At 32.2% G+C, this 144,179-nt stretch overlaps 11 protein-coding genes, 2 long non-coding RNA genes and 1 other non-coding gene across 14 annotated transcripts; 8 read left to right on the forward strand and 6 right to left on the reverse strand.

Moving 5' to 3' along the window:
• Positions 1–6,995: 6,995 nt before the first annotated feature.
• LOC108470856 (protein COP1 SUPPRESSOR 2) lies at positions 6,996–9,398 on the forward strand. Its single transcript, XM_017772354.2, has 6 exons — positions 6,996–7,347; positions 7,482–7,679; positions 7,815–7,938; positions 8,159–8,232; positions 8,494–8,651; positions 8,845–9,398. The coding sequence occupies exons 1-6, from the start codon at positions 7,250–7,252 to the stop codon at positions 9,006–9,008; spliced, it is 816 nt and encodes a 271-aa protein (XP_017627843.1). The 5' UTR covers positions 6,996–7,249; the 3' UTR covers positions 9,009–9,398.
• Positions 9,399–10,461: 1,063 nt separating this feature from the next.
• Positions 10,462–11,691, reverse strand: LOC108472884 (putative expansin-A17). The gene is made up of 3 exons (XM_017774443.2): positions 11,467–11,691; positions 11,053–11,374; positions 10,462–10,950 (listed from the first exon to the last, which is right to left on the reverse strand). Exons 1-3 carry the CDS (start codon positions 11,609–11,611, stop codon positions 10,641–10,643), a joined length of 777 nt encoding a protein of 258 aa, XP_017629932.1. The 5' UTR covers positions 11,612–11,691; the 3' UTR covers positions 10,462–10,640.
• Positions 11,692–28,225: 16,534 nt separating this feature from the next.
• On the reverse strand, positions 28,226–30,784 carry LOC128283444 (uncharacterized). Its single transcript, XR_008273788.1, has 3 exons — positions 30,660–30,784; positions 30,104–30,190; positions 28,226–28,482 (listed from the first exon to the last, which is right to left on the reverse strand). It is a non-coding gene; the product is annotated as an uncharacterized LOC128283444 (long non-coding RNA).
• Positions 30,785–36,609: 5,825 nt separating this feature from the next.
• LOC108472603 (mannan endo-1,4-beta-mannosidase 4) lies at positions 36,610–39,860 on the forward strand. Its single transcript, XM_017774148.2, has 5 exons — positions 36,610–37,159; positions 37,260–37,454; positions 38,001–38,123; positions 38,920–39,125; positions 39,209–39,860. Exons 1-5 carry the CDS (start codon positions 36,809–36,811, stop codon positions 39,567–39,569), a joined length of 1,236 nt encoding a protein of 411 aa, XP_017629637.1. The 5' UTR covers positions 36,610–36,808; the 3' UTR covers positions 39,570–39,860.
• A 1,799-nt stretch (positions 39,861–41,659) lies between these two features.
• Positions 41,660–43,796, reverse strand: LOC108474067 (S-adenosylmethionine synthase 2-like). The gene is made up of 2 exons (XM_017775955.2): positions 43,630–43,796; positions 41,660–43,042 (listed from the first exon to the last, which is right to left on the reverse strand). The coding sequence occupies exon 2, from the start codon at positions 43,033–43,035 to the stop codon at positions 41,854–41,856; it is 1,182 nt and encodes a 393-aa protein (XP_017631444.1). The 5' UTR covers positions 43,036–43,042; positions 43,630–43,796; the 3' UTR covers positions 41,660–41,853.
• A 1,127-nt stretch (positions 43,797–44,923) lies between these two features.
• TRNAF-GAA (transfer RNA phenylalanine (anticodon GAA)) lies at positions 44,924–44,996 on the reverse strand. The gene has a single exon. It is a non-coding gene; the product is annotated as a tRNA-Phe (tRNA).
• A 71-nt stretch (positions 44,997–45,067) lies between these two features.
• On the forward strand, positions 45,068–46,699 carry LOC108472438 (autophagy-related protein 8i-like). The gene is made up of 5 exons (XM_017773960.2): positions 45,068–45,212; positions 45,308–45,363; positions 45,677–45,729; positions 46,085–46,203; positions 46,287–46,699. Exons 1-5 carry the CDS (start codon positions 45,173–45,175, stop codon positions 46,451–46,453), a joined length of 435 nt encoding a protein of 144 aa, XP_017629449.1. The 5' UTR covers positions 45,068–45,172; the 3' UTR covers positions 46,454–46,699.
• A 10,854-nt stretch (positions 46,700–57,553) lies between these two features.
• On the reverse strand, positions 57,554–60,650 carry LOC108472918 (E3 ubiquitin-protein ligase hel2-like). The gene is made up of 7 exons (XM_017774484.2): positions 59,918–60,650; positions 59,467–59,769; positions 59,142–59,350; positions 59,008–59,056; positions 58,826–58,915; positions 58,653–58,715; positions 57,554–58,525 (listed from the first exon to the last, which is right to left on the reverse strand). The coding sequence occupies exons 1-7, from the start codon at positions 60,083–60,085 to the stop codon at positions 57,746–57,748; spliced, it is 1,662 nt and encodes a 553-aa protein (XP_017629973.2). The 5' UTR covers positions 60,086–60,650; the 3' UTR covers positions 57,554–57,745.
• Positions 60,651–63,104: 2,454 nt separating this feature from the next.
• Positions 63,105–63,915, forward strand: LOC108470443 (ubiquitin-40S ribosomal protein S27a). Its single transcript, XM_017771755.2, has one exon. The coding sequence runs from the start codon at positions 63,244–63,246 to the stop codon at positions 63,712–63,714; it is 471 nt and encodes a 156-aa protein (XP_017627244.1). The 5' UTR covers positions 63,105–63,243; the 3' UTR covers positions 63,715–63,915.
• Positions 63,916–70,186: 6,271 nt separating this feature from the next.
• LOC108472488 (short-chain dehydrogenase reductase 3b-like) lies at positions 70,187–71,381 on the reverse strand. The gene is made up of 2 exons (XM_017774025.2): positions 71,207–71,381; positions 70,187–71,107 (listed from the first exon to the last, which is right to left on the reverse strand). Exons 1-2 carry the CDS (start codon positions 71,218–71,220, stop codon positions 70,327–70,329), a joined length of 795 nt encoding a protein of 264 aa, XP_017629514.1. The 5' UTR covers positions 71,221–71,381; the 3' UTR covers positions 70,187–70,326.
• A 3,725-nt stretch (positions 71,382–75,106) lies between these two features.
• On the forward strand, positions 75,107–76,068 carry LOC108472616 (uncharacterized). The gene is made up of 2 exons (XR_001869571.2): positions 75,107–75,463; positions 75,731–76,068. It is a non-coding gene; the product is annotated as an uncharacterized LOC108472616 (long non-coding RNA).
• Positions 76,069–78,114: 2,046 nt separating this feature from the next.
• LOC108470876 (uncharacterized) lies at positions 78,115–80,969 on the forward strand. Its single transcript, XM_017772378.2, has 7 exons — positions 78,115–78,496; positions 78,600–78,699; positions 78,822–78,917; positions 79,024–79,076; positions 79,822–79,870; positions 80,249–80,296; positions 80,500–80,969. Exons 1-7 carry the CDS (start codon positions 78,267–78,269, stop codon positions 80,584–80,586), a joined length of 663 nt encoding a protein of 220 aa, XP_017627867.1. The 5' UTR covers positions 78,115–78,266; the 3' UTR covers positions 80,587–80,969.
• A 2,565-nt stretch (positions 80,970–83,534) lies between these two features.
• Positions 83,535–86,487, forward strand: LOC108472906 (polygalacturonase At1g48100-like). Its single transcript, XM_017774468.2, has 6 exons — positions 83,535–84,856; positions 84,963–85,130; positions 85,221–85,265; positions 85,355–85,562; positions 85,651–85,732; positions 85,833–86,487. Exons 1-6 carry the CDS (start codon positions 84,365–84,367, stop codon positions 86,338–86,340), a joined length of 1,503 nt encoding a protein of 500 aa, XP_017629957.1. The 5' UTR covers positions 83,535–84,364; the 3' UTR covers positions 86,341–86,487.
• Positions 86,488–139,958: 53,471 nt separating this feature from the next.
• On the forward strand, positions 139,959–140,840 carry LOC108472934 (protein NIM1-INTERACTING 1). Its single transcript, XM_017774501.2, has one exon. The coding sequence runs from the start codon at positions 140,148–140,150 to the stop codon at positions 140,514–140,516; it is 369 nt and encodes a 122-aa protein (XP_017629990.1). The 5' UTR covers positions 139,959–140,147; the 3' UTR covers positions 140,517–140,840.
• The last annotated feature ends 3,339 nt before the right edge of the window (positions 140,841–144,179 follow it).

Genomic DNA, 144,179 nt, shown 5'->3' on the forward strand with positions numbered 1-144,179 from the left:
TACATATACCCTTTCCCTACAAAAATTCCTCCCTTAGATAAAATAAACTTATCTGCCTCAAAAACAAGTTTGAAACCAAACTTATTTAATAGATTTCCTATAATTCACTTCTGGTACATAATATGCATCATTTAAGGTTAAAATCTTTCCAGAAGTGAATTGTAGTTCAACAGACCTTTACCTTTGATTGCTGCGGCGGAAGAATTTCCCATGTACAAGACATTTTCATTTTCACATTGTGTGAACTTTGTGAACATGCTTTTGTCTTTGCACACATGTTTGGTTGCTCCGGCATCAATCCACCATGTATATAATCTTATGCCATATTAATTTCAGATATCATTACAATGAACTTTTTGTTATTATCAACCTTAGAAAATGATTTCTCCTTTAAAAATTGACATTCATTCTTGAAATGTCCCGGTGTAAGAGTATGCCCAAAGATCAATCACGAGATGGTTGTAATAACATACAATGCCCAAAGATCAATCACGAGATGGTTGTAATAACATACTTGATTTATCATGTTTATTGATATAAGGCGTTGCCATTATTATTTCAGTTTCTTTTCTGTGTACATAAATAAACTGTTGTATAATAATGTCCTGAGAATAATATGATTATTCTTAAAAGATCCTTAGTCAAGTATTATTGTTGGCCAGGACAACAATAATGCATTAAGACTAACTGTATTATTGTTGGCTAGGACAACAATAATGCATTAAGACTAACATGTAGTTGATTGATGATAAAGAGTTGTCATTGATATTGAGTGTCAAAATCAATGCATGAATATGTGTGTTAGAGAACAACATATTGGACTGACCTGCTATGAGTATGTTTCTTGGATTATTATGTAATTTTCACAACATTACTCATAGTGATTAATATGTATATGATCCTCATACTTGAGATCATTATTATCCCAACACCGTGAGTTGTATATTTTGATATAGTCAAACGAACATCTTAACTGGTTGTTCTATAAAGACTAATGTTAGATATACCACAATCTATGTAGAGGGATATGGTTGATCAATATAGGATAAGTCCCTCCTACATAATGGGAGTAATATCTTAGGCCACTTGATTGAGTGAGACTAGAAATGCATGGACATGCTCAAATAAGTTGATATGAGATGTCATACTTATTTGTGTATCATAGTTCACTTAAGGTATCAAGAAACATGGGATGGACTATGCAAGTGTGACTATTCCATGACTTGTGTCCATTCCAAAGATATAGGACTTAAGGATTAATGCATGAAAGGTTAATCACAAAAGGTTATGTCGAATCATGACTTCTCGTAACTTAGGTAGCAATGATGCATTACTAGATGCCACTCATTGTTTGTAACATTAGAATCATTCTAATTACTGCTAATGTTACAAGAACCTATAGGGTCACACCCTATGGTTGAAATGGACGGAGTAAAACATAGTTGGTATTGTATTCTGATTGTCAGATGAATTAAATTAATTATAGAATTAATTTAATCGGCCAATCAAATTGTTGAACATACTATACGTACAAGGATGTTGTACACATAATCAGAACATAATTTCATTAGTATATGAATTTGGTTCGTATATAAGTTTAAATAAATATAGTTTACCGAAATCTTTATTATAATTAATGTAATTATAATTTTCGGTTAAACATTATTATATTTATTTTAATGATGAATATTATGTTCAGATTAATTTTAATGAATTAATATTCATTAAAAAGATATACCAATTAAAAGGGTGTTATGTATGGTAAGGGTAAAAACTGTAATATCTTGAATTAGGGCTTAATCGGAATAGTGATTTCGTGACCACAAATTCGAGATAGAAATAATTATTTTACAATTATTTTGATGTTTATGATATGATTGCATGATTGTGTGAAAATTTCGTGATGAAATTCTATGCCTAAAGTGCTTAAATTGAAAGTAGGGACTAAATCGAAAAAGTTGCAAAACTTGCATTCTAGAAGTTTTTAGTATGAAATTGTTTTGGAATATTAATGAGGAGGTCTTAAATAGAAATTTGACCAATTTTAAGTTCATGGAAAAATTAGGACATGGAATGAATTTTGGAAAGTTTAGTAGTAAGGGTATTTTGGTCATTTAGTTATTAAAATGAATTAAAAACAAAATTAAAAGCCAATTTTTGTCCATCTTCTTCATTAGGCCAAAATTTCAAGGGTTATCCATAGCTAGGGTTTGTTTCAAGCTTCCAAGCTCCATAGTAAGTGATTCCAAGCCCCGTTTTTAATGTTCTTTACGTTTTTGGAATCCCGGAAGCTCGATTAAGCTTATGCTAGCAATAATTCAACCTAGGGTTTATATTTGGAAAAATAATCATAGGTGAAATTTGTGTATTTTGATGTTTTATGATAGAATATGGGGTTTTAAATTATGTTAGACAACTTGTGCTACTCGGTTTTTAGTGAAAACGAGTAAAAGGGCTTAATCGGCAAAAATACCTAATAGTCACAAGTATATGTTAGAGAGTGAATTTGATGTTGCCATAGAAGGGAAAAGTGATCAGCATGTTATAAAACATAAGAATAAGGAATAAAGTTTAATTCCCGAGCCTAGGGGCAAAAGTGTAATTATGCAAAAGTTTAGGGGCAAAAGTGTAATTTTTAAAGTTCGTATTAAATGCTGTTTTGATGAATTTATGTATTAAATAAGATTAATTTGGCATTATAGATCAAGAGAAACGAGATTCAAGTCGCGATCAAGGAAAAGAAAAGATTGTGGACTAAATTGCAAAATCTTTATATTTTGGTACCAAGGTAAGTTCATGTGTAAATAATGTAGCATAATTGTTATTTTTAAGTTATTGATGTTAATTATATGATATGCTGATTTTATTATGAAATATATGCTTTGTGGTTATTTTCGAATAAAATGCAAATTATGTGTATTAATTGTTAAATATAAAGTACTACCGAGTATTGGTTTTGGTATTTTACGGAAGATGGCAAGGATATGTGTTCGAGGAAAATCCCGTTTGAACCTTAGGAATAGATTAAGATACAAGTGACATGTCACTAGGATGGTTGAGCATCCGAACTCGTTGAGTTGAGTCCAAGTTCACTTATGGATGCGAATGTCCGAGCTCGTTGAGTTGAGTCCGAGTTCGTGAGATGTAACTAGGCATCCAAACTCGTTGAGTTGAGTCCGAGTTCATTTATGGATGCTAACGCCCGAGCTCGTTGAGTTGAGTCCGAGTTCACTTAGGGGCGGGTTACATGATTTCTTGATTACATATGTGGCACTTATGTGCAAATTATCCATGTATCCGAGTTATATTCCGATGTGTTCAACGGGTGAAATTTCTAGTGAAATGGAAGAACACTTAAGATGCAAGCGATGTTTTGGTAAGTGTTGTGAAATGGACACTTTGGACAGATATGTTCTTAACCCTCGGGGTGAAAATAGATACAACAACGATAAGGTGGTAAGATGATGAATGATGTTTAGAAATGTGATATATGTTTTGGTGATACCATGCTAAAGTTGTTTGGTATATTTGTATTGTTATGTTACTTGTTATTTACATATGAACTTACTAAGCATTTATGCTTACTCCTCCTCTTTATTTACTGTAGTTTTGAACAAGCTAGCTCGAATCGGACGGTCGAAGGTTCGATCACACTATCCAAAGGACTTTCATCCGGGTAAATGGCTTGTAAAACTTAAGTATGGCATGTATAGCAATATACTTATTTTGTGTAAATAATTTTATGATATGGCCATGATTGGTTGAGAAAATGTTTGATATAGATAAGTCATGGTGATGGTTAAATTTAGATCATGTTTGATATCATGGAAGTTTAATAGGTTATCTAGTTCATAACAACTCATGAAAAGATGAAATTTGCCTTAAAACAGAATATTGCTGCAGCAATGACATGAATTTGAAAAATCACTAAAAATAGTATAAATGGAATTAAATGATGAGCAAGTTATGAAATTGAAACTTAATGAGTATATTTTCATATGGATAAAAAAAAACAGGCATATAAATTATACTTTATGAGATATTTGAAACCTTGTGAAACAGGGCCAAAGTGATTTCTGGATCCTCTGTTCTTACTTTAAAAATTCATAATAAATTGTAAAAAAATAATTAGAAGTCATTCTTTATATGTACAGATTCTTTATTGAGTCTAGTTTTAAGAGAAACAAACCTTGTAGTCATTGAAATTCTGTATAGACAGATATCTGATTCGTAATACACAGATGTCAGAGCAGTCAAACCCTGAAACAGGGGAGACTTTAACTAGTAAACTGTACTAATTGGCCCAACCAAAAATTCTAGAAAACAATTAGTAAATATATATATGAGTCTAGATTTAGGGAAAATTTATGGATCTTGATTTCAAGTTTTGTAACTCGAGATATGATTTTTCTTGTAACTGTGACGCGGGTAGCTAGAAAGCTATGAATGTAGAAACAAATGATTTGAAGTTCTTAATTTGATAAATTATGTTCGGTAACCCCTCAAGCTTGACTCCGGCGACGGTTTCGGGCGTGGGGGAGTTACAAAAACCCTAAAGAGATAATATATAAATAAGCCCGAAACTATGCTAAAGGGTCTAGCAATAGTCAAGCATAAAAATCACTAAAATAGTTTCGAGATTTTTCACCGTTCATTGTCAATGGGTGGACTACGAGAGGCCGACATCGAAAGGTTGCGCTTGGTTCGATAGTGGTTCAGATTCCTGTTGCCTAGGCGTCATTGTCTACTCAGATTGAAGTTTCGGTAATTTCGAAACCTTTTATCACCCCGATACGTTCCTTACATATGGATCCATGGTTTGGATCGCCGAAATGTTTTTAATTATTTTATTTTTCCGCTGCGCCTTGGAGGCACCAGCGTTCCAACACCCGGCTTACCATAATGATAGCATGAGCCCTTTTGTTTCTTTTTGAACTTAGGTGCTCTATCAGTCTGTTTGAACTTTCTCTTGAATGGTTTAGTAGTCTGTACTTCCTCCGTAACATGCACTTTGGCATTTTCAGAATTTAGATTCTAATCTTGATTTCCATATTCTTCTTCAATACGAAGATGATTTGCCAAAGCCTCAAGAGATATTTCCTCTTTCTTATGTTTTAGACTTCTTTTAAAGTCTTTCCAAGATGGAGGAAGTTTGTCTATTATGGAAGATACAACAATCATTTCATCCATTTTCATATCATATTGCTTGAATTGATTCAACATCTTTTCAATATCACAGAATTGTTCCATAACAGAACAACCATCAACCATTTGATAATTATTGAAACGACTGACAAGAAATTTCTTACTTGTAACATCCTAGGTCATGTATCTTGTCTCTAATTTTTCCCATAATTCTTTAGCGGTGACCTCGTATTGGTAGATGCCGAACAAATCATCAGATAAATCATTCAATATGTCGCCCATGCACATGTAATTAGCATTGTCCCATTTTTGTTTTTCTCGGGTTGCAGCAACAGATTTGTTTTCAGTCTTGTCAGGTCTTGGAGTATCCAAAACGTAAGCAATCTTTAAAGTTGATAATAAGAAGTGCATATTTTTCTGCCATCATCAAAAATTGCCACTATCAAACTGATCAAGTTTGACAAAATTGGAAGCCAACTCCCTTAGTGTTTCACTTTCATGAGTTGTGGAAGTCATCATGAAATATAACCTTAAATTGTTGTACAAATTTCTGATGAGGAAAATCTCGAACACATGAATGGAACTCAAATAGAAGAAGAAATAGGACAAGGCTCCAAGGCGTGTATCAAGCCACTATTTTTAAGGTTATATTCGCCCCTACCTATCTATGGTGTGCAAACGAGTTCCAAGCAAATTAACCTCGAGGATACAATGAAGCCAATGACTATCTGCGTTTTGCACTAACGAGAATAGCCCACTACACCTGAGCAATATATGACAAGAAACTTAATTTCTATAAAGGATTTCTGCAGTAATACTTTATAGAATAATCTAATAATATTAGAAAAAGAAGGAAGGAAAGAAACAATAAAGAATATTAGAATTTCTTGGTTGATTTTCAAATGAAATCTCATTCCTATTTATAGGAATTTTCATGTCTTTTCATAGAGATATCTTTCATCAACAGGTGTCTTTCTGAATAATAATGTCTTTAAAATAAACACTTAATTATTCATTTAATTATAACTATTCAAATAAAATTATTTAAACAATTATAATTCCTTTTCAAAAAATCAAACAATATAATCTTTTGATTAATTATACCCATTCCTTTATAGTTATTAGAATACTAAAAATATTTGAAAATGTTCCAACAAGAAAGAGGAATCGCATCTTGCAAATTATACATCGCAAATTGCAGATCGAGAAAAAAGTAGTTCTTGAGGAACGGACAGGATAAGATTGAGGAGGTGAAGGATTGGCTTTGATTTGGAGCCATGGGATGGTGTTTCACAAGTTGGACAAAGTGAGAATAGAAAGGAAGACAATTTGATCCTTTCCGTGTTTCACAAGTTGGACAAAGTGAGAATAGAAAGGAAGACAATTTGATCCTTTCTAACTTATCTTGCCCTCACTCAGAAGCAACTACATGAGTAAGGATAGATGACATCAGAAGCGAATCTAGGGGCCTAGCCCCTGTCTTCCTTAAAATGAAAAATTGTTATTTAAGTTTTTTAATTTTTTTAAATTTTAAATTAATAAAAATAAAATTACATTTTGGCCTCCTAAAATTATAAAAATTTATTTTAATTCTTTAAAATTTATAAAGATATAGACTATAAAAAATTAAAATTTTATTCTACTTCAAAAAGATTGTACTAACTTCGTCCCTTGGATGAGATCAAGCACCTTTAGTACTTCATAAGTGATAATTAACCGTCTCATCCTCATTTTAACAGCCTTACTGTAGAAGTACAAAAGTGTTTGAGGAATTAGTGTACACCTTCAATGACAATATAATATTAATCCAATCTATACTTTCATTTTAAAGAAAATGAGAGAGCTAAAATAAAGGGCTAAGTGGCTAACTGAGGGCGCAACAGTCGGGCCGGCTTGGAGTGGGTTTCATTGGGCGCGTAGAGCATGTCCAACAAATAGAAATCAGGGTTTGGACTGGGGTTGGTTTGGTTAATAAAACGTAACGTTTTAAGATTGCCCCTGCCTGACTGCCAGCCTGGGCTGGGTGGCGGTGGTAAGTGGTGAAAAGAGAGAAAAAGGTAATTTAAAACTCTAATCGGAGAAGGAAATCGTTAAGAGATTTGAAATGCTGAAGAAGAATAACAAGAATTTTAGGAAAAGAAGCATCCAAGAAGACGAAGGAGATGACCCCGCCTCCAAATCGGACGATGAAGAAGACAGACGGTAGTCCTCCCCCCCCCCTTTTTTCTTCTTTACAATAAATTAGGGATTTTTTCTTTTTTGAATTTAAAGTTGGAAATAGAAAAAGTAGATAAATAAAAAAAGGGATGAGCTGAAGAGAACCTCTGAATTATTAGGTTGGCGTTAGAGGAAGTGAAATTCCTGCAGAAACAGAGGGAGAGGAAATCAGGAATACCTGCAATTCCTTCGGTGCAGACAGGAGGCATCGTCGCTAAAGTTACTGAAAAGGCCGAAGCTGATGGAGAAAAGGAGGAGCTTGTTCTTCAGGACACCTTCGCCCAAGAAACCGCCGTCCTGGTTGAGGATCCAAACATGTATGCATTTTTTTTTACCCTTTGCCTTTTTTTGTGTTTCTTACAAGAAATCAGCTGATTTTTTTCTCCTCTTAAAGGAGGATTCTCGAATTGTTTATTTATTTATCTTTTATGTAATTGTTTTTGTAAACTTAGGATAAAATATGTAGAGCAAGAATTGGCGAAGAAAAGGGGAAGGAACATGGATCTGAAAAATGAAGTTGAGAATGATTTAACACGAGCTGAAGATGAATTGTATAAAATTCCTGAGCATCTTAAAGTGAGTTCGTATTTCCATATCATTGGCAATCATATTTCGTTGTTGTTCTTATGAACTGTTTACATCTCATTTTTAGTTTTAGACTGTCAGTTTATAGCTTTTGCTTCCTGTTTTTTCCAATCCCTTAGCTTTAAGCATTCTACTTTTTTTTCTCTTATTTGAAGAATGTTACATGTTACATTTAACAAATTTATGTAACTTCATGGTCGATTCCTTGCAGGTGAAAAAACGGAATTCCGAAGAAAGTTCTACGCAATGGACTACCGGGATTGCCGAAGTTCAGCTCCCTATTGAGTATGCTTTTTACTAACCTTTCATTTTAAGAACTTAAGCTTCTGCAGGATCTTCCTATCATAGGATCCTACTTTGTAATATTTTTGCTTTATTTAGTTTTCTTGCATATAGGGAAAATTTAGCTTCTAGCATAGACCTTGTTTAGCTGCTAAGCAAACATTATATAATGTCTTAGACCAACTAAATGATGACCAAAGTATGTCACCCATTTTTGTAATAGAGTAATCTCTGTCATAATTCTAATTGTTCCTTTGGTTTCAGATACAAGTTAAGAAATATAGAGGAAACAGAGGCTGCCAAAAAGCTTCTACAGGAAAAACGGCTCATGGGACGGGCAAAATCAGAAGTTAGCATACCATCAAGTTACAGTGCTGATTACTTCCAGCGAGGCAGGGATTACGCTGAAAAACTTAGAAGAGGTTGTTACGTTTTCTTTTTCATGATTTTAGTTCGATTGATTTTGCTCTGCAAATTACTTGCTAGTTTGAATCAGTTAGTTTTCTTCCCTTTATTGGTATGAATTGCAATTTTTAAGACCGTTTGTTCCTGTTCTGTTTCTTTTTTGTAGTACGTCTTGTTCAGCGGTTAACCCTTTTTCGTTTGAAATTACAGAACATCCTGAGCTGTACAAGGACCGAGGTTCACAGGATGACAATGCTGGCTCCAAACCAACTGACGCAAGCAATGATGCTGCAGGAAGTAGGCAAGCTGCAACAGATCAGTTTATGCTAGAGCGCTTCCGAAAGCGAGAACGCCAACGAGTAATGCGGAGATAACACCGTTACAAGAGCAGCATATCAAATTGGGCTTTCAAGCATCATGTCCTATGATTGGCTGCAATGCTACTTGTGCACCAAAACGTCCACTTGGCAACAAATGGTCAAGTTACTTTAGAAACTGTTGTTGTGACTGTTGTATTATCGTAAATTGTCATGATCACTGAGATGGAGTTCTGTCTAATTACACTTAAATACCAGAAACCAAGTAGCAGAAACATATTTAGATGCTTTTTGAAACTTTTTCCCCAACATATAATGACTGTCAATCTTTACAAGCAAGCAGACAGGATAATAATTGTAACTGTGTTACTGTTGAGCATAAGAGATGAATGGTCCAGCACTATACTTACGATGAATCGGAAGAAGATCGTTCCTTTTTCTACTAAAGTTTTTTTTTGCAAGGGATGGGATTTAAATTTGTGTGAATTACAAAAATAGTAACTTTTGTTTTGTCTTAGATTATATTTTAGTCACATATGTTTAAAATGTTATCGTTTTGTTACAAAGTGATCGGTCAACTTGGATGTACTAAGTGGTTGTCTAAATTAAATTTATTTAATTAAAAATAAGGTTGTCTAAATTAAATTTATTTAATTAAAAATTTATTTTCATTACAGTAATTGAACATCTAAGTTGGCATTTAAAACTTATTTGGATTGCCATACAGGACTGCAATTAGGAGGTAACGAAGTTTAATAGTAGAGTGGTCATTTCGTAACAAAATGATAATGTAAGTAACTAAAACGTAACATTTTAAATATAAGTGACTAATATGTAATCTGAGACAAACAAAAGTGGTTATTTTTGTAGTTTACCCTTTAAATTTTAACCATTTTTAGTTATATAGGATAAAAGTTGATTTCATTACACTACATTTAAGGTGTGTTTAGCATTACTTTTCAAAGGTATTTTAGGGGTTAAAAGTACTTTTGAAGCCATAAGTGATGTGTTTAGTATTACTTTTAAGAAGCATTTTAAGATAAAAACATTTATAGACAAATTATTTTTTGAGAGAAAAAGTGTTTCTCCTAAATAAAAAATTGGCCTAAAAGCATTTTTTTGAGAAGCTGAAAATTTTAACTTCTTCCAAAAATGTTTTATTATTATTATTATCTAAAAGCACTTTTGAGAAGTATTCCTAAACTAGGCCTTAATAATATTGAAATGAACACGTAATTTTATTAACTACATTTAAAGTTGAATTTTCAAATTTTAATTTATATTTCAAATGAAAAATTCGGTTGAACAGCAGATTCTAAGATCAAATTGGTTTGACCTTCACATTGTTTTGTTGTTTATTGATTTATATTTTATGGCAAAAATAGTTATGTTTAAAATTTCAATTTATATCCTTGAACAACCATTTGCTTTATACCTTTTATTAAACAAAAATACAAAACATAAATGGAAATTTGGAAGATTCATTGCATACTTGCATTTATGAATACCATTACAATAAAACAGCCACTAGTCGGCTAATATATTTTATAAAATAAGTCACTTGCCGGGCTTCATTGCAAAACGCTGAGCCACAGCCTAAGTGATGACACTTTATGATACAACTTTGAAGTAAATGAAAACAAAGTAAAAACAAAATACATAAATACATGTGAGATGGTATGCAGAGTTCTAAATCTGAACATTGGTTTTAAAAGACTGACCAAATTGCCAATTGGAAGGCACCACATTAAGAGCATATCGAATCCTGCCATTACTAGCTTGAATCCTGAAAGATAAGCTCTGACCATTTAGATAGCTTAAACTCTGCCAATTGGCACCCCAGTTCCTGGACATGCTTTCCCATTTGTTGGTTTTGGATCCCTTTATCCATACCCTGGAAATCTCTCCAGAACCTCCAACATTCGATATGAGCACTAGCTCAAAATAATTCCTTCCATTGATGGTGAATCTCATGCCCCCCTTTCTCCTGCATGTAACCCTGGCAAAACACAAAACAAATTACTCGGAGATACTCTTAAGCCATTTTCCACCACCATTGCTTACACATTCAAGTTTTTTATGGAAGAAACAATGGACATACCTCCTGTAGAGGACTGGTACAATTCCAGCCCTGTATTTAGCTATGGTCTCGAATGCAGGTTGAGACATGTCGAAGTGTGGTCGGGGTGGATTACACCAACCCCCATTATCACTTGGGAGTGCATAGTTGGGAGGGCAGAAGTTGGTGGCAGTGATGGTAATGTATTTACCCTTGAGACACCATTGAGGCACCTGTCTTGCATCACAAGTTATCTGATAGCACCCTCCGCATGCTTTGCCATCATTAAACAAAGCAGTGCTGAGTGCAGCTGTGTTTGTTCCATAACCATCTGTATAGAGATTGCCATAACCACAAGCTCCACCTGCAAAACCAACATGTTTATCTAAGTCATTCAATGAGAAGAACAAAAAATAAGAAAGAGAATTAAAAAGAAAAAAAGTAAGAAAAACTTACCCATAGTTCCAGAAGCATCACTTCCACCATAGAATGTTGCATGTGCCGAAAGCCAAGTATGAGCTGCATCTGCTACATGAAATTTAGGGGAAAAGTATAAGCCCACAATGAGTACGGCAGTAGTGAACAGATAGGCACTGTCCATCGAGTTTCTCTTCCTCTAAAAACAAAGGAAATTTTCTTTTCTTTTTATGCTAGAGAATGTGAGCTAAGGATGAGTTTGATACCGCAGATATATTTCGCCTAGATATTTATAACCAGTAATAGACCCTGGGGTAGCTGATATAAAATTATTAAGTATTAAGCCATGACTGCAAATTGGTTGACTAAATTAAGGCATTTCCATGATCCTTATTCCTATAATGATAGAATAAATTACCGTAATTCATGATCTCATATGGGAATGCTGTTTTTTATATTCAAACCCATGTGATGGTTGTTATAAACTTTGGAGCTTCAGTTGTATGGTTTTCTTTTTATGCCCTTCGTCAATCTATAACCCACAATAACATAATTTCAGAGATGAATACAACTAAGTCCTTTTGTACTTGTAATTTAAAAAAAAAAAAAACCGAAAAAAATATATATTTAGCTTCCAAAGTTCTCTTATGGTTAGTTGCAATAAGAAAAGTCAATTCACACCTGCATCCAATCAAGCTCTAGTTATTTCCACTAAATTTGTTTGTAGGAGAAAAGACGGTGGTGGGGAATATCCGTGGTACGTTATTGTACAGTTAAGCTGCAAATTGTCAAGCAGGCAATATAAAATTAGAGGGGAGAGCTAAATAGTTTGTAGGCAGAAACTTATGCTTTGGACTTGGAATCTAAATCTTAATTTCCGCAACTATGACTTTCAGACAACAAATGGATAGCAACTGCCACTAGAAAATCAAAGTCAACTCCCCTTAAAACCCCATAATTAGACAGGTTTCGCTTGCAGCAGTTACATTACATGCAACCACCATGTATCTGCAAGCCTTGGTGCCTTTCTTAAGAAGAAAAGAAAAAAAAATGATTCTTTGGTTGATAAGTAGAACCATATATCATGGCATATCTTAAGGGGGGCGCACCTATAAATCACATGGGTGATGCGATCTTTCCATTCAACTTTCCTTACCCAAGTAACGCAACCCCCATTGCTCACACATGATTTCATGTTCTTGTATTCCATTGGTAATGGAAATTGTATTTTATTTGCGGCTTTTTAAAATAATGGTGATGGCTTGAAGGTCAAGAAATATGTGTACTTTCTAAGGGGGAAAAGGCTTGAGAGAAAACGTACAGTACTAACAAATCAGGTACAGATTTGACCGATAACAGGGTTGGGGGTTATCTCTAAATCCAAATCCCCTTCCCGGATGATATTAATCAAATAACATGATTGTGGTTTAGGTTTTACTTTCTATGGCAAGCAACCAGTTGAATCTTTCAAATACATTCCCTACTTGGAATTCAAAATGATGGTCAAATGTGATAAACGGTGTTAATTAAAGCTATCCTTTCCTTTCCAATGAAGGTTAAAAAGACTACTGATAAATGCTTTGATAATTAGCCATGGAAAGTGTATGAATGTATGTAAAGAAGCAAAGCTAAATTTCCACTTCCCTCTCAATGCATAATTGTCTATATAAACTATGGATTACTCGAAGTTGAAACAATGGATGTAGAGAGAACTTTAGGTTCAAAGCAAAATTCATCCCGACTATACTAAGGGTGCAATTTATCATATCATGGAATCCGCTAAGAGCCCAGTCCTAGACCCACATATCTTGTCTTTCTGTCAATATTTTTATAGAATTTGATATATTAATAAGTCTATATTATATAAATTTTGACACATTAATTTAATCATATTGTGTCTAATATTATCAAATCTATTGAGTTCCGTACGATTTACTCAATAAAAAGAGTTGAGTAATAATATTAAGTACTGAAAAAGAGCTAGCTTGTAAACAATTTCCTAGTATAAACAATGCTGGTTTAACCAGACCAATTGGAATTGAAATCCAAAATGGATATCATATGTCAGGAATGTGAAGTAAGAAAGGAGCATTGCTCAACAGAGTTCCACTAGCCTCCTCATACGATGCATTTACCAACCTTGGTTCCACAATCTCTTGCTGCCATTTCTCCTTCAGTTCTTTATGTATCCTAAAATTAACAAACAAAAACACACATATAAAAATAAAGCCTACTTCTCCCCCATATTTAAATATCCGAATTCATAAACAATAATTGTAGGATCTTACATAAGCAGCCATTCTTTAAAATACTACCATCAGCAGCAGCAAGGATTCTGACAGATAATTGAGTTCCATCCGATATAGCTCGATTGAAAGAAAATCAATGAGGCTTCATGCTTCCATTTTTCCATCTTAATATACCTCATCATGAAAAAAAAATCAAATGTTCATAATTAACGAAATAATTGCCTTAAATCATGTGGAAAATTTAAGATTTATAGGAGTGGTGTTATTACATGTAAAATTACATGTGTGATATGTATGTGTAGAATGTCTATTTTACACTTTTTAATTCTTAAGAATTATACATGTAAATTATAAATAATTACTCTTAAATCTAATTTACCTATTACTTTCTAAACACATCTCTACATTTTCAAGTGTGAAAAGTTATTTTATATAACATTAGTAGTATTTTAATTTGTAACATATATATATTTAAAATATAAATTTATGTTATTTTATTCATTTTATTTAAATAATAAATTTTATTGACAACAAAATTTTTCATACATTTTTTACATAATAAACATTTAACTAAATTATATAGTATTTTCTATTAATTATTTATACTTGGCCAATCAATTAATGATGACGGGTATATTTAAGGTTAGAGAGAGAATAGTTCAACAAATATAAAATATTAAAGTAATTAGATAAAACTCTGTTAGACTTACTTATGGTCCGGGTTACCTGGCCCGTAGGCTAGCTTAAAAAGTTAGAGAGTTTAGGCAAAAATATAGGTCCGAAAAATATATTTAGACAAAAAAATAAGATATCTATTTAAAAAACGGGTTAGGCCTCGGGTAAGGCATTTTGGCCTGGGTTTGACTCGAATTTATAAAAGGACAAAAAAGAAGATTTTTTTTGTTGTTTTCTCCCTATTTTGTTACCATTTCACTATTATGTTACTATTATTTTGTTGTTGTTTGGATATTGTATAGCACTTGTTTTATTGTTAATTTTGTTATTATTTTGGAGGCATTTGCTTGTTAAATTGTATCTATTTTAGTGTTATTTAAATATACATATTTTTAAAATTTATTTTCAATTTGTTGGGAAATATTTATTTTAATATTTCTAGTATTTTTGATTTATTATATATATTTAAATATAATATAAAAAAATTAATATGGGTGGGCTGAGCCCGAGTTTTAGCATTTTTATCTAGCCCGACCCATGAGCACCTCTAAACTCCATATGATTCTTATTTTTATTGTTAATAATTGTATTATTGACTACCTTTCTAAACTAACATATTGCATAAAATGATTTGATTTTTTTAAAAGTTTTGTTACTTGTTCAAAGCTTATATCTTCTCAAGCATTATTGATAATTTTATAATAATAAATATTACTTTTTAAATTTAAACTATATAATTATAATTTATAGTACCAAATATGATATAAGAATGATAACATAATTACATTTAAATCAACTAAACGCGTTTTAAGAATTAGAGTTCCTTATAATTATAAGATGGTATAATTACTACCCTAATAATTATAATTTCATTAAATTGCTCTATTATGTCCAAATACACCCTCAATATTTAAACATATAACATTTTTCAACTTAATATTTAAATTTTTTTGGTTCAAATTAATTAACACAATTAAGAGGTATTGATGTGACACTCTAAAAATATTATAAAAATTATTTAGTTCAAATTATTTAGTTTTATAAAAGAATATAAATAACTATAAAAATCTAAAATATGTGTATTTGAAATGAGTATATTATTAACATAAATGTAAAATCATATGAAGATTGCGTCACCTTCCCCCAGCAAACCGCTGGTAGGAGTAAACGATTATAGCATGTGATAAAAAAAGTTTTTCCAGAGAAAACTTCATATTTACTTAAAAAATAACATATCATAATCATAAGTTGTGGTGTGATGGCTGTTTCCATCATATCTTAATTATAAGGATGCGGGTTTAATTCCTACCTATGATAATGGAGCACATTTCATGACTATCTATTAATATTTTTTGGAGAGTACTCGAAGTGAGAGAATTAATCACTACTAAAGGAATTTTAAGCGCTCAAAATTTTTTGCAATTGAGTCTCATATTTTGCTTGAGGATGTGCTTGGTGTCTGGACAAAGAGCTAAAAGGAGAAGTTCAATTGCTTCTTCTTCACTAAACAAGAACAAATAGTTAAATTCTTAAATTAGCAAAAAAAAAATTAAATTAAATTAAAAAGGAGTAGATGAACTTGATTGTAGGTTCTATTAAAGTTCATTTTAACTATAATAATATAATAACGTTTACTTTTTTACTATCTTTTTGAAAATTTACACCATTTTTAAAGTGTTAAAATAAACTAATCTGGGAAAAAATGTTTGAGGACCAAACTTAAAACATTGTACAGTTAAAGGACTTAAATGTAGCTTTATCCCTTTGTTTCATTCGTATTTTCTCGGGTCAAAATCAATTGGGTAGGCTGAGTTGAAATGGGTTTTAAGTTGGGTTTGGTGGCAAAGAGATCCTGGCCCGGTCCCTTGTTCATCTTTGAGCGTGGATTTTTAAAATATTTTTTGGATAAATAATAAATTTCATTAACCTTGTTTTTAGATAATCATAAATTTTAATCAATCTGATCACAGTAAGATGTAAAATATGTTATATTTTAACCTTTTAAAACTTCATAATTTTATCTATAGAAAATTTTTTTTACTAGTCCCTCCATGTTACAAAATTTACAAATCCCAAATAATTTGTTTGAATATTTAAACTCTATTTATAAAATTAATTTTTAGTACAAAAATTTCACTATTACAATATTTAATTCAATTGTTACTACTATTTTTAATCCCACCAAAACTAATTTGAAAACTTAATTGTGGTGAGCTTAAACACTTTTTTTTTTTTAAGACAAACTCATATCAAATGAGCAAGACGTTTAGAGTCTTTTAAGCGTATTAGAGGTTTACTTTTTCACCGGAGGTTGAAGCTCCGTGGATAAATTGCTTTCTTATTGGAGAGCATTTTTATAATTTTGGCCTTTTCTTTTCTTTTTTTGTTGTTAAATGTTTTTATTTAAAATAAATTAATTTTAAATTTATATAATTAATAATTTTACTACATTATAAATTAATATAGTCTATTGTTATAATTAATGTGATCAATTAAAACAAGTAATCACATAAATAAATACAAAAAAATGTTTTATTTATTTTTATGTTATTAGTTTATAATTTAATGTAAAATATAATTTTAATTATAGATTATATAAAATTTTAATATGATAAAATATCTTTAATAATCATTTTATTCTCACTTCACCTTACAATTTTATTTAAATTCTAACACTCACAATAAATTAAATATTTAATTTCATTACTACAACGTATAATTTCATCACCATCTGACATAATTTCACTAATTATCCAAAGGAAGTCTCAATCTTGATATTTACATATAAAAACTTGACCTTGGTGGAAAACTAAAAAGAAAAAAAGAGAGAAGGAGAATGAAGGGTTATTATAGGTGACGTGAGGGAGTTATGGGCAGCAGCCGAAAGTAACTGATAAGGTCCAATAGGGGTTTAAAACAAAAACAAACTTGGGGTTGCAAATGCAATCCTCGATCCTAGTAGATTAGCAAGCAACTACCCAGTTTGTTAGTAAATGGACCACATTTATAATTTATGAGTACCAATACTAGCATATAAAATATATCTCCTTTGCTTAGCTTTTTACTTCATTAATCAATCACATTCAACATCTACATCATCATTATTCATCCTCATCACTTTCGCCCATGCCCCCTGTGTGAACACTTGTTTTATCTTGCGTGTCAAAAAGAAAATTAGACAATTAATCCATATCAATAATATTTGTCATATCGTGCTTTATTATTAATATTAATGAAGGATAAAAGTTGAAGGATATTAATAAAATGGTTCACTCAAAAAATCGAGAGATGCAAGTGATATTGAAGTGGAAAAAGGAGGAGAAGAGATTGAAGGGAGAGAGTCTTGGCAAGAGGAGTGTAGGTTAGTCGTGTTATAACTATCTTTTTTGTCATGGGGTCTGAAGAAGAAGTATTTAAGAAATATGCTTATAAACTACATATCCTCTCATGGTGAGTTGTCATTCAACGTAGGTTTCTTTTAAATTAATCATACAACTTAATATAAAAGAATTGCATAGTATATTAATAACAAGTGATAATTATTTTATTAGATAATTAAACTTGACATGATATGGGGCGAGGTTATCTCCTTTTATAAATAATTGATATGACATGTATATGATTATTATTTATCTTTTTAAATATTTTTATTTTATATAAAACCTAAAATAATCAGCCCAATTTTAAGAATCTTATATTTTAAGAATTGTTATTGTTGGGTATGGGTCCCACTACGGAAACCCATAATTTCTGCCACATTTTATTGTCTCTTTTTTGGTTTTGTCAAAAGCCATTTTTTTGGGGCTTTTAACGGGTGATGTGGGCAGAAATTTTGAGAGGCAAAAAAAAATCTCAAATTAAAAAGAGAGAAAGAGAGAAGAAAATTTCAGTTTTCAAGTTTGGTGCAAAGATGATCAACTCTTCGATCGAAGGTTCATCCGTGGTTCGATTGAGCTGATTTTTGGACAACGACTAGGCGATAAGGTGTTCTTGACTTGTACGGTCGATTTTTCATCCGAGTCTTGTAGCGTCGAAAATACCCGTTTTTCAAAGAATTGCGTTTTGGTGATATTCTCTCATTTTTCTCTCATTTGCTAAAGATTACATATTGTTAGCCTTGTTGGAGTTGAATGCTTGTTGTAGGCTTGATATTGTGATCTTGTAGTTGAACATTTGATGATAGTGGAGCTCTTGATCGGACTCTAAAGTCTCATGGTTTTTACCCTTGATTTAGAGGAGTTTTCCACGTAAAAATACCGGTGTCTCTATTTATTTTTGTTGTGGTTGCATTAGTCGATTTGTGGTTGATTAAGGTTGCTAGAGAACATATTTTGTGCTATTGTGCTTGCCATAATTTTTGACAGGAGTTATAGGGTGAGAAAGAACACCGGTTGTGCTTTCGCTTTGTTTCGGTTGTTCAGTTTCTTCCCAACAAACTAGTACCAGAGCTTGGTTATTGTGTCAGATAATTATGGAAATTAATACGAGCAAAATGATTATGTTGAATGGCACAAATTATCAACTTTGGCGGAATAAAATGAAGGATTTGTTGTTTGTGAAGGCTTTGCATCTTCCGGTCTTTACTACTCAAAAACCCGATTCGAAAAGTGATGAAAAATGGGAATTTGAGCATCAACAAGTGTGTGGCTTTATTCGACAATTTGTTGAAGAAAATGTTTACAGCCACATTGATTAGGAGACACATGCTCTCAACATTGTGGGAGAAGCTTAAAAGCTTGTATGCTTCGAGGTCGGGCAATAACAAGTTGTTTTTGCTGAAGAAAATGATGGCGCTGAAATATAAAGAAGGAATGTCTATAGCTGACCATGTTAGTGAATTTCAGAGTGTGATGAATCAGTTGCTTGGTATGGGTGTCAAATTTGATGACGAGATTTTAGGACTTTGGTTGCTTGCTACTCTACCAGACTCTTGGGAGACCTTTCGGGTCTCGCTCATTAATTCTGCCCCACAGGGTATTATTACTTTGGATTTGGCTAAGAGTGGTGTGTTGAATGAAGAGGTTAGAAGAAGATCTCAGGGTTCTACATCACAGTCCGAGGTGTTGGTTATCGAGAACAGGAGAAGAAACAGAGACAAAGATAGAAAGGGTAGAGATAAAAGCCGAAGGAAGTCAAGATCGAGATACAAGAATCTTGAGTATCATCATTGTGGTAAGAAAAGTCATATCAAGAAATATTGCTTCAAGTGGAAGAAAGAGAACAAAGGTGGTGGTGATAAACACGATCGGAATAACGATGAAAAATCCGAGCGTGTTGCTACTGTTGCTCGTGAAGATCTATTAGTTATTTGTGATGAGAATTTGGTCAACCTAGCATGCGATGAGACTAGTTGGGTGATTGATACTGGTGCATCACTTCATGTCACGTCGAGGAAGGAATTCTTCACATCTTATACTCCTGGTGATTTTGGGGTATTGAAGATGGGTAATGACGGTTTGGTTTCGGTTATTGGTATGGGAGATGTTAGCTTGGTGAGTAACAATGGAACGAAGTTAACTCTCAAGGATGTTAGACATGTACCGGATATCTGTTTGAATTTGATTTCTGCAGGAAAGCTTGATGATGAGGGATTCTGTAACACCTTCAGTGAAGAGCAGTGAAGCTGACTAAAGGCTCCTTGGTTGTGGCTCGAGGAAAGAAGAGCTCAAATTTGTACTTGATGCAAGCTTTGACTTCTCGAGAGATGGTGAATGTGACAGTGAATGACAGCTCAACTGAGTTGTGGCATAAACGACTCAGTCACATGAGTGAGAAGGGGCTTAACTGTTTAGCGAAGAAGAATCAACTTTCGGGTTTAAAGAATGCTACACTGAAGAATTGTGCTCATTGTCTAGCAGAAAAGCAGAGAAGAGTTTCATTTAGAAGCCGTCCTCCTCATAGAAAATCAGAGTTGCTAAAGTTGATCCATTCAGATGTTTGTGGTCCGATAAAAGTAAGATCACATGGTGGTGCACTTTATTTTGTAACTTTCATTGATGATTGTTCAAGAAAGCTATGGGTTTACACTTTAAAGTCTAAAAATCAAGTATTTGAGGTGTTTAAACAATTTCAAGCATCAGTTGAAAGGGAAACAGGGAAGAAGTTGAAGTACATTTGTACTGATAATGGTGGCGAGTACGTGGTCGTTTCATGAGTATTGTCTGCATGACAGGAATCGACATCGAAAACACCACCAAAGACTCCACAGTTAAATGGGTTAGTGAAAGAATGAACCGAACATTGATTGAGAGAGTCGGATGTTTGTTGTCGATGCAAAGTTGCCAAGATCGTTTTAATTTGAAGCTTTGAATACAGTGACACATGTGATAAATCTGTCTCCTAGTGTTCTTTTGAAAGGTGATGTACCAGATAGAGTTTGGTTTGGTAAAGACGTGTCATGTGATCACCTACGTGTGTTCGGTTGTAAAGCATTTGTTCATGTTCCAAAGGATGAAAGATCCAAGTTGGATACCAAGGCTCGACAATGCATTTTTATTGGTTATGGTCTAGATGGTGAGTTTGGTTATAGACTCTATGATCCAGTTCAGAAGAAACTTGTGAGAAGTAGAGATGTTGTCTTCATTGAGGATCAGACCATTGATGACATTGATAAGACGGAGAAAGTGGATTCACAAGGTAGTGGTGACTTGATCGATGTGAATCCGGTTCCTCTAGACTCTTCACCAGATCCTATCCAGGATGATGTGCATGGTGATGTTAGTGGTGACCATCAGACTATAGGTGACTTTGATACTCCCATAGATGATGTTGTGAATGATCAACAACAAGCACATATAGCTCCACCAGCAGTTCCACTTCGAAGGTCTTCCAGAGATCGACGATCTTCTGTCAGATATTCTCCTGATGAATATGTTCTTTTGACTGACGGGGGAGAACCTAAATGTTATGAAGAGGCTATGGAGAGTGAATGCAAAGATCAGTGGGTTGAAGCGATGAAAGACGAACTTCAATCCTTGTATGAGAACCATACCTTTGAATTGGTGAAACTGCCTAAGGGCAAAAGAGCTTTGAAGAATCAGTGGGTTTACAGGTTGAAGCAAGAAGAGAAGTCTTCATCTCCACGATACAAAGCTAGATTGGTCGTCAAGGGTTATACTCAGAAAAAGGGGGTTGATTTTGAAGAAATATTTTCTCCGGTTGTGAAGATGTCCTCTATAAGAACTATACTGAGTTTGGCAGGTTGCTATGACTTAGAGGTTGAACAAATGGATGTGAAAACCGTTTTTCTTCATGGTGACTTGGAAGAAGAGCTTTACATGGAGCAGCCAGAGGGTTTTGTTAAACAAGGGAAAGAGGACTATGTGTGTAGATTGAAGAAGAGCTTGTATGGTTTGAAGCAAGCTCCAAGGCAATGGTACAAGAAGTTTGAGTCTGTTATGGGGGAGCAAGGCTACAAGAAGACTACTTCTGATCATTGTGTATTTGTTAAGAGATTCTCTGGTGATGATTTTATTATTCTTTGGCTCTATGTTGATGATATGCTTATTGTTGGTCAGAATGCTTCTAGAATTGAGAAGTTGAAACAAGAGTTGAGTAAATTCTTTCCAATGAAGGAGTTGGGGCCAGCAAAGCAAATTCTTGGCATAAGATTGACACGTGATAGAAAGGCCAAGAAATTATGGTTATCACAAGAGAGGTACATTGAGAAAGTACTTCAAAGGTTTAGTATGGACAAAGCTAAAGCGGTGAATACTCCTTTTGCTATGCACTTAGATTGAGTGTTAAGCATAGTCCTTCCACAGAAAAGGAGAAGGAAGAGATGCAAAAAATTCCTTACTCTTCAGCCGTGGGTAGTTTGATGTACGCAATGGTTTGTACGAGACCAGACTTGGCTTATGCCGTTGGTACAGTTAGTCGATTTCTTTCTAATCCAGGCAGAGATCATTGGAATATAGTGAAGTGGATTATGAGATATCTTCGTGGCACTTCCAACATGAAACTTTGTTTCGGCAATGAGAAACCTGTTCTTGTTGGGTATACAGATTCAGACATGGCCGGAGACATTGACTCGAGGAGATCTACTTCAGGTTACTTAATCACTTATGCAGGGGGAGCTGTGGCATGGCAATCGAGACTGCAAAAGTGTGTTGCATTGTCCACCACCGAATCAGAGTTCATTGTAGCAACCGAAGCGTGTAAGGAGATGCTTTGGATGAAGAAGTTTGTGCATGAGCTTGGTTTTACTTAGGAGAAGTATGTCCTGTATTGTGATAACCAGAGTGCTATTCATCTTGGTAAGAACTCAACTTTTCATGCTAGATCTAAGCATATTGATGTGAGGTACCATTGGATACGAGATGTTTTTGAAGCTAAGCTGTTAGAGCTTGAGAAGATACATACTAATGATAATGGTGCTGATATGTTGACGAAGGTCTTACCAAGAGGAAAGTTTGAAGCATGTTGTTTGACCTCCGGCATGGAGGCATTCCCCACATAGTTGGAGGGGGAGATTTGTTGGGTATGGGTCCCACTATGTGGGAAACCCATAATTTCTGCCACATTTTATTGTCTCTTTTTTGGTTTTGTCAAAAGCCATTTTTTGGGGCTTTTAACGGGTGATGTGGGCAAAAATTTTTGAGAGCCAAAAATAAAAAATAAAAAATCTCAAATTAAAACAGAGAGAAAGAGAGAAGAAAATTTCAGTTTTTCAAGTTTGATGCAGCAGTGATCAACTCTTCGATCGAAGGTTCATCCGTGGTTCGATTGAGCTGATTTTTGGACAGCAGCTAGGCGATAAGGTGTTCTTGACTTTGTACGGTCGGATTTTTCATCCGAGTCTTGTAGCGTCGAAAATACCCATTTTTCAGCAGCTGCATTTTTGGTGATATTCTCTCATTTTTCTCTCTTTTGCTAAAGATTACATATTGTTAGCCTTGTTGGAGTTGAATGCTTGATGTAGGCTTGATATTGTGATCTTGTAGTTGAACATTTGATGATAGTGGAGCTCTTGATCGGACTCTAAAGTGCCATGGTTTTTACCCTTGATTTAGAGGGGTTTTCCGCGTAAAAATACCGGTGTCTCTATTTATTTTTGTTGTGGTTGCATTAGTCGATTTGTGGTTGATTAAGGTTGCTAGAGAACATATTTTGTGCTATTGTGCTTGCCATAATTTTTGACAGGAGTTATACGGTGAGAAAGAACACCGATTGTGCTTTCACTTTGTTTCGGTTGTTCAGTTTCTTCCCAACAGTTATGACAATAATAATAATATCATCGAAAATGAGAGTGAAATCAAAATTTATAGCAAATGACAAACCCCATATCCTTGCACTTATTCTTCCATGAAGAATAAAATTTTGCGTGGTTAATTAAGCTACGTAATTGGAAAGTGGATTTTGATAGCCAACAGGCAACAATATTCATGTGATTTCTTTTCAAAATTAAGCTGATGGCGTAGCCTATAAAATAAGTTTTTGAGCTTTTATATTTATTTTAGAACATCATATATATATATATATATATATATATATATATATATATATATATATATTAAAATTAATTGAATACTACAAAAGAAAGGGACGGAAATTTGAATGCTAGATATTGACAATTCAGTAGAGGTAATAATTGATAATTTCATCATCTAATTTATGATTGATCTAAAATTTATATATAGCAGTTTTCATTTTTATTTTATTGATAAGCATGTAACATATCATTATCGTAAATATTACTCCAATTCTATGCACTAATCTCAGAGGGCTAACATCTATAATTAACAGTTATTTTAAACTCATAAAATATGCACGATATATTATTGATCAAAATTACGTGAAAAAAGTAGGAGTAGCTAATTATTTTATTATTTTCTAAAATTCAATTTTAAAATATAAGGTAATTTTTATTTATTTAAATTAAAAGACCTTAAATATCCCTCTCAATATTTTTTAATTTAAACTTTTATTTTAGTATAAATTGATATAGATTAATATATCAATGTTATTAAAATTATATTGCCGAAAAATAGTAATTCAACTTAAAATTAATTTAAAATTATAATTAAATTGAAGAAATAAATTAAGTGATATCAACTTAATTTGAAATAAGTTATTAGACATATATATTGATAGAAATAATATTTTAAGAAAAGAAATATATGTCAAATTTTTAAAATTATTTAATATACCAAATATTAATTCATATTAATTAAAAAATTTGGAAGATGTTACATTTGCTTATTCACACGCTTTAAGATGGTTGCATGGCCAAATAATTGAGGCATCTAATTCTAGCTATTCTTCTGGTGGCATCTGTCATTCATTTATTATGTATGAGTTTATAGTTAGTTACTTATTATTGAAGAAAAACCCTACCCAAATGCCATAAAGCCAACCCCTCTTGCACGAAATGTCAATATTGAAGTGAACATTCATTCTTATAATTTTTCTCCTAGAGCCATGCACATCGTTATAATTATAATAATAATAAATTATAATTTTGAACATTTTAAATACATATTTTTCTTCAATTGAAGAATTTTGAAGTATAAATAGAAGTAGACATTATATTAAAAAAATTTCAATGTAAACTTTAAAATTATTATTTATTATTAAATATATTTATATTTTAAAAATCTTTATTTTTTAATCTATAAATGGAATAAAATTATTAATATAGTAGGCCAGCAAATATCATTTACATTGCCAAATTTTACATTTGTACTCTCTCTGTTCAATGTATTTGTACTTTTATACGTGTCTAGTTTTAACCCATGTATGTTAAGTGAAGCGCATTATATATTTTAGATAATCGTTGTAAAAATATTAAAACAAATATAATTGATATTTATAATATTTAATAAATAAAAATAATTTATAAATTTACGAACAGTTTCATGTTAGAATAATTCTATCTTTATTTCCAAATGCAACATTGTTATATCATTTCAAGGATTAAAATATAATACATTTAAATAATTAATTGATTAGAATTTTATTTAAATTTATGATATATAATAATATAATATTTAGTTAGTGTGTATGATTAAAAATTATTAAATTAAATAATTATTCTGATACAAAATAATTGTTAAATACTTATTTGGTACAAACTTCTATTTCCTACTCTTTAATTATACATATAAAAATAAATATAATTATGATAATTCTCATACCAGCTCTACTATAATGAAAAATTAATATTTACACGTTGGAAAAAATTATGGAATTACCATTTAAATAATTAATTTTAAGAACAGATAAAGATATTATTGAGTATTAAAATTAATATATGAAGTGAATCAGTTGAGGATATTCTATATGTGATGATGTAAAGCACTTCCTAAATTACCATCTTTTGTTGGCGGTAATAGACCCATGCAGTTATATAAACGCGGAGGATGTCAGCATCCATAAATGATTATTTTAGAAGATCTACTTCTATGTATGTCTCCAACGAATTAAGGTCTGTTTGTCTTTTTAATCCATTATTTTTAATGCAGTTAATGTTATTGTAATACATAAAACTCTTTAATTAAAAAAAAGTTAATCATTTAAGTTTGTTTTCTTTATGAAAAATATTTTATATTTTTCTGTGTTTGTTTTACAAAAATAACTTTATTTTTATCAAAATGTAAAATAATTTATCCTTTTAAAAAGCGTAAGTCATTTTTTGAAAAAAATTATTTATAGGTAATTTTATTTTTATATAAAAATTAAGTTAAATTAAGTTTAATATTATTATATTGATTATAAATTTTATTTTTATTTTTAAAATATTTAAAATTATTACAATGTTAATATAGAATATTATATTTATTATTATTATTAAACATACATATTTAATTATTTATATTTAGTCATATAGTAAAATATATTAATAATTTATTTTTAATAAATTCTTTAATATTTCAATTTTATTTTAATTATAAATTTTAAAAATAATAAATTTAAATAATATTCAAAAATATTCAATATTCAATATTGAATATTTTAATAATAAATGTTTTGTAGTATAAATGTTAAAATAAGTCATAAGTCTATGTACTCTTCACAAATTTGTAATTTAGTCTTTGTACTTTTATTTTCACAAATTTAAAAATCAAGTCCAATTGTTGACATTGTTAATTTTTTTGTCAATTTTGTTGATGTCCCATTTTTAAATAAAAATACTCACTTGGTAGTCATGTAAGTAAAAAGTGGCGTTGTAATGAACTTGAATTTAACAAAATATTTTTAATATATTCAAAAAAATATAAAATATAAATTTATAGATATAAAATAAACTTAAATAAACAATGAAAATATAAGAAAATCTCAAATGTTTGTTTCATTGAAAACAACTTTTATGAAATATTTTAAGAAATTTGTTAAACACTAAAAAATATTTTACACAGATTCATCCAAACACCAAAAAATATTAAATTTTCCAGAAAAGTAAGTTATTTTCCAAAAATCGTTTTTTGGAAACTATTTTCAGTGAAACAAACAGGCTCTTATTGAAGAATAATAAACTAAAAATTAATTAAAGAATTCTGTTATTGGCTTATTTGGATAAGGCAAAAAGGATGATGAAGATGTGTGGTTCGCCTCATTTGATATAAGGTGACTCCATCAAGATGAAGGGGACAAAAGAGAACAAGATATATAGACAATACAAGATTAGCCATTAATCATTACTATGCTTAAACTCCATCGGCTCTCCACACCACACATGATGTGAATCACCATGATAGTTTACTACAATACCTTGTATAACTTAATTTTTATAACAATTAATGTCATTTATGAGAAACTAGTTGAAAAGATATGGCTTAACTAACCTAGAACATTTTGGAAATTCACGAAAACGAGGTTAAGTATGAGAAGAGATTTTCAACATTACCAGAACCAATATAGATGTTGAGATAACCAACATAATCATGAGAGTTATTAGTAGCATGTTTATGGATAAGAGCATTATTAGCGGCGAGAACCAAGGGCGGAATATCAAGGTTATGCTGCTTACGACTAATATGACCAACTGTTTGGCCAGTGAGAATACTACGAACAACCTTAGGTGGAGCAACCACCTAGAAATTTTCAACATTACTCAAATCAACCTAAACTTGCCAAAGGTAACTAGCAGCTACAACCTCATAGGTTGTGAACCCCACCATGCAAAGTAATACACTTATGACCTAGTAATACACTGAGCTACAATTGTAACTTAAGATATTGCTAGAAAATACAACTAATAGAAAGAAACCATCCAACAAAGTGCTCGAATTATTCGTGAGTTAAAGGTAGAATGAGGCTATTTAGAAACAATGGGTGTAGCATCATATAAACAATTGGGCATAGGAATCATCCATGTAGAACAGGAAGAATGGGAGTAGATTGCAACCTAGAAAAAAAGGGCATGCCACCAATTAGTCCTCCTTTCAAGCGACAAATAGTGTAACACCCCTCGCCCGCATCCGACGCCGGGACGGGGTTCGAGGTGCTACCTGATTTTTACTAACACTTACATACTAAACAGGGCCATGAAATCTCAAATAATTAAAAACTTTTATTTTCACATACAATCTGTCCCATATACGGGCTTACGAGGCCCAAAACATACATCCGGAGTGGTTCGGGACCCAACCGAGAACTCATGAAAAACTTAGAAAATCTCTTGCATCAAGGCTTCATACGCCTGTGGGTATAGAGCACTGCCTGTGTGCTAGGGACACGCCCGTGTTCCAAACCCGTGTCCAAAACCTGGACAAATACAAGGCTATTTTCCAAGCCATTTTGTCACACTCACAATAGATACACGCATACTTATGCAATAACATAAAACATGGCAAAATTAGGTACTTAAACATTCCTAACATGTCATGATTATGGCAATTTCACATGCAATAGATATCCTAGATTTTACTCACATCTTTACCACATTCATACTATAATCATTATAAACTCATCACATAATACCATAGCACATGCATGCATAATTAAATTAGATTTACAATCACATAATCAAAATAGGCCAACACATATGGTTAAAGCCATATCACATACTCTAATATTTAAACTCCTATACATGCTATAGGCTCAAAGTACTTGAAATCACTACACCAATAGCGTTAGCTTGACAGTATGATAATATCTCTGACGGCCTCCAACCCGAGCTAAACTGGAAACTCTAGAAAACATGGGAAAGAAGGGGGTAAGCTTTCGCTTAGTAAGTTCATATGAAAACAATAAGCAACTCATTAACTTGTTTTATCAATGTTTACAACATATTTTCAAATTCACTACAAGCTGTCTTTCTGAGCAACGGTCACAAATTATTTATATCTGGAGCTACGAAACTCCGAATTAAGTTCCGTTAATTTTCCCTGAAACTAGACTTATTTTCCTTTCTTCCATAAAATTTCCAGAATTTTTTGTTAAGCCAAATAGTACAGTTTATTCCTCAAATTTACCCCCGATTCACTGTCTGACAGTTCCGACTCTTCTGTACTAAAGTTCAATTATCTCATAGTACAAGACTCGAATAATGTTCTCGTCTATTTCTCTTGAAACTAGACTTATATGTATACTTAATAATTTTTTTTCTAGAATTTTTGGTTGGGCCAATTAGTACAATTTATTAGTTAAAGTCTCCCCTATTTCAGGGTATGACCACTCTGACCCCTGTGCACTACAAACCAAATTTCTCTCTGTACAAAATTCCAACGACCATTCCGTTTATTTCCCCTAAAAATAGACTCAATAAGGAATCCATGCATGTAAGGTATGACTCTTAATAATTTTTTTACAATTTTTGGTGAATTTCTAAAGTCAGAACAGGGGATCTCGAATTCATTCAGACCCTATTTCACAAGAATTCAAATATCACACAATATGAAATTCTTTTTCTTCCCCTATTTCTTTCATGTGAAAATAGACTCATTAAGCTTTAATCCCATATTTTATTCTGTCTCTAACTCATTTTCCACCATTTTTAGTGTATTTTCAAAGTTACACTACTGCAGTAACTCAAATCTGTCAAGGCTAAATTACTCATTCATGATCATTGTTCACAAAATTAATACAACATCGTTTGTATAATCATCACCAAGACATTCATATCACATTTTCATTTACCATCTTACCATATTATTGTTATGTCGAGTTTTCAACCCGAGGGTTAAGTACATACCTGTTCAAAGTATCCATTTCACAACATTTACCAATACGTCCCTTTCATCTCGAGTATTCCTCCATTTGAGTAGAATTTTACCCGTTGAACACATCGGAATATAATTCGGATATATGAAAAGTTTGCACATAAGTACCACATATGTAGCCAAGCTACCATGTAACCCGCCCATAAGTGAACTCGGACTCAACTCAATGAGCTCGGGCGTTCGCATCCATAAGTGAACTCGGGCTCAACTCAACGAGCTTGGATGCCTAGTTACATCTCATGAACTCGGACTCAACTCAACGAGTTCGAACATTCGCATCCATAAGTGAACTCGGACTCAACTCAATGAGTTCGGATGCTCAACCATCCTAGTGACATGTCACTTGTATCCTAATCTATTCCTAAGGCTCAAATGGGATTTTCCTCGAACACATATCCTTGCCATCTTCCGTAAAATACCGAAACCAATACTCGGTAGCACTTTATATTTAACTGATAATACACATAACTTGCATTTTATTCGAAAATAACCACAAAGCATATATTTCATGATAAAAATCAGCATATCATATATTTAACATCAATAACTTAAAAATAATAATTATGCTACATTATTTACACATGAACTTACCTCGATACCACAAAGGTGAAAAAAAAGACGTAATTATCCCTTAATCGATTTCTTTCCGTTCTAGGTCCAAATCTCGATTTTCATCATCTAAAATATCACATTCAACTTATTAAAACAATGTACTGATCAAATTAGTCCATTGACACACTTGGGCAATTTTACAATTTTGCCCTATATTTTGCCAAAATTACCAAATTACCCCTAGGCTCGTAAAATAATTTTTATCACATTTCTTTACTCCTTGAGTCTAGATGAACCATTTTCATAACTATAGCAACTCATAATTTCAACTATTTCACACATTTACAACTCATTTTACAACTTAGCAATCTAAATTTTTTTAAGGTGTTTTCATGCAATTTCTTTCACAAAAGTTGTTTATTAGACAACTAGGACTCATAATCTTCCATAAAAACACAGCAAACAACACATTTACTCTCATGGCAAAACCCTAGACTCTTCATCATTTTGCAAAATAGACCCTCATATGAAAGCTCATGCTTTAGGGGTTCCAAAAATGTAAAAATCATCAAGAAAAAGCATTAAAATCACTTACTATAAAGGGGGTTTCTTTGCTGAAAGTTTCCAGCTTCTAAACCCTTTCTTTGCTGCCATTTTTCGGTGGAGAGAAGATGAAGAAAAGATGATATTTTCTTTTCTTTATTTTATTACTTATTTGTCAAATAAGTCACCCAACACTTACCTAACATGTTTGACCATTTCATTCCTTGTCTCATGGCCGCCATCACTCTTTAAATGGCCTAATTTCACTTTAAAGACCCCCAATTTAAGATACAAGGCAATTTAACACCTTTAGGTATTAAAACTCAACTTTTACCTTTTACGCGATTTAGTCCTTTTTCGAAATTGGACTAGAAATCGCTAAAATTAACTTACCAAAATTTACATGCACTTATAAAATTATATTATAACACAAAATAATACTAAAATAATTTTCTATGGCCTCGGAATAGTGGTCCCGAAACTACTGTTCCGACTAGGCCTAAAATCGGGCTGTTACAAATAGAGGTATTGAGGAGGGAAATAGACCTCTTGAAAGTATTGGCAAAGCCTAAAGAGGCTTCATCAGACTGGTACTCAAATGATCTATTGAATTCTTAAGTTGCCTCGGAGCTAGTCCTAGTTTCCCTTAAACCATTAAAGGAGACATACAAGGGAATGAAAAATCTAATGGATCATCTATACTAGGATAATAGTTACATAAGGATCATGGGCACATTTGACACCCTTGAGTGCAAGTTATTTCCAATGATGTTGTGAGAGCAAGCTAGAAGTTGGTACCCGATGTTTCTTGTAAGGCCTTTAGGTAACTTTGACAAATTGGCTCAGTAGTTTATAGGATAACACTCAGCTAACATCATTGCATTAAGAGGTGAAAGTTTCTTACAAGAATTAAAGACCTAATAGACAATTGAGTGATCCATGCCTTCACAACTAGAATGTTGAAAAATTTGTTTATGAAAATAGTTTTGTTACACAATAGAAATTCAAAAAAATTCATAAAATATGAACCTTTGTTGTGCTGTCTATGGCAATAAATTTGACCAAACATAGTACATATGTTCTTGGACTAATGAGACTAGCGGATATTTAGCTTTCAACTAACGATCTTCTTCTTTGCCTTTGAACCCTCAATTGCCAATAGAATGAACTCTTATTTTAAACGAAACACTGAATGAAAACTATAACTTTCTAGTAGAGAAAGTTCACTTTCTCTAAGGCAACCAAAATCGAAATTACTTTCACAAATACTCACGAAAAATCGAATTTATTTGTAGCTAAATAGTTTTTCCTAAATTTTGAAAGAGTATCCACATATGACTGATGTGAATGTTTAGCAATCTCATAATCTCTATTTATAGGAAAAATCATAAGAGTATTACTTGAACAAGAAGAGAGGGAAAATAATATTTTAATAGAAAACCTAAAATCTCTTTAGAACATTATATGGTGGGCGACACATGCACACTAAAATAATATTTAATAGAAAACTTAAATCCTTAATCTATTTGGGTTAAATCTATTCATCTAAAATAATCATATTTTATCTCATAACCGCAATTGCAACTTGCACAACGAAAAATATTATTACTAACAAATATTAATAACAATCATTCGTCCTTAACTAATGACCTATGACCATACTCATTTTCTATAATTCATGTAATGTCGATGATAGGATATCATTTACTTTTTAATTGAGCTTTGAATTCCACTATTGTAGGTGAACTCATGCCATATATAATTCATATATCCAATATACGAACGGATCCAGGATCAATTTAATTTAGCTCATGTCTGATGTATATCCGCTCTAATAGCCAAGATAAAGTATCTCCCCAATTAGACTTGATAGACAATATAATAGTCCATTGAATAATTTGCTTATTTTGATTCATTAGATTATGTACCATTTAGATTACCTACTAATTAAGTTGTCTTCTTGAATCATAAACTCATCCTTATGGTGCAACTTAGTATTGGTTAAATCTTAGGTAACTAGTGTGCCAATATATGTTTTGTTCAATTTTCCTTGTCGTGCAAAAACCAAAGAGGACAATTATACAAAAGATAATAATTGAACTATATATGAAATTTGATTAACCATTCTGTTTGAAAAATTACAAGTATAAATACTTAAATAACTATACTAAGGGCACAAATTCCCAACATAGAGTAACCCATAAGCATTTAAAGTACCTAGACAAGATTCAGCTTCAACAAATCAATGAGAGGAAAGGAGGACCTTACCTTATTACTATTATATTATCCCTTAACAACTTTATCCTTCAAGTTGGGCACCCCTACTCAACTTTTATGTACCAAGCTCCTTCCTCGCTATGGGAAAAGAAAGATGCCCGATGTATCTTTCATATAGATAAACCGACCTTTATCTTAATGACAACTATTTAATTTATCAAAGATTGGTGAGCATGCATTCTTGTGATATTGGAAATAGTAAAAGCCTTGTTGGCCTAGTTCGTGAGAAAATTGATGGAAGTACAAGTTTTGGAAGTGACTCAAGTCAAGCTATTCCTTGTTTTACGATCAAGAAACATGCCAACAAATGGAACTAGGAATCGACAATAAGTTACCCTTAAGTCGCGCCAAGGGAGTTTAACACCTTCATGAACCACATATAAAGAAGCAAATGAAAGCGCAATTCGAAAATGTACAAGACAAGAAAAAGAATCCCTTTCTCATTGTCTACGATGTTGCTCAATTGATGAACATTCTTGTCAAAATAGAATGTCGATAATGGCAAGAAAAAAGAGAAAAATAGAATACACAGATTTTATGTGGAAACCCTTTTGGGAAAAAAACCACAGGCAGAGGAGAAAAAAATTCATTATGTCAAATTAGAATGATTACAATGAGTATAGATTGCATCTATTTATAGGTTTAGAAAACCTTATTCTAATCAACATCTAATAGAAGTAATGCAACAAGGTTGAAACACCTTATTCAAATCAATATCAAACAGAGGAAGTAAACACCTTCGCCTTCGTGGATTCCCCTATCTTGCCACTTGTATTTTAATTTAATAAGAATTTGGGTCACAACTCTAACAATCTCTACCTTGACACGAATTATCAACGAACAAGTTCTCCACCTCTAAGCAATGCTCAAACTTAGTTATAAGAAGTGACTTAGTCATCATATCTGCAGTACTATCATGAGTACTAATTTTGCTCACAACAATATCATTATGAGCAATAATACCACGAACAAAATGATACCGAGCATCAATGTGCTTTGTTCTCTCATGAAACATATGACCTTTCGTAAGGAAGATGACACTTTGACTGTCACAAAATACTATACTGAATTGAAGGTCTTCATTGAGTTTAATAAAGAGCCCCTTTAACCAAATAACTCTTTACAAACCTCAGTAATCGCCGTGTACTCAGCTTCAGTGGTAGACAAAGTGACAGTAGTTTGCAAGGTGGCTTTCCAACTGATTGCACAACCGCTAATTGTAAAGACATAATCTATGAGAGATCTTCTTTTATCAAGGTCTCCAGCAAAATCAGTATCAACATACCCAATGACTTCATCTCTATTTCTTCCAAACTGTAAGTAAACATCAATAGTGTCTCGTAAGTATCTCAAAACCTACTAAAATGCTTTCTAGTGTTATTTACCAGAATTCGTCATGTATCTATAGCTCCACTAACTGCATATGATAAATCTAGACGTGAACAAATTATAACATACATAAGAGATCCTACTACATTAGAATATGGAACATTTGACATGTAGACAATCTCATCATCTGATTGTGAAGACAAAGCTGATGAATCTGAAATAGGTTGTCAAAGCAATACTAACAGGCTTAGCACTCTGCATATTGAACCTGCAAAGAACTTTTTCAATGTACCCTTTCTAACTTAGGTACAATTTACTTGCTTTTCTATCTCTGAGAATCTCCATACCAAATATCTTCTTTGCTACTCCCAAATCTTTCATTTCAAATTCTTCACTAAGCTGGGTTTTGACTTTTCTTATCTCTCCTTTATTTTTTGTCGCTATCAATATGTCATCAACATAGAGGAGTAGATACACAAAAGAACCATCACTATTTTTCTTAAAATAAACACAACTGTCAAAGCTACTTCTTTTGAAATCATGAGAAGTCATAAAGAAATCAAACCTCTTGTACCATTGTCTTGGTGACTATTTCAAACAATAAAGGGACTTTTTCATCAAGCAAACATAGTCCTCTTTTTCTAAGATTGTAAACCCCTTTGGTTGTTGCATATAAATGTTCTCCTCAAGTTTTCCATGCAAAAACGTTATTTTTACATCTAACTATTCGAGCTCCAAATCATACATGGCTACAATACCAAGTAAGACTCAAATCGAACTGTACTTTACAACCGGAGAAAACACATCTGTAAAGTCCACACCTAGAATCTGACTGTAACCCTTTGTAACAAGCATTGCTTTATATCTGGGTTCTTCAATTATCGGAGTCCCTTCTTTCCTCTTAAACACACATTTACAATGAACAACCTTCTTACCTTTAAGAAGCTTCACAAGATCCCATGTTCTGTTCTTGTGGAGTGACTCCATCTTCTCTTTCATGGCAAACATCCACTTTTTTTAGTCTCCACAACTAGCTGTCTCGAAATAAGTGGATGGCTCTTGATTTCCATTTATATCTTCAGCCACATTTAAAGCATAAGCAACTAGATCAGCTTCGGCCTTCGCCCTTGTGGACCCTCTATCTTGTCACTTGTATTTTATATTAATAAGAATTTGGGCGACAACTCTAACAGTTCTCTAGTGGCAAATCCATATCTATAATGGGAATCCCTAATCCCTTAAATTGAGGAACCAACAACATGTTTTTCTGTCATGGTTGTACATAAATACAGTAATTGGAAGTAGGAAAGCCATTTTCTTGAAATTTCATTTTCCTTTATTGGTTTCTTTGATGAACTTGCCATGGTTTATTATGAAGCAAGATAACAAGAAAGGAAAAGAAACAAAGAGGCAAAAGCTAAAAGCTTTTTTTTAAAAAAAAAGAAGAAGAAGAAGGAAATTGTAAAATATTAAGCTCAAAAAATAAGCTTGTGCAAAAAAATAAAATTAGACCATTTAAAAAATGGTCTAGGCTTGGGCTCAAATTCAAATATTCAAGGCTTGGGCCCAACCTCACTCAGCCTGTTTTCTAAATTTGTAATATATTATATTATGTTACTTTTATATAGTATCTAAGTTCGAAAGCCCACCTGAAATTTAGAATGATTTAGGTTAAAATATTAGACTAAAAAAATAGGCTTGAGAAAAAAAAAAGACCATTTTTTAAATGGTCTAAGCTTGGGTTCAGATTCAAACATTAAAAGCTTGAACCTGACCCCACTCAACCTGTTTTCTAAGTTTGTAATATATTATATTATGCTACTTTTATATATATTATGTAATATATAACATATAAAAATTAAATCTATAATAATATATAATTCTACAAGGCAAAAATTAAAAAAATATATTAAGTTAGTCTATATATAAAATTTCAACAAATGATAAATATATAAAATATTAAAATATAAATAATATGAGTGGATCTAAAATAGATTTGGATTAGTCATTTACAAATATTGACATGTTTAGACAAAAATTTAAGCTCATATTTTGAACCAGTTTAGACTTGAACAAGCATATAAAATATGGTAATATAATGTTTAAGCTCTACTCAACCGATGAACACCTCTAATCAAGAGAGACAAAGAAATAACCAAACATACAAACAATATGAAATCAAGCAACGATTATCACTCTAGTAAAACTAACTCTTAAACCTCCATCTTTAGTGGCTCTATGCACCACTAGTTTATCCCAACATCTTGTATAAGTTAATTGTTATAACACAAATAAATTTAAAAATTAATAAATATAAAATCAAGTATAATTTATTTTTTCATCTAAAAAAAACTATCCACTAAATATTTTTGTTTATTCATCATTTTTCTCATCCACCCCCGGTATGCCACATAATATATGTTTTTATTTTGTATCGTATTGTATCTTATAAGTTTTTATTCCTATTTTAGACCACGCCAACATTCCCCACCTCCAATCTCTCCAAGTTTTGTTTTCATTCTCGTGTATATTTGTTCCATTCCATCTCGTTTTCTATTTGTAATTTCATAACCAAGCTTTCCAAGTCTGTACAATATGAAGGCAAGTCATTGGCTTAACAGCTTCATCGTACTGTTAGTCCTCATCCTGACGATGGACTTCCGCCATGGAATTTATTATGCTCGGGCTGATGCTGGCGGCACCGGTTTCGTTCAAACAACAGCAACTAAGTTTGTCATAAATGGAAAGCCTTTCTACTTGAATGGCTTCAATGCATATTGGATGATGATGTTTGCGTCTGACAATTCTACGAGGAGCAAGGTTACTGACGCATTTCGAGAAGCCTCCAAGTATGGCATGAACATAGCAAGAACTTGGGCGTTTAACGATGGTGATTACAAGCCTCTTCAGAATTCCCCAGGTTCTTACAATGAAGACGTCTTCAAGGTAGCACAGATGACTTCAATTTTTTATCTTTTGGCTACAGTTTTTTAAATTACAATAAAAGGAAGGGGTTCTAATTCTTATATGGTTAATTATTTTACAGGGACTGGACTTTGTTGTAGCGGAAGCTAACAAGTATGGAATTCATTTGATTCTGAGTTTGGCAAATAATTTCAAAGATTACGGAGGAAAAGATAAATACGTTCAGTGGGCAAAGCAACGAAGTCGGAACCTGAGCAAAGAAGATGATTTTTTTACAGATTCTGTTGTCAAAAAATACTACAAGAATCATATTAAGGTACGTTGGTTTACAGCTTTTGATTTTCTGTAACGTAATTGTATTAATTTCACAAACCCCATTTTCTCCCTTCTAATAAATGTTTGCAACTAATTCGGGGCGGTTTCTTTGGGTTTGGTCTTCAAATTCATGAAAAGTTGTCCAGTTTAGCAAGGATGGTGAGAAACTGAGAACCTAACCAAGGGACTTTGCCAGGGCCCTGCTACCTGGTTGGGTCCACTCTATGATTGCTGCCTTCATCCACCCAACTTTAAAGATCCAATGACTTCAATAGTCAAACCTTTTACACTTTTGTTAGGATGGAAAGAAAACAAAATTGATTTCTGTTTTTAAAATTAGCGAATTTCTTTTTTTTTTACCAGTAATTTTTTTTGATAAATATTTTTCACTTAAAATTTAAGTATTTTTAATTTTCTTTTTTATTGCTTTGCGATCATTTCTACTATCATCCTCCTCGTATAATATAATACACTGTATTATATTTTTAATAAGTCATATAATATAACAAGCAGGTACAGTATCCAATAATCAGAACTTGAATTGCAGGCAGTGCTCACGAGAATCAACACGATTACTGGAGTGGCATATAAAGACGATCCTATCATCTTTGCTTGGGAACTAATGAACGAGCCTCGTTGCCCCAGTGATCCATCTGGAGCTAATCTTCAGGTTCGATTTTCGAGCTAATTTTGCCAGTTGCATCATGTTAAGTCTTGTCTACGACACGTAAAAAAGCTACGCATGCAAATTGCAATAGCGTTACAAATGTGCTTTCTGATCATCATGTGAACACTAGCTAGAAAGAAGTAGCGAGTAATAAAGGAGTAAAGGTGAGCAAAGACATCAAATAAATTAGCTCTGTTTACAGTGGATTGACCTTAATTTCAATTCAAGGAAAATGAAATCAAGTCATTCCAGCTAAAAAAAACAAGCCCATTTGAGTTTTCACATTGGTGGATGATCACGGATAAAAAGTGACTAGACTAGCGATGGAAAATATTGGTTTCTTCTTGTTATAAATTGATAAGAAACTTAAAAGCTGTTTTGGCTTGGAATGCGTAGCATACACGCATGTATCTCGACAGGGGAATCATATGAAGAAACGATCTAAGAGCAATTGAGAATCGGAATCCTGGTTTGATGTTTCATAGTGACAGACAACTTTGCTGCTTTTGTTCTTTCTGTTTGTTTGGAATTCCTTCAAGTTGTTGAAGTTTCCTCTAATAGGTTGTGCTTGGACATTTTCTTATGCCCACTTCACCCAAATTTATAACCTACTTTTTATATTTCACCAACTTCTCAATCATATCTTACCAAAATTTGGAATTTGCTATACAGCTAATTGTATGAACTATTTGTTTAATACTTGTAATTCCCATACTGATCTGATTTATGTTAGAACATATCAAAATTGTAGAGTCAGGGCTAAACAACTTGTTCCTTTTTTGCTGTATATAATTTACAGAATTGGGTAAAAGAAATGGCTGCACATGTGAAGTCCATTGATAATCATCACCTACTGGAAATAGGACTTGAAGGATTCTATGGGGAATCGATGCCAGAGAAGAAACAGTATAATCCAAATAGCTATTCCATTGGGACCGACTTCATTTCCAATAATCAGATCCCCGAGGTCGATTTTGCTACTATCCATATATACCCTGAGCAATGGTAATATCACAATTCAGTTCAGTAGCTCTTCTTCATGGGGGATTAAAACTAATGTTTGTTATGATTAAATGCTGCAATTGCAGGTTACCATCGACAAATTCAAGCGAAGAGGCCCAGCTTGGTTTTGTAGACAAATGGATTGAAGCCCATACCATGGACTGCAATTCAGTGCTGAAAAAACCACTGGTAATAGGAGAGTTTGGCAAGTCTTTCAAGCTGCCAGGTTACAGCTTAGAGAAAAGAAACGAGTATTTCCAGAGGATTTACAAAGCAATCTACAGCAGTGCCAGGAATGGGGGATCATGTGACGGTGGGCTGTTTTGGCAGCTCTTGAGCCTTGGAATGGATAACATGGGGGATGGTTACCAAGTTATATTGGAACAGAGCCCTTCCACTGCTTCTGTCATTGCTCAACAGTCTCGATTGCTATCATCTCTCACTTGAACTTCACAATCATTCCTTAATAAAAAATACATTGTTACTTTAATACGACAGGAGAAATCTTTGGATGAGATTAGGTACATTGGAATGAAGATAGCTACTAGCTCTACTACTGTTTTGTCAGAGATGGAGGCTGTTCATGCAAATGAGGACTTTGAAACCAGCAATTTTTTATAATTACATGGGATTTACATTAAGAGACCCTTGATTTTCACCATTTGGAGCTTAAACTAAGAAGCATTATTGTACACGTTAATTTCTAAGATATCAATCCTTATGTTTGAAATGATGAAATTTGGTGGCATCCTCATTCCTAAATTACACAGCTTATCCTTACAAAGTGGTGCCCATATTAACGGCACTTGCAAATCTCAAGCAAATTTATGTTATATTATATGTTGTCCACACTTCATTCAAACTTTAATCTACTTATCATAATTCCTAAATATCTACTCTCTGCATTTCACCCTTTTACAATTTAGAAAAATGGATGCTAAATTCTTGGCATAAAATTTGAATATTTGAATATTTTATTTTAGAAAATTAATTTTAAATCTCTAAAATTGAGAGGAAAAGTAACCCAAAGTTTTAAACTAAGTGACAAAGAAAAGAAAGAATAAAAATATTTATTTATTAAAGCTAAGTTTTTCAAAATCAAATCAGTAATCGAATTGGTCAATCCATCGGTTCATCTGTTCAATTAGTCCGAATGATTTGATTAAATAAATTATTAAAAATTAAAAACCAGTTCAACTTGTATTTTGGCCTAGTTGAAGTGGTCCATACCAATTCTTTGCTCAACCCATCCAAAACCTTAATTAATTTTTAGTCCAATCGACCCATCCCGTCTGATTTAGATAACATTGCTTAAAACATGTTATTTGTTATGACTTAGAAGAAAATTAATCAAAATTATAAAAATGAATGATAGAACATTGACATTGTTTTTTTTACATTAAAATGAAAGGAAAATTGTAAATAAAAAAATTCACACCAAATCTTGGCTTTTTTTTTATTGTACAATTAACTCATATTAGAGATATTCCTATAACACACACCATATTTTAAAGGAGTTGTCCAAATAAAGACAGACTTAAATCTAAGTAAATTTTATGATCAAACATCTTTTAACAATCAAATCAATTACAAAATTTAAATCTTGAGATTGTTGCTAATATAATAGAATAAATTGTAATTTAAAATTAAAGTGAACCGAACTCCATTCTAAATTTGATTTTGAGACTAGACTGGTTTAACTAGGCAAAATTATTAATCAATAAAACAAGAGTTTGGTTTTTCATTTGTTTAAATATTCCAAAGGTATTGCTTTTATTTTAATCTATTTACTGGGATTTGTTCTTTGTTTATTAAATTTTCTAACTCGAAATTTTTATTATTATAAGAGTAAATTATAGAATTAGCCACTCAATTATTAATATTTTTTGATCACACAATTATAAAAATTTCAATTTAATCACTAATATTTTAGGTTATTTTTATTTTAGTTACTTTTCGTTAAATGATTGGCGACAATGATGGTGTGAACTTTTTCTAACCCGTATAATAATACATTTAGTCCTCAATACTTAGATAGTTTATCAATTGATCCTCAAACACATATGATTAAATATAAATTATGAATGGCTCAAACTGCTGTCGCGTACAAGGAACTTGGATCGGTTCTTCATTCAATTTTGGAGTGATTGTTATTATGTGTAGCTTAAGAGGTTGAAGGTGAATAAGCCGAAAAAGTCAAGGGTAATTGGAATTAAGGTGTTTATTTATTCATGCATTCATAATTCATTGCTAAATAATTCATAGTTGAGAAACATGTAAATGGGTTGATTACTTAAGCTGCTTCCTGAACCAGGATCTTATTTTCTTTATCAAATCATATGCATACTGTTGCTGCTGTATTTCTAAAGTTTTTCTTTTGCTTCTATTTTAGTAATATTGTAGTCAGGTCTGTGATGCATTTGTTGAACCCTGAAACAGTAGACGACCTTTAGGTGAGATTAATAGAACAATAATTTGATTATTGTTTACTTCCATGGCCATCAAATATAAAAGCAAAATTCTCATGCATTACTGTGTCAATAAAGGGCGCATAAAATCAGATAAACCAATATAAAATTACAAATAGCAAAGGGAAAAAAATGAATGGGGCACATCATATGTAGATTAGAAACATTCAGGGGATGGCTTAGATATAGGGTAAGAAACACGAGGATTATTCAGCACTGTGGATAAAGCAAGCAGTGAGCAGGAGGGATGGGCAAAGCTTGGTTTAAGATTGAGACTTGTCCCACTTGAGGGGCTTCACAACTTCCCAGGTGAAGTCAGGGTCGTCCCTTCCAAAATGTCCATAGGCAGCTGTCTTCAAGAACCGGTTATTGCCACCCCTCTTGAGGTCCAGGTTGTTTGTGATCATGCCAGGCCTAAAGTCGAAGTTCTCCTTCACAATTTGGAGAATTTCCTTGTCTGGAATCTTTCCAGTTCCGTAGCTGTCAACGAAGACAGACAAGGGCTCGGGCACACCAATTGCATAGGAGACTTGCACGAGGCACCTTCGGGCAAGGCCATTTGCTACAATGCTCTTAGCAGCCTGCCTAACAATGTAAGCACCACTCCTGTCAACCTTGGTAGGATCTTTTCCGGAAAATGCACCACCACCGTGGGCTCCCCAGCCACCATAAGTGTCAATGATGATCTTACGTCCAGTAAGACCAGCATCACCGTGAGGGCCACCAATGACAAAGCGACCAGATGGGTTAAGGTGGAAGATTGTCTTCTCATCGAGGTACTTTTCAGGGATGACAGGCTTGATAACATGCTCTTTGAGGTCAGCAGCAATTTCATCGTTAGTAACAGTCTCGTCGTGCTGGGTGGAGATGAGGACAGTGTGAACACGAACCGGAACCATAGCTCCATTATCGTTGTTGTACTCAACAGTAACCTGGGTTTTACCATCAGGCCTTAGCCAAGGGCAAGTCCCATTCTTCCTAACCTCAGTAAGACAAGCCCCAAGCTTAGTTGCGAGGACATGGCTTAGGGGCATAAGTTCAGGGGTCTCATTAGTAGCATAACCAAACATGTGGCCCTGGTCACCGGCTCCAATCTCTTCGGGACGCTTTGTAAAGTGGCCATGGACACCCTGGGCAATATCAGGACTCTGCTGCTCAATATTAACAAGGACCTTGCAGTTATCAGCATCAAGACCCACATCATCAGAAACAAATCCAATGGAGCGGCATGTGTCACGGACAATCTTCTCGTAGTCTACATTGGCCTTGGTGGTAATCTCTCCAAACACCATGACCATGTTAGTCTTGGTGCATGTTTCACAGGCAACCTTGCTGTCAGGGTCCTGAGCGAGGCAGGCGTCAAGCACTGCATCAGAGATCTGGTCACAAAGCTTGTCAGGGTGACCCTCGTTTACTGACTCAGATGTGAATAGAAAGGTCTCCATTCTAAGCCTGCACACAAATAACCCACGCACATATCTACATCATTATGGTAAAAAAAGATCACATTAAAATTCATAAACTTCCATCAATTTAAAAGAACCATAATGATGTTAGATACTGGAGAGAAAAAAAATACAGATCCAGTACATATTACTGAAGACTCAAAACTAAACCAACTTTTTAAGTAAAATTAAAAAATTCTATCAGAGTTTAAGATATCTAGTAAAGGACAATCGGCAATGATTACTTCAAGTCAACTCGAAGTTGTACTCCAAACAAAATGAACTTTTTTTGCAATGAAACTCCATAAATATTCCAAAAGCCAAAACTCAGAATCTCAGACCTTTTAGAATTACCAGAAACCATCAAACCAATATGCTAAAATCGCATAAAACAAACAGAAAACTACATAGATCTGCAAGCATTTCAATCCAATTTAACTAGAGAGAGAGAGAATACAAAGACAGAACAGTCATTTTCCGCTGCTACTACAAACACCAAAGCAAGATCTCCAAACAAAAACGGCAGAACAAAGCGATAAAGAAGAAGAAGAAGAAGAAGAAGAAGAAGAAGAGTAAAAGGGCAGAAAAGGCAACCTGGAAAGATAATGCCGAACGGATCTGAGTCTTTAGTTGCGAGAGTGCTTAGCTGACCAGAATTCTAAAGAAGCGTAACTCGACGACACAAAGAATCTAGCCAGGAACCCGGAAATTTATAGCGAAATTAGATGTAAATGTTACGTTTAAGTGTTAACTGGTTACGGGGTTTAGTCAGTTTTGGTAGGAATCTGGTAAGGTCAGGATCAGACGGCTGATATAAAAAGTTGGGGAAAACAAAACGGGAGCCGTTGGATATGTCGGATCGCGACTTGTAGCTTGCAAGTGTTTTGGTGAGAGAGAGAGACATGTTTGTTTTTTCAGGGAAAACAAACATTGGTTGGTTATTTAAGGTTTATAAAAAACGAAATTTATCGGGAAATTTGGGTCACTCACCAACCTCGTCTGGTGATTAAGCTTTCATGGTTTGCTTCATTGGGTAGGTTGTGATTTGTGAATGATATGGCAACGCGTCAACTAGGCAAAGTAGTGTACAGTGCAGGTGGGATTTGTACGTATAGGTAAATAAATAAAAATCAAGGATAGAGAATCCAAAATTTTGTTAAATTTGGATTTAAATAAAAAAATTATTAGTATATTCAAAAATTTGAAAATGAATAAATGAATTGAACCAAAAACTAACAAACAAACAAACATTCTGGAATGGATGCCCATAAAAGCTTAGCTACATTATAGTATAGGTGATGACAACGGGAGGGATGGATATAAATAATTTTACCCTTTGCCAATCTTCCCTCACATGTCTGGTCAGAGGATTTTGGGTTTATGCTTTTTTTATCTATCCATAAATTAAAAGGCTAATTAAAGTTTCTTTTAATTTTTAGGAAATTAATTTAAGGTGTTTAGAGTTTTTTTTTTTTTTTAGCTCAAAGGTATCGTCGTATCGACATTATTGATGTCATATATTTGACTAATTAAAATTTTAATTATTAATTGGAACAAATTACAAGGTAATTACATAACAATATATATATACACACATCCTGAAGCTGTAAATCAATAATCACTTTGAACAAACATATGATTCAATTCGATTGCTTTTTCATCAAGCTAAAACCTACATATTTATATTTATATAATTTGTAATTTGAGTTGAACAACAATTGGAAGCTTAAGTTCACCAAATTACTATTTGATGAATGTATTTATGAGTTAAAAATGTGGGGGTTAGCCCAATTCAAATTCCGAAGCAGAAAAAAGTCGATATTGTGGGCTTAAAATGGGCTAGAGGCTGCCTATTGCAAAGAAAGGAATACGAAAATTAAAAAAAAGATGCGGTGAGCGTGGATCGAACACGCGACCTTCAGATCTTCAGTCTGACGCTCTCCCAACTGAGCTATCCCCGCTTGATGATTACTTCTAGCATATTAAAATAATTATTTTATTTTTTTTTAATTTAATTTGAGTTCTATAAATACACAGCGTCGATGAATACTTTTCGGTTAACTGTCTACTTCTATTTTTGTAGGTTTCGTGTAGTTATAAAAGATAGTCTCAATCGGCTCGATTCGCCTGCGTTGCAATGGGAAAGATCCCCTCTTTTAAGGATGAATTCACTTTCGGTTCGCTTCTCTAAACAAAATCCCTTCTTCCTTATAACCTTCCCTGTTTTTTTGCCCTTAATTTAGTTGGTTCTTTGTTCTAAATTGACTCGCAGACCAAAGGCTTGAAGAATCCCGCGATATCATTGCCAAATATCCCAATCGGGTCCCTGTAAGTTTTCCGATTCCTCTCCTTCGACGTTTCTTTTGGTCAAACCTTTGTATTCCCAGAATTCTGTCTGTGTTTTTTTTCTATAAATATGATCAATTTAAGTTTTTTATCTATGGACGTTGTTCTTTATTTGTTGATTATTGGTTCATTATAGTTATCAAGACTTTATACTATTTACAGGTGAGATGAGATGAACTTAATCGCTTTTGCCCCTCCATGGATTATGGCTTTTTCTTAAAATGGAATTAGCTAGCTGGTTATTGCTGAAAACCGGGGTTCTGATACTCCTTTTTTGTTCTTCTCATTTTTGTAGGTGATTGTGGAAAGATACTCAAAAGCAGATCTTCCAGAAATGGAAAAGAAAAAGTAAGTTTCAGTGTTGGCCAACAACAATTTGCTCTTAATTTCATGCTTTTATTGTATATCTACCTTACAATTCCTCTTTTTTTTTTCAAAGGCACAAACTCTGCCTAATGCATTGAGACTAGTAATGATGGGTGCTCCTTTTTTATTAAAAAATGTAATTATCAAGATTGTGGCATGCTGAATTCTGTAGATATAAAGATATAAGTGGGAAACTCGGTTCTAAAATTGCTAAAAAAGGATTCGCTTAAGAGTTCCCACAGTTTAGACTTAAGTCTTGAGTAGACATGCAAATAATCAATTCTTGTTAAAAGATAAAAGGGCCTAGTAAATCTGTGCCTCACTGTTCGATTTATAGGTATCTGGTTCCACGGGACATGTCTGTTGGACAATTCATTCATATCTTAAGCTTGAGACTTCGTCTGAGCCCTGGAAAAGCACTGTTTGTGTTTGTGAAGAACACGTTGCCACAAACAGGTAAAGCCACAATAAGACTATATCATATGTTTCTGTTGCGTTGAAAGTTTCTCAAGCTTTTTTGCTATGACCTGTATTTGCAGCTACGCTTATGGACTCTCTCTATGAATCTTTCAAAGAGGATGATGGATTTCTGTATATGTGTTACAGCAGTGAGAAAACCTTTGGTTGTGCTACTAATCAGATTACTCCAAGTGTAAGCTTTGTGCATTATTGTAAAGTTCCTTGGTTCCTTTCGTTCTCTGGATGATGGATCCTCAATATTGAAGCTCAGCCAGGTATTGTAGTGTTGTAGCTTGCATCACTCATTCTGTAAATCCTTAAAACATTAACTCATTCTAAAAGTTATTGTTATCAATATCAATGAACTTGAACACAAATATGTAATCTTGCTTTCATTGTGTGACTTTGTATTGACATCTCAATTCTGTTTCTATGATGTTGTATTCTGTTGTATAATGGAAAAAGAAAGACCCTCACTTAAGGATTATTGAAACTATTATTTTTGAAAGTTATTTTTTTCATACACTGGTACTAGAGTTAACATATAACAGTTTCTTAATAACATCACTGCCAGTATAAAATAATAATAATCTTCAAGTTCTTGCATCAGTTTGATTTCGATTTGGCCACCTATAAATTTCATTTTGTTGGTTGAATTTCGCATTGCTGGTTTACTATATTATGACTATTTATTATAGCGAAAAAGGAACTCAGATGCATCTATGAACCAAGGAACCTTTAAAAACACACATTCTCGGACAAACCAGAAATCTTCCAACTTTGTATACACCCACTATATGGGTTTCTTATTCTCGGTGAAATGCAATGGACAACTAGGCTAGTTTTTGTGAGTCCTTATAAACCCAGGCCGTAAATGGAATATTCTCTATCTATTGGCAACGCGTAACATCATACAAAACTGGATCAGTTTAATAACAGTTAAGGTCATTCCCCAAAAAAAGTTGTGAACTACGTTAGGTCTTGGATTTATCACTTACGAAAAGAGTTTCTTACTTCCTCCCTTCTTCCAAACACCCCGTACGGGCAATTGCCCAGTGGAGATTTGGCTGCTATCAAGATTGTTATCTAACGCTTCAGGATCAGGGTCTGGCTCAGAAACTTTTAAGTTCAACGGTGCTGCCATTGACCATCGTCCAGCTGTTCTCGGTGAAAATTTGAAGTTTTCTTCCGTTGCTTGCTACCACGAACTGCATCCCCTGGTCCAACTTTTGCAGATAATGAGTAATTTTGACCACCAACTTTTATTTAGGGTTTATTGGTAGAATTCAATTCCACCGGCAGTTCATTAACCATAACCTTGAGTTGCCTTTAGCAGGGCGATAGTCATCCTTTGATAAAACCTCCACCTCCTCAGAAGGCTTGTAACTTGACTGCAATTTTCTGACACTGCTCATAATACTATTTGCCATAGTATCCTTTGTATTACTTCCTGTAGTGTCCAGAGACTTCCCCTTCCACTTCTTAGAGGCATTATTATCTTTAAACCAGCCGTTGCCTTGGGCATCACCATTCACTTGCTGATCATTGCCACGCAAACCAGCATTATACGTCTCAATTAGCTCTTTCTGCTTCTGAGCATCAGGGAAGAGTCTAGCCAGCTCAAGAACTAGATGCGACAAACCATACTGTTGAACATAATCGAAATATCTGCCGGTGCTTATTAAGCCTAATGATACCGTCCAGATATTTCTTTAAAAGCAATGTACTTTTCTTCATCATATGCAAGAGCAGCTCGCATTTTTTCTACCAAAGATTTGTTGGTTGTATGAACATCCTCTACACTGATCAACACTTGGCTGCTTGAGGACTCCTTATGTAAAGCTAATATTTAGTGATGTCAGAAACAGTGATTCGAGATCACTAAATTCGACGAGTAAGTTTGAAAATTTAATAAATCAATAATTATTAGTCAAGTGAGATTTTAGAAGTATTTTTGAATTAGTGAATTTAATGATTTAAAAGAATTTATTAGGTAAATTGAGTCGAAAATGAGGTATTGAGACCTCGATTTCATAAATTGAGCTGTAAATATTTTTATAAATATTTACGGAGTGTCATTGATTTAAAATTAAAGTTTCGTTAGAAAATTTTAACGTTTTAATAGTTAATTAAATAAAAATGACTAGATTGAAAATGTGCAAAACTTGCTAATTAAAGGTTAAATAGTATAAGTGATAATTAGGGAGGACCAAATAGGTAATTAGGCATATGGGCAATGCATGTGGGAAGAAGAAATGGACAAAATTAGTGTGAACTAAGGGCAAAATAGTAATTTGATAAAAATTTTAAAAAATAAAACAAGTGACCAAATTGAAAAATCTAGACATTTCTTCCTAATTCTCAGTCAAAAACACCATAGGAGGTCTCCAAGAAGTTGATTTTTCATAGTTTTTACTTCATGTAAGCTTATTTTTTGATTATTTCATGTAATTTTTATGTTTTTGAGACTATTACAACTAGGTCTAACTATTGAAATCATTAGTTTTTATTTTATAAGTGATTTTGAAAGTTACCATGGATGAGTACTAAAAGTTTATGATGAATTAATATGAATTTAAAGCTCTAATTTTATCATATAATGATTTTATTAAGTGATTTTAGTAGAAATTGATTTTTATGACCTAATTGTGAAAAGTTAAGAATTAGGGTTTAGTGTTGAAATTATAATTTTCAAAGATTGTGTAGTAGTTTAACATGATGGAATAAAGTGTTAACTGAGAAAAATAAGTTAAATTGATAGGTTAATTGATTAGGGACTAAAGGGTAAAAATTGTAACATTTAGGGTAAATGTGTAATTTCAAAAATTAAAGGGTATAAATCGTGAAGTGGAATGAAGTTGAAATATATGTGCTAATGAATGAATAATTTTATATTATAGATCAAAAGTCCAAAGAAAATCGAGGAAAAGAGAAATTATCCGAATAGTTTCTGAGTTACAACAAATTTTACAAACTAGTCCAGGTAAGTTTGTATGGTTAAATTTTAATGTTATTTATTTAATTAATGATTGGTATTTATGTTTATTATTGAAAATAAAATATTATTAAAATTATGAAAATTGAATTGAAACGTTCAAAAAGGATGGAACGCCGGATTGAGTACAATCGTTCAGTGTAAAAGAGGAATTGACAGTAAATCACCCAAGTAAACCAAGATTCAGCATTTGTTGCGGACTTCCGTGTTTGCTTTTCATTTAGCTCACATGAGCTTCAGTTAACTCATATTAGTTTCAGTTAACCCTAATGAGTTTCAATTCAACTCTTATAAGTTTCAGTTTAACCCTACTGGGTTTTCGTTTAGCTTTTATGAGCTTATGTTCAGCCCTTATGTGTTTTTGTTCAGATCCGGTTACAATGTATTCATATTCGTAAGACGTTCTTTGATTTGACAAGGTTGGTAAGTGATATATCGAATAAATGTCTGAAGATTTAAAGTTATTTTGATATCAGTTTGAAATAAGTGAATTCATCAACTGAAATTGTGTTTGGCAGGAAATAATGAATGATTTATTTAAATGCATTGCTTTAGTATGTTCGGTAAGATTTATGTTTAAAACCAATGAATTTACTAAGCTTCATTAAGCTTACTTTAGTTGTTCAATGTTCTTTGTAGATTTTCAAGAAGTTTGGAGGATCAGATCAACACATCTGTAATATCTCGAAAATTTTTACAGTAGGATATTATCCTTGATATAGTAAAATAAGAAAATAAAGTGACAAAAAGGGAAATTTTAGTTATTTCAATATTAGGAAGTATATTATGATATAGTAATTCAAGAGAGGACTAAATTGTAAAAGTGAGAAAAGTTTCGTTGCACAAGAGTAAATACTCAAAAATTTAGACGTTAAAGTGTAAATATGAAAATTTTGAAGGACCAATAATGTAAATATTTTAAGGGCAGAATGATTTAGAAACTAAGGAAAATGGATGAATTAGGACCAAATTGAATAGGTGAAGAACTATGAAAGACTAAATTGTAATTTTACCAAATTAAATGATGACTCAAGGATGAAATTTTAAAAGATAATAAAGGGTAAAATAGTCAATTGGAAGAGAGAGAAATCTAGAAAGTAATGATGATGTTAATGATATTTTATAATTATTTAATTAGATAAATATTATTTTAATGAAATATTTTATTATTTTATTATTATTTATTTAGTATAAAAGGGAAGGAAAGATGAAGAATTTTCATCATCTTTCCCATGCACTAACGTGAGCGGAAGAGAGAAAGAAAGAAAGTTTTGCTTTCTTTACAATTTGGTCCTTCTACCAAAAATTCACCATTTTCACCCAAAAATCAAAAGAATTTCTATAGCTACCAAGAGAGAAAAATGTTAAGGAGACTATTGGAAGTTAGAATATCAATTTGGATTCAAGAAATGAAAGCTGAAGGAGAGAGAAAATTAAGATGAAGATTGAAATCAATAGAACAAGGTAAGAACATCATGATTTCAATATATTTTTAAGTTTGATATTATTGAAAAAGCATGGGATTGATGTTAATGTAGAGTTTCCTTACATATGGTCCTATGTTCTTGATATGTTAGTGAAGAAAAAATAAGAGAAAGTGATGGAAAATAGTGTAGAAAAAGAAAATAAGGATGTTATAAACATGGTAATTGATATCTTGCACTAAAACAGTTTTGGACAGCAACAGGGGTCTAACTTTGAAAAATTACCAAAAATTGTGGAAATCAAATTAGAAGTTGAATAAAATATGAAATTAAAGTTTATTGAGTCTAATTTTTCATAGAAGAAACGGTGTAAGCAATTAAATTGTAAACTGTGATATATAACAAATTTAGCTAGACAAGGTCAGACTGATTTTGGGTTTCCCTATTCTGAATTTGGAAAATCATCAAAAATTAGAGAAAAAAAATTAGGTTCTTAAAGTTATATGTTTAAAATCCTGAATGAGTCTATTTTCAATATAAACAAATAAGAACATCATCCGAATCTTGTACAATGAGATAATTAATTTTTAGTAAAGAAGGGGCGGAACTATCAGATAGCAGAATAAGGGTGACTTTAAAGAATAAACTGTACTTATTGGATAAACCAAAAATTCTGAAAAATTTATGGTAAGAAGATATGTAAGTTTAGTTTCATGAAAAATTAGCGGATTTTAATTTCGAGTTCTGTAGCTCAAGATATAAATAATTTAGTGATTATGACGCAAATGGACAATTTTGAATATACATATAAGTAAATAGTGAAATTATTGATAATGTTACTGGTAGGATGTTATATAAATCAAGGATGTGGAATGGAAAGGAGGAGAAGGAAAATAAATATATGACTTTTCAGCTAGCAAGGGTTTTGTTGGGTTTTTCACACAGGAAGAAAAATAGAACCAAGTTATCCGGATGAAATATGAAGCTCTTGTTAAAGCTAGAGCAACAAAGCAATAATTCCGGATAAAGTATGAAGTAAGTTTGAGATTGAAGGACTTGAGAGTTGCAACCAAACGAACAGAAGCAAAAGGGATGAGAAATTGAGAGAAGTATTTCATCCGGGTAACATACATACTGTTGTTTGTTGCCACCTTTAACAGGTTTACATTTAAAATGGATAATTTGTATATTTTAAACTCAAGGACTGAATTGAATAAAAGAAGAACTATAGGGGCAATTTTTTAAAATGTCAAAAATGACCAAACTGAAGGAAATGAATTGTTTTATTGATTAAATTAATAAATTAAATGAAATTATTAATTTGGATCAAGATTGGGTGACAATCGGGGAAAATAAAAAATTTACCAAAATGCCCCTGAATCTTGATATTTCTGCAATTTCGCCAGGTAAGTTCTTGTAACTTGAATTATATTCTTAAATACTTGAAATGTATGTTATTGATGTGAATATGATTTAAATATTCCTTGTATGAAAATTAATGAAACATTGATATATTTGATAAAAAAGGGAAGAAATCCCGGTTGAGCGAAAAGGAATTGACAGTAAAAAAGATCTAGTCCGGACGGGTGATCCTATCCAGATATAGCCCTCCTAAAGATTAGAAGTAGAATGGATTTAGCCCAAACGGGTAATCTGAATTAGGGTCTGAATTTAGCCTGAACTGGTAATTCAGATAAAAGCTCATTAGAGTAATTGTCGTTGCAGGGGATTTAGCTTGGACTGGTAATCCCGACAATACTCTAAGAGTTTATATTACAGGGGATTTAGCCTAGACTGGTAATCCCGCTATAAGGATGAGGTTCGCGGGATTGTGCTTTCTGAAATGAAATGTGTAATACCATGGTTGAAAGATACCATGGCAACATGATATGAAATGTGTAAGACCATGATTGAAAGATATCATGGCAACGTGACATGAAATGAACAAGACCATGGTTGAAAAATACCATGGCAACATGACGAGAAATGAATAAGACCATGGTTGAAAGATACCATGGCAACATGACAGGAAATGAGTAAGACCATGGTTGAAAAACACTATGGTATCATGTCAAAGATAAATAAGACCGTGGATGAGAGATGCTATGACATCTGTTGAACAATTGATATTCAGGTAATATGTATCAGATGACGAATGGTTATATGAAACGGTTGTGTGAAATGTTTACAAGAACTGGTCATATGGAAATATATGTACAAAATAGTTGTATGAAATAACCATGAAGATAGATAAACGAAATAAGTATAGGTACATGGAATATAATTTATGTTAAGTTTGATATAAACTAGTACCAGAATAAATATACATAAAATATATGGAAATGATGGAGCATGAAATATTGATATAATGAAATGAATGATATATACTTATGAAGAAACGGTAAGAGAATGATATGTTTTATGACATGTACATATATGATTATCTTTGATATGTTGATATAAAGAAATTATGTAAGTTAAGACAATTATTAAACTCAAGTGTGACATGTCGAGAAAATAAGTATATCAATGTTGAATTTATATGAAATACGTGCTAGTATATTAACAATGTTATTATTTGATGCTTAGACAAGTGCCAAGCTATTGATTAAATGGTAATATATTTATTTATATGATGCATTGAATCGGTAAGTATTTAATTGAAATTTTTTTAAGTGATCTGCAAATTCTAGTAATGCTCTGAACCCTATTTCGGCCGCAGATACGGGTTAAGGGTGTTACAACATCGGTTCACACTATCCAAATAACTCCGGTAGATTTTGTTATGCATTTTAAGGTTTATATGACATGTATAGGTTTAAATTGAAAAGAAGTAAGCTTGTAATATGGTTAAGACTGGCACATATACATATATGTATGTTTGTATGCATGTATTTAGTAATATCTTATAGTAATTAATGAATGGAGTTAATGTGGTAAGTTTATGCAAATGAGTTGTGTGATGACATAATAAGGCTAAAACTTGATTTTTGGCTTGTATTGGTTGCTTGATTGGGTTATATTAGTATATGAGAGTGTTTGTATGCAGGTTGTGTAACACCTCTTACCTGTATCCGATGCCGAGACAAGGTACGAGGCATTATCGGACCTAAACATACACATAAATGCAAAAACCGGGCCATAAAATTTTTTTTAATTCAAACTTTTCAAGCACATGCATGTCGTCCCTTAATTGGGTCTACGAAGCCCAAAACATACATCGGGATTAATTTGGGACTAAACTGAGAACTCTGAAAAGATTCGAAAAAACTTAGGAAATTTTCTCAAGAAATAGGGTCACACGTCCGTATGGACATAGGGACACACCTGTGTGTCTTTGACACGCCCGTGTCCTCAAGACGTGTAACTTTCTGTTTATGACGTCAACATGTAAATCGAACTACACGGCCGGGCCACACGCCCGTGTCTCCAAGCCATGTCCCTCACACGGTTGAGACACACGACTGTGTCTCAGCCCGTGTGGTTAACACTTAGGCTATTTTCCAAGTCATGTTTCTCACCCATTTAATCATTTATCTTCACCAACATTTTAATACATTTTTGAATCAATTTAAGGTATTCAACCAAGCCTTATAATTATCATCGTTTGTTCATTTCGTAGCCATATCAATCATGATAAAATTATAATAATTTGAATCTCAAACTTACTAAATACAAGCCATACAAATGGCTAGTTACAGTTATATCATTCATAAGCCAACATTGACTAATCAATTAATATATATCAGCCATATCTCCGTAATTTAAATATAGTTTCATAACAACTTATCTTGATTTCATACTATTTCATATTTGAACTTAAATAACCAAAGTATTTGAAATATCATCTTTATTCAAATAGCACACATGAGATACATAATTCCATAATTATGAATGAACACATTTATCAAACATATTCCATATTCATATATCAATGTCTCATGTTTCCATATATCAATAACTGTCATTTTCATGAATTTCGAGTTCAATTTCATAATTATTTGTCTCGTATTCAGTTTATTTCATGTTGGAACTTTATTCATTAAATCATTTGAAATATCAATACATATGGACAGTACACTCAAGATGAACAATTATATAATTACAAATGAATTCCTTCATCAACCAAGTTCTATACTCATGTCATATCAACTCGTACTTCTTTATATCATTTAGTTCCAGTAACACTTACCAAACTTTGTCAAATTAGTGAACGTCTTAGGGAATTGAGTACTTTATTTTCTCGATGCCATAGTTCAACTATGGTCTTACACATCTTCACATAATGATGCCATAGACCAGCTACGGTCTTACACATATTCACATATCAATACCATAGCCCAGCTATGGTCTTACACGTAATCACATATCACATATCGATGCCATAGCCCAGCTATGGTCTTACACGAATCACATATCTCACTGATGCCATATCCCAGATATGGTCTTATACAGTAGCATATATCACACCGATGTTATATCCCAGATATGGTCTTATACGGAAGCACATAATCACATCTCTCCAATGCCATAGCCCAGCTATGGTCTTATACGGAAATCACATATCATATGTTGCCATGGTCCAACCATGGTCTTTTCCGTCAATTCGTCTTAGCCACTGAACGAAAGTACTCAACCTTGCGTTCCACTCAATTTGAACATTTAGTTCAATTTTCATACTTTTTCAATATTTACAATTTAATAATGAATATATGAAATAAAACATTATATCATTGCTAATTTAACGTTTGTTGCTTACAATCGGGCATGTAATCAATTTATACACAAGTCATTCATATATTTTTCCTCCTCCTCCTCTCCATCCACATCCTTAGTATAAATAACACACTTGTAGGTAACCTTATCCATAATTTTCACTAATTACTTATGTGAATATTCAAGCTATCCACCCGTGTCATAGTCACTAAATTATTTTTGTCTTGAGCTACAGAACTCCAAATTAAGATCAGCTAATTTTTGTTGAAACTAGACTCACGTGTATTTTTATCATAAAATTTTTTGGTTTTACCAATAAGTACATTTTATTCTTTGAAGTCACCCCTATTCCGTTGTCTAACAGTTCCAACCCTTTTTCACTAAAAATTAATTATCTCCTTGTACAGGATTTGAATGATGTTCTTGTTTGTTTTTTTTGAAAATAAACTCATTTAAGATTCTAAACATATAAATTTAAGCCCTTAATTGTTTTTTTTATAATTTTTTATGATTTTCTAAAGTCAAAACAGGGGAACCCAAAATCATTCTGACATTGTCTGACAAAATTTATTATATTTCATTATTTACAATTCCATTGCTTACATCGTTTTTTTTATAAGAAACTAGACTTAATAATATTTAATTTCATATTTTATTCATCCTATAATTCGATTTATACATTTTTTGGTGATTTTTCAAAGTTAGACTACTGCTGCTGTCTAAAACAGTTTTAGTGCAAAATGTTGATTTCCATTTTGCCCTAAATTTCACAGTTCATACAATTCAGTCCTTGCTCAATTAAGCCCTCAATTGAGCTAATTTTTCTCAATTAATACTTTATTCTATAATTTTAATCTACTTCATAACCCTTTAAAATTAGAACTTTAGCACTAAACCTTATTTCTAAACTCTTTCATAATTAGGTCCTAAAATCAATTTCCGTCAATTTTACTTGATAAAATCATCATATATTAAAATTAAAGCTTCAATTCTATGTTTACTCATCATATGCTTCCAGCACTCATCCATAACAACTTTAAAAATTAGCCATGGAATCAAAAACTAATGAAATAGTAAGTTAGACGCAATTGTAAAAGTCCAAAAACATAAAAATTTCGAGGAGAAAGCAAGAATTAAACTTACATGATGCTAGAGTATGAAAATCAGCTTGAACCCTCTTCCATGGTTGTTTTTCAGCTGATGAAAATGAAGAGAATTCTAGATATTCCCATTTGGTCCCATTTTTATTTAGTTAATTTTGGAAATTTTTCAATTTTGCCCTTAATTCACCCATTTCTTGATTTTTCTCAGCTATTGCCGCAAAATTTCTCCTATGGGCTTATTTACACTTTAGGTCCTTTCTCATTTGACAATTGAGCTATTTAATCCTTTTAGCAACTTTTACACCTTTTTCAATTTAGTTCTTTTTATTTAATTAACCACCCAAACGTTGAAATTTTCTGACGAAATTTTAATACTATCTTATTGATGCTCCGTAAATATTTATAAAAATATTTACTGCTCGATTTATAAAATCGAGATCTCGATACCTATTTTCCTCAATTTCTTAACTTAATAAATCTTTATAAAACACAAATTACTAATTTAAAAATCTCTCAAAAATCACATTTTGGCTCATAATTATTAAATAAATAAATTTACGAGCTTATTTGTCGAATTTAGTGGTCTCGAACCACTATTCCCGACATTATTGAAAGTCGGCTATTACAGGTTGATTGTAAAAAGGATGAGAAAAATGGCCTTTAAATGGCCTATTTTTGTCCACACGAGCAGAGACACGTGCGTGTGTCGCAGCCATGTGCGACAAATGGCCATGAACATAGGCATGTAGTTTAGCCGTGTGTCCCCTGCATCTTAAAATTTAGAAACAAAATGTTTAGAATTGAGTACACGGTCAGAGACAAGGGTGTGTGTCCACCAGCCGCATGAGACACACAGCCTAGCACACGGGCGTGTGGCCTGGCTGTGTGAAACCTGTACCTAAATTGTAAAAAAAATATAATTTATCACACGACCTAACACACGGGCGTGTGGCAGACTGTGTGGCACAAGTCAGAGAGTTACATAGGATTAGACACGGCCTGCAGCACAGGCGTGTCCTATGGTTACACGGGCATGGCCCTTGACCACACGAGCGTGTGTGCTCTGCAATTAAGAAATTTTTTTAAAATTTCGTAAAAAATTCTCTAAATTTTCGATTTAGTCCCGACTTGTTTATAATACTTAAATTGGGCCTCAAGGATCCATTTAAGGGATAACATGAATAGTCTCGATAATAAATAAGAAATGACAAGAATTATGTGTAATTATTCTGTAAACTCCAATAATACTCCGTAACCCTGTTCTGACAACAGATACAGGAAACAGATACAGGTTAGGGGTATTACACCTTATGCCTTTGTGCTGCAGAAACTGGAAGAAAATCAAAAAGGGAAGGTCCAGAAAATCCGCCATCAGCAAGATTTCGAGCTGATGAAGAGTGGTTAATCCTACTTGTGCTGCCTCCACTCATTGGAGAACCAGATGCTTTTAATATATCTGCTGTAGTGGGCTGAAACTGAACCTGAATATGTGCATGAGTTGAACTTGCAGAGCTTAACTGCGGAAACCCATTATTATTTCCAAGTGCCGTTGCAGCTGCAACATTTGTTGTTGGTGCAACCTGACTTGATCTGCTTGCTGCTTGTAGAAGCCTGTGTCTTGTTTTTGGCCATTCTTGGGCTGAACTCAAAACATTTGTACTCGCATTCTTCTGGCGCCTTAGATGCGCTGCCATAGTGTTAATAGGCAAGCCATCTGAGCTATGTTTAGGTGTTTGTTGACTGGAACTGGCAGGCGTGGAGAGAGGAGGAAAAGATGTTCCTTGCAAAGGTGCACCCCTAGAACCTCCCCCTAATGCTTGAAGGTATCCAGAAGATGATTCACAAACTGTAGCAGATAACAATTCAAAAGGCTGGACAAGTGGATAAATATCATTTATGTCTCCACAATCAGAGTCCGCCTGTGTAAAAGATGATGCTGGTGGATCACTGGCCGTCTCCAAACTTGCCTCAATGGCCATTGAAAGTCGATGGTCATTATCAGATGGCTCATACCGAGATGTTCTCTCCCTTCCACGACGAGTATCATCATTTCTTCGACGATATCGAGAGCTTGTTGGTATCTGAAAAAGTACAATTAATTAACCAAACAATAAGTAACCAATTCATCCCAAAAAGATACATAAAAGTGAATGAATTAAGGAAAATGCAACTTATGAGGAGACCACAAATTAAGAGGAAGATACATACTTGTAAAGCAGCACTGCGCTGTGCATGAGACATGCGACCTCCATGTTCAATGGTATTATGCCTCTGAAAGGACACAAAAGGGAAAAAGCAATAACTGCCTATGAGAAAAGGAAAAATTGAGCTAAACTAAGGACACACTCAAATAACCGAAAAGATATGCCCCAAGGACTCACCTTTAGTTCAGCTTCAGACTGAAAGACAATAAATTTTTTGGCAAGGCATGTCTCATCCTCACATAGGTAATGATCTCGGCGAAAATGAATCTGTGGCAGATGATTTCCATAATCTCAATTAACTTTCGAGGATAAAAAGGGGGAAAAGAGAGAAAGCAACAGAAATATAGAAATCATCTTGCCTCAAGGTCGTTATAGTTCTTGTGATATTCATATTGTCCAGGATGCTGTCTGCATTGAACATTGAACAAGCAAAACTAAGCCCACTTGTTTTAGGGTGTATTCAAAGAATTGGTACCAGGAAGACCCTCATTACCTTTGGCAGATATGACATGTATAGTGCTCTGTGGACATGTGTGAGTATAACTCTGTATCACCATAAAATGGAGACTTGCAGAATTCACACATGGGATGCCCCCGGAAGCCACCTCTCTCACTCTCAGTTCCATCCACCTCTGAGTCACCTGTGTTTATATGTTGATTTAACTGTGCCCTAGTATATAGCTTTTGTTCACAGATAAATACCTACATTGTCCAAAATAAACCAATGAGAAAATTGATGCGTTCACAAAGCTTTTCTTGATGGACAAACAACTGACTCAACAAAAAAGAGGAATGCTCCACACTGGTCATACTCATACCTTCCGACCTTCCAAACACAGGCTGCACATAACCAATCTGTGCTGATGAAACAAATGGCCTTTTAACTGTTCAATGTTCCTAAATTTTCCCCTCCGCTTGATCCCAGCATTGGATTGCTCTTCTATTTTGTCACATACAATGCAAGAAAGCCTACACATTGCCTTGATCATCCTGTAGTGAGCAACATCATCAAAAAATGCTTGTGTATCCTCATGGTACCAGTATGAACCCACCCGGCCTTCCCTTACTTCAGTTGGCAATACAGAGAAATCATTGATCATCCTCGTGTAATCCCCTAGAGCCTGGAACAAGAGCAGAATACTTATCATACATGTGCGTGTCTATATAAACAACAGGTGAATTTATAAACAATACCAAACGCTATAATTACGGTAGTTTCAATTCGAAATCGACATTGGCGATAAAAAGAAGCAAGAGGAAAGCTCTAACCTTAGTGACAAAGATGACGTTGGACTCAGTCTTGCAGATGCAGCAACGAAGATCGTTGCAGATGAAGCGGAGACGAGCAACACACGTGGAGCACACGTCTCGGTGACCACACGCGCCGTAGGCAACCCATTCCAAATTGTCAGCACAAACCACGCAGCTATCATCCATCTCCGTTTATTGATTATATTCCAGGAATCCCTAATCGCACTACCCAATTGATAGGAGAACTAACGTTGTGAAGAAAAATTATATGAAAATCTTAAATTGTTTTTGTTCAGAGAGAAATAATTCATATTTATAGTGGTGTTGTACTTCTGTTAAAGGAAAAGTAAAAGGAAAATTAGTTGATGACGTGGGATTTGGATGGTTCATAGTAGGAGAGGAGGCGGCGGACGGATCTGGGAAGTTACTAGCCGGAAACATGGAAGGTGAGAAATCAAAATTATAAAATATTTTAAAATTAATTTAAAATATAAGTGATAATTTAAAGCTGTAAATGTAAGAATCAGTAAATTAGCATAGTTTATTATTTATATATTAACACCTCGCTAAATATAGTTTATACATGTAGAGAGTATGAATTGGACAAAGAAAAAATCCAGTTGGAAGTCAGCGTACGTGCAGACCAAGTAAGATTATAGCTGTGATATCGACTTGCTCGTCAAACATTAAAAGGGAAAGGAGAGACAACTCTTGAATTTTAAAAGAATATTGATGAATATTTTGGTCAAAATAAGGATGCAAGTCAAATGGCGAATTGGCTCACCATATTTACATATATATAAAATTATTTTATTATTTTATTTGTATTTTTAATCTTTAAATTTATATTATTTTCTCAATAAATAGAAAAATTAATGTTTGTTACTTTTGTTGATGAAGCATCCACATAACAATCTATGTTTATGTTATGTTAGTAATTATTTTTAAAAATTTAAAAATATAAAATATTATTTATCATTTTATACTTTTAAACATTTTAAGTTTTTAAAATAATTTATTATAATTTATTTTGAATTTTTAAATAAAAATTAATTAATTGTTGGCATAGCATTTATTTTGGGGTAAATTGACAAATAACACCCGTTTGAAGGTTAAAAGAAATGAAAGATTAAAATAATTTTTTTTGTTTGTAAAATTGGATGTTCAAATAGGTCAATATGCCTTGGGTTTAATTGGTCAGAGGATTAAGACAAATGAACAAAAAGATTAAAAGCATTAAAACTTTTGCATTTAGGGGCTTGAAAATTAACTCTCAATTGAGTGAGAATATCCATACACCTAATCCCTTCTCAAGATGTGTTAATAACGAGCATCTCATTCCTCTTTAGGAGTGTCCTATAAATATAGACAATAGTAAAAAGATAAATATTAGTAACAAAACTACTAGAAATAAGGCTAATGTTGAAATAAGGTCAATGACATTGATATAATCAATCCCTTCAAATTTTACGAAATTATAAATTAATATAACGATAAAATTGTACTTTAATCTTTAAAAACTTATTACTCATTCTTGACTTCTAAAACAATTTTCTAGTTTCACCTTTAGATGAGACCATCACACAAAATCAATAAATTTACTTGAACACTTGTAGCACTAGGGATGTGTCTGCGAGAGCCTCAATACCAACTACTCAACTGGTCCCTTATGATCACTTCTGCTCCAGTAATTCCAAAATTTCCCATCGAAGAGACATTAGTGTTGAGTTTCAACCATCATTATGTAGTTGTTTTCCATGTAACCAGGATCAAGGTACGGAGAGGGACCCTCTTCAACGGTTTAGAGATAGCATAAAATTCCACTTTTCTTTCTATCGCCTTGACCACACACAAATTGTCCAGAGACCAAGTATTGAAGACAACTGTTCTTTGAAACTCAAATTTGCCAAAGTTCGGTTTAAGATTGAACTTAGTATTTGTTGAAGGTCCGATCTAAGGTAGACATAAACTATGTGCAACATCTTCCTTCCGATAACCTATTTAATTAAATGGAATTCTTCCTTACTAATACCTAAATTAGTTAAGTAATTTTTTCTGCAAGGAAACAAACATTATTTTGTTAACTAAACCCACCATGAAAAATATAATATATGAATTTTGAATACAGAATAATGTGATGTTGTTTCAAGGCAGAAAAGTTGGATTACTTGTGTAGTATTTCCATTGGGATTGGCAAATATAATGGCAGCTTGTTGACATGGCAAAGACATTTAAACTGATAAAAATTACTTCCACAATGTACAATATCCCTTTAATCTGTTTGTCTATGGAGTTTTTTGTCTCCCTTTCATAGGTGAGGCTTGTTTGAGCCGTCATGGCTCTCCCTCTCCCTTGGTGAACAAGGTCTCTGTTCCCTTTGCTTGGAAGCCGTGTTCTGCTTTGAAGGTTCTCTTTATGATGAGCCCTTTTTGGGCTTGTCAAGCTCCTTGTGTTGTTTTTGAACTTCTCTATTCGTTTTTTAAGTTGCTTCAATGTGTTCATTGCCATGGGAAGCGAGGGCCTTTACGGAGAACTTTGTCCACCTGATGGTTGCCCGCAAAGGTTATTATTGCCGCAAGTCTCCCTTGCTTTCATGTTTAATGCTGATGAGAGCTTGATTACAGTGGAGATGCTCCCTCACCTGTCTGGCTTGAGATTAAGGTTTCTTTATCTCTTTTGGGCCTTTAACTTAGGGGACGTATTTTTAAGGAAAGCTTCATCTTTGATCAAATTAAAAAGATTCAACATAAAAAAAATTCATATTTAATTTTTTAAATATGTTTAACCTATAAAAGGTGATTAAATTTTTCTTAAATAAATTTAAGGTCATTATGAATAATTATCTCGTGCCATCCTTCCAATTCTTAATCTCGCTCGTAAAAATTGGAGCAAATAATTAGATGCTACAATTAGACTTTAATTTAAGTCCACATATAAAACAATTACATTCAAATGTAATTACTTATATGATTTTTTAAATATTTTATTTTATTTTTCATATTTAACCATGGAAATGATTACTCTCGGTCTCAGCTATCACCGTACTAGTTTAAAGTGCTTTTATCTACATGGAATAGAAGGCTTCATGGAACCTCCAACACAGGTTCAGACTGACACTTCAGTTGAATTTTGGATGAATAAAGATACTTTACGTTAGGGCTTAGTTGGGCTGTGTTATGCGGTCAATTGCAAGATCAATGACCCAATAAGTAAAATGAGCATGGGTAGTTACGCACTTTCAAGTTACACAATGCCCTACAACCAATTCTCTCCTCTTATTTTAGAGCCCTAGCCGCTGTACTTCTACTCCCATTTTTCTTTGCGCATCTTCGCCCATCGCCAAGATGCAGATCTTCGTCAAAACCCTGACGGGGAAGACTATAACCCTAGAGGTCGAGTCTTCGGACACCATTGACAATGTCAAAGCTAAGATCCAAGACAAGGAAGGCATTCCACCTGACCAACAACGTCTTATCTTCGCCGGCAAGCAACTCGAAGATGGCCGCACCTTAGCCGACTACAACATCCAGAAGGAATCCACTCTACACCTTGTCCTCCGTCTCAGGGGAGGTGCGAAGAAGAGAAAGAAGAAGACCTACACCAAGCCCAAGAAGATCAAGCACAAGAAGAAGAAGGTCAAGCTCGCCGTCCTCCAGTTTTACAAGGTGGATGAGTCCGGGAAGGTTCAGAGACTGAGAAAAGAGTGCCCTAATGCGGAATGTGGCGCCGGGACCTTCATGGCTAACCATTTTGATAGGCACTATTGCGGTAAGTGTGGGCTCACTTACGTTTACCAGAAGGCTGGTGGGGATTGAGTAGAGTCCGCTTCTACCTTCGGTTAGTGTCCTGCAAAAATTGAATCTATAGCTATTTTTCTTTACAATATGAACATTAGGGCTTTGATTTTCCGTAATCGTTGAACTTTTTTAAATTTATGTATGCTTTATTATGTTATGATACTTTGGGTATGATTTTGGAGTTTTGAATGATTTATCAAATCAGCTTTTTGAATCAAATTATGTGGTATTCTACTTATTTATGTTTTGTAGATGATTGGATTTGCTTTTTTATTTTTTACTTATTTATTATGTTTTATTTTTGGCTATGTTGGATTTGTGTATGCGTGAAATTTGGGATTTACCAGAGGCGGCATAAGCCATTTATTTAAGGTTATATGAATATTTCCTAACTTCGAAGCATGGCAAGTTATGATTGATTGAAAATGATGGGTGAAAGGCCTACTTTGCTTCATATGCCACACATGCTATGGGATTTATAGAGCAGAGTGGATATCCTGCATATTGAATTATGGGCTCCAGCTTTGCGTTATTCCTGAGTCTACTATCTGTATTGGTTTATTAGTATTCTCTTATCACTCTAATTGATGCCATCGTATATTAAATTGGTAGGCTGGTATATTGAAGAAATATCCAACCAAGAGCCTTTCTGATCCCTGCAAATGCAATGATATGCTTATTGTTTAGTGTCAATTGCATTGCTGGAGGTTATTGTACAAATTCGAGATAATAGTTCCTGTTATAAGATTTTTTTTTTTTATGAAATTGTTTACCATTGGGAAAATGAATTTTCGGAGGATGAAAAAAAGTGTAGCTAGTTGGGAAAATGGACGGAGATGAAATTGCCTTCATCCTACGGTTCTAGTTACCTGAATCAGAGTTGTATTCCCCCCTTCTGATCACCCTAATTCGTAACTAAAGAATGAACTTTGTAGTAGTCTCTTTGTGTTGCATTGATCTAATCCATTTTGTTAGTGATATGCTTATTGGAAGGAAAGTGATCTGGTCATTTCCTAAAGCTTATTGTTTCTTACTCTTATGCTTTTTTTAGCTTCACAACAAGCTTGTTAATTAATCGAGGTAAAAAAAATTGTTCTCATGATTTAATCGTTGAGAACAGATGACAAACAATCCCAGTCGACTAGGAGAAAATAATTGGTCCGTTTTAACTTTCTTGATGATACAAGAAGCTGAAACAGATGGGGTCTCAGACGCTGGAACTTGCTTTCTAAACTAGCACCCCAACTCTTCATCGTTCGAATTCTCTTTCTCACTGAATTAAGGGAATGAAAGATCGGGGACCTGGGAAAGAAGTTACCTAATTTGGGCAGGATTAAAATCGTACCATATACTAGTACGGTCATGGTTAGATTAAGGTGGTTGTATCAGTTTTTAGCCCTCCCTTTTTCTAAGCAGCCAATTGGTGTTAAAGTTTCAAGGATGAAAGATATGCAATCAATAGCAATTGATTTAAGCTGTCGAAGATCAGAACTTTGTGTAGTCAGATGTCGCTGTTTGAGATTTGAGTCACAGTGTCAGTAGCATTTTTTTATTTGTCAGTCAATCAATGCACAGTTATGGAACAATAGGAGCCATGATTTGTGCAGCCAACTAAGCAGCGTAAAGGAAAGCAAGCACTGGCCACGGTTGCAGCAAATATGAGAAATGTGCAGACCAATTAAGGAGGGTTCTCTCGAGTTGTTCACTCCATATATTCTTGCTGTCAACCAATAATTGATGGTTTCAGCTTCATGTTCCTTAATAGCACTAAACTGATGATTGTTGCCTCAGCTCTCGATAATCCATAACTTGTTAGCTCCCCGACTCCCTACTTGGACAACCTCCAGCGTTTGAGGAAGGACTTTGAACTTATGGTGGTTAAAATGTTCAACAGCTAGGGATGATTCGAAGTTCTTAATTTTGTAGCTTTTTCTAAGGAGGAAAATGAAGTTAATCTCTTCTTGCAGATGACTATTAGAAATTATTTTAGGGAAGGTAACTTCTTTTGGTGAATCTTCGAAGTGATTTTTCAATGAGTTGATATCATCATAGAGTTGAGTTAGGGTTTTCTCTTTTTACTTTACAGAGAACCCAAGTGCTTGGCGAATTCAACAAAATGAGAGTCCGTTGTTGAGTTGGGCCGTGTATGGCACATGATCATCTATCAAGGAGATGCGAACATCCATCACTTGATCAAGATTGGTACTAAAGACAAATATTTAACAAATATGATTATTTGGAATTGACAAGTTAGATCAAGCACTTCCAAGTCAACAATTACAACATTTCTTCAACAATAGTGATATTATGAGTTATTATATCAACATATATAGTACGTTTGCAAGCAAAAGTAGACAATCTACCATGGATCTTGCCATATCAAAGATACCAAGATTCCAAAGTAGTTAGCGCGAGAGAGGAAGGAAATAAGTATTCATCCATTAAAAAAGAAAGAAGATTACAATTTGGAAGCAAATTAAAACCAAGTCTTATGCGGCTACATTAGTTGCAGCCTCTACCTTGCCAAAATCAGGAACATTATCATCATTATTACCCTTCTCAATAGCTTTCTCTTCTTGAATCATTTGTGGGGTACCTGTCTCTTCTCATAGGGTAGCAGGAGCAAGAAAAATCTTCCCAGAATCCCTTCACTCCTTAACAAATTCATCCTAAGCCTCGCTCAAGGGATCTACGATACCCAAGCTACCTTCTTTTCCAAAAAGGCTCTGCAAATCTACACCGTGAAGATTGAGAGGGCACCTAAAAGCCTGGATACTAAGAGTAGTACTGAGCCTAATCTTAGGCAATGTATCACTAATATTGGCTTACGCTTTCCTTTTTAAGTCTTCTAGGTCAGCTTCCTTTGTAGCCTTGAAGCTTGTAAGTTCAGCTTCCTTGGTTCTCAGTTCACCCTTTCTTTTAACACTTTGATTCTTCCCCAGCTTTTTCCTTTGCTAAGACGTCATTCTCTTTCTTCAAAGCCTCTAATTGGATCCTCGCATCCATCTCATGAGCCTTCCCCTCAGCGACCAACTTTTCAGAGTCTACAACTTTCTTCTCCTTACTATTGGCTTTTACTCCATCTCAGCGAAACTTCTTTTCAAGGAAGCGTAGAACTTCTTCCAATGTTTAGCTTCCTTTTGTAACGCGGTTCTTGGCAGCAACATCCTCTACAAAGACTTGCCTTAAACCATGAAGAATGAGCTCTAATTCCCCTGCTGGTACATCAATTGTCCCCATAAGTTCTGCCACTATAAGTCGGACAAGTTCATCGCTTCTTCCAGAAGCTTAACTTGGATACACAACTTCTACAACAGCTCGTGGTAAGCTCCTATCCCAGTTGGCAGCCACACCTGCAGGAGTGTAGAGGAACTACCCCAAAGGGATTTTATCTCTCAACTGTGAAAATGTTGGGGATAAGATCTCCCAACCAACTTGAATAACTCCATGAACGACCTTCGAGGGGAACTAATGGATGGATCACCGCTAACTTTAGTAGCCGCATTACAGACAGGAAGGGGATAGATTGGTTTAGTTGGATCAGACTTTTTGAATTTTTCAAAAAGTCTATTATAGTTCAATTCAACTTGGTTTTCGATTTTTGGATTACAAAATGAATTTAATTTTAAGTCTTTTGGGTTTCATAAATATTTCTAAAAACATAATTTTTCAAGTAAATAAAAATAATCAATAAATTTTATATGATTTTTGAAAAAAATTTGTTATAAGTTATTTTAAATATTTTAAATACAAATTATTTATTTTCACATCATGAAAAATTAAAATAAATTGTAAATTAAATAAAAATAGAATTTATTTCGGTTTAAGTAATCGTAAATTTTAACTTATAATCCATAAATCATTCAAATAACTCAGTTAAGGTCAATTTTTAGTTTCTCAGTTTTTTTGTTGCCATACACTACAGACAGGATGGTTGTTCACAATTGTTGCTTAAGCTGCATGTTGCTCAATTGGAGCTGCAATAGACTGACGACCTTTAGATTTTTCAACATCTTTGAGCTATTCAAGCAATTGATCTTCACGAGGCTCATCTCTTCGTTAATGAGCTGAGTGCTTCCCTTTATTTTGGCGAGCCTCCTCTCTCGCATTGCAAGCCTCTTCTCTACTTTGTTGAGGCTCCTTTGTCTCCTGCAAGGCTCCCTTCCTTTTAGAAGATGTACCTTTGCCAGTGCGAGCTTCGTTAGTAGTTGCTTTTTTGTTTCTTCCAAAGACCCATTGACAATGAGGATTCCAGCAAAAGCTTGAGCAACAAAATTGTTCTCAAAACCTTTTTCTCTAAAGGTGTAGAAGCCAAAATTCCACAAAACTCTTAAAGGCACCTTATATAAATAAAGAAGCAAACAGTACGAGTGAAGATTCAAAATGATACAACTTCCCAAAACCAATATAAAAACGGCATGTGTCTCCTAAATTATGCTTTATCAATTCACTGGCCAATAATGATTGAACACATTCTTTTTAACATTTAGTGAAACCTCAAATAACGCCAAAATAGACACTCTCCAAAAGTCTACCATTTCACCCAATGTGCATTCATTACTACAAACCAAGAACGTAAATTGGGGCATTTTTGAACTACTTTTTCCATCTAGGCTTTGTTGCCTTTACCTCGTCATGGCACAACTTTGCTAGTCGACACCTCGTCAAGGGTAGCACCTTATCAAGATTGAGCTTTCTGAACATACATATATATAACACGTGAAACTCTTATTGTTTATCTTGTTAAAAACATATGATAGGTCTTTTCTAGCATGGCTCACATGTGGGATCTCACCTTATCTTTATCCTATCGCCGCTTATCTAGAAGACTATAGTGCTCCCAAGTGTCTGATCAATTTGGAACTTGCATTGTGCACATGTCAATATCCAAAGTTAAGAGAAGGTCACCTTCACCTATAAATAATTTCGTTATCCTTAAGAAGGATTCATGTCACTCCATTACACCTTTTCCACTATAAAAAAAGAACACCTCTTGTTATAACTCTTTGCACATCCTCCACCGTGTAAACCATCACTGTCTCCTCCTTTCCTTGTTTGTCATCGACATTTTATTAATTAATCAGTTATATATTCAATATTACGATGTATTAGTCACAGCTTACATATATAAAATTATTCTAGTTGTTTTAATATGTCAATTTAATTTCTGAATTATATATGTTTTCTCATATTAGTACCTAAACATTTTTCTTATCCCACTTTGATACTTAAGCTATAATTTTGATATTCAATTAAGTCCAAATTTTATAATAGTACATGTGACATCAATCAAAATGTGCCACGTGGAACCTTCTAACCATTACAAAAGCAAAACATGGCATTCATGATTATGAAATTACAAAATATATTCCAAAAAAATTAGAAATTAAAATTTTTAAAAAATTGTGTATTTTATAAAATATATCAATGACTTTGACCAAAGTTTAACACCACTGACCATTGTTAGTTGTGTTGACCAAGTGCTAATTAAATTTTCGTTTGAATTATTTTAAAAAATCAGTTTTTATTTTTATGTTTTTCACTTTTAAAGTACTACAATTTATAGAACTATTTTAAATTTTTAAATTTTCAATTTCTAGAATCTATATTTTTGAGTTAAACTTTTCAATTTGTTTTTGAAATTTTGATATATTGTTTTGGATTTTAGAAATTTTGTATATTTTGGGGTGTTTTGTAAAAAATATTTTAAAATAAATTATTATAATTTTTTAGAATATATATTTTGGGAAATTTTGAGTTTTTTCTTCTAGTTTTTATATATTATTTTGATTTTTAAATTTTAAATTTATATTCTCCAGGATTTTCCAGAATTTTTTTAAATTGAACTTTTGAAATCTTGAAATGTTTTATATAATGTTTTCTTTAAAATTATTTTAGTTAATTAAAATATCAAAAATAAAATAAAGTGACGAAGTGCATTCTGATAGCGTCAATTTGTTAAACATTGTGGGCTAAATCGTATAACAGAATGATAATTTAAGTATAAAAGTTAAATTCTTTAAAAGCAAAAAAGTATGAAAGTGAAAGTAAAAAATTTATAAGTGCTAAAGTGATAATTGAGTATAATTTAGAGATCCTACCGAGCATTAAGCGTATGTCCTTTGTGATGGTATTTTGAGATAATATATAATATTATGCTTTAAAATTTTCAAATTTATTATAAAATTAATTGAATTTAATTAAAATTAGTTAGTCGATTAATTCTGGGTTAAAATTAAAAAAATTAAAATGGTGTTAAGTTAATTAGCAAAATTTAAATTCTGGTATCAACTGAACTAGTTAGCAGTAGAACATCCCCTCTTTGTACGGTTTAATAGTAGAAACAGAGAAAATTACTTTGGAGGGTTCCTTTGATGCATATTCCTTTACTACGAACTTTAGGGCTGAAAATTGGGTGAAAAAAATAGGAGGTGTGGAGATAATGGCAGACAAGACTTATTCATTTGTCAAGTATAAAATAGAAAAAAGATTAAAAAAGGCACTGCAGAATGCAGATTATAGGGAAAATGCACATGTAATGTACTGGTAACAAGGTTGGACTCGCAAGTCGAAGAAACTTTACTGATAAATGCTACAGAGAATTATATCAAAAATTGGCTTCCACAACCATTAATCCGTAAATGTTGAAAGACTGTGAGTAACCACAGTAAATCCTCCATCAACAGCCAAGTTTTGGCCGCTGATATAAGCGGACTCATCAGAAGCAAGAAATAACACTGTCTCTGCAATGTGTCTAGCCTTCAACACAATACCTTTCAAGTTGCTCGCCGAATAACCATTGGCCTCCACTTGACTTGGTTCAAAATTGTAGGCTCTACAAGCGAGCGGCGTGGCAACTCCGTAGGGAGAAACGCAATTGACTCGGATGCCATGAGCCCCTAGCTCGCTACACGCTCCTCGAACAAGCCCTACGATAGCATGCTTTGATGTTGTATAACCATTGGGACCAGTTCCTCCTACAAAAGATGCTACACTTCCAGTGCATATGATGGATCCACGTGTGTTTTTAGCCACCATAGCTCGAGCGGCATGCTTGATCGTGGCGGCCACCCCTCGAACGTTCGTGGCCATGGTGTTGTCAAAGTCATCCAGGTCAAGTTCTAAGATCCCGGTTAACGAGCCTAGGGTACCCGCATTGCTGAATAAGATATCCAGCTTCCCATATTTCTCCACTGTGAAACTTACTGCTTCCTCAACCTGCTTCTCCTCTCGTACATCGCAGTGCCGGTAACTAACCTTGTCAAGGCCGATCGATGCAGCGACTTGATTCCCCAGCTCATCCTGGACATCAGCAATAACAACCAAAGCCCCATGTTGTACAAAGAACCTCGCCGTCTCCTCACCGATACCGCTGGCTCCACCAGTGATAAGAGCCACCTTACCTTCCAACCTAGAAAGTAACACACATACATTTGCAGGCTTCAGTTCTTGAGATACAACTGCAATGTTAATTAGCGACAGCAGATCTAATAGACAAAGATGAACATACCTTGGGTTAGACATCTGAAAAGTCTTTTAGCGAGGCCCTCGGATCTGCTGTTTTCTGACCTCTGTGATATTTCCTATTTATAGGATTTTTACTAAGCTGCAGACTATACTTGGTACTTACCGTAAGCAACTGTGTAAAGTTAGTGCATGACAGAAGTTAATCAACCTTGGTTTTATCTTTGATTTAAACGTGGTGAAAGCACAACTTTTTGGGGACTTGGAACTTCATCAACCGTTGATTTTAAGTCAACTGCAAATCTCTATAATTTGATTTAAACAATTTGTGTCCATGCAAATTCATTGTATAATTGAAAATTTGATGTATTATTTTATATGTAGTTGCAACTAGGCAATAGTTTATTCCATTAGAATACAACTAAGATAGCATCTTCACATGATTCCATTAATCACCACTGCTTATGAGCTTATCTTGTCGTCAATACCTTTTGCACATCCCCAGGCAAAGCGATTATTGGTACAGAAGACTTGCCTTTTCTTACTATATTTTATTTGTTATCTTCCATTTTAGAGATGTTCGAGATATGGGTTATGAATAGATCCTCTTGTAGTTTTCTTTTTTCAGTTACTTTTCGACACAACTTTCAGAATATGACTGTCACAATTCATAATTGAATGTTATGCATTTGAAGGGTGCTGATATATATACTAGTTTTTTTTTTTCGATGCACAAATTTATTGTGTGTATTTTTTTTATTTTTTAAAGGGTAAATTATACAAATAATCATCTAATTTTTATAAATTTTTATTTTAGGTATCTAATTTTTTTTCATTTTAGGCACTCCCATTACCATTTCTTTTCATTTTAATTTAGCCACTTTAAAGTAATTGGACTAACATAAATCTGAGTCGGCATTTTTATTTTGGGGAAATTCTTAATGACATGGAAATTAAATATTATGTGGAAATTTTATAAATTATTTATAATTATAAAATGCTAATTCGGATTTCTGTTAATCTAAATACCTTAGAGTGGCAAAAATGAAAATTGACAGTAATGAGAGTTCCTGAATGAAAAGAAAAATTATTGGTGCTTAAAATGAAAATTTATGAAAGTTGGCTGACCATTTATGCAGTTTACCCTTTTCAAAAATTTGTAAAATTAAAATATATTTTATATATCTTTGAAATGATTTTATTTTAAAATTTTAAAATATTTAATAGTTTTATAAAATTAAATTTTGATCCATTAATATGAATTTTTAATTGTTAAAAGTTTATCAATTTTATGATTTTTATAATGAGCTCTTTTCATTTCAAAAAACGGTTTATCAATTTTATAAAACCCAAAGTGTGTAATTTAAGTATTTTAAATATTTAAATTTATAAATTATTGATATTATTTAAATAATGTATTGTAATCTTAAAATTATATTTTATTTTTAAAATAATAAAAATGAAGTAAATAACATAATTGTCATGTGTCATCACTGTATGTCACGTGTCAATAAATTAAACCTCTATATCATTGGAGACTTAAGACCTTATAATTAATATATATACTAATTTTCTTATCTGGTGATACACAAATTCCGTTGTATGTATCAATTAAAAGATATTTAAATTATTTTATAATTTTTTTGTATATTTTTAGTTGAATATTTTATTGGATAAAAATGATATATTAGATTATTATATGTATATGATATATACACAATTTTCTAAATTAAACCTAGATGAAAAAGTATTTGTGCAATCCATTACTTTATTATTTATGAAATCTCTTTCTAATTATAATAACAGTTTTAAGATTTTAAAAGAAGTGTTTAAAATATTTTAATTCTTTTAGAAACTAATCCTATAAATAATCCTTATTATAACAAAATTCAATTAGCATAAAAATATTTATAATAAAAATCTCAATTAGCATAAATTATAATCTAAAAAGATTTACTTTTTAATTTGTTTCACAAAATAAATTTTTAAAAACATATATTTAATATAAATAATTATGAATTTTATATTAATAAAAAATCATTTAGCATAATTTATAATGAAATCAGTTTTTTATTTATTAATAAAAATATTTAAAAATTAAATTGTGAAACAAATTAAAAAATAAAATTGATCTTAAAATCTATTAAAAACAAAAACTTTACCATGTTTAACACAATACTACATAGATATTAAAATTAACTTCATTAAAAACGTAGAATATATATTTTTATTCCTTTTAAGTTTGTATAATAAATAAGCATGTGTGTTTGCATTACTAACTTAAAATTTTAAAACATTTTAATTCTAATCAAGTAAAAATGTTAGTCAAAAACTCAAGTAAAAATTATACATTTTTTATTTCTTAACAATATATTAAAATTTTAAATATGTTTTTAGATTGTTAAATGTATTTAACAGTATTTGTATTTTTAAAATTGTTATTTAAATGATTTTTATTAATTGGTTAATTTTTATTTTATTTTATACTGTTTATATATTTTTTAAAGTTGTTGCAAATATTCTAAAAATATTTGCAGTTAAAACTATTTTTTAGCCCAAACGGTAAATCAAAACCCAGCACGATTGAGTACGATTTATCGAATTTCCAAATACAAAACATTGCCTCATTTTAATTTGAGAAAACATGGATGAAACTTCAAAAGGATATTCTGTATTTTAGTCGGATGGAAAATTGAAGCCCAACACGATTGGGCACGATTCCCCAAACTCCCCAAGTAGAAATATAGTCTCATTTTAATTTTTAAAAAAACATGGACGAAATTTTCAAAGGATATTCCGTATTTTAGCCGAATGGAAAATTGAAGCCCAACACGATTGGGCACGACCTCCTAACCTTCCAAACACGAAATATTACCTCTTTTTAATTTTAAAAAAAAAAAATTGGACAAAATTTTCAAAGGATATTCCGTATTTTAGCTGAACGAAAAATCGAAACCTAACACGATTGGGCAGAATTTGTCGAACCTCTAAACACGAAACAATTTATTAAGTTGAGAGGGTTCCAATTAACAATGATAAAAGCCAGGTCAAAATATACTTGTTTGGTTGGAACATTGAAATTTGAGTCACGATGCGATAATGTAAAAACAAAGTTCCAAGCATGAAACGTGAATAGAACATTATAAAAATAAATGGCCATGATGTAAAATTTGAAAAGAACAATTTTGGGTCCATGTAATGACGATATATAATACATTATACCAGTACTAACACAGCATTTGAGGACCAAGAGATTAAGAGCAAATACCAAACAAATTAACACAAATAATCTGTGGTGAGCTTGTTAAAGCATATAAACGGATGAATGATGTAGGAAATGGTATTTAGAAATATGAAACAGACAATTTACATCGAAATTTGGAATAGTCCAAGAAGATGGAAATGATGATAATATATAAAGTAATGATATATAAATGAAGCTTGAAAGTAAACAATGTATATACAAAAGGGTAATACTACAGTACATGCGTCAATTTAAATAAGCAATATGCATAAAATGGAAACCTAATATAATATATATATATATATATATATATATATATATATATATAAACTATTAATTATAATTAAAATGTTTGGAATAAACAAACCTGTGTAATTATATATTTATGCACGAAAAGAAATAACGTATAAATTTTTAAAGTATAGTGCTATAAGAGAAAATTTTGAAATCAATATATCGTATAGCCAATTAATGTAAAAAATAAGAAAAATAAAAAAAATTTAAAAGATAACAAAAACTTAACAATGTACGATTAATTAAAGTGGTACAAAACAACATGTTTAAATAATATACGGGAAAATAAGAGTAGTACATAATCTATGATTGATATAAAATATGAATTCAGAATTAATTGAAAAATAATAATTTGTAAACCACAAAAATGTTAAGACTAAAATGCGAGGAGCAATGATCAACAGGGATCAAAAAAACAAAAAAACCAAACCTCAAAACAGTTCAATTTGACGCGGACTGAAATGGGTGTCCGCACAAATTTCAGGGATAATTTGAAAGCATTCAAAGAAAAGAAAACAAGGCTTAATTGGATGCAGGGGCAGAGGAAAGGGACTGGTTGCGCAAATGGACCATTAGAGGGACAAAGGTGCGGATCTGGGCCATTTAAACTGCAGTGCAAAATTCCCTTTTGCCATTCAGCCCCCTTTTTTAAAAAGAAAAGCTCCCCTATCCTTCTGCTAGGGTTTCTGCTTTGGGGAGCTGCATAGGAGGGTCATTGGCGCCTCAACGCCTCGACCTCCGGCCCCGAACCACGAGGTATATTAGGTAAGTCTCCTTTCCTTCGAATTTTTTTTTAAAAAAATAACTTGCAACAAGAAAACAAAAAGAAACAAGCGAAAAAGAGAAAGAAAGAAAGGGAAAAAAACCTCTTGAATCTTTAATCTGACTTTTATTGATATGGCTCGTTTTCGTATATTCTCTGCTATTGTATGAGTCAAAAAAAATCGGGAAAAACCCAAAAAATCTCCCTTTTTACATATGATTCAATTTGGCTTTATAGCCGATTTTACAGCCTCTTTTGCTTGTTTGCAGGTGCGTGGTGGGTGTGGACTCTGACGTGGAGGTGAAATGGCACACGACTCGGAGGAGACGCGCGACGTGCGGGGAGGCGCTCTGTTGGTTTCGGCGCAAGGGCAGTCTACTTAGGGTTTGGCTGAAAATTGTTTGAGCTTTTGGGCTATGGGATTGGGCTTGGGGTCTTGGGTTAGTTTGGGTTTCAATTTTGTATTGGGTTTGGGTTTTGTTTATGGTTGGGCCCATGTAATGTTTGAATTGGTAAACAAAGTGGACTTGTTTATTCTGATTTCTGTTTATGGGTCCCGGGCTGAATTGGGCCATAACAGTGAATAATATATTAATCGTAAAGAAAATGGAATTTTCATGGTTTGAGAACAACCAAGGCAAATGCAAGGAGTAGGTAAGATTTTCCTTCCTTAAAATGAGAGATTACAATTTAACCCTTTAAAAATTATTAAATTATAAATTTATATGCATACGATAAAATTAAAATTTTGTCCCAAAAATGAAAAAAATCAATTTAATCCATTGCAAAATGTTAAAATTATAAATTAATATATAATAAAATTATACGTTAATCTTTTATAAATTTATAATTCAATTTTAACAATTAAAAAAAATTCTAAATTCACATCTGCCAACAACTCTGCTAACAGGAAAAATCTGAAGGAATTTAGGCTTGAGTGGTTCTTGGAAGGTTGAAATCAATACCCATGACTTACACTACCTCCGATTTGATGTAGAGAAAAGAAGTCGCCATGTAATTATTCTTCCATCGCCAATTCTTGCTATTATACTTTGGGTCGTTTAGTAAAAAAATTTAGCTCTTTGTTTTTCCCAGTACACTCCAAGCTTGATACCAGGGAAAAGGTGGATCGTTTGGTCTCTACATTTTGAAGTATTCCTACTTTGTTGCCAAGCCAAAGCAATTGAAAGACATTGTGTAAACATTACTTCTATTGATTATATTGCTCTACTTTTATAGTGGTTATTTTTTCTTTGTTTTTAAAAATATTTTTCAAATTTGATATGGTATATTTAAGTAAGTAAAATTAATTTTGAAATTTTGAAATAAAATTGGTTGGTATATTTTAAGCTTTAATATTTTTTAATTTTACATTTTAAAAGTAAAATTAAATATATTAAAAGTATTTGAAGGTTAAATAAAAGATGGGGTTTTGAAACCTTAAATAATTTGATATTTTAAAACGTAAACTTTTCAATTATAATCTAAAAGCACAATTTAAGGATAATGAAAACTTCTAGAAATTATCTTTAATTAACTCTAAAATTTAAATAGAGAAAACATAGATACGCTACTTTTTGTTATATATATACATGGGTAAATTTTAAAATTATATATCAACTTTGATTTATATGTAATTTGATATATGAACTTTGATCTAGTGCAATTGTACACATAAAACTTTTATTGTGGTTTAAATGTATCTATGATACATTAACTTTGATTCAATCATACACATTTAAATAAGTACAATAATTTATTTTTATATTAGATAAATATAATTATACGTGTATACAAAATACAAACATAAAATGATATTATATCAATAATTGTGTTAATAATTTGTGAGAATTTGATTAAATAAATGCTTCATGTATAAAATTACGTAAAATCAAAGTTTATGTATATAATTACACATTAAACCAAAATTCATATATAATTTTAATATTTATCTCATATATAATTATTTTAACCAACTCTATAAATTAAATAAAAATATTATTTTTAGAACATTTAAAACAATATTTATAATTTGTTTTAAAAAATATTAAAATAGTAATTAAAAAGCACCTAGAAATAATATTATTGAAAATAGTATATGTAAAATAATATTTAAAATATTTTTTAGATATAAAATTTTAAAACCATAAAAACGGAAAAATACATATCTAAAATAAAATTTAAAAATTTTGGGAACAATTTACATTTTTGGTTATAATTATACTTATTATAAAAATTTAATATAAATTAATTTTGCATCGTTCTTAAAATCTGTTAAAAAAATGAAGTGTGAATTAAAATCTCTATTTTAAAATTATATTTTAAATTTTTTAAAGTATGTTAAAATTATAAAATCTGTTAGTAATTAGTAAATGTATTTTCACTAAAAATACCGTACAAATATTTTATTAAATAGTTAACAAATTTAAGAAGAGAGACTAAAATGGAATGAAATTAGGATTTGTCCCAGCCCATTCAACGAGATGGGGGCCTTAAATAAAACCTTATAAACGGTCTAAGGCCCAAAACCAGTAAAACTCGCGCTTACCAAACCAATCATACTGTTGGGCCTCATTTCTCGGTTTCTTTCCTTTCCGTACACGCATGGCAAAGGTTATTGGTCCGTTTTGCTAAATAAGTCCCGCCCCGTCACTCCAGCATTCCATCATTATTACAGGAAAAGAACAAAAAAAAAAGGGTGCTGCGCTGGCGGATCTTGTGGAATTTGGCGTCCAGTCGCCTTATATCTTTCCTTGTGTTTCCCTTTGTACATTTTGTTTTGTGCTACCAGTAAGTTTGTAAGAGATGTCTTCTTCACTTGCAATTTCCTCAAGCTCCCTTAGGCTCACCCATGTCTTCCCAACTAATGGAAATGCAATCCTATTTAACGCCATATCCAGTTGCAGAATCTCCTCTTTGAAGTCACCGTCTTTGAACAGTATCTTCATTAGAATCCCATACGGGTCCTTCAAGAAGGCCTCTTTTTTCACTTCCTCCAGGCCCTTTTCTCCTGTCATGGAATGGCAGGATTGCACGTAAGTTTTGGCATCCTCCCTTCCCTTCTCTTCTTTCTATTCACTAGAACATACTCGTTGACTGAATTTTTTTTTTTTGTGTGTGTGTGTAAAATGGGTTCAGGGCAAAGATGGAAATTGATGTACCTGCATCGGTCGCTTACAAATGTTACTCTGATCGTGAAGCAATTCCCAATTGGATGCCATTCATTTCATCTGTCCAGGTTATTGTGTATATTGCTAATGTGTTGCAGGGGTCACTCCGTATTCTATTCTTAAAATGTTGTGGCAGACAGTGATAATTTCATTGGAAACTTCGATTTTTGATTCTTTGTGTTCTAATCAGGTATTGGAAGACAAGCCTGATTTGTCACGGTGGTCGTTGAAATATAAGGCATTTGGTCGTGATATTGAATACTCCTGGCTTGCTAGAAATATGCAAGTAAGGAACCTGATTGACCTCGCTCCTTTTCGCCCTCTTTTTGCTTATTCAATCGATAAGTTCTTGTATGAATTTCATTTCAACTGATCTTTATTTTCTTGTGCAGCCCATCCCAAATCAGAAAATTCACTGGAGATCTCTGGAAGGTCTTCCTAACAGGCAAGCAAAAAAACAACCCAGTATTAGGAATTCCATTGACTCCTTGAATAAACCAAATTTTTCATTTTTCTTTTAGTTCAGTTTATGAGTTTGCCTTTTTATTGTTTTGTCGACACCGAAGCTCTATAAATTAATCCCATTGGGAAACTCTTGCACGCCGTTAAGGCAATACTGCAAAATTGGGTGCTGACTTGGGACTTTGTAGCATCGCCAAAACAATTTATTCGTTTGCCAGGTGCTGCCTATTCCCGAAATATGATGAAAATGACAAAATGAAAGCATGAAAGATGATAACTACCCCCTCCCCCAAAATGAATGCTATGAAAGATGATCTTTGGAACCATTGAAGAAAGGCTTTAGATTATTGTTATCATAAATGAGAAGCCTTCTGGATGAGTCATAAAATTATATTACTTGAGCATTTCCTTTTCAGTTTCTGCCTGCTGTTCGTTCAAGTATGATCTGAAGCACAAGTAATCAAAGCTCTTTCATACACTTAAGCTTTGCCACTTATTGATTATCTATTAGCACATTCACTGAAAACATTTATCTGTTTTGTGCATAACATGATTACGTGGAGTGTTGTTTGTGCTTGACCCTGAAATTCCTTTGGTTTCATTTCATGCAATGAAAAAAATTAGATAATATCTTTGTTTCCACTTTATTGCATTCCTTTAAACCTCTCTTTTTGACATTTGCCTCAACTTGACGATAGAATCTTAACAACCTGATTTTTACATGGTAGGGGTGCTGTTCGATTTTATCCAAAAGGGCCTTCATCATGTCTAATAGAAGTGAGACTGCTCTATACAATACTTTGAGTTGATGCTTTTCTGGTTTATTGCTATTGTTTCCTCGAAAGTAATGAACCACTTTATATCAAAATTTCTTCCTTATACCAGTAGTTGATTAATCTATCAGCATATATGCAAGTTGCCTGACCAATATGATATATAGCCATAGTCACTTCTAAAACAGAGACTTTTCTTGTCTTTAAATAATGTCAGGACGAAATATTGTTGGCTGGAAATTTGAATCTTAAATGACAAAATGTTCCCAAAGTTTTGTGCTACATCTCTTGCATCAGGGAAGCCATAGGGTAGAGAGCAAATGAGTTTTTATTGGATGTTACTTGGAGTTTTTTGCTTACTTGTTGCAATTTTCCTTTCCAGCTGACAGTTTCATATGAAGTTCCTCAACTTTTGGCTCCGGTGGCATCTGTAAGTATTCTTTCCATGAAAAACATGTTGTCGAGGCGAACACCTAGAATTTCTTACCTTGGGAAAGATGAAAATTACTACTAACATTTAACTTGATGTGCAGCAAAATAGATAATGCTTCATTTAGTATTGTCGTAGAAATCATACCTCGTGCTTGAGCTAACATGAAGTAATCAATCTTCTTACTGTGTTAAATTATTCAGGCACTTCAACCTTTCCTTGAAAGTTTACTTAAAAGTGGTTTGGATCGGTTTGCAAAATTTGCTAAAAGCTCAGGCTCAACACGATAATCATCTCTCTTATTTTCTTCTTTTAAGGTACATTGAAAGGTTTGGGTTCAAAACCTATCAAAACATTTTATTTGTATTCTTAAATTTTAATCTAACATTATTGAGAGCTATAGATAGGAATTTCAACAATTTGGAGCTGCATATGAAAGAGAGATGGTTTTATATGTGGCAGCTAAAGTCATAAATGCTTATGAATGGCAAGAATCTTAATTGTTTGTATGTATTCATAGGAACAGAAGTGATTTATGTTAATCTTATGGTGTCTTTTGGTTGACTTTAGGTGATGTTTTGACAAATTGTTTTGATTTTGCATATCACTTATGTTCTGTGCTGTGCTAACTTCTTGATTTTATTAATTAATAAAATCATTTTTTTCTTAATAATTTGGTTGCTTCATCTCTTTTGCTGTTGGTAAACTTTACATGGCTTAATTATTAAAAAATATTACAAAACTTTTACCTCTAAACAAATTTTAAATTTGTATTTCTGTTTGTGTTTGTTTGTTTGAAATAATGTGAATTTGTGTTTATTGAACAAACAATCAAAACATATTTAAATTTTAGATATAATATTAATAATAAATAAAATCACAAAAATAATAATATTATTAATAATTAGAACAATAAATGTGTTTTAAACAAGCTTTAAGAGAGATTTAAGCTTTTATAAACGAATTTTATTTTTCATATTTTATTTTTTAATAAATGAGTTTTAAAATTCTTATTCATGGTTATTTTGATAAATAAACATAAACAAACAAGAAGTAAATTTTTTGAATTGTTCATCCAATGCTTTTTATTCATCCGGTCCTTGGTTTTTTTTTTCTCAATAATATGGTCTCTAAGTTAGAATATTAAATTTGGCACTTAAAACATGATTTGACCTTTAAATTATATATATATATATATGTGAATTTTAAAAATATTAAAAATAAAAATATATATAAATAATTTATAAAAAATAAAAATAATTAAACATTTAAAAAAATTGATGATTGATTAAATATTAATTTGAATTTTAAAATTTTTTAATTATTTTTAAAATTTAGATATGGATATTGATAAAGGAGTCATATATTGCGTTGAATTATTTGGAAGTGTTATATAGTGCATTTTAATTGGGCCATAAGTTAATCGTTTTTTTTAACATCCTTAACGACTTTGAATTAAACCAAATAACAAAATGTAACTTAACATATCAATATAAAACAGACCAGATATCAAAATAGAAAAAAAGGATATACCTTTGAGAGCCAAAGCCTAAAATTATTATTTAATAATAATAATAATAATAATAATAATAATAATAATAATAATAATACCAAAAGCCTAATTTTTTAATACACAATCTAGTTTTACTCATAACTTTTTCCATCCTTAAATCGGTAGAAAAGATACGTTTAAGCATGCTTAATCACACATCTTTTAATTGTTGCAATAATAGCAATACTAATTGAATAAAATTCAATTTTAATTAAACAAGCTTAATTTTTTAAGGGATAAATATTAAAACTATACATGAACATTGGTCCAATGTACTATTTGATACATAAACTTTGGTTTGATGCAATTATATATATATATATGAAACTTTGATTGTAGTTCAAATGAAATATATGAAACTCGATTTTGACTTAATTATACAAATTTAAAAAATAAATACATACATTAGTTTCTTTTTATATTGAATAAGTATTTGTATATGTATATGTATATGTAATAAATTAACATGAAATGAAGTTATATCGATAATTATGTTAATGATTTATGAAAATTAAATCAAATTAATATTAAAATTGCACAAAATTAAAATTTATATATAATATTGCATATCGAACCAAATTTTATACGTATTTTTGAGCTTTATCTCCTTTTATAATTTACAAAAGCTTTTGTTTTTAACTAAAACAAAATTTATTTTTATTGAAGCACAATTATTTTTAAAGAAAAATAGCCAAAACGCAATGTTATTGATCTGGTTAGATCGAAAACCGGTATGATCCGAAATTTTTTTAAAATATTTAATAGTTTTTAATGTAATTAGTTAGATTAACAAATCGTAGTCCAATTTAAAAAAAAAAAAAAACATTGCCAAAACTGGCAAATACATTCATTAAGCCCAGGAGGCATAGTAAGACGCAAACCTATTTGTTGATCTAGGAGTAAAAACAAACTGGACATGATGAAAATACTGAAATAAAGTTCAGGCTTCCAAAACAAATTAACCCAACAGAAATAAATTTAGAGATTACATCATAATATCTCCAAAACCCATGCCAGGAGCAAAGTTTAAATCAAGGAAAGCAGCAGGAGCCTCGGCCCAAAGCGAGTTTAAGCAATTGGTCGCCCATCAGCATACCATCCTTGTCCCATGCGATCGCACCGAGCCCGGCCATGCGCATGAAAGCATCAACTTATTTTTTTATTTTGAAAACTAAGGGCGTAAGAATGGGGCCCTTTTTAAAACCATTTCTTTACATTCATCATTAGCCGCCTATCAATCATCTTATCCTGAAAGCAGAAAAGTTAACCAATTGTTGTTCTTGATCTATAAATAATTATTTATATATACACACTACCACGGCGGTGGCTCAATAACAAATAACGGCGCATATGCACTACAACGCCAGGATGGAGCCATAAAAGGTACTTTCACTTTTGGAGAGTAAGTGGGATTTTTTGTGGACGTAGCTCTCTCAGCCCAAGCTAGTGGACCACCGCCCCAAACAGTCAGGCTTTGCTTAAAAAACTGAATAATAATAAAAGGCAATGCTTTCCTATCCAAATTATGGCTCACTGCATGCCTTGTGCTCATGTCGTAGCCGACCAGCAAGCAGGGTCTAATATCACTAACTACCCTTCAACCCAACTTTAAGGTTTTCTCCAACAATGTGTTACTGGAAGCATCATTGGTTTTCACTTAAAGAAGCAACCGAAAAAACTGCCTTTCATTCTTGCTCACTGAAAAAAAAAAATTCAAAGCATTTTCATTCTATACTTTTCCTATGTAATGTAAGTAAAGCTATGGGCAAAACATCATATTACTCTTTAGATATCCCACATTTTGTTGCGTTTAAGCTCCTTGAATTTCCTGTCACTGAACCAGCAGATTTTCAAAGGCATGCACGCTCCACTCAGGACACAACGGGAATATACTGTTAATTTAACTTAGGCTTTGTTGAATATATATAAAAGTTAATCTAAGGTGGAAGTAACTTTGATTGGGGCCAATGAAAGCGAAAGTTATGGAAGAAGCCGGGGGGGACAATCCACGCATTTGATTTCTTGTTATTCCGTTTACCTTTTTCCAGAACTGTCATATGCAGACTCCACCTTCTCAAAAAAGCCAATGCCTATATGGAATTGGTCGGTTCCCGCCTCCAAAACTCCATTAAAATAATCTAAAGTTGCAGATGTTTTTGATAATCCTTCCCACTATCTGTTTTTTGTTATTTTCTTGTATATAGTATATATATTCAGACTTTGTGATTCACCATGCATTCCAAATTGCCAAACTCAGTTAATTTTTCACCAAGTTGCCCAGTGCTCACTGTGTTCACTCAATCAAAGGAAGTCGCTTGCTTCGTTCTCTACGTTCCGCAACTTGAGAATGCGTTCATTCTTATGAACTCCACCCTTTCTCTTGTCCTTTTCATTTAGTTATTGACAGTGACTAAATAACTTGAGCTGTTTCTTCTTTCCCTGCAAAAAAAAACCTTACCTGTTTGCCAACTGAATTCTGTTTTGTCCTCATTGTTTGAACCAATTTTTGCTTTAGAATGGTGCATTCTCGTCTATTCCTATCTATATTTTGCATGTCTTTTGTCTGTTTCTTCTTGTCCGCCCAAGGTAGATGGCATCATCACCATACTAAACACAAACATCATACTCACCATCACAAAATCTCTGAAATTTCAGTACCTCCTTTTCCAGCACCCGAGCCTTCCAGTCCCTTTGCACCTGAGCCTGCTTCTGGTCCTTTTGCACCAGAGCCTTCCAGTCCATCTGCACCTCACCCCACTGCTCCTTTTGCTCCCGAGCCTTCTAGTCCATCTAATGATGGAAATGCCAACATTTCCACTGGTGTTTTCGATGTAAGAAACTTCGGAGCTGTAGGGGATGGAGTGACAGATGACACAGAAGCATTCAAGATGGCATGGGACTCTGCTTGTCAAGTTAATGCATCAGTCCTTCATGTTCCTTCTGGTTTTTCCTTCATGATTCAGTCCACAATTTTTACGGGTCCTTGTCTAGGCGGACTTATCTTTCAGGTAATTTACTACTTGTTTTTTTCTCTGATTGTAAGCACCTATGCCTTTTCTGAGGGATAATAAAGAGGAACAACGCAATGTGTTGATGGGGTACATCTTTTTGAAGGTTGATGGTACACTTATGCCTCCTGATGGACCCGAAGACTGGCCGAAGAATAGCAGCAAGCGCCAGTGGATTGTCTTTTACAGAATCAATGGAATGTCCTTGCAAGGAGGTGGTCTCATTGATGGTAGAGGGAAAAAATGGTGGGATCTTCCTTGCAAGCCCCACAAGGTACAGCTGACTTCACTCTTGGTACTTTTTTTTAAAAAAAAAAAAACTTATGCACTTGAGTTAATAGCTAATCTTTTTGTATTGGCACAGGGCATAAACAGAACAACATTGTCTGGACCATGTGACAGCCCAATTGTAAGTTGCCAGACTTGATTTAAAATTATTGTGCCCCTCCCCCAAGATAATACAAAGAAATTTAAATCATTTCAAACTTCATGATGCAGGCTATAAGATTTTTCATGAGCTCCAACTTGACTGTGCAAGGACTTAAAGTTAGGGATAGCCCCCAATTCCACTTTAGATTCGATGGCTGCAAGAATGTCCATGTCGAATCCCTTCACATAACAGCTCCTGCCCTGAGTCCCAATACCGATGGGATCCACATAGAGAATACAAACGGTGTTGAAATTTATAATTCAGTTATCTCTAATGGTTAGCCCAAATGCCCAAAAATCTTCCCAAAATTTTAATTCTCTTTCCTTGTAATTAGACTCGCCATCTTGATGATCTTGCTTCACAGGTGATGATTGCATATCTATTGGATCAGGATGCTATGCTGTGGATATTAAGAACATAACTTGCGGACCTGGTCATGGAATCAGGTAGTTCTAAAAGTTTCTATTGAACAATACTAACCTTTTGATTTCATGTTTGCCAAATCTTATCCTTATCAAATATGTTCCCTTTGATTCTGCCCCTCAGCATTGGGAGCCTAGGTAATCATAATTCACGAGCGTGCGTCTCCAACATCACGGTTCGAGACTCCGTAATTAAGGTATCAGATAACGGTGTTAGGATCAAGACATGGCAAGGTGGATCTGGAGCTGTATCAGGCATAACATTCAGTAACATTCACATGGAAAGCGTTAGGAATCCAATTATAATAGATCAATTCTACTGCCTCACTAAGGGGTGCGCAAACCAAACATCAGCTGTTTATGTATCAGACATACTGTATGAAAGCATCAAGGGAACCTATGATATCCGAAGCCCTCCGATGCATCTTGCCTGCAGCGATTCTGTCCCATGTACAAACATCACACTCTCTGATATCGAGCTTCTTCCAGCTCAAGGAGATATAGTTTTGGACCCTTTTTGTTGGAATGCTTATGGGGATATGGAAACGCTAACCATTCCTCCTGTCTCCTGCTTAATGGAGGGTATTCCTCGACGCATCTTGGATAATAACGATATGGGTTATTGTGGATGATTAGAATTGTAATCTTCTGTTTTTTTCCCCATGTAAATTAGCTTAAATACATGCATACGAATACATATAATTGAAAGGAAAGCCAAGGATGTATCGGGATTGTATTTCGAATTATAAGATCATTCTAAAAAATGGTCCATATTATAATCTCTACTCCTAGTTTGCATGTTTTATTGCTAAATTTCTATGTTAGAATAAACATCTGGTTTTTGCAAACTAACATATACAGACATCAGAATACTGATCATCAATAAATGAACTTTAACCTCTGGTTTCATCGATTTTAATGCATGTTTTATGAAAGCTGTGTCTCGCAATGCAGTTTGACTTTGAATGCTTCGACATGGATAGTATGCAATTTTTCTTTTTTCAAGTGACGTAGTCCCTGTGACATCTGATAAAGCTTTTGCATTTATTTTAGGGCATATAAAGGTAGCACTGAGGCATACAAGTCACAAACAAGTGAAAAGTTAGAGCGAGAATATTCCACCTTTCCACACATTGGTAGTGTGTCTTAAAAACCACAATAAAAGCACTTGTAAACAAACAAATCCAACTGCAAAAAGCTAGTAGAGGACGAGAAACTAAAGCAGAAAGAGAAGATATAACTAGAGAATAAAAGGGGGAAAGTGGGGTTGATTTCAAGGCATGCAGTAAATAAACTGTCATCACTATAAACTGTCATCACTTTCTTTCTTTTAGGTTTTATGGTAGATAGCAGCACTGAAATTAACAAATATTAGTAAACAAAGTGGAGGGCCCGGGACAAGAGTCTCCGTCTGGTCTAGGTCCATCACGCGCAGCATGGAGATACAATAATCATATATAAATCAGGATATCATCGAAGAGTGCAGACTTAAGTGCTCTGGAAAAGTAGCGGTCCCAACAAATTTTCGATGTTTCAGCTTTTTTTCCTTTGACCCATATCCTACGTTCTTTTGTAAACACAACGCTTCAATAGATTATAGTTGCTTTCACCTATTCTGCATCCAACCCAATTCAATGGTTCACAAACAAACAATGCTGCTACGGGAAATAGTATAAGTGACTGTTGAGTTGATTAACCAGGCTCAGTTCCTTTTCCAGTCTTTCTTTTCTCTCTTCGATGGATGGGTGTTTATTGACCGAGCCCTCAGGCAGTCTCATATACCGTGATGTGGCAAGAATATTTATAAATTAAAGAACCAGGATCATTACCCGCAGAGAGTACTGAGTAGGTCAAGCAACCTTTCAATAAACTAAAAATCAATTATGTCTTAACTGAAATCTAAGGGCGAGAACCCCCTTCCCAAGGAACAAAAAAACAAGGAACTCTCACGTCTTATCACTGCAAATACATAAATATAGTGAATATATTATTACATTTAGTGATAAAACTAAGTAGTTTGATGGTATTAATTATGTCCTAATTAATGATTTGATTGGTGTTATGTCTACTGGGGACTGCATACTTCATTAGCCTGGTTTTAGCTTGAACCAGACTCTTCTGTTTTCACCAAAAAAATAAAAAACTTAGTTTGAGAGAGAATATACTAGGGCAGATAGTTTGTCTTTTGATCAATATATCAGGGAAGATTAAAGGACTAGTATGCTACTCTAATTAATAAGCATTAAAAACGGAAGCTAAGGTTGTAGATTAAGATTAGATATAGAGATTAAAATGTAGAAAGTAGGTAATTAGATGGAAGATATCATGTAAGAATGCAGATCCATTAAGGTTTTTAGCGTTTCTAGTTAGATAATTTAAGGCTAAGCTATTCAGATAGTAACCCAAGTGATACTCCACTGTTAAAATGTGTTTGGTCGGAATGCTGACATGGTTGGTTCTCTTTGGCTGGCTTGGTTTGACCTATTTGTTCTCAAGGGTGCAAATATTTGGCAAGTGCAGTCTCTACCTAAGCATAGTTGTGCTTCAAAGAAGCTGGGAAAGAACTATACAAAAGCTTGATAAAACTTCTTGGCATAGAGTGGTATGGGGGAGCCCTACAATTCCAAGATATGCATTCATCACATGGTCGTTGTCCAAGATACATTGCCTACAAAAATCAGAATTCTGAAATGGGGTGGTCAAATTGGTACTTTATGTTGTTTGTGTGGCATCGAGGATAAGTCCAGAGATAATTCTTTTGCTTCTTGTTCACGTTCTAGCTTGCTTTGGGTGAGAATTTTGCTAGTATGTGGGGAGTTTTTGTGACATGAATCTTGGATTAATATGTTGAACTGGGTTTTGAAGTATGGGAAAGGGAAGTCCTTAAAAGCCATTGTTATGGGGGTTTCTTGGAATGCTTTCATTTACTATGTTCGGCAAGTGAGGAATGGAAGATTACGTGGGAAGTCATGAAGGCAAATTCAAACTCTTTTAATCAGATTAAAATGGATGTACAAGCTAAGTTATTATGTTGCAAGTCTAATGTTAATGTTTCTTCTTTAATTAGTGAATGGTCTGAATGTAGGGCCAGATGGTTAGTGGTCTGCTATTTTTATTTTTTTGTTGTTTTTCATGGTTTATCTAAAAAAATATTACAAATTAAATATATTGTTTTAAGATTTTAAAAAAAATTGAAATATAAAAAAATTTAAAACCTTTAAGATTTATATAAATATATAAAATATTCGAAAATTTATAAAAAATATATTTAAAACTGTTACAATTTAATATATTTTCGCACTTTTTTTAATTTTCCTTTTATAATTATTGAAGACATATATATTAGATTACCAAAACATTTTTTGCCAGAATATACTAAAACAATTTATCTTGAAATATAATAATAAGTTATTTTCAGTTTTTAAACAAAACATTATCCTAATGATATGTCCAAATCATTGCTTATAAGTGCCAAACCCTTAAAACTTTTTTTTCTAATTAGCTTTCATGGTTTAACTAACTCTTCCGTATTAAGTTGCGATTCATTCTCAACCTTCTAAATCTGTTTTTGGTTTTTTTTTTTTTTTTCTGAAATGGTAACATCATTTCCCTTCAATCATTTCAGTTTTAGATCTTATTCTTCATTCTTCATTGACCCTTTTATTTGCGCAAGTAATACAGGATACAGAGAATGTCCTTGAAACCACGAAAGCCGAACTGGAAGACATGCGACGTGAGAACATATACATGGAAGAAAGGCTAATAGCTTGGGAAAAAGCAATCGAAGAGAATAAAGCCATCGAAGAATTGGCTGATGATTTGCTTAGGAACATTGGTGTTGATGCTGGATCCCATAACCTGAACGAGAACAACGGTCTACCTTGACGAGGAAACCATGAAGAGCTTGATAGAGGAAGCTGTGAGGAACTTCACTAAAGCACTGAATGAAGCTCAATCCCGTCGGAGCCACCCTGAGGACGGCGGTGGCAACACTGGTGCTGGTGGCCAAGCTAGCAGCTTCAGCGGTATTTCAAAGTTTGAGTCAAACTTGTATATTTTTAAATTATATTAAATTATGAAAAGGAAAATGAAAAGAAAAGGAAGATGTGAAAGTATATTAAAGTTTAATATATTTTTTGAATATCCTATAATTTTTTATAAATTTTATTTTTATGCATTTAAAAATATTTTTATTTATATTTTAAATTTTTAGAATTAATAAAAATTGAGAATATGTAAATATTAAAGATTAAAGTTATTAATTTTTTAAAATTAAGATTAAATTAATAAAATAGGTAAATATTAAAGTCTTAGGCTAGGTCAGAATTCCATTTGGTGACCAAATACTTTTTTCTTGTGGAGTGATTAAAATGCAAAATTTAACTTAATGAGAGCAATTAAATTAAAAAAATTAATAATTAAAATAAAATGCACTAAAACTCGAGTGACCATGTAAAAAATTTACCCTAATTTAATTCATACAGTTCATTCCAATCAAGATTCCATTGATAAAAAACATTTTATAATATAGTCAACAAACTCATGTCACAGCTTCCAAAAGAGGTCTATAAGTATAGGAGTGTTTAATTTCGACAGCCTTTAACACTTTTCCTATTTTACAAATTCAGCTTTCAGAATTGAAAGCTTCATTCATTGAATATGCTGCACTGCAATTCACTGTTGTTGAGAGTTGACTGGAGTCTCAAACATTAATTAATTTTCTGAGGTATATAATCATCGAATATCCGGCATGAAATAATATAATATAAACTATGTGGTGCAGGTCAGCATGTAAGACTAAACCACTAATTCCAAAGTCTCCATCAAGTATTCTTAGTCATCATCGCATGTGTCATTATGCATGCGTCACTTTTTCCTCTACTATGACGATTGTGTGAATGTCACTCACACGTTTTCCCATCACATTTACACTTTTAGGCCCCTTCCAGATTCTTTTAAAAATTATTTAACCAAACCATTAAGCATTACAAGTTAAAAACCTTGAAAAACTTTGATTATGTTACGAGAAAAAATCAATCACAAATTTTGAATAATTATCTTTCATTAATTGTAAAAGTATTTATCATTATATCACATGTAATACCTTATACTAAATTTGATCGTCGACTTTGTAGTATAAGGTATTATATTACTTGTCGGAACAACTACGAGTAATTTATAATCTAAATTCATATTATTAAATATTCAATCGCAAGCAAGTTAAGTATATAGATGTTAAATATTCATTTATCGGTCTTATACAAGCTTACGAAAGCTCTAATGCTAATCTCAAATCAAATTAGAACTAAACTATAATATTTACAAAATTTTAGGTTGATGCGGCAACGTTAGGGGTTCCTCTTCGCGATGCAACATACTGACTAGGTCCAGTTGCAACGATTCATGCATGACGTCGCAACGTGACAAATTGTTTTTGCAAAATATCAAATGAACATCAACCTGCAATTTTTCAATGTACCAAATTGCTTAATCACAACATGGTTTTAGCTAAAATATGCTATCCAAATGAACCAGTTCTTGAACCATAACTATAGCACCCCTTATCTTACCCGTATTCAATGCCGGAACAGGATACGAGGCATTACCGGACTTATAACACAAACAATCATACAATCTCGAGTCAAAACTTTGCGTCCAAATTAAAATCATTTGCATTTAATCATAAAGTCCCTAATACGAGCCTACGAGGCCCAAAACATGCATTGGAAGTGGTTCGGGACTAAACCTAGAACTTTAGAAATTTTTACAAAACTTAGAAAATTTTCCATTAAACAAGGGTCACACGCCTGTATGGATATGGGACACGTTCGTGTGGGCAGGCCGTGTGGTCACACACGCCCGTGTCCCAACCCCATATAACTCTCTGACTTGTAACCCATGAACAAATTGAGAACATAAGGCCAAGTCACACGCCCATGTGCTAGGCCGTGTGGAAAATTAATTTTCATAAAATAGGTGCAGACTTCACACGACTAGGGCACACGCTAGTATTCGAGGCCGTGCAGTCCACACGACTGAGACACACGCCCGTGTCTCTGCTCGTGTGCTCAATTTTGAGCATTCTGTTTCTCAAAACTATGGTGTAGGGGACACACGGCAGGAACACACGCCCCTGGGGCAGACCGTGTGTCACATATGGCCTAGATACACGCCCGTTTGTCTACCCATATAGACAAAATAAAGGCTATTTACCAAGCCATTTGCCACCCTTATTCACACATACACCTACACCAAATCAAAGGCACAAAACATAATATACTTAGGCAACCAAAACATCCACAAATATGAGTAACTCAAGCCAATACAATACCATCATTTAACATACACATGACATTTTAACAAGCCAAACCAAACATACCATTTTTATCATTCCCAAATACTACTAAGATTAATATCAACTTGTATTCACTCATCAAGGTGATATAGCATATTAATAAACCAATTCATCCATTCCACAACAAAGTATTGAACCAAAATAAACATATAGCAACCCATTACAAAACACATAAACAAAAAAACATTAACACATATACATGTGTAAATGGCTTACAACCATTTTAGCCGAATTAAGCCAATTACATGGTTTAATACTAAATCACCTTAGACAAATATGAGCCAATACATTTGGCCAAATCAAATGACACATATAAAAAAATAACCAAGTCCATATACACGCCATATGACACATATAACAAAATAACCAAGTCCATATACATGCAATACATTCAAAATTCTAAGACCATTAATACCCAAAATGAGAGTTTGATAGTGTGATTCGAATCTCCAATGATCTCCAATTCCAAGTTAGCTTGGTGACACTATAAAAATATGGAAAATAAACGGAGTAAGTTATATAGCTTAGTAAGCTCGTATACAAGAAATAAGCAACCTACCTTACGTGTTTTCAAATAATATAACATAATTAAATGTGCATTTACCATGGTCTCATAGTCATAGTTTATTCCATCACAAAACTTACCTCATGTTCATCATTTCAAGCATTTATTGGATATGAGCTTCATGTACATACTTGTACCATCTGAAAAGAAATTTACACATAATCTCATCTTTGACATACCCGTGAACCACTCGAAATAATAATGTCAGATACTCGGGATTTTTACACACTAAGTGCCACATATGTAGCCAATGCTACCTCAAATCCTATATCTCATAGTTGCTTGCTCATCGAGCTATCAACGACATGCTCACACAAGCTGTCAGTCAAGACGTAGCTACACGGTGCTGCTCACACAAGCTGTCAAGTATCCGTAACACATGCCGGTATACTCAGCCACTGGTAAGACGTACAAAACCAGCACCCGGATCACATAATCACATAACACATAACTACCCTAGTGACATGTCACTTGTATCCTACCCTATTCCTAAGGTTCAAACGAGATTTCTTGCTTGTCGATTCGTCGTCGGACTCGTTCATATGATTAAGCTCATCCACATTTATCAAACATACATTTCATGCAATATTAAAGCAATAAAATACAATCATATTAAAGCTTATTTTTAACATATGAACTTATCTCGGTACAAAATGGTTAATTGTTCGATTTAGTCCACAACTTTGTTTTTTCCCCGATTTAGGTCAAAACCTCGTCTTTCTTGATCTATAATATCAAATTTAACTCATTAAATTATCACATTATTCAATTTGATCCTAAAAACAACTTATGGAAAAAATTACATTTTTCCCCTAACTTTTTAACTTTTTACATTTTAGTCCTTAGGCTCGTAAAATTATTTTCATTCAATTTCATCACAACCCAAGCCTAGTCGAATATTAATAATACTCATAATAGCCCACATTTTTCATTTATTCACATTTTTACACATATTTCATAACTTTTAAAAATAGGTCCCTATCTGACTTTTTCATCAAAAATCACTTGGTAGATGTTCTTTATTTAACATTAAACATACATTTTCTATCATTAGACAACAAAATAAAAAAATATTCAACATGATTAAAAATTTAGACTTCTATTTTCTTTCAAATTAGTCCTTGAAATAGCTAAATCAAGTTATAACATTCACAAAAACGTAAAAATCATTAAAAATGAGGCAAGAACGGACTTACAATCGAGCTTGAAAGTGGCCAAACCCTAGCTATGTCTTCTCTTGAGAAATTCGGCCATGGGGGACTAAACTGGGGAAGATGACATCTTTTTATTAGTTATTTTTGTCTTTATTTATCAAATGACCAAAATGCCCTTCACTTAAAACTTTGAAATTTTATCTAACCATGTCCATTTTTGTCCAAGTTAAGTATAATGGTCTAATTACCATTTAAGGACCTCCAATTTAAAATTTCATAGCAATTAGACACCTCTAGCTTCTAGAACACACATTTTGCACCTATTGCAATTCAGTCCTTTTGTCAAATTGGATACCCTATCGATAAAATTTTTAACGAAAATTTCACATAATCATTCAATCATACTGTAGACCTTAAAGTAATAATAAAATTAACATTTCTACTTTGAATTTGTGGTCCCGAAACTACTGTTCCAATTTGACCTAAAAACGGGATGTTATAATAACAATTATTCTATGATACAATAATATCACATTTTCTATAATTCAACCATTTAGTACAAGTAATTCATAACTTCAAGCATAAATACCTATTCACCAATGCCATAAACCATTGTAGCATTTCATAACATTCAACCTCATATTTTGAATCCATTTATATAATGTATTTAATTAACAAAGTTCATACATCAAACTTCTAAATCAAAAGTGTATATAGACATAGTATTATACCAAAATTGACTCAACCTACATACATGTCATACTTAAAACAAAATGAGATTCATATAAACTTTGTTGAGTTGGGGATTGCTTCCAGGATGTTGGATCTACTATGCAAACTATCGGGAATCTACTATACCTGCGCACGGAGAAAGCAAATCGTACGCTGAGCAATTACGCTCAGTGGTATTTCTATTATTCAAGTCAATATAAAATGAATTTAAACAATTTCATACATACAATTCAAATTCAAATTATAATTTAAACTCGTGCCGTTTCATACCATAACACAATCATTTTTACAATGATAAGTATATATATAACTAACTTATACCAATTCATTTGAGCATATACACAAACTTACCAATCATTTTACAACTTCACATATCATTTGGTTCATCTCGCTTTTCATCTCTAGTTCATACATACTAATTAATTTTATCATTCTTAGTATACAAATACATATATGTCACATTTTATTCAACATTTCAATCATTTTCGAGCCTATTGGCTCATTCATACTCGGTTAGCCCTAGGGCTCGTTTTCGATTCATTTGTTTTCTGTCACATATCGTATTTCCTTTACATTTACCATTTCACATTACCATTTAATCAATTCATGTGTCTATAACCCTATTACCAGACATAGACTCAAAATGGATACATGGATCTGTCACCCGGGTTTCCGGGCAACGATGACGTTATACAAGTACATACTACCACCCTAGGTTGCCTGATAATAATGGTTTTCTCAATATAATTTATCTGTTAGCCCGAGTTGCTTGGCAATGATGACTCAATGTGTACAATCTACCACCTAGGGTTACCCGGAAACTAAGTTTTCAATCAATAATTTGACCCTATGGCATGCCAACTATATTCGACTTGGTCCGAACAGCTAATAGGGTAACCAAATTTTCGATTCAATATCAACAATTCAAGCCATACTTTATCATTTCCAATTAACCATCAATCCATCAATTCATCATATAATACAACATATTTCAACTCAATTTCATACCAATTATCATATTTCAATCAAATCATAAAATTTTCTATTATATTCAATTCAGTCATTGTCTCAATAGTCAATCTCAACCAAAGCAATTCAATTAAAAAAAATCCAATAACAACTCACCTCAATATTGTATAATGCAAAATAACATGAATATGCGATAATTAAATTGGTCTTGGATCATATAAATACAAACAAAATTTTTGAGCTATTCTTTGACGACTTTCAATTTTCCTTTCCTTCTCAACGGTTCCATATCGTTATTAGCTAATTAAAATCACAAACATACAATACTATCAAATTCAATTCAAATCAAAATCAATTACAATATCAAGCATATTTTACAATTTATTTAATTCAATCCCTAATCCCAAGACAAACATAACTTTCAATTTAAAGTTTCGAATTGAAATCTGATTTCACAATTACTCATTAGAGACCATCTATTTCCTATTACTACAAAACAATTTGAAAGTTTTTGTAACACTCCTATACCCGGTTCGACCCAAGGTACCTGATATAGGGATATTACATTTGGTGCCAAAGTAATTTTGGTTAATCACTAATATATATTTGAACATTAAAAAATAAAGTATTCATAACTTATATTTTAGTCCCTACTACTTGGAACACACTTGATTTTCCTAAGTACATGCCATTCTCTTCAAAATTTTGAAACATACCCTCTTGGCACTTGGAGATGTGGTGAGATAGATACTCACAACTTCAATTACAACTCTTCAAAATCACTGTACCTACACGTTGAAAATAAACCTGTTAAGTCAGTGAAGACTTAGTAAGTGCCCATGATATTCAAATTCTATTAAATTTCTTAATTTTTTGTAACGCCCCCGTACCCGAGATCGTTTCTAGAGTCGAGCACGAGGTGTTAACGAACTTAATTCATTAATTAAACAGCTCAAACAATTTATTTTTAAAATTTCTAGACAAGCTGGCTAACTGCATCACAGTCGCTTAAAAATTCATATCTCGAGTTCTGAAACTCGAAATTAATATCCGTGAATTTTTTCTGAAACTAGACTCATATATCTATCTACTAATTTTTTTATAGAATTTTTAGTTGGGCCAATTAGTACAGTTTATTAGTTAAAGTCTCCCCTGTTTCAGGGTTTGACTGCTCTAACCCCTGTGTATTTCGAATCAGATATCTCCCTGTAAAGAGTTTCAATGATTATGCCGTTTGCTTCTCATAAAACTAGACTCAATAAGGATTTCACACATGTAAGGTAAAACTCATAATTATTTTTTTTACAATTTATGGTAAATTTTTAAATTCAGAACAAGGGATTTAGAGACCACTCTGACCCTGTTCCATTAAAACTTAAATATCTCATAAAATATAACTCATTTACCTTTTTTTTTCCATCCATATGAAAATAGACTCATCAAGCTTAAATTTCATAACTTATTCATCATTTAATTCCATTTCTACTATTTTTAGTGATTTTTCAAATTCACATCACTACTGCTGTCTGATTCTGTTTTGTGGCCAATTTTACCTTTCCAAGGATTTTAATGGTTTAGTTAAGACATAAAGCATACATGTTATCATATATAAACTTGATTAGCCATTCCAATAGCTAATCATTTACAAACCCTTTTCTTACCAAACCATAACCATATCATATGATCATTTACACAAAGTGAGTATAGTGCTATACATGCCACATTCAAAATATACAAGCCATTTTACCAATTTAGGTCTCCGGATAGTGTGAACAAGCCTTCGACCTATCCCGATTTTCAAGCCGGCTTGTCAAAACTACAATAAATGAAAAGAAGGGAGTAAGAATAAATGCTTAGTAAGTTCACATGCAAATAATAAGTAACATGATCATGCAATCCAACATAAACATCAGTAAGACACACATAACATAAGAATACTTACTATCTTACCACAATTTTGTCTCACCAAGTTCTCCACCAAGAATTAAACTCATACCTGTCCATTTTCACTTCTTCAACACATTCATCATCGAATCACTATCGTTTTAAGTATTCTCTGTAATGGCGTAAATTCAATGTTATCGGAACAGTGGTTTCGTAACCACAAATCCGATTTAAAGAGAAATTTATTTCAATATTTTTGCTTGAAAATTTATATGATAGGAAAATTGTATGAAAATATTGATAGGAAAATTTTATCAATTTAGTGATTAGTTAGAAAAGAAATTATTGAAGAAATTGGGTAAAATAAGGTATCGGGACCTCTATCTCGTAAAACCGAGTTAAAAATAATTTTATAAATATTTATGAAATGTTATTAATGTGGTATTAAAATTTCGTTAGGAAATTTTAATGTTTGGGTAGTCAATTAAATGAAAAGGACTGAATTGTAATAGGTGTAAAAGTTGCTAGAGTGATTAAATAACTTATTAGTCTAATGAGAAAGGATATAAAAGGCAATTAGACCCAAAATTTATTTGGGCTGGACGGCAAGGGTATGAAATCGCAGAAAAATTGATAAATTAAGGGTAAAATTGGAATATTGCAAAATTAACTAAATAAAACTAGGACTAAATAGGAAATATCTAGATTTCTCTTCATTTCTCTTCAATTCCAGCAGCTAAAAACGCCATAGGAGGGTTCTATAAGCTGGTATTTCATAATTTTGCACCAAATCCGTAAGATTCAAATACTGAAGCTAGATCGAGGAAAGGAAAAGTTCGGATTAATAGATTTTACCTGTTTACAAACAAGTATCAAGGTAAGTTCGTAACTTGAATTATATTCTTAAATTACTTGAGATTGTATGTTTTTGATATGAATATGATTTGAATGTTCATTGTATGAAAATTTATGAAACATTGATATATTTGATAAAATGGGAAGAAATCCGTTTGAATGAAAGGAAAATTCGATGGATTTCGCAAAGGAATTGACGGTAAAAGGATCTAGCCGGACGAGTGATCCTATCTTGATATAGCCCTCCAAGAATATGTGTAAAATGGATTTAGCCAGACGGGTAATCCGAATTAAGGTCTCAATTTAGCTTGGACCGTAATTCGGATCCAAGCTCATTAGAGTAATTGTCGTTGTAGGGATTTAGCTCGATGGTAATCCCGCCGCAAGGTTGAGGTTTATTGAGTGTACTCTCTGAAATGGAAATGTGCACACATGAATATGAATTGACAGACCGAATTGTACACTAAAAGTGTACCTCGAAAATCCATCAAATTCGATAAATTCAACGGGATAAATATGAAAATAATAAGGAATGAAAATCATGGTATTGATGAGTACATCAATCATGGTATATATATATATTATTGATACATGGAAATTATTGTACTAACTTGAATGTTGAGTTTGTGCATGTTAGGGTAATAATGCATTGAATGGATATATGAATGTTTATTATATTGTATTGAAAATATTAGGTAAGTATAATTCTTGTTACATGAGCTTACTAAGCACAAAGTGCTTACCTGCTTCCTTTTTCCCTGTTTTGTAGTGTTAAGAGCTCGGAGGTCGGATTTGGTGGAGACACATCACATCGTCAACATCGATTTCGGTATATAAAGAAACTTTATTTTGGAAATCAATGGCATGTATAAGCTAACAAAGTAAATGTTAACGTGAAATGAATGTAAAGTTAGCCATTAGTATGGTTAACAAACCTGGTTATAGATATGTGATGACGTTATCTTATATAAATGCATGAATCTATCATAAAAATATGTTGAATTGATTTGGTTGATGTGGATTGGTCTCGATTTAATATTACAGGGAATGTTAGATATTTATAAAAGGGCTATATTGAATATAAAAAAAAAAATTAATTCGTAAACTCCGGTAATGCCTCGTACCCTATTCCGGCAATGAATACGGGTAGGGGTATTACATTTATTGGTATCAGAGCTACGGTTTAACCGGTTCTAGGACCGATGTAGCAAATCTGAGATTAGCTATACATGCCATTTAAATTATTATTGATAGTGTGATATCTCCGACCATTTAAAATGTGTTTTTCTTATAGTAATGTCATCCGACCGAGCTCAATCTGAGGAAGTGGGATTCATGCTCCGGCTTCAAAGACAAAGAGAAGAAACTAGCATAGAAGGCCGAGATAGAGGGTCGAGGGAGGAGGCAAAACAAACCTTCTCTCAAATGATGAATGAATGGTTTAATCAATATCAAGAACTAACCTCAGAGTGCAGCAAGTTCAAGCTCCCCTCCCGCTCTTTCACGGTTCTCGAGATCCCACAAGGTACAGTCTTGAATCATCGAAAAGGAAAGCTCCAGAGATAAAATTGAAAATATGGGGTAGAAGAATTTGAGCAAAGAGTTGATGATGATTCGAACAAGTGAATTCGGTTAGAAAATACTACTCGGGTTCGGAAGAATTATCTTGTACACCGAAGAATGTCCGAAATGTGCCGTCTCACCGCTAAAAGATACGACTTACCATTGGTGGAATACTAAAGCTTCAGTTGTTCGAAAGAAGAAATTACATGGGAATTCTTTCGCATCGAGTTCGAAAAAAATATATCACCAGAGGTTCCTTGACCGAAAAGAAAAGAATTTCTTGAGCTAAAACAGGCAATAGATCGATTCTGAATATGAAAGAGAATTTGTTCGATTGAGTAAATATGCTCGAGAATGGGTACAATGAAGTGAAATGTGCAAACGATTCAAGAAGGGTTGAATGAAGACATTAAGTTACTGATCGGAATTCTTGAAATTCGAGAGTTTGCTACATTGGCAGAGAGAGCTTATAAAGCAGAAGAATTGAGCAAAGAAAAGAAACAGGCTGAGAGGGAAGCTCGAATTTTTAGTAAAAGACCGATGGGAAAATCCCAGTTTTCTGCTTCAAAGAAATTGAAGAAATATCAGGATCGTTCTACTTCAGCCATTGGGTATTCGGACAAAGAGCGAGGTTCTCAACGCACTAATCCAAGGCCTTCTACTCCATCAGTGACCAGTGTTGGCAGTGTTGGCACTCCTAAACCGAGATGCTAGTACTGTAATAAAGCTCATTTTGGTGAATGCCGATTTAAGAGTGGGGCTTGTTACCGATGTGGTTCTTTTGACCATTTCCTCAGAGATTGTCCAGAAAGGGTTGAAAAAGAAGTTGAACATATATCGAAGCCGAGTAATCTAGTTTCGAGGGGCAGACCACCTCGACCATCCCAGTAATGTCGATGGTAGTCGAGGAGCTACAAAAGATACTATAGGTAGGCCTGAGGTACGAGCACCTGCTAGGACATATGCCATTCGTGCCAGAGAAGATGCTTCAGCACCCGATGTTATTACTGGTACATTTTCTTTACTTGATATTGATATTACTGCATTGATTGATCCTGGTTCTACGCATTCATATATATGTGTTAAACTTGCAATTGTTAAAAATTTATCTGTTGAACCTACTGAATTTGTGGTTAAAGTCTCGAACCCCCGGGCGCTTTGTGTTAGTGGATAAAATTTGTAAAAATTGTCCACCGATGGTAAGAGGTTATTGTTTCTGGTGATTTGATGTTACGCCATTTGATGAATTTGACGTGATATTGGGTATGGATTGGTTAACCCAAAGATGATGCGGTAGTAAATTGTAAACAAAAATATATTGTGTTAAAATGTCGAATGGTGAGTTGTTCGGTGAAATCTGATCGACGGAGGGTTATCTGATATGATTTCAGTAATGGCAGCACAGAGGTATGTCAAAAAGGGGTATGATGCTTACTTGGCTTATGTACTCGACACCAAGGTATCTGAGTCAAAGATACAGGCAGTTCCAGTGGTATGTGAATTTTCTGATGTGTTTCCAGAAGAATTACCAGGATTGCCACCAGAAAGAGAAGTGGAATTTTCTATAGATTTGATTCCGGGAACTACTCCGATCTCCATAGCTCCGTACCGGATGGCTCCTATAGAATTAAAAGAGTTAAAGACACAATTGCAAGAGCTTGTTGACAGGGGTTTTGTTCGACCGAGTCATTCACCTTGGGGTGCTCCGGTTCTGTTTGTGAAAAAGAAAGATGGGTCTTTGAGATTGTGTATCGACTACCGGCAGCTTAATAAAGTAACCATAAAGAATAAGTACCCGTTACCCCGGATTGATGATTTATTTGATCAGCTGAAAGGTGCTACTATGTTTTCAAAGATTGATCTTGATCAAAGTTATTATCGATTATGGGTAAAGGAGTCGATGTGCCAAAATAGCCTTTAGAACCGTGTACGGGCATTATGAGTTTCTAGTTATGCCGTTTGGGCTAACTAATGCACCTGCAGATTCATGGATTTGATGAACCGGATATTTAGACCGTATTTAGACAGATTTGTAGTAGTATTCATTGATGATATTTTGGTTTATTCTCGGGATGAAGAAGAACATGCGAACATTTGAGAATTGTGTTGCAAATTCTCTGAAAGAAGCGAGTTGTATGCTAAATTCAATAAATGTGAATTTTGGTTTTAGAAGTGAGTTTTCTTGGACACATTGTATCTGCCAAGGCATCGTGGTAGATCCAAGTAAAATATCGCCTATTGTCAATTGGAGTCCACCAAAGAATGTATCCGAAGTTAGAAGTTTCTTGGGTTTAGTTTGGTTATTATCGGAGATTTGTACAGGATTCTCTATGATAGCTTCTCCAATGACTCGATTATTGCGAAAGATGTAAAGTTCGAGTGGGTGATGAATGTCAACAAAGTTTCAACCGATTGAAAGACCTATTAACGAAAGCACCTATATTAGTGCAAACTGAACCGGTAAGGAATTTGTTATTTACAAGTGATGCCTCATTAAATGGTTTAGGTTGTGTTTTGATGCAAGAAGGTAAAGTAATAGCCTATGCTTCAAGACAACTTAAACCACATGAAAGAAATTACCCAAGACATGATCTTGAATTAGTGCTATTGTATTTATACCAAGATATGGCGGCATTACTTGTACGGTGAGAAATGTCATATTTATACGATCATAAAAGCTTGAAATATTTGATGACACGAAAGATTTAAATTTGAGACAGTAGCGGTGGCTTGAACCGATAAAGGACTATGATTTGATTATTGATTACCATCCGGTAAGGCTAATGTTGTAGCCGATGCTTTGAGCCGAAAATCTCTGTTTGCTTTTACGAGCTATGAATACCCGGTTATCATTGATTGATGATGGTTCAATCCTAGCTGAATTGAGAGCTAAACCGACATTTTACAACAAATATGTGAAGCTCGGAAGAATGATGAGAAGTTACAGTTAAACAGGCACAGTGTGAGTCAAGTAATGATTCGAATTTGATTGGTTCGATGATTGTTTATTATTCGAGGTAGGGTATGTGTACCTCGAATTGAGCTCATCTGAGAAGATTCTACGCGAGGCCCACATGTAGTAGTATGTCCGTACATCCGGGAGTAATAAAATGTATAATGATCTGAAAAAGATGTACCGTGGTCGGGAATGAAACGTGATATCTCCGAGTTTGTATCAATGTGTTTAATATGTCAACAAGTTAAAATTTGAACATCATGTACCTTGGGTTACTTGACCAATTACTATACCGGAATGGAAATGGGAAAGAATCACTATGGATTTTGTATCGGGCTACCTTTGTCTCCGAGGAAAAAGATGCTATTTGGGTGATTGTAGACCGATTGACAAAGTCACTCACTTTATTCCGTGACGTATGGATTATTCTTTAGATAAACTAGTTGAATCTGTACATATCTCGAGATTGTCGGGTTACATGGAGTGCCTGTCTCCATTATATCGATAGAGATCCCGATTTACGCCTCGCTTCGGGACAAATTGCAAGAAGCCTTGGGTACTCGGTTGTATTTCAAAGATCGCATTTCATCCTCGACATGATGGTCAATCTGGCGTGTAATTCAAGTATTGGAAGATATGCTCGATGTTGTATACTAGAGTTTGAAGGTAATTGGGAGAGGTATCTACCTTTGATTGAATTTGCTTACAATAATGATTATCGGTCTAGTATTAAAATGGCTCCGTATGAAGCTTTGTATGGTAGAAAATGTAGACCACCGTTATATTGGATGAGCTCAAATGAAAGGAAGATACATGGGGTTGATTTGATTCGGAAAGCAGAAAGAAAAGTAAAGGTTATTCGAGATAGTCTAAAAGCGACTTCCGATCGTCAAAAATCATATGCCAACCTTAAGCGAAAAGAGATTAAATTTCAAGTCGGTGACAAGGTATTTCGAAAGTGTCTCCTTGGAAGAAAGTTCTTCGATTCGATCGAAAGGGTAAATTGAGTCCAAGATTTATCGGCCCTATGAAATCATAGAAAAATTGGACCGGTCGCTTATCGATTGGCATTACCACCGAACTTGATAGAATCCATAATGTTTTCATGTATCTATGTTACAACGATATCGATCGATCCTTCACATGTTATTTCTCCGATGAAGTAGAGATTCAACCGGATATGACTTACAGTGAAGAACCGGTCAAGATATTGGCACGGGAGACAAAAGAGCTTAGAAATAAAAAGATAAATTTGGTGAAAGTATTGTGGCAAAAGCAAGGGATTGAGGAAGCAACATGGGAACCGGAGGAGCCAATGAGGAAACAATACCCAAACCTCTTTACTGGTAAGATTTTCGAGGACGAAAATCCTTAAAAGGGGGGGAGAGTTGTAATGGCGTAAATTCAATGTTATCGGAAAAGTGGTTTCGTAACCACAAATCCGATTTAAAGAGAAATTTATTTCAATATTTTTGCTTGAAAATTTATATGATAGGAAAATTGTATGAAAATATTGATAGGAAAATTTTATCAATTTAGTGATTAGTTAGAAAAGAAATTATTGAAGAAATTGGGTAAAATAAGGTATCGGGACCTCTATCTCGTAAAACCGAGTTAAAAATAATTTTATAAATATTTATGAAATGTTATTAATGTGGTATTAAAATTTCGTTAGGAAATTTTAATGTTTGGGTAGTCAATTAAATGAAAAGGACTGAATTGTAATGGGTGTAAAAGTTGCTAGAGTGATTAAATAACTTATTAGTCTAATGAGAAAGGATATAAAGGCAATTAGACCCAAAATTTATTTGGGCTGGACGGCAAGGGTATGAAATCGCAGAAAAATTGATAAATTAAGGGTAAAATTGGAATATTGCAAAATTAACTAAATAAAACTAGGACTAAATAGGAAATATCTAGATTTCTCTTCATTTCTCTTCAATTCCAGCAGCTAAAACGCCATAGGAGGGTTCTATAAGCTGGTATTTCATAATTTTGCACCAAATCCGAAGATTCAAATACGAAGCTAGATCGAGGAAAGGAAAAGTTCGGATTAATAGATTTTACTGTTTACAAACAAGTATCAAGGTAAGTTCGTGTAACTTGAATTATATTCTTAAATTACTTGAGATTGTATGTTTTGATATGAATATGATTTGAATGTTCATTGTATGAAAATTTATGAAACATTGATATATTTGATAAAATGGGAAGAAATCCGTTTGAATGAAAGGAAAATTCGATGGATTTCGCAAAGGAATTGACGGTAAAAGGATCTAGCCGGACGGGTGATCCTATCTTGATATAGCCCTCCGAAGAATATGTGTAAAATGGATTTAGCCAGACGGGTAATCCGAATTAAGGTCTCAATTTAGCTTGGTGGTAATTCGGATCCAAGCTCATTAGAGTAATTGTCGTTGTAGGATTTAGCTCGATGGTAATCCCACCGCAAGGTTCGAGTTCATGAGTGTACTCTCTGAAATGGAAATGTGCACACATGAATATGAATTGACAGACCGAATTGTACACTAAAAGTGTACCTCTGAAAATCCATCAAAATTCGATAAATTCAACGGGATAAATATGAAAATAATAAGGAATGAAAATCATGGTATTGATGAGTACATCAATCATGGTATATATATATATTATTGATACATGGAAATTATTGTACTAACTTGAATGTTGAGTTTGTGCATGTTAGGGTAATAATGCATTGAATGGATATATGAATGTTTATTATATTGTATTGAAAATATTAGGTAAGTATAATTCTTGTTACTTGAGCTTACTAAGCACAAAGTGCTTACCCGCTTCCTTTTTCCCTGTTTTGTAGTGTTAAGAGCTCGGAGGTCGGATTTGGTGGAGACACATCACACTGTCAACCTCCAGGATTTCGGTATATAAAGAAACTTTATTTTGGAAATCAATGGCATGTATAAGCTAACAAAGTAAATGTTAACGTGAAATGAATGTAAAGTTAGCCATTAGTATGGTTAACAAACCTGGTTATAGATATGTGATGACGTTATCTTATATAAATGCATGAATCTATCATAAAAATATGTTGAATTGATTTGGTTGATGTGGATTGGTCTCGATTTAATATTACAGGGAAGGTTAGATATTTATAAAAGGGCTATATTGAATATAAAAAAAAAAAATTAATTCGTAAACTCCGGTAATGCCTCGTACCCTATTTCGGCAATGAATACGGGTAGGGGTATTACATTCTCCATATTCTCTTAGGATTCTCCAGTTGAACACATCGGAATATAATTTCGAATACGCGGATAGTGTGCACGTAAGTGCTATACTCATAACTGAACAAGCTCAATAGCTTTTGAAATCTATGTAGCCAAGCTACCATGTAACCCGCCCGTAAACGAACTCGGACTCAACTCAACAAGCTCGGGCGTTCTCATCCATAAGTGAACTCGGACTCAACTCAACGAGCTCGGATGCCTAGTTATATCTCACGAACTCGGACTCAACTCAACGAGTTCGGAACTCAACCATCCTAGTGACATGTCACGTGTACCCTAATCTATTCCCAAGGTTCAAACAGGATTCTTCTCAATTACACATTTTAATCACCTTCTTCGAAATGTAGAAACTGATACTTGCTAGCATCTCATACTTATCAATCAAGCTATTCACATAATTTGCATATTACAAATTAATAATTCACAAAGCATAATATTTCATGATAATAAGTATCATATCATATAAATATCATTAAATCACTTAAAATAAAAATTATGTTACCTTATTTACACATGAACTTACCTCGATACAAAATATTAGCAATCGAGCCTATTCCTCGTAAACTTTGTTTTTCCCTCGATCACGACTTGAATCTTGTTTCTCTTGATCTATAATACCAAATTAATTTATTTAATATATACATTCATCAAAACAGCCCCTAGTACGAACTTTGGCAAAATTACCATTTTACCCCTAAACTTTCACATATTTGCACTTTTGCCCCAAGGCTCGTAAATTAAACCTCATACTATTTTCTTATGTTTTATGACATGCTGATCATTTTTCCCTTCTATGGGAACATCAAATTCACACTCTAACATGTACTTATGAATATTAGGTATTTTTACCGATTAAGCCCTTTTACTCGTTTTCACTTAAAACCGAGTAGCACAAGTTGTCTAACATAATTTAAAACCTCATATTCTATCATAAAACACCAAAATACACAAATTTCACCTATGGGTATTTTTCCAAATATGAACCCTAGGTTGAATTATTGCTAGCATAAGCTAAATCGAGCTATCGGGATTTTAAAAACATAAAAATTATTAAAAACAGGGCTTGAAATCACTTACTATAAAGCTTGGAAGTTGAAGAAACCCTACCTATGGAGAGAGGTAAGGTTAGGCCAAGGCTTGATGAAGATGAACACATTTTGGCCTTGATTTCCCTTTTAATTAATTTTAATTACAAAATGACTAAAATACCCGTAATACCTTTCTTTGAAAATTTTCATGTACAAGCCCATTTTTGTCCAAAATTTTAGAAATTGGTCAAATTGCTATTTAAGACCTCCTCATTAATATTCCAAAGCAATTTCATACTAAAAACTTCTAGAATACAAGTTTTACAAATTATTCGATTTAGTCCCTAATTTTAACTTAAGCACTTTATGCATAGAATTTCGTCACGAAATTTTCACACAATCATGCAATCATATCATAAACCTCAAAATAATTATAAAATAATTATTTCTATCTCGGATTTGTGGTCACGAAACCACTATTCCGATTAGGCCCTAATTCAGGATATTACATTTTCAATTTCTCGTTTCTTTGTTTAATTAACATATTCATTTGTAATTTTTTACTTATTTCACAATTTAGTCCTTAAGTCCTCAAATCAACTTATAAAAATTACTATTTTTATATATGTATCTTATTTCACCATTTAGTGTAATTTTTTTATTTCATCACTATTTCTTTCACAATTTATTTTTTCATATTTCACTTACTAGTCATGTCTTTCTTATACTTCCTCAAATACATTCAAATTACTTACGTCATCACTTTACTAATTCAATATTTCGAACATTAATCGGAGATAAACCTTTACCTTGTAATGAAAATTGTTTACCTTTTTAGCAGAGGCCCAGTAAACTAAACAAAACACTTAGGATATACAGAACTGATACAGAAGTGCATTATTATGCACTATTAAACAGAAAACACTGAAGTGCTATACAAAGAGCACAAATATGCTAATAATCGGAGAGCACTAACATCCTAAAAATCAGAGAGCACTAACATGCTAATAATCAGAGAACGCGCTACGGTTTTTTTAATAGCATGCCACTAATATCCCAATAGTTCTTATCTCATCTACTTGGGCAAGTCATAATATACACGTGTCACTTTTACACTTTTCGTATAATGTTTTTACATACTTTATAATTTAATCCTTGTACCAATAATCCGTATACTTATATCTTCACTATCTTTAATACGTGTAATATATTTCTAAATTCATTATTCATCCATAATTCACTCATAATCCTTATCATGTATTTCACATATCACTTTTATATATTTTGTAATTTAGTCATTAGCACAATATTTCGTGTAGCAATATATTTTACTTCTAATAGCATATCTAACATGATTCAATAATTATTAATATTCCAAAATTCACTACAACATCAATTTTTCTCATTCCAAGTGTTATGCACTTCACTTTTCTATTTCTAATATAAAATTTCTCAAATTGACGATTTAACCCTTAATTTCCACAACTTAGGAAATAATTGTAGTTTGGATTACAAAATTCATATATTATTTTATTTTTCACTATGTGCTTTATTACCAATATTTTCTTATAAACTTTTATAATTTTCCAATTTAATCAGTATTTTCTTATAAACTTTTATAATTTTCCAATTTAATCACATTTTTTCATGAAAGTTCTCTATTCATTATTACACAATTTTTCTTTGACATCTCACTTAATTCACATAATTAATTCCACTATCTCATTTTTCACATCAAATTTCTATGTATTTCACTTTTTTTTTACCACATGTATTTCTCAAGTCTTTCAATTTAATCCTTGTTTCTATAAAATTTCAATTTTTCCCATAATTTCACTTATCTAATTCTTTATATATTTTTGCTAACACATAACCCAACTATTATACTTTTATTATAATTTCCTCCTTTACTTAAGAAACTATTTCATACTATATATATATTTTACTTAATTACCGCTTACTTTACAAAAATCACATTTTAATCCTTAAATAACAAGAAAGTTCATGGGTACTTACCAATTTTCTATTAAAATCTCTTGTTTTTCTCTTCTCCTACCACTTGATTCACTTACTCAACTTCTCTCTTCATCAACATGTCAAAAAAAACAATATTTCCTCATAAGAAATCTTTACTTTAACACCATTTTTATGCTTTTCTATCACTATTAAACTTAAAAATAACATAAAACCTTAACATCCATACCTTATTCTCTTGAAACCAAATTTTAACTTGACTTTCTCTCTCCTCCAACTTCTATTTTCTTGAATCTAACTTGATATTCTAACTCCCCATAGTCTCCTTAATATTTTTCTCTCTTAATGGTTATGAAAATTATTTTAATTTCTAAGTGAAAATGGTGGATTTTTTGTGAAATGACCAAATTGTAAAGGAATTTTTTTTTTTTACCAAATTGTAAAGGAAAAAAAATTTTCTTTCTTTTCTTCTTCTCACGTTGGAACTATGGAAAGATGAACAAAATTCTTCATCTTTCTTTCCTTATATACTAAATAAAAATTAATAAAATATAAATAAACGTCAAATCAAAATTTTAATAAATTAATATTTATTTAATTAATCTAAAATATCACCAACATCATCATTACTCTTCAAAATTATCTCCCTTGCTAAATGACCATTTTGCCCCTTATGATCCTTCAAAATTCCTCCATTTAATCATCACCCATTTTAGTAAAATTGTGATTTAACCCCTCATACATTTTTCACTTATTCAATTTAGTCTTAATTCATCCATTTTTCTTAGTTTCTAATCCTTCCACCATTAAAATATTTGCACTATTGGTCCTTTAACTTTTTTATATTTACACTTTAACCCCAAAAGTTTAAGTATTTACTCTTGAGCCACAAAACTTTTCTCACTTTTAGATTTAGTCCTTTCTTGAATTAATATCATAATATACTTGCCAAATATATTTTGTTGACATAACTCAAAATTTCCCTTTTTGTCACTTTATTTCCTTATTTTACTATATTAAGGACAATATCTCACTTTCTTACTGTAGCAACTTTCGGAGTGTTACAATTTTAAATTTTATTCAATTTGGTTCCTAATGTACGACAATAATAATTAAGCTTTACATTTTAGTCCTTTTCTTAATCTAAGCTTAATTTCTAGCAATTTCACACTAATTTCATTTAATTCTCAACAATGGTAACTTTCTAAAACTTTAACAGTTTTACAAATTGGTGTATGGGCTAGCTAAATCAAACTCTCATGACCTCAAGTCTACAAAAATTACAAGAAAAAGACTTATATTTCTTACCTAATTTCTTGGCTGAATGTCAAACCTTAAAAATGGTTTCATCTTTTCAGTTTCTATGGAGAATTGATGTTGTATGAAGAAGATGACCATATTTCCACTATCTTGTAGCTTTTATACTAGGATTATGTTGTTAATTAGTTTTAATTACTTAATTAACTAAGTTTTAATTTAACAAATCCTAAATTACTTAAGTTAATTTGCATATAATGATACCATCCACTAAAACTTACTTAAGCATGGTCTAACTATTGTTTTGAACCTTTGGAAAATTACAATTTAAGTCTCCAATCCATTTACTAATTAAAAATCTATGGCAATTAGACTTTATAATTTAGTTCGTGGGCCCTAATTAACCACATTTTCAACTAAATTGACCATCCAATTTTAATTCCCTTATATAATAACTCTGTAAATATCATTATTTAATATTTTATTATTTTATTATTCAATTTTGAATAATTATTAAGTAGTTTAAGTTATTTAGAAGTTTTATGTCAATAAGAAAGTTTAGTTTAAAACTAAACTTCTTGTTTAGTTTATTTAGAGTTCTAGTATACTTTAGAGTTTTATTTAGATTTATTTAGCTAGCCTATATATAGGCCTTTGTATTGTACACAGATCATCCAATTCATTATTATTCAACTTCTCTTTTGAGTTAATAAATTCTCTTTGAGTTTTCTTTTCAAGCTTCAGTTTCTTTTAGAAGAGTTTTAACAATCTTTTTAGATTGTGGGGATCATCTTCAAACTTTTTCTTGCCAAGTTTTGTTTCATGGAGGGGAAATTAAAGCCGCTTGAAGGGGGTTGTGGGTTCTTCGTGTTTCCAGGGCTTCTTAGGACTTCTACATACCACGTTCGATCTTTCCATCTATCTTTTTTAATTTCTTCCTTATTGTTCTAATCGTAGATTTATTTTTCTATTTTAATTATCTTAGTTATTTATTTTAATTGTTTTATCTAACTTGGATTTTATTGCATTTTAGGTTGTGTTAAAAATCCAAGTTTCTTTCCGAACGTTTACAGCCCTAAGTCAAATCCGCAACTTTGACAAACTTTACGATCCGCTTCTGCATTCATTCACATCATTCTTTATCAGTTGTGATATTTGATTGTTGTTGCAATGCCTTAATAGTATATCAGGATATTCTAGAAATTTTAAGGCATGCATTGTATCTATGTGGATGATGCACATACGGGATGAAGGTTCACTCGATTTAATAATGCAAGTAGGTCCACCAAGCTAATAGAAGTTTGTAATAGGATTAGTTAAGATGTCTCGGTCAAAATCAAAGCCATCATTGTCTTCTTCGTTGTCATAGGGTACATTGCCGACATTAGACTTACCCATGGGCTGGGTAGCTTGTCTAGCTCGACTTAGGTCAGGCTTGGAAAAGTATTTTTACACTTTAGGTTGATCCGACCCAAATTAAATTTAAATAATAAAAATATTTTTAAATTGAAAAGTAATTATAAAATATCAACTAAAAATATTTTTAATATTTTATTAATTTTTGAATAGTTAAATGAGCTTTTTGGGCAGACTAAGCTGGCCTGAGAACCAGTCTGGACTTGAAAAAATTTTGGAAATGAGCCTTGATGTAACACCACAAACCCGAATCTGTCGTCGAAACAGCGTTATGGAGTGTTACCAAAATTTTCAGATCAAATAACAGACATTTCATATCATATTGCACTCATATCAGAAACCAATCAAGATCAAGCATAATGTCCCTTATAGGAGCCCTCGAGGGCCCAAAACACACATTAGAAACAAATTGGGACTAAACTGGGTACTCAGAAATTTTTTTAGAAAATATTTAAATTTTTCAAAGGTGCAGGAGACACATGCCCGTGTGGCCAGGCCGTGTGGCTCACAAGGTCAAGAGACACACCCGTGTCTTACGCCGTGTGGGCTTTCGAAATAGAGGCACACGGCCTTGTCCCAGCCCGTGTCCAAACTTGTAAGCTCACTGACTTGAGTCACACAGCCAAGTCACACACCTGTGTGCTAGGCCATGTGAACAATTTAAGCATACTGACTTGAGACACACGGCCAAGCCACACGCTCGCGTGCTAGGCCGTGTGAGCATTCTATTTTTTGTAAATTTTAAGATACAGGGAATACACGACCGTGTCACCTGGACGTATGTCACACACGGTTGAGACACACGCCCGTGTCTATGCCTATGTGAACGAAAATAGGTCATTTTACAAGCCTTATTTCTCACCCAATTTGCTACAAAGCTAGCCCCAATAATTCACACATCTACAAACTATATCATGACATTCAACACAAGTTAAAATAAGTTGCTAATCTCAACAATTTACATATAGACCAACATTAAACAAAATATCTATACATGCCATTATGACCAAAATCAAAACATTTGAATACCGATAGAATCGATGGATAGTGTGATATATCTTCGACAAGCTTCCAACCTAATCGAGTTTCTGATAATCTGAAAAGTAAAGGAAAACAACTACGTAAGCAATGAATGCTTAGTAGGCTCATATAAACTTTAATCATATCAATTCATTTTAAATAAGAAATTTATACATATCAAGAATAATCCAATATTGATACCACAATATTCATGAAGTATATTCAACAACTTTAACTCTCCCAAATTTCTAAATTTTCATTTGCATTTCTTTACTTTCCACACTCATTCTATATGTATAACACACCAGTCATAAGCATACCATACCACCATAACCACAAGCTAGTGCATTTGAACATGCCCTTTTCAAATTAATCACATGATAAGTCATTTCATAAGAAATTGCATAACTTAAAACTTACCACACTTTCATGAGCACAAGTATATTTTCATTTGAGCACTTACCCTTTCAACGCATGATATAAATAAACATATTACCATTTAACTAAGCACCAACAACAACACTTGTTAGCGTACTTGAACATATTTCATATAAATTCAACATTGAGAAACTTATTTTCTCAACATGTCACACTTGAGTTTTTTACTCATCTCAACTTACATAATTTCTATGTATCAACATATTAAGATATTGATATATATACATATCATGATACATATCATTCTCTTACTGTTTCTTCATATACATATATCATTCAAAAACAACTCTTGTTATCTTACCATTTGAAGAATGACTTATGGATATGAGTACATCGTTAACAGAAGCTCGTAAGCTGAACAGAAGCTCATAAGAGCTGAACAAAAACTCTTAAGATTTGAACAGAAGCTCATAAAAGCTTAACAGAAACTCATAAGAGTTGAACAGAAGCTCGTAAGAGCTAAATAAAAACTCATAAGTAGGGGTGTGCAAAATTCAGGTAAAACTGAAAAAAATCGGTTAGCCGAATTAATTCGATCGGGGGTCGGTTAATAATTTTTTGAGTTTTTAGTTAACGGTTAATTCAGTTCGAAATCGGTCGGTTAACCGAATTTTTTCGGTTTAACTGAAAAAATTAATAAATAAAATTATAATATATAAATAGCTTACTATTCACTCAAACACAATCCAACATAAACCCAAATACCTAATCTAATATATATTAACCTAAGTACCCAACCCAACCCAATCATAAAAATTACAAATAATTTAATAAATAAAAATAAAAATTTAAAACTAAAAATAAAAATAAAAATAAAAAAATATAATTTTATACAAATAATTCGGTTAATTCGGGTAATTCGGCAAATTCAGGTAATTCGTTTAATTTTATACTTATTTTAACCAAAAATTAAAAAACATATAATTTACGGATAATTCGGTTAACCGACCGAATTAACCGAAAAAATTTTGGTTCGGTTAATGTTATTTCTGGTCGGTTAACCGATTGAACACCCCTACTCATAAGAGTTGAATAAAAGCTTGCAAGAGCTAAACAGAAACTCGTATGAGTTAAATAGAAGCTTGTAAGAGCTAAACAGAAACTCATAAGAGTTGAATAGAAGCTCAATAAAGCTGAACGGAAACTCATATGAGTTAAACAGAAGCTCGTAAGAGCTAAATAGAAAGTAAAACATGAGAGTTCGCAACAAATGCTGAACCCCGATTTACTTGGGTAATTCGCCGTTATTTTCCTTCAATGTCGTCATGCGCCACATAACGAATGTACTCAAATCCCGCGTTCAATCCAAACTAAGTATTAATTTCGATAATATTTTTCCAACAATAATTCAATTCTAACAATAGAACATAAATATATTACCAATCATCAATTAACATTCATTTTAATCAAAATTATATAGAATACAGTTCATATGAACTTACCTGAATTGAATTGTAATAATTGCAGGAGTTCAGGGTTATTCCGCTATTTTTTTCCTTTTTCACGAGTATCTACGGAATCTTGATCTAAAATATAAAATTACTCTTTCATTAGCATATATTTCAGTTCCAATTCATTTCACAATTTATACCCTTTATTTTTTTGAATTTACACAATTACCCCACTTTTGCAACTCAGTCCCTTAACTAGTTAATCTATCAAGTCAACTAAATTTTCTCCATTAATAATTTATCCAAATATTCTATGCTATCATATAGCCCTTAATAGGACAAAAATTTAATACCAAACCCTAATATTTTAACCTTTTCACAATTTGATCCTAAAATTAATATTTAACAAAATCACTTTATATAGTCATCATACAACAAAATTAAAGCTCTAAACCCACTTGATATAAATTAATAACTTCTTTCAATATATTAATTTAGACAATAAAACAATTCATTTCATGCAATTTGATCATTTTTGACATTTTTACAAAATTACCCCTAAAATTTTACTTTTATTCAATTTAGACAATGAGCCTAAAACATGCAAACTCACCATTTCTAATGCAAACCCATGCTAGCTGAATATTCATGACATTCAATACAACCCATTTTTATGCTTTTCTATCACTACTAAACTTAAAAATAACATAAAACCTTAACATCCACACCTTATGCTCTTGAAACCAAACTTTAACTTAACTTTCTCTCTCCTCCAGCTTCTATTTCTTGAATCTAACTTGATATTCTATCTCTCCATAGTATCCTTATTATCTTTCTCTCTTGATGGCTATGGAAATTCTTTTGTTTTCTAAGTGAAAATGGTAAATTTTTGGTAAAATGACCAAATTATAAAGAAAAGAAAATTTTCTTTCTTTCTTCTTCTTCTCACGTTGAGAATATGGAAAGATGAAGAGAATTCTTCATCTTTCTTTCCTTATATACTAAATAAAATAATAAAATATAATTAAAAGTCAAATCAAAATATTAATAAACTAATATTTATTTAATTAATCTGAAATATCACCAACATCATCATTACTCTTCAAAATTATTTTCCTTGCTAAATGACCATTTTGCCCCTAATGATTCTTCAAAATTCCTCCATTGACTCATATTTTAGTAAAAGTGTGATTTAGCCCCTCATACTTTTTCCACTTATTCAATTTGGTCCTAATTCATCCATTTTCCTTAGTTTCTGGATCATTCCACCTTTAAAATATTTGCACTATTGGTCCTTCAAATTTTTTATATTTACACTTTAACCCCTCAAATTTTGAGTATTTACTCTTAGGCTACAAAACTTTTCTCACTTTTGCAATTTAGTCATTTCTTGAATTAATATATCATAATATACTTGTCAAATAGATTTTGTTGACATAACTCAAAATTCCCCTTTTTGCCACTTTATTTCCTTATTTTATTATATCAATGACACTATTTCACTTTCTTACTATAGCAACTTTCGGGGTATTACACTTGACTCAACCAATGGACACCACTAGCATTTAGATTATCATATGTAACATCATATGGCAATACCTCAGCATCGTATGGCAATTCCTCCATACTCAACTCAATAAAATTCATATTTGTTCTCAATGTAAAGACTCCAATTGAAACTTTTGCACTACCCTCTCGAAACTAGGGATGAGCATCTGATCGAATCGAGTGAAATTTTTTTGAGTTAGTTGACTTGATGAGTCATATTGAAATTTTTTCGAATCAAGTAATGTGAAATGAGATTTGAGTCAAGTTGAATAAATTTGTTTGTGTTAAATTAAAAAAAAAATTAAACTGGCAAAAAATTAAACTTATCATAAATATTTTTGACAATATGACTAAATTTCAAGTCAAAGAACATATATACCATGTATATTTAGAACTCTTTTAAAACAAAATAAGAGAAAAAAATATAATTAGTATGATAAACTTGATTAAGGCAGGGTTGTCAGTATTGTACTAAAGGATGTACTATTTTCTACTGACACTGGTATGTATCGGTACTGATCTATTGTAACAGTCTGTTTTTCAGTGTTGTCGAAAACAATGGTTTCAGGGCCACAAATCTGGTGAGTAAGTTCGTAAATATTATTATTTAATATTTACAAGTGAACTGTGGTATTAAAATAAATTTTGAATTGACAAATATTATACTATTCGAATGAACAATTAGGTTTAAGTGGTAAGACCCTAAAGTCAAGTGATTTTAGAAAATGAGGTATCAAGACCTCGTTTCTATAAATCGAGCCACAAATATTTTTATAAATATTTACGGAATGTTATTAAGCTGTATTAAAGTTTCATTGAGAAATTTTAATGTTTAGATAGTTAATTAATTAAAAGGATTAAATCTTAATAGTTGAAAAAGTTAATTGCTATTAATTTAAAGTTGTTAATTGATTAAAGAATTATAATTGGATGGCCTTAATGGATAAATTAACCATCCTTAAAATAGTCAGACGGTTTGATGCTTTAATTTCTTTTAATTTTAATGTTTTATATGTTATTTTTATAATTAAAATAAAATAATAATGTTAAGATATAAGAAAACATAATGGTTTTCTTCTCCAAATTGTTTTCTTCATCGCCAAACTACCATGGCAAGAAGAACCAAGGTTTGGTCATGCTTCAATTTATGCATGGTAAACCATTTTTCATTCGTTTCTTTTAATTTATATGTTTTTGAGATCATTGCAATTAGGGCCAGTTAGTTCGTACCTTTATTTTTGAAACTGTTAAAGATTTTGAATGTTGCTATTGATGAATCTTTGTGATTGAGGTGCCTTATTGGCATATTAGTTGTAGGGATTATTGGTATAGAGATTTAGTCATTTATGCATGTTTTGGATACGTTTTAAGGTCTTGGTTATCTGTGCAAATGGCTTGTAGGTACATACTTGAATTGGGTGAAAGAAATGGCTTGATTTTGGTCAATTTCTTATCCACACGGCCTAAGACACGGGCGTGTGTCTTAGCCGTGTGTGACACACGACCATGCAACATAGTCATGTGTCCCTTGTAGGTTTTAAAAGTTGCAAGTCAGATAGTTACACGGCCTGGCATACGGGTGTGTGAGACCATTTCGAGAGTTACACGGCCTGACACACGGGCATATGGCTTGGCCGTATAACCCAACTTCAAGAGTTACACGGGCACGAACACGGCCTTGTGTCCCTATTTCGATTGTTACACGACTTGAGATACGGGCGTGCATCTCAGTCGTGTGACTGGCCACACGACCATGTGACCCCTACAGTGAAATTTTTCAACTTTTTCCTCAAAGTTTCAAATGTTCCCAATTTAGTCCCGAATCATTTCTAAAGTATTTCTAAGACCTCGAGCACTCGATTAAAGGATGAAATGCATGTATTTGAATGGATTATGCTATGATTATATAATTGTTTGAAAATGTATGTTTTTAAGATGCATTTATACGGTAATTCTCTTAACCCTATTCTGGCGATGGATACTAGTTAAGGGTGTTACATCGATTTCGATATACCATTTAGGATTTATCGCTATTTTTAAAAAATATAAAAAATCTTAGAAAACTAAAATTCATAATTTAATTTTTGAAACTATAAATAACTATAATTATTCAAAAAATTAAAAATCCTAATTTTAATTAATAACTAGAAAATTGTTTAATAGAAATTTTTATAAGGGTTATACTAAATTTCAGAGCACATAAAATAATTGTTTAGTAGAAAATTGGGTCATACTAAAACTCCTAAGCTATGACGTCGACATCACTAAGGGGTTTTTCCCTTGTGTGTTGTGGCACCTTGCCCTTGTTAGGTCAAGTGTGTCCGTTGAAGCTGGATTTAATTTTAATTCTATTAAAATCATAACCGATTTTTCGTGTTAGATTTTATATAAATTAATTAATTATATTGTTTATGAGAAAAATTTTAATTGTACATGTTATATTTATTTTTAATTTTTTAAATACAACTTAATAAAACATAAAAAATCTCAACCTACTACTGCTTGTATACACAATAATTATCCATATATTCAATTATATATATAAAGTAAACAACATTAATATCCTTATGTATATTATTATTATTTGACTTAGATTTAGATATTTGATTGAAATAGTATCGAGTAAAGACAAATTTTGACCCTAAGGTTCTATAGTTCAATTAAAACTTTGTTTAGCTTTTACAACAATCTTTTATAAATATGTTTATTATATAAATTTCCTTAATTGTGGAATAATCTAATTTTTTGAAAACAATTCTTCAATAAGTAGGAACATAATGAAAGGAGTGGAGGATAATATTGTCCAAGGGGTAATGAGTGTGTAGGGAAGCTACGGAAGAGCGTCAAAGCAAAGTGATCGAAACCTTGACCTTGACCTTTCTAATAATTTAGGCTATCATCTTCACCCTGGACTCCTCTTACAAGCTGTCTGCCTGCAGGAGAAAAAAATCAAACATGGAGAGTCGTAGCTCTGCAAGCAAGAAGAGAAAGATTTCCCGTGATGATGACGAGGAGGAGGAAGAAAATATGGAGAAATTCTACGCTCTCATCAAGAGCATACGAGAGGCTCGTGATCGTTTGATCATCAACAACCCCTCATCAGCAGAAAACGTGAATAAGAGTGGTGCTGCAGATGATCAAAGGGAAACCAAGAGGCGAAAGTTGCTCGAAGAAGAGAAGAAGGTTGTAGCGTGGAACCCTTCCTTTCAACGTGAAGATTTCATGGGAGAGGCTGATAAGCTGAAGAAATTACCTCCCAATCTCACGAGCATCGGCAGTTCTCAAAGCAAACAGGGCGGTGATGATAATGATCAGAAAGAGGAAGTTAAAGATGAGTTAGACCTTAACCTTTCACTGTAGAGGGTTCTTGGAACGACTGCAGGGAGGAATGCAACTAAGGTAGAGCCAGTGGAGGATGGGGGTCCACCGATCATGAAACCGTTGGTATATCAAATAAGGTGATTGGTTGGACTTGTTCCACGCTAAAAGGTTATAAATTATCGTCCAACATTCACGCATCTCTTGTCCACTGAGCATTTTCCATGCTTACTTTTATGTATGTTTATTATAAAATTAGTGAATTTTATCATTAATGTATTGGTATTGCGCCAAAGACAAAAAAAAAATATTAATTGTTGGAAAAATATTTGGTATACTGCCTCACAAGTAAAAATAAGGTTGACAAATATAGTAAGAATATAATAAAAGAGAAGATATTTAGTATATTATTAATAGAGTTTTAAATTCTAAAAAATTAAGAATTGACAAGTGATTCATAAAGATATAATAAAATATTAAATATTAAATATTAAAAAAACATTTGTCAATTTTTTTTTTGGTGAATGAAACTTTATTATAAAAAATTAATTATAGATACACCCAGGCCCTCATGGAGGCTTTTCAAAAAATTGGGTACTACCCTTGCTATCAACATCCATTCAATTTAGCCACACAAAGATTAATTCTTCTAACCAAAGAGGAATTTGAACCTTTGTAGCTCTCCCCTTAATAGCTTGTATCGCCTCATAACTGTTGAAATCCCTATCCATAACTATCGTCAAGCCTTCCAAAATGCCCCATAATTCGGAGTCGAGAACTGAACATATGTGCATGCACCTGTTATACCCAATAACCCATTCGTTGTATCTATTATGAAGAACTCCCTTGATCGTGGCAAACCCAGATTCCTCTTTTATTGCTCTGTCAGAATTTAATTGAATCCAATTCCCAAGCTTTGACACAACTATTGTTGGAACTTGTTGGTTGGAGATATTTACCTTAAGAGCTGATGTGTATTGTTTAGCCCAATTGAAAGAGATTTTAATCAATTCCCCAGTACTCCACATTATGCCTTGAAAGATGAAGAGCGTAACACCCCCTAACCCCAAGCTGCCTGGAATAGGGCTACGAGGCATTACCGGACTTATACACTAATATTTAAACAAAACAGAGACATAAACTTTACATTCCAGATCAATTCTTATCAAATTTCATCTTAAAGTCCTTAATATGGGCCTATGGGGCCCAATACATGTTTTAGAAGTGATTCGGAACTAAACTGGCAACTTTAGAAATTTTTCCTTGAAGATAGGGGCATACGCCCGTGTGGCCTGGGACATACCCGTGTGGCTTGGGACATACCCGTGTGGCTTGGGACATGGCCGTGGGACTAACCTGTGGCCAATTCTGACTTTTCCACACGGCCTGGGCGCATGCCCATGTGACTTGGTCTTGTGAGAACATGATTTTTCACCATTTTTAAGCTATTTTCACATGCTAAACACACCTAATTCATGCCCAAAACATTTACTTATTAATGTTGATCAAATAACATTCATCAAACCTTTCAAACTTAGAAAATTTTCATTCATTCATTTCATTACCTCTTTAGGATTATGCACCGTATTTACATTCAAAATATAAAACATTTACAAGTGACAAACACCAAACCTAGTACATGCCACATATCTAAAAGATAGATGCATCACCAAAATTGAGCTGAGGTTGGGATTGACTCGGATGCTTGACTGAACTTCAACTTTACCTAACCTGCGCACGGAAAACAACCGTACGCTGAGTATTGGAAATACTCAGTGGTATTATCATAATTCAAATTATAACAACGATAAAATAACATAACATACATAGATAATTAGCAAATCATACATACAAATCATACATATAAATTCATACCAAACTATCATATTTCTATTATATCATTTTCAATGTTAGATCCAACAAATCATCAATGAGGTTTCAATTGACTCACGGACCTTTGATTCATCTCTCAACCACATATAATTATTCAATTCACATTTCAAATATGAACATTTCATGAACCTCTGGTTCATGCCTTCAATCTATTTACAAATTTCATCTCACATTCCATCTTACAATATCATTTTCTCATTTTATTCGATAGCTCGATTAATCAAATTCATTTGATTTTATTATTTCACTTATTTTCTCCTATTAACATAACTCGGACTTTGGCGGATACACGGATCTAACCAACACACCAGAATGACGACCAACGCCTCATCGGATAGTTCGAAACAAATTAGTGACGACCAACGTCTCATCGGCTAAGTCGAAGCAAAGTGGCAACGAACGCCTTATCGAATCTATCCAAAGCAATAATGACACACCAAGTGTCTCATTGACTCGAAGTCGAAATATCCCTGAACCTTTTCCAATCCTATGGCATGCCAATTATATCCACTGAGCCCGACTAGTTAATAGGGTATCGGATTACTTCCTCTATTTTAGTCAATTCAAATTCATATGCATACCAACATTACTCAATTCAATCATACAATTCAATTTCACATACATATATTTATTCATCAAATAAATCTAATTCACATTCAACTTAAATATCAATATTTACCTCACATTCAAATTCCATACACATATATTAAAATTAAACATTTAATAAGAAATAACTTGAATTATAATAATACAAATCGATATTTTTCTCGAGCTACTCCTCGATCACTTTTTCTTTTCCCTTCGTATTCGACATCTCGGTTTCCTTGTTTGCTGTGAAAATTAGCATAAGTACAATTAATAACACACATATTTTATATAAAATAATAACTTTTCATGCAACTTTTACCTAAATCCCAAATTTGTCCTAACTATTTTCATCTTTTTCCTTTTTACAATCCATATAATGTTCTTATTCAATTTCCATCAAAACTTCAATATAACCATCAATTTTTTATCATTTTACCATAATTTCAAACTTCTTTCAATTTAGCCCATAAACTCAAAACTTATAGCCTAGTTTACAATTTAGTCCTCTAATCAATTCTAATCAACAATTCTATCAATTTGATCCCTAATTTCATCATTTATTCAACATAAACCCTACTCAAAAGTCTATCAACTTTGACTCCAAAAATATCAAAATCACAAAGAAAGGGATTTAATTGACTTACCAATTTAACTTCCAAGCTTTCAAACCCTAATTTCTCTTTTTTCTTTTCTTTTCTTCTTTCTTTCTTTCTATTTCGTTTGATTCTCTGTAACTATTTCTCTTTTTCTTTTGTTTCTTTATTTTATTTATTCTTTATTTCATTTTATTTACTTAATTAATATTTAATTATAAAATATCTATATAATAACAAATAAAAATAATACATGTGTATTTATACACACATGTACACATGTGTTATTTATCACCATACAATTGTCACTATCTCAATTAATAGATAAAATATAATAATAATAATAATAATAATAATAATAATAATAAGTAAATATCTTTTACTTAATAAATAAGTAAATATATATAAAACATACATTTGTACTAATAATTTAAATACACATGTATTTATTCTCTATCTTACACATGTCACTAATTTGGTTTAAATATTAATTTAGTCCCTTGTCATTATGTCACTAATTTGGTTTAAATACTAATTTGGTCCCTTGTCATTTTTTTCTATTTTAAAATTAATCTTTTACGCTCTAATCAATTTAGTCCTTTTTAATAATTACTTCTAATTAAACTAAATTCACCTAATCAAAATCTAATTTAACCCATAATTAACTTCGTAAATATTTTTAATAAATATTTACGGATTCGTTTCCTAAGACGGAGGCCCTAAATTCACTTTTCCGGTGCCTGTAAAATATTGGTCGTTACAATTCCGGCGACGGTTTTACTAATTGAGATTCATTTCTACCTTTTTCATCTCTTTCTACATTAGGGGGTTGCTTTCTAACTGAATTTACACTGGAAGTATCTAACTCCGTTTCATCTAAATCATACGACTCTTCATCCCCAGTGAACATTTCTTCATTTATATCATCAAGGTGTTCATCAAACATCTTTAATCTATAAAACAAATACAATTAGATAGGTCAGCATCCAAAAATCCCAACTCAGTTTTTGACTTGACTGTGGCATGTACTTCTAGACTCACTTACGAGCTCGACTTAGTCTGAGAATCGGCTAAACCTGATAGCTCTATACCAATAAAATGTAATACCCCCTAACACCAAGCCGCCGGAATAGGGCTACGAGGCATTACCAGACTTATACACTAATATTTAAACAAAATCGAGACATAAACTTTACATTCCAGGTCAATTCTTATCAAATTTCATCTTAAAGTCCCTAATATGGGCCTATGGGACCCAATATATGTTTTAGAAGTGATTCGGAACTAAACTGGCAACTTTAGAAATTTTTCCTTGAAGATAGGGGCACACGCCTGTGTGGCCTGGGACATGCCCGTGTGGCTTGGGACAAAGAGGTTCCGGTTTTCCCAAATACACAACCTACCATACCAAAGAAGCATTGCCAATCCACCCTGTCCAATTGCAAATTGAGATATTTTTGAAGGTTAGCTAAAATCCAATCATGCAAATCACTTGAAAAAAAGAATTATATTTGATCTCTAGAATAATATGTTTCCAAGTGTCCTTAGCAGCAAGACAATAACGAGCCAAATAAAATATCTAACTTGTTGAGGGCCCTAAAACTTCCAAGGTAATTGCCATTTGCCATTCTTGGGATTTCAAGTGTCTTCCCAAATTTTCCAGAATGCCAATTGTCAATTTTTTAAGGTTATTTGTAGAATTAAAAAAATACAATGTTAATATATCAAATACTCACTCTTAAATATTTGAAAATATTTATAAACATTAATATTTTTGGTGTATAATTTCATATTCACCTTGACATATGTCATGGTTTAGGATGGGAAAAAGAAATCTTGTAAATTTTATATGAATATTTTTAGTTTTTAAAATACTATAATAAACTATTTAGTAGAGATCAACACATATTTATTTTTTAAAACATAAAGTAGATACCAAAGCATTTGGCCTGAGCACATTTCTTTAGCAAAAGTATCCACCAACTTCTTTTGCGGATAACTTATTACTATTTCATGTTGAAATGGAACATCTCACAATAATAATGTTAACAAATTCAAGTTTTGCTTGCGTCATTATTTGAATGGGTGTGTTAATTTAAACTTTTATTTTCATTTATTGATATTAAATTCTAGCATTATTTGTCATGTGTCGTAAGTATTAGAAAATTAATAAAATCATATATAAATGTGAACAACTTTGTTTCTTAAATCTCTTAAAATCCCTTTGTATCACAAGTAATAAGAACCCTTCCATCAACAGAATAAAACATGGCACCCAAAACCACCAAGGATTACCATTATCGGTACAAAAATGATCCATCCCATTAACAACAATGTTTTATGCTGAAGGAGGACCATTATCCGTACAAAGCTTGAGAGAAAAGAAAAAGAAAAAACTTTAATAGAAGAGAAAGTGCTAAATTTGGAAAAACTGAAAATTTGTTCTTTTAATTTTGGCTGGGAAAAGGAAGAGAAAGTTAAAATAAACTGAATTTTTTTAATTATATCTTTTTATTAAAAATAAAAGGGAAAAGTCCTTTTATTTGACAAAGTTAAATTTCTCCTGATCAAGTGTCACGTGGTATCCCAGGATTGGGCACGTGATAAATTGGGTCGGAATTTAAAATCGTTAGTCTGCAAATAAAACTTCAAGTATTACAGTAGACATTTTACCAATACAGTAAAGATTTGTTGAAATAAGTAAATTTTTTCCATTAACCTTTTTCTTTTTACAGAAATGGGAAAGTAAAAGTAGATTGAGATTGCTATTATTTTACTCTACTTTTGTGTGCTGAAAGATTCAAATTTTGATAAATATCATATTATTATTTTTGGACAAAGTCATTTTACTTTTTGAATATTTTATTTCAACTTTTTAATTTAGTATAAAATTAAAAATATAAATGAATTTTAATTTAATGTACAATTGTACATATGAGTTTTAATTTGATGAAACTCTAATTATAGTTCAAATGTGCACTTAAATTTTTAATTTTGATTTAATCATGTATATTTAAAGAAACAAATACATCAATTTATTTTTATATTGGATATATATAAATATTTGTGTATGCAATATATAAATATAAAACGATATTATATCAATAATTATGTTAATAATCTATAAAAATTAGATCAAATCAAAATTTCATGTATAAAATTACATAAAATCAAAATTTATATATAAAATTATATCTTAAATCATAATTCATATATAATTTTCAGATTTACCCTTTTAATTTGTAACCAACTGCCATTGTATCTAATTCTAATTCTTTCCTATTCTTCTTGGATTACTAGGACCTTCTTTATTTTTAGATTTGTATCTAACAATTTCTCAATTTCTCAAATTCTACATGTGATTACATTTGAAATTTACTTCTCTATTTTGTTTCAAGAAATTTAGTCTTATTCCTTTTCAAATTTAAAACGTAAATTCAATTATTAACACTATTAAAATCTTTCTACTAAATTAAAGTTCATTGTAATATTATTTTTTGTTATATTACTACTAAGTGAGTATTTTTGTTTTTGAAATTTCAAAATTTTACACAAACGAATTTGATAATAAAATTTTAAGGTGGCATCAACAATATAATGACTAAATTCCTAGAAATAAAAGAAGAGGGACTAAGTTTCAAATTTCTGAAAAGTACATAGACTTGTAGCATAGTTTAACCAATTATTATTGATAGTTTATCATGATTTTTTGAAGAATATTAGGGTCCATTTGTTTGCATGTAAAAGGTTTTACGGAAAATATTTTCTGCATTTTCCTGTGCTTGTTTCACAGAAACTAGCTTGATCAGTGAAACAAGCGTAAGTTATTTTACGGAAAAAAGCTCTTTTATAGCAAATTTTATTTTATATAAAATTAACTTAAATCAAGCTTAATTATATTGATAATAAATTTTATTTTTATTTTTAAAATATTTAAAATTAGTAAAATATTAATATAAAATATTATATTTTTAATATTATTAAACATACATATTTAATTATTTAAATTTATTCATATAAAATTGTTAATATAATTTATTATTTTAATAAATTATTTAATATTTCAATTTTATTTTAATAATAAGTTTTAAAAATATTAATTTTAAATAATATTTTCACATATTATTGAAAATATTCGATATTAATATTTTAATAATAAATATTTATTATAATTATAAATATATTAATAATAAATGTTTTATAGTATAAAGATTAAAATATGTCATAAGTTCATGTACTTTTCACAAATTTGTAATTTAGTCTCTGTACTTTATTTTCAAGAATTTAGTCTCTACTTTTCGATTTAAAATCAAGTCCAATTGTTGACACTGTTAATTTTTTTTGTTAAATTTTGTTAATGTCACATTTTCAAATAAAAAGTACTCATTTGGTAGTTATGTAACTAAAAATGACATTGTAATAAACTTGAATTTAACAAAATATTTTAATATATGTAAAAACAATGTAAAATATAAATTTATAGATATAAAAAAACTCAATTAAATAATGATAAGATAAAAAAAACTCAAATGTATGTGTGTTTCATTGAAAACAACTTTTGTGAAATATTTTAAGAAATTTGTTAAACAACGTAAAATATTTTATCTGATTCATCCAAACACCGAAAATATGAACTTTTTCATAAAAGTAAATCATTTGTCAAAATCATTTTCCGAAATAATTTTTTGAAAGTCATTTCAGTGAAACAAAGCAGACCATTAGGCTCTATTTGGTTTTCGAAAGTAATTTTATTTTCATTTTAGAAAATAATTTTAATTTTCTATTTTTTAAAAATTAAAATACATGTCTAACAAATAGAAATAAAAATTATTTTCAATAGTGAAAATATGAAAACATGTTTGACAATTAAGGTAAACTATCTAAGTAGTCATTTTTGTTTACCTCATATTACATTTTAGTTACTTATGTTTGAAATGTTATGTTTTAGTCACTTACGTTAACGTGTTGTAATATTTTAGTTACTGAGCCATTAATTACCGTTAACGGTTTAACGGTAAGTTAATGTGGCACGTTAAATCATCATTTCAAATAAAAATTTTAGGTTAAATTATATAATTGATCCCTATTTTTTTGAGCAATTTAATTTTTTCTTTTATATTCTTTTAACTTTTTTTTTTCATTCTCTTATACTTCTCCCTGTATTTTCCTCCCTTCTCCATATCTTTTAACATAGTTTTTCTATATTTTTCATTTGTTAAAACTAGTTCCTATACTTTTATTTTTCTGAACAATTTAATTTTTTTATTTCTTTATTTTCTTTTTATTCTACCCTTTAAGTTTTAACAAATGGAAAACATAAAAAGGACTACATTAAAAGAAATGGAGAAGGGAGGATGTAATGACCTGAATATTCTGTTATCGAAAAAGTAAATTTTTCGGTCAATAGATTCGTAAATATTTTTAAAAATATTTACTAAATTAATTGAGTGTTTAATTAGAGTTTAATTAAGTAAAATTTAGCTTAATTAAGGATAATTGGATAAAAGGATTAAATTGAATAAAGTGTGAAAGTTTAATTATAGAATAAAGAGAATTGAAAGGACTAAATAAGAAAATAAGCCAAAATGAGTGCCAAGTGTATGGTAAAAATAAAATACATGTGTAACAAATATTATACATACATTTGTAATACATGTATGTATTTACTTATTATTTAAATAAATATTAATGTATTTATTATTATTAAATTGATATTATACGATGAATAAATTAAAATAAAGACAAGTGCAATAATATATATGCATACAAGTGTTAAATAAGTATTTGTTATTAAATAGATTTTATTAATAGATATCTTTATTGTTAATATTATATATATATATATATATATATATATATATATATATATAAAAACGAAACCAAAAAAAAGAAAAAAGAAACAGAATTGAAAACGAAACAGGGGAAGGAAAGAAAGAAAAAGGAAAAATTGGGATTTTGAGGTTTTAAGGTTTAATTGGTAAGTTAATTTAGCCCTTTTTACTTAATTTTGATGTTTTAGAAGCTTTGGAACAAGGTTTTGATGAAATTAAGTTGATATATTGAAAGTTATTAGATTTCTAAATATTATTCATGTTGAATAAAATGATGAATTAGGGATTAAATTGATAGAAATTCAAGTTACAAGTGAAATAAGGATTGAATTGTAAAGTAATTCATAAGTTTTATGCTTTAGGGACTAAATTGAAAGAATTTTGAAATTATGGTTTTATGGTGAAATTAGAGTATTGAAATTAGTCTAAAGTGGAAATTGAATGAAAATATTGAGTTAAATGTGAAGAATAAAAGTTAGTCTCGGTTTAAGGACTAAATTAGAATTTAGGCAAAAGATGGATAGAAATTGAAATATTCAATATGAAAATTGAATGGTAATGTATTGATAATATTTAATTGATTTCCGTAGCTAGTGTTGTGCTGGAAAATCTCGGTAGGCAAGGAAAAGACAAAGCCGACGAGGGATAACTCGGAAATTACGGTTTGTATTTCTATAATCTTAACTTAGTTATTAATTGTTATATTTTATTTAAAGTATATGACAAATGTTAAGATAAGAATTATTGTGTTTTATGATTGAAACGGATTAACTGGTATATGTTAAAATTTATTGAATTTATTTGAATATATGTGATTGGTGTGGTATTGAATATGAATGTATGTTATATTGAACAATATATTGATTTGGGAAATGATGAAATTGATATGAAAATATATGATTAATGAGAAATTTGAACATTTGTTAATGTAAAGTGAATTGAAATATATATTGAACTGAAAATATATATGATTAGCTGAAATATGTACTGAATGAAAACTGAAAGTTTACTGAATACCCTATTAACATTATTGGGCTAGTCGGATATAGTTGGCATGCCATAGGATTGGAAGTGTTTAGGGATATTTCGACTTTTTGTCAATGAGATACTATAAGTGTCGCCTTATCGTTACTGTTACTATGTACCTCATCATATCATTATCGTTCAATTTGTTCCGATGAGGTACTCGTATTGCTATTGTTATTTATTCATTCTTTCATTATCGATACGATTGTATTTCGGCCGACCGATGAAGCACTGTATGCTATCCCGGTGTATGGGTTGGATCCGTGTATCCGTCCGAGTCGGAGTCTTGTTAATAGGGGAAAATAATGGTACTGAATAACTGACTGCTACTGAATAAATGACTGTTATTGAATAACTGATTATTACTGAATAATTGACTGTGACTGAATAAATGATTGTTACTGAATAACTGATTTTTATTGAAAAATTGACTGTGACTGAATAAATGACTGTTACTGAATAAATGATTATTACTGAATAACTGATTAATACTGATGACTGACCGATAATGAACAATAAAGATCAATTGATTGTTACTAAAGAATATTGATTGTTATTGAAATGGAATAGTACAGAATATTGAATGAAAGGTGAATAATCTTATTATTCAAAGTGAATTGTAAATATATATATTGAAAACTGATTATCAAAGAATAATTGATTGTTACTGAACGATATTGATAAATTGATTAACATTGAAAGATATTGACTGATATAGAGGTTGGATTAAAATAGATTATTGATTGAAAAGTAAATAGTTGATTATTATTTAAAGATGTCGAACAATTATACTATTGAGTTTATTATATGATTTTAAGAGTTTGTAATATTTTTCTTACATTATTAAGTGTTCGGATTATAGAAGTACCACTGAGTTCATACTCAGCGTATGATTTGTTTCCGTGCGCAGGATAAAATAAAGCTAGACCGTTGAATCAGTATCCCAAGTCGATCTCGAATTCGATGAGGTAAAGCATGTTAATTATTGATAATGGCATGTACCTAGGATGTCTTAAGTGTGTTATTTTGCATTGTGATTGTAATAGTGTAATAAGTAAATTGATAATTGATAATGATACATGATAAGTGTTTTAAGTCAAGTATTGGATTGATTTAGTATGGATATTTGTATTGGTTGTGGTTTGAAATTTGCAGGGTTGGCTAGTAAAGTGTGAAAGGTTCATTATTGAGTCTACACGGTTTGGCATACGGGCGTGTGACCAGACTGTGTGAGACACACGGCTTGCACACGGGCATGTTGTTAGGCCGTGTGTCTCCTGCACCTAAAATGCTACCAAACAGATTGCCAAACGGGCTGAGCACACGGGCATGTGTCTTGGCTGTGTGAAATTAATTTGTTCATAGGAAAAAGTCAGAGAGCTCTACGGGTAGAAGACACGGGCGTGTCCAGGCCGTATGAGCCACACGATGTGGCCACATAGGCGTGTCAAATATGCCACACGGGCGTGTGGTACTGTTCATAAAAGGGAAATTTAAGAATTTTATGAAAAATTTTATTAGCTTCCGATTGAGTCCCGGTTTGGTTTTAACATACATTTTAAGTCTCGAGGGTCCATTAAAGAAACATTAAGATATATTTTATGAACTGAATTGCATTTCTTTCTCTATTAATTGTAATCGAATTGTAGTGACCGGTAATACTCCGTAATCTTGTTCCGACTATGGGATGGGGTTAAAGGGTGTTACAGAGGAAAATTGAGGAAGAAGCAAAAGAGAATGAAAAAAAGAAAAAAAAAAAGGAAAGTTAAAAGAACATAAAAGAAAAAAAATTTAACTCGTTCAAAAAGAAAAAAATATGGGGACCAATTGTATAATTTAACCTAAAATTTTTATTTGAAATGATGATTTAACGTGTCACGCTAACTTATTGTTACACCGTTAACGACAATTAATGGCTCGGTGACTAAAATGTTACATCACGTTAACATAAGTGACTAAAATGTAACTGAGGTAAATAAAAATGACTATTTTAATAACTTACCATTGATAATTATTTTTTCTATAATGCAAACATGATAAGTATAATTAAAAATTTTGATGAGAAATTAGAAAAGATGGAAATGAGTAAAAGGATGTGCGAAATATAATTAAAAATTTTGATGAGTAAATTAGAGAAGATATAAATTGGTAAGAAATAGAAAAGGAAAAGAAATTAGAGAAGATGGAGATGGAAATGAGTAAGAGTTGCAATAATTAAATTGTACACAATGCAAAAAAACAATTAAGAGTAGAGGTTCACAACATAAAAGATGTGAGAATTACTAGAATGAAAGTGGTTCAAATTGTAAATGGTGTGTAGAGTCACTAGAGTTGGTTGGTGAAGTGATATTTATATAGGTGCCTCAGTATTAAGCTTCTTACTCTATAGGTGTGGATAGTAGAGTGATGGATGTTAATTAAGAGTATTACTGGAGCCTCTTAAATGGACTAGATCAAATGTTTGTCAGGATGGAGATGCGATAGATTGATATGTGTTGTCAATAACTTTTATTTATATATCTTTTGAGGATCATGCAAACCTTTTTTATGTGGTGGGATGTTAAGACGAGATTGTGAGGTTGAACTTCGTTAAATTTTCTCTTGAGTTATAAGGTCATGTGGTATGAGGATGATATAAAATGAAAAAAAATATTTTGATTGGTGGCAATAAAACATAAAGATAAAAAATAAAAATAAAGAAAGCATTTGCACTTTTCATTGCTTCACCAAAAGCACTTTTAAAACTATATATTTCTACATTTAACTAAAAAAATTTCTTTTACAAATCATTTTTTATCCTTAAAAAGCTTTTAAAAAGCTAAAATGTTTTTATCTCAAAAGTACTTTTATTCCAAAAATATTTCTTTAAAAGTAATGTTAAAAATATCTGCAATACTAAAAGATAACTTTTGAAGTCAAAACTATTTTTCGCCCAAAAGCTAAAAAGTTGGAAAAACACTTTTGAAGCTAAAATGACATTTTAACATTTATTTATAATCTAATATATTTTATGTAATATTTATCTTAGGTATATAATTATTTTTCTATTGAAATTTATTTTAAATATATAACATTATATATTTATATTAAAATAATTATATTTTAATAATATTTAAAATATATATTATATTCAAATTAAATTTTACAATTTATTTAATATTAATAAACACAAATATTTAAATTTTATATTTCATATATAAAAATATTGTTAATACATTAAATTATCTTTTATATTCTTACTAAAAATCATAATATTAACCAATTTAAATATTATTTAAATATATATTTTACTTTACAATATCATGTTTAAAATGAATAATTTATTTTTTAAAATATTTTTTAACTCTAACATTGAATATTTAAATTTTAAACTAAACTTTTTCATAACACTTTCCAAAAATAATGAGAAACTGGCCATAAAAGTTAAGAAAGGAGATAGTGAGGTAGTAAGCAAGCAAGAAAGCATGCAATTTTACGTGGTTTTCTCTGAGCTAACCTCAAAATTGATTAGTTTAAAATAAAATTTTCCCTAATATGAGTTTTTAGTGAAATATTATGAGAATAAGTATTTATTAAAATAATAGGGATCTCAAATTATTTGCTAAAATATTATCTTTTGAATAGTAATTTAGGTTTTGAATTTTTATTTTATTTTCAGCCACTTGTCACATTGGAATCCCAAATCGTCATTTTAGATAGCGATTTGGCTGGAAAAAAAAATCAAATCACTATTTCAAATAGTAATTTGGAAATACCATTTGAAACATAATATTTTAGTAAATAATTCAGAACTCATATTAATTAGATAAATAATTATTAGGATCAATTACACCACATGTAACTCTAAATAGTGTCGTTCTTATTTTTGTCAATTTAATCACTTTAATTAAAATAATTGTTTGAATTGATCATTGCTACTAAAAATTCCGTTAATCCATCAACAAATTTGTTGATAGGTCATTTTTTTATTTTTGACTAAAGCTAAGGACCTCTTTGTAATTAGTCCAAAATATTTTTTATTTATTTACATCATAAGACTAAAGCTTATAAGTTTTCTATTTTTCCTTCTTCTTCTTGTTTGTTTCCTGCGAAAAAGTAACAAAGAAAAATGAGCATAGTTTTTACTTGGTTATTTGAGTTGTCCAAAATGGAGGTGTGCATGGCCGGCCCAACTAAAAATTTAGGCTCGTTTTCTAGGCCCGGCCTCTGCCCTGCCTTAAAAATGGGCCTAAAATTTTGCCGAAGCCCGACCCGAATAAAAATGTTAAAACTCAGGCCCGACCCGGCCCGCCCATATTAATTTTTATATTATTTTTTATATAATTTTAAAATATATATAAACTATAAAAATACTAAAACATCAAATAAATATTTCTTAACATATTGAAAATAAATTTTAAAAATATGTATACTTAAATAACACTAAAATAGATATAACTTAACAAGCAAATGTTTCTAAAATAATAACAAAATTAACAAATGTGTTTAAAATAATAAAAAATTAACAATAAAATAAATTTTATACAATATCCAAACAATAACAACAAAATAGTAGCAACATAATAGTAAAATAGTAGCAAAATAGGGAGAAAACAATAAGGAAACAATATTAAAAAAAATAGATTTTTTGTCATGTAGTGAATTCGGGTCTGGTCGGGCCGGACTCAGGCCAAAAATGCCTAATTTTTTTTCCCAAGCCAATTTTTATGGCCTATATTTTTTCCCAAACCCACCCAAATTTCGGGCGGGCCTTCGGGCTGTGCTGGGCCGGGTGGCCCGGCCCATGCACACCTCTAGTCCAAAACATCCCATGTTTTAGTTTCTTACTCGGATAAGTTTATCACTCTCTTATTTTTTTTTCCTTCAATTGATTTTCTCTTAACATTTTTTTTAGAGAAAACATACCCGGCCCATGCACACCTCTAGTCCAAAACATCCCATGTTTTAGTTTCTTACTCGGATAAGTTTATCACTCTCTTATTTTTTTTTTCCTTCAATTGATTTTCTCTTAACATTTTTTTAGAGAAAACATGCAAAGGAAAAAATAAGAGAAAAAAACTAGATTTTTTAATTTTTTTTAAAATCTTCTCTTTAATACTCTCTAAACCATCTTTTCATTATTAACGCGCAACACCTAGTAACAATAACATAATTACCATGAAAAGAAAATGACAAGAAATATTTATATAAAAATTATTGTTTGGGGAATCATTATTTTTTATCAGTAAAATTAAACACCCAACAAAACCAAATTTGTTAATAAACCAAGCACACACATAAAGAAATAAAACACAATCTAGTTCTGAAAATTTAAGAATTAAGGTGGAAAATAAAGTTTCCTTTAAAAAAGAAAAAGAAAAAGAAAACTAACCATACTAAGATCAAATCTTAAAAAAATTACGAAAGATCTTTGAGAAGTGTAGCACCCCAAACCCGGCCCAGAAGTTATGGCCGGATTCGGCATGCCACATCAAAAACGTAAAAAAAAAATTCCATTCTAAGTCCAGAAAATCGTACTTGATGTTCAAAAGATTAATTCATTAAAGGTTAAAGTGAATGGAAGCTGTGCACCAGGTAGGAAACCAGAAAAGAGGAGGTGAGTCCATCGGATTGCTAATACCAAACTCCTTCGGATCCAATCCTAGACATGCAAACCACCATTGCCATACCTTAACGTCATGTATATTTCTAGGAAACCGATTTGATTAAGTCTTTTTTAGGAAAAGTGATTAATTTTGGAAAATATCTTCATTGCGGAAGCTTTGCTTGTTTTCGTGTTATTTTGAAAACAATTACTGTTTTTGAAAACGCGCCCTAAAGCTATCCAATTTCAACAGTTAAATATAAATATTACCTATCTTAATAAAACATATAAAAACCATCAAAAATAAATAAGCGGCCTTATTACATTTAAAAGCCCAAAACCTCAAACGTAATTAAAAGGATGTCAGTTCACCAGAAGAAAATCAAACTTTCAGAACGGGTGGCCACTCCGAATTCCTCACGACTCCAAGCCCACTATGGTTGGGGATTTCTGCGTGGATGAAAATACAAAGGGTGAGTTTGGGGAAACTCGATGTGTAAGGAAAACCCATTCAAAGCCCAAGTCAGCTCAAGCCTATTGGGCCTAAGCCCATTCAGTAACAGTGGTCTTGGGCGAGCCCTTTTCGATTACAATAAGCGGGCCTTAGCCCCTTATTCAGATAATGATATGGCCCATAGGCCCATTTCAAAATACATGCAACATCAATAACATATGCAAGCCCATTTGGGAGACTACTCAACCCACCAACCACTACACTCCACCCGTACTAGCCATACACTCCATGTGGGAATAGCTCAACCCACCCACCCAACACTCCACGATTCTTGACCTTGTCGCTCAGTTAACGATAAATTGAGGCAAAGCCTTGATACATGGACAAGCCACTTTCAGTACTTCCTCGTCAATATCCCGGTCCATGCATCGAGATAATAACAACATGGCATGCAGTAAATAACAACAATCAAACATGCATTTAGGTCAATTTAACCCTAGGGTATTTCGTAATTTATCTACTAGGGTAAAGCGTAAATTTTCCACTTTTAAAGGTGTTTCATAATTTATCTAATTTAGGGTTTTTCATGCATATTCCTACTTTTCACATACTAACGAATCACGTCTGAGTGTTCTTACGAATTGGGCAGTTGGCCCATCATTCCAATTTTGGCCCATTAAGCCCAAAAATATCGAGGCACGTAAATCATGCACTTTGCAGTCAAATTTTGCAATTTACCAAAAACATTAACGATTTACCTCACGAGCATTCGCACTTTTTCGCAAATCTACAAAATACCGGTTTCAAACATTTGACTTTTCGACTTTTGCCGATCCGGACTAAGAAAGAGGGTGTTAGTTATACACTGTTTTGCGACGATATCTTGTGAGATCCACACACGAACTGCCTACAATTGGATTACTAACACGTTAATCTAACTATTCAAATACAAACTACGTATTAACCCCTTACAATATTCGGCCAACCACACCTACAGATCATAGTAAGCTTATAAGAAATCAATAAGCAACTCATTAACAAATTTTTGTCAATGTTTACCACATAATCATAATTTCACTGCAAGCTGTCTTCCTGAGTAACAGTCACTAAATTATTTATAACTGGAGCTACGAAACTCCAAATCAAGTGCTGTTAATTTTCCATGAAAATAGACTCATATATCTTCTATCCATAAAATTTTCAGAATTTTTAGTTTGGCCAATCAATACCAGATTTTTCTTAAAGTTTACCATGTTTCACTGTTTGACTAATCTGACCACTCTTCATTTCAAATCAAATTTCTCATTGTACAGAATTCAAAATATGTTCTTGTTTATTTCATTAGAAACTAGACTCAATAAGCTTTAATTACATAATTTATTCAGCTTCTAATTCATCTCTCACAATTTATGGTGATTTTCCAAAGTCACGTTACTGCTGCTGTCCCAAGTAGATTTATTATCAAATCACTCTTTCATACACCTATCTTGCATGCATGTTATTTAAACATGTATATCACCAATCAATCATCACATATCTATGATTTTACTTAAGTATAATCTCCATTTCATCATTTTAAAGCACAACATGTTAGCCGATTTTTCCCCTTAGCATCTACGGCACATGCATGCTCATTTGTTTGGCTCAACTTCACCTATCTTCCATTTTTCATCAAAAGAACATGAAACAACAACCATTTCCTTCATTTTAATTCATGACTAAATGCTCACAACACAATTAAAAATCAAAATATACTTCAAGAGTTAAGGTAGAATTAAGAAGAACTCATGAACCTCAAAATAGAAGCAAGGTACCAAGAACTTACCTTCAATTTTCCTCCTCCTAATGACCGAATACTCAAGAGCTTTCTCCTCTCCTTTCTCTTCTCTAACTTTCAGCTATGATGAACAAAGATGGACAAAACTTTGTTCTTTTCACCCCTTTTTCTTTTAATAAAACTTCATATTTCACCCATTTAATTCTTTAATACAAAAGACATGAAATTCTTATCATGAAACATTTACCTAACCCATTATCATGAAACATTTATCTAACCCATTATCATGGAACATTTACCTAACCTATTATCATGGAACATTTACCTAACCTTTTATCAATTTGTATCAATTTGTACCATAAATTATGGATATCAAGTGTACATTTTGTCTACAACAACATGATGGCTGGCCACTTCATGTAAAATGGGAGGTTTGTCATGCAAATCCTCCTATTTTGCACTCCTATTTATTTGGCCACTTCAATTTAATCTATAGCATTTTCAAACATTTTCACATAGGTCCTATTTCATAATTTCACCCCTTTTTTCTTATAGAACAAAAATTAACTAAAATTGTCGGGTTCTATCTTAAGTTTGGGCTTTCTAGAGGCCCACTAACATAATTAAACCTATGCCAACATTTACAGGATTCCCGAAAATTGGGGCGTTACAAGAAGCACGTAGCCACATTTGAGCACAAATTAAACGTGTACAAACAAACACTATGAACATAATACTCACTATAACTATAAGTCAAACAAAGAATTCAAAACTATCCTCATTTTCCCCTGTTACTTTTCTCAAGAAACATACGACAATAAGAAAAAAGAGAAAACTTACAGACTTTAGTCTTATGTTGCAAATAAACAAAAAAATATTTCGAGCTAATTACAGAAAGGTCTCTAACTTTTGTCAAAAGTAAAAAAGAAAATGACATGTTAGAAATCCATTAATGAATTGATGGAGTTTTTAACATAAGTGATCAATTCGAGCAATTATTTTAATTAAAGTAACTAAATTGACAAAAAAAATTACTGTAATCAAAATAAAAACAACATAATTTTAGAGTGACTTGAGTTGTAATTTACCCTGATTATTATTTTCATAATATTTAAATAAAAAACCCACAATTGAATTTGTCATCCCAAGAAAGCGTCAAGAGCCCTGTGGTGTAAACAGGGGCGAAACCAGGGGGGCAGGCATAGGCCCCGGCCCCCCTAAAATGAAAAATTTTCATTTAGGCCCTTTAGATTTTTTAAAATTTTAAATTAGTAAAGATAAAATTATACTTTGACCCCCCTAAAATTATAAAAATTTAATTTAATTCTTTAAAAATTATAAATATATAAACTATAAAAAATTAAAATTTCCTTCGGCCCTTCAAAAATTTTTTTCTGATTTCGCCCCTGAGTGTAAAGATGGTTGCAACCGTCGTAATGTTGACTAGTATTTTATTACTACTATTCTTATACTCCAGTCGTTGTGTTTGGTGCTGTCATTAAGGTGACGGGCAAACATGCAGGATTCTCCTGATATCAGCAGACTATAAAATTAACGCTATGCTGAGATAAGCACTAATCAATAAATAAATGAAAATATTTTGGGGAAAAGAATAGGATAAATAAATGAGATAATTTGGTGTTGAAAATAGACAATGGATTCAAAACTTTGGAGCCCCCTCTCCAACTTAGATACCAATAATGCCTAAACTTTCTAGATTCATAATGATGTCTACTCTGATCAGCTTTTTTAGGTATGAAGTCGTTTTCATATATATGTCTACTTAATGGTGTTTCAAAAATCAACAAGCCGTGTGAAACCTACTACCATTAATTTAACCAAGCTTAAAATCCAAAAAAAGTTCTCAAGTTAAATTCTATTTAGGAAAAATTCCAAATGCACCAAACATCTCTTCCATCCAAAACCTTTGGCTTTTGGTTTTGGAGAAACATTGGTACATGCCATTGTTTTAACAAATACTACTACAGAATTTTAGAATGGGATACTGATTCTACGTTTTTATTGGCCAGCCCCAGAAAAAGGCCAAAACAGAGTACAGCGATTGTGGAATTCTATGGGTCAAAAGTCAAATCAGTTGGCCAATTTACAATCAACTATTGCCTATGCGTATATTTTGGTTTTTTTTATAAAATTAACTCAAAAATTTAATTAATTACATAAATGACCTATTTTAAGTATAACCAAATTTAAAATTTTAAAATATTTTTTAATAGATAAAGATAAAAATAAAAAGATTTTTTTAATATATTTAAATTTTTAAAAGGAAAAAGGGTGGACAGCTTTGCAAACTAGTTGCACCAATTTATTTAGCTTCACAAAAAAGAAAAAAAATATTTTAAAGTTTATCTATTTTTTCAAAAATTATAGTATTTTCTTGACATTTATATAAGTGAAATTTATTTTACATGACTCTACTAAAAATTAATTTTTTTATCCTGATTGCTGATGTAGTATGTTGGTGGCGCTAAATTTTTTTGCTACACAATTTTTACTGTAAATTTTAAGTCATCTACGTGTTTAATTAAAAATGAATTATTTATGTAATTAATTAAATTTTTTAAGTTAATTTTATAAAAAAATCCGTATACTTGGTGTCACGCACGCCAGCCTTATATTTGTTTAGGATTTGGTTTCATATTGCGTCATTCCACTTACGTCAACATTCTCCCAACGCTTTACGTTGTCATGCAACCAACATCCCACCCCACGTCATTCTGTGACGTACCAACCAAATTCACTGTCCACGCGTCCTATTTCACTTTGACTTTTATGGCCCCATGATGAGCTTGGCGCCGGCAGGGCAAGTCTGTCTTTCAACAGCAGATCCTGACGGAATTTCCCTTTCTTTGTATAAATAGGCGGACAAATTTGAATGAATTGGTAAGCAGAAAAGAAAACAACAGATAAAAATCGTACTAGCAGTTTCAGAAAAGAGCCCATTTCCGTTACATAAAATTACTGAATCTCCCCTTTTTCTTTTGACATGGCGAGCCAGAAGGAAAATCATGTTGTGAATGGTGAAGATGAGGAAGAAGAGGAGAAGATGGAGCAGTTTTTTGCGCTGTTAAGGAATTTTCGAGAGGCGCGTAATAGGCGAAAACATGAGCTGATACAAAGAGAGCAGGAAGAGAAAAGTAAGAAGAAGAAGAAAAACAAGACAAGTAAGTTGGGTGATGATGGTGAGAAATCCAGTTGGGTTCCAAGCTTCGAATGGGAAGATTTTACTGCAGAGATTGAGTTTCGAAGGCCATCTATCATCTTTCCACCCTCTTTCAACAACAAACAAGAGGAGAAAAAACAAGAAGATGATGGTTTGGATCTTAACCTCACCCTGTCCCCAGCTTCATCTTAATTTTCTTGTTCAAATAGAATATTCCTTACTAGTTTTTTTCTTTTTTTTCTTTTTGGGGGTAAGAGAAGAAAAGCTCCATTTGGAGTTTGATGATAATGTAAAATTTAATTAATTGATGTTAATGATCAATGTTGAATCTCGTTCCCTTGGATATTGAGTTAGAAGAGGGTTGGTAAGGTAGGAGCATACCGTAAGTTTTCTTTTGGAATTGGATTTCATAGATGGCAAAGGATCTGATGTAATTAGGTCGCTGGTAAGAGCCGGAGATTTGTTAATTGTTTTGTTCGCTGCTTGAGATTTGAGAATTCATCAACAGTACTCTTAGTTTTTGTGGTCTCAGTAAGATTGGGAACCCCCCGCGGCCCCTCACGTGGTCTGATATTTTCTTGAATGTACTTCATATTAAACTACTATTCCATGGCCAAACCCCAAAAACCATTTCTCTGCTACATGCGTCCTTAGATGGATGGTGGGTTATTTTTATTAAGGTTAAAAACAAGTGTCGTGATAAGATTAAACACAACTTTGAAGGATAAAAAAAATGAAAAACTCTTGTCCAGTCCACCCACTGGAGGCAATTATACCAGCTGAAACTTTCAGCACAACTCACTGGAAACCAGTTTGTTGTGTGATTGACTGCAAAAACAGGTCCAAACAGACCTCACTGGTGTTGTTCGACCATCCAAAGGCAAGCCGATTAACACAGTTGATACTAAAATTAACGGTGAAGAGCAAAAATAAATCAACATGTTTGAAGGATAAATTAACGGTGATGAGCAAAAACCGATATCGTTCGTATTCAGCCTTAATTATTACAAACATTAGCTTAAAATGTGTTTATAATATAATAAATAACAAAAATTATATTTACATTAAATAATAAAATATTTTAAAATTATATTATGGTTAAATAATAATTAAATATTATTAAGATCATATCTATATTAAAAATAATTTTATTTAAAATTACTTTCTACTAGATATTTCTTAAAATTATACCATAATAAATATTTTATACTCACTAGATATTTATTGTCTAAAAGTAAAATTTATACAGTCATTATATAGTTACATAATATCTTTTTTTTTTTGAAGTAAATTCGGCTGGGCTTATATTATTAAGAAGAAAATAGAAAACATATTATGAGGCTCGATTTTGGTATTGGTTTTATGGATTGTATCATACTTATCGGCCTAACAAACAAAACCTAAATTAAAATAAACAAAATTAAATGAAAAGAAAACTCAATTAAATCTGCAGAAAAAGGAAACCTAAAGTAATAATGCCTAGCCGATTTCCAAGGCACAGCTGGACACCAACAACCTCTTCTTATCTTTTTCAACGTCCCTTTCTGTGCAGTCGAGTAGCCTCTCTTTTAGTTTTCATTTATGCTATTCAATTCTTTCTGTGCAAAATCTTCTCTAATCTGGGCATATTCTCCATCATCCTTCCGGGTTCAAATGGGAAAGGCCTGGGTTCGCTCTCAACTGGTATGTTTCCTCTCATTTCGTTAAAGATTCTTCTGCTACTTTGTGGGCATGGATGTTGTCTGTTCTGTTTATAAGCTGGAACCCGATTTCATGAAACTGTGCTTTCTTGCTTTGAATGTCACTGATTATCGCTCCGATGACTGACTTATCTTGTTCTTGCGATTGACATTTTTTAATGACTACGAACGTCCAACGATATTCCTAACTTTACAGCCTGTAGTCCTGCGTAGGCTTCGGCTGTAAAAGGCGATGGAACATTTTAGTGTAATACAGTTTTTGATGCCAAAAGTTCCCCGAACAGTCTCAAGCCACCAAACGTGAAGTCGATTTAAAGTTTGTAATGAACCGAAAGTTACGGTATCGGAAATCGAGTCTTGAGTATTGTTTCCGTGAAATTAATTCATGAATATTTATTAGAAATATTTATGAATTATAGTTGAGTGGTTGATTAATGTTTGATTAAGTTAAGTAGCTTGAATTTAGAATAAGGACTAAATTGCATAAGGTATAAAAGTTTAATTATAGATTAAAGATTAGTAAAGGGACTAATCTAGCAATTAGACCCTAAGTGACATGTGTGTGTTAATACTGTATAACATGTGTAATAGTTGGTAAAAATATTAAATGTGTTAAAGTAGTTTTTCTTATAGATTAAGTTATTTTATTAGAATAATATTATATTATCAATATTATTATATTGAATATAGATTTATGAATAAAGGAAATGAAGTAAAAAAAGAAAGATAGAAAGAGTTACAAAAAGTAAACGTGAGAAAGAAAGAAAGAAAAAGAAAAGAGAAAAGGGAAAATTTGAGGATTAAGGCCCTAAAGCTTGATTGGTAAGTTATTTTAGCTCATTTTCTTGTGATTTTTATGTTTATAGATGCCTAATTCAAAGTTCTACATGTATGAAGTTAAAATGAAAAAAAAATAGAGAATTTTTAGATATTGATTTAGTTGAATAAATTGAGGTTTTATGGGTTAAATTGATAGAATTTGAAGTTAGAAGTGATTTGTTAAAGGAATTTTTAAGTTAGGTTTAACTAGGGACTAAGTTGTATAGAGCTCAAAATTTATGTTTTATGATGATTTTTTTATGAGCTTGAAATTGTTAATGAGTTGATTAAATGAAAATATGATGATTTAGTTTTAAAAAAAAGATTAGTAATTGGAAAAGGACGAAATTGAAATTTCTGTAAAAGTTTGATAGAAAGTGAAAATGTGTTTTATGAATTAGTATATTGATGATTTTTAATTGTATGATTGTCCGTAGCTAACGTAGCACCGGATACGTCGTCAAAGAAGGGAAAAGAGAAAGTGAATGAAGATATCGATTAAATTCGATAAATAGTGGTTTGTATTTCTATAAACTGAGCTTAATCGTTATTGCTATATTTGATATTTATATTGTATGAAAATGTGAATGAGGTAAGTATTCTTACCATATTGAAATGAATGTGATTTTGAATACCCTATTAACAGTTTCGGGCTAGTCGGATATAGTTGGCATGTCATAGGAATTGGAAGTATTGGGATATTCCGACATTGAGTCGATGAGATATTATGTGTCGACTACTGTTAAAGTTCCGGATTTGTTCCGATGAAGTACTTTGTGTACTATAATGTTAAAGTTTCGAATTTGTTCCGATGAAGCACTATGTGCTTATCCCGGAGTGTGGGTTGGATCCGTATATCCGTCAGTATTCGAGTTATGTTAATAACGGTAAATAAAGTAAAGATTATTAAAGTACTGATTGATTGACTGTTATTGAAATAATGATTGATATTGAATAATAACAATAATGTGTTTGAATTACCATGTTTTAAAATTGATTAAGCTATTTGTAACACCCCAATTTTCGGGAATCCTGTGAATGTTGGCACAGGTTTAATTATGTTAGTGGGCCTCTAGAAAGCCCAAACTTAAGATAGAACCTGACAATTTTAGTTAATTTTTGTTCCATAAGAAAAAGGGGGTGAAATTATGAAATAGGACCTATGTGAAAATGTTTGAAAATGATATAGGCTAAATTGAAGTGGCCAAATAAATAGGAGTGCAAAATAGGAGGATTTGCATGACAAACCTCCCATTTTACATGAAGTGGCCAACCATCATGTTGTTGTAGACAAAATGTACACTTGATATCCATAATTTATGGTACAAATTGATAC

Source organism: Gossypium arboreum, chromosome 11 (genome assembly GCF_025698485.1).
Source record: "Gossypium arboreum isolate Shixiya-1 chromosome 11, ASM2569848v2, whole genome shotgun sequence".
NCBI classification, from domain to species: Eukaryota; Viridiplantae; Streptophyta; class Magnoliopsida; order Malvales; family Malvaceae; genus Gossypium; species Gossypium arboreum.

Bases quoted from the DNA above. Each gene is read 5' to 3' on its own strand.
- LOC108472603 (XM_017774148.2), top strand. From the start codon at position 36,809: ATGAAGGCAAGTCATTGGCTTAACAGCTTCATCGTACTGTTAGTCCTC. The intron at 37,455-38,000 runs GTACGTTGGTTT...CTTGAATTGCAG, and splicing joins ACTACAAGAATCATATTAAG to GCAGTGCTCACGAGAATCAA. The intron at 38,124-38,919 runs GTTCGATTTTCG...TATAATTTACAG, and splicing joins CATCTGGAGCTAATCTTCAG to AATTGGGTAAAAGAAATGGC.
- LOC108474067 (XM_017775955.2), bottom strand. From the start codon at position 43,035: ATGGAGACCTTTCTATTCACATCTGAGTCAGTAAACGAGGGTCACCCT.
- LOC108472918 (XM_017774484.2), bottom strand. From the start codon at position 60,085: ATGGATGATAGCTGCGTGGTTTGTGCTGACAATTTGGAATGGGTTGCC. The intron at 59,770-59,917 runs GTTAGAGCTTTC...CTCTTGTTCCAG, and splicing joins ACGTCATCTTTGTCACTAAG to GCTCTAGGGGATTACACGAG. The intron at 59,351-59,466 runs GTATGAGTATGA...TGGACAATGTAG, and splicing joins TGTGTTTGGAAGGTCGGAAG to GTATTTATCTGTGAACAAAA.
- LOC108470443 (XM_017771755.2), top strand. From the start codon at position 63,244: ATGCAGATCTTCGTCAAAACCCTGACGGGGAAGACTATAACCCTAGAG.
- LOC108470856 (XM_017772354.2), top strand. From the start codon at position 7,250: ATGCTGAAGAAGAATAACAAGAATTTTAGGAAAAGAAGCATCCAAGAA. The intron at 7,680-7,814 runs GTATGCATTTTT...TTGTAAACTTAG, and splicing joins CTGGTTGAGGATCCAAACAT to GATAAAATATGTAGAGCAAG. The intron at 7,939-8,158 runs GTGAGTTCGTAT...GATTCCTTGCAG, and splicing joins AAATTCCTGAGCATCTTAAA to GTGAAAAAACGGAATTCCGA.
- LOC108472934 (XM_017774501.2), top strand. From the start codon at position 140,148: ATGGCGAGCCAGAAGGAAAATCATGTTGTGAATGGTGAAGATGAGGAA.
- LOC108472438 (XM_017773960.2), top strand. From the start codon at position 45,173: ATGGGAAAGATCCCCTCTTTTAAGGATGAATTCACTTTCG. The intron at 45,213-45,307 runs GTTCGCTTCTCT...ATTGACTCGCAG, and splicing joins TAAGGATGAATTCACTTTCG to ACCAAAGGCTTGAAGAATCC. The intron at 46,204-46,286 runs GTAAAGCCACAA...CTGTATTTGCAG, and splicing joins GAACACGTTGCCACAAACAG to CTACGCTTATGGACTCTCTC.
- LOC108472884 (XM_017774443.2), bottom strand. From the start codon at position 11,611: ATGGACAGTGCCTATCTGTTCACTACTGCCGTACTCATTGTGGGCTTA. The intron at 11,375-11,466 runs GTAAGTTTTTCT...TTGGTTTTGCAG, and splicing joins TGATGCTTCTGGAACTATGG to GTGGAGCTTGTGGTTATGGC. The intron at 10,951-11,052 runs GTATGTCCATTG...GTGTTTTGCCAG, and splicing joins GTACCAGTCCTCTACAGGAG to GGTTACATGCAGGAGAAAGG.
- LOC108472906 (XM_017774468.2), top strand. From the start codon at position 84,365: ATGGTGCATTCTCGTCTATTCCTATCTATATTTTGCATGTCTTTTGTC. The intron at 85,266-85,354 runs GTAAGTTGCCAG...TTCATGATGCAG, and splicing joins GACCATGTGACAGCCCAATT to GCTATAAGATTTTTCATGAG. The intron at 85,733-85,832 runs GTAGTTCTAAAA...TCTGCCCCTCAG, and splicing joins GGACCTGGTCATGGAATCAG to CATTGGGAGCCTAGGTAATC.
- LOC108470876 (XM_017772378.2), top strand. From the start codon at position 78,267: ATGTCTTCTTCACTTGCAATTTCCTCAAGCTCCCTTAGGCTCACCCAT. The intron at 78,918-79,023 runs GTAAGGAACCTG...TTTCTTGTGCAG, and splicing joins GGCTTGCTAGAAATATGCAA to CCCATCCCAAATCAGAAAAT. The intron at 79,871-80,248 runs GTGAGACTGCTC...TTTCCTTTCCAG, and splicing joins CTTCATCATGTCTAATAGAA to CTGACAGTTTCATATGAAGT.